This window comes from Schistocerca cancellata, chromosome 3 (genome assembly GCF_023864275.1).
Source record: "Schistocerca cancellata isolate TAMUIC-IGC-003103 chromosome 3, iqSchCanc2.1, whole genome shotgun sequence".
NCBI lineage: Eukaryota > Metazoa > Arthropoda > Insecta > Orthoptera > Acrididae > Schistocerca > Schistocerca cancellata.
The window spans coordinates 795,054,396-795,198,574 of NC_064628.1; the positions used below are offsets into that span (position 1 = coordinate 795,054,396).

At 39.3% G+C, this 144,179-nt stretch overlaps 2 protein-coding genes across 2 annotated transcripts; both read left to right on the forward strand.

Moving 5' to 3' along the window:
- The first annotated feature begins 27,833 nt into the window (after positions 1–27,833).
- LOC126176572 (uncharacterized) lies at positions 27,834–30,477 on the forward strand. The gene is made up of 4 exons (XM_049923733.1): positions 27,834–27,847; positions 27,945–29,000; positions 29,412–29,862; positions 30,127–30,477. Exons 1-4 carry the CDS (start codon positions 27,834–27,836, stop codon positions 30,475–30,477), a joined length of 1,872 nt encoding a protein of 623 aa, XP_049779690.1.
- A 5,037-nt stretch (positions 30,478–35,514) lies between these two features.
- LOC126175856 (vigilin) lies at positions 35,515–119,883 on the forward strand. The gene is made up of 21 exons (XM_049922863.1): positions 35,515–35,669; positions 36,028–36,230; positions 39,120–39,335; positions 42,815–43,021; positions 53,455–53,670; positions 56,321–56,504; positions 57,736–57,866; positions 58,000–58,293; positions 58,382–58,538; positions 63,594–63,769; positions 64,093–64,224; positions 72,092–72,238; positions 72,601–72,894; positions 72,987–73,205; positions 75,743–75,878; positions 89,873–90,021; positions 90,442–90,570; positions 100,511–100,621; positions 100,735–100,932; positions 109,944–110,162; positions 117,950–119,883. The coding sequence occupies exons 2-21, from the start codon at positions 36,069–36,071 to the stop codon at positions 118,178–118,180; spliced, it is 3,708 nt and encodes a 1,235-aa protein (XP_049778820.1). The 5' UTR covers positions 35,515–35,669; positions 36,028–36,068; the 3' UTR covers positions 118,181–119,883.
- The last annotated feature ends 24,296 nt before the right edge of the window (positions 119,884–144,179 follow it).

Here is a 144,179-nt window from a genome sequence, read left to right on the forward strand (position 1 = left end):
AATAAAAGTATTTACTTTTTCTGTGCAGAAGTGTGTTTTACATTCTCACTTATGTTTTATTACCTTGGGTATAGAAGAATTTATACATGTGATGAGTATTTTGTGATCTGAAAGATATAAGTTTCCATTTTGTGCCTCAGTGACAACATTTTTCCTGTTTGTGAAGATATTATCTAATCTGGAAATCAAATCTCTATTAATCTACTGGGGTTCATAAAGAGTGGTTTCATGTGGAAGCTGTTTAGGATATTCTGAAACTGTCTTTTTTCTTCACTTTCAGTCAATCTGTTAATGTTAAACTTCGTACAGGTGACCAATGTTGTCTTGCAATCTTCTATTTTAATGTTCAGTTTCTTCAAAAAATTCTTTAAAAAAGGAAGGGAAATGTAAATTAACACTAGCCTGTGTTTGTGAATTTCATGGGAAAGAAAATGAGTTGTTGTAATAACAATAAGATAATTTATGGAATACACAGAGATGGTGGAGAACAAATGCAGCATTATGAAATCTAATAGAGTGAATTACGCTTCCTGGGTCATAGAAAAGTGATTTCTTTATCGTATTTTTTGCATGGAGCCACCAAATGATAACTTATGCATATGTAATAGCAACTGTTTACAAGTTTTATACAAAAAGAGAGCAGATACACTTATACATGCATCAGTGATTACATGTACATGATGAAGGCATCACTGCACTTAACGTGGCCACATTGGGTAAAATGTCGTAATTACTGCATACATTCAGATTTTACATGGCAAAATATACATACACACACACACACACACACACACACACACACACACACACATGCATATATATATATATATATATATATATATATATATATATATATATATATATATATATATATATATATACAGGAGGTACGGCCAAACCTTCAGGAAACATTCCTCACACACAAAGAAAGAAAATATGTTATGTGGAGATGTGTCCGGAAACGTTTACTTTCCATGTTAGAGCTCATTTTATTACTTCTCTTCAAATTACATTAATCATGGAATGGAAACACACAGCAACAGAACGTACCAGCGTGACTTCAAACACTTTGTTACAGGAAATGTTCAAAATGCCCTCCGTTAGCGAGGGTACATGCATCCACCCTCCGTCGCATGGAATCCCTGATGCACTGATGCAGCCCAGGAGAATGACGTATTGTATCACAGCCGTCCACAATACGAGCACGAAGAGTCTCTACATTTGGTACCTGGGTTGCGTAGACAAGAGCTTTTAAATGCCCCCATAAATGAAAGTCAAGAGGGTTGATGTCAGGAGAGCGCGGAGGCCATGGAATTGGTCCGCCTCTACCAACCCATCGGTCACCGAATCTGTTGTTGAGGAGCGTTCGAACACTTCGAATGAAATGTGCAGGAGCTCCATCGTGCATGAACCACATGTTGTGTCGTACTTGTAAAGGCACGTGTTCTAGCAGCAAAGGTAGAGTATCTCGTATGAAATCATGATAACGTGCTCCATTGAGCGTAGGTGGAAGAACATGGGGCCCAATCAAGACATCACCAACAATGCCTGCCCAAATGTTCACAGAAAATCTGTGTTGATGACGTGATTGCACAATTGCGTGCGGATTCTCGTCAGCCCACACACGGTGATTGTGAAAATTTACAATTTGATCACGTTTGAATGAAGCCTCATCCGTAAACAGAACATTTGCACTGAAATGAGGATTGGCACATTGTTGGATGACCCATTCGCAGAAGTGTATCCGTGGAGGCCAATCAGCTGCTGATAGTGCCTGCACAACTGGTTCTCCCGTAGCACTCACCATACAGTGACGTGGTCAACATTACCTTGTACAGCAGCACGTTCTCTGACGCTGACATTAGGGTTATCGTCAACTGCACGAAGAATTGCCTCGTCCATTGCAGGTGTCCTCGTCGTTCTAGGTCTTCCCCAGTCGCGAGTCATAGGCTGGAATGTTCCGTGCTCCCTAAGATGCCGATCAATTGCTCCGAACGTCTTCCTGTTGGGACACCTTCGTTCTGGAAATCTGTCTCGATACAAACGTACCGCGCCACGGCTAGTGCCCCATGCTAATCCATACATCAAATGGGCATCTGCCAACTCCGCATTTGTAAACATTGCACTGACGGCAAAACCACGTTCGTGATGAACACTAACCTGTTGATGCTACGTACTGATGTGCTTGATGCAGTTACTGTAGAGCAATGAGTCGCACGTCAACACAAGCATCGAAGTCAACATTACCTTCCTTCAATTGGGCCAACCGGCGGTGAATCGAGGAAGTACAGTACATACTGACGAAACTAAAATGAGCTATAACATGTAAATTAAGCCTTTCCAGACACATGTCCACATAACATATTTCTTTATTTGCGTGTGAGGAATGTTTCCTGAATGTTTGGCCGTAGTTTTTTGTAACACCCTGTATATATAGCCTTTGTCCATCTAAATGTATATTATTACAATATGCAAAAATTCGAATTAAATCAGTCAACATTTTTTGTAATGTTTGCTAACGTTTCTTCTTTATATATTAAATACATATATACTTAGATACCCTATTTATCAAAAATATGTAACCTATATCAGTCTAAACATTTGTTGTATTATTGTGTAAAAATTTTAAATAAATTGGTCAAGACATTTTCGTATTTTTGCTAGCAACATTTCACATTTGTATAGCATTTACATATTTATATAGGATTTATATTATAAAATTTACGTCCTATGTGTGTCCAAGTGTTTATTAGAGGATTGTGTAAAAATTTGAAGTTAATTAGCCAAGAACTTTTCGAGATTTTTGATAACAATTTTGTCACTTTATATATTACTTATACATTTATGTACTGTACATATTAAAAACATATAAGACTTACATCTGCTGTAGTGTATATTGGAGTGTTGTGTAAATATTTGAAGTAAGTTGGTCAAGAATTTTTGCGACCTTTACTAACAACTTTCTTTTGTTGTATGGTAATGCTATATTTCTGAATTATATTTATTGCAAATGCATAGCCTATGTCTGTTCAAATATTTAATAGAGTACCATGCAAAAATTTGAAGTAAATCGATGAAGAACTTTTCGAGATATTTGCTAACAACATTTGCTCTTTATGCAGTATTTAAAAAAATGTTGCTTATATTGATCCATATGTTTATTAGAGTACTGTGTGAAAATCTGAAGTATAATGTTCAACAACTTTCAGATATTTTTTGAAACAACATTAAGCAATTACTTGTCATTATATAATATTATTATTACTGGTAACACCCACGGTAGAAATTCGATGAATTTTTTCTAGGGACCTGATCTGTGATAAAAACGCCTTGCAACTGAAGGTGATTTTGTGTTAATGGCAACAAATTAAGTTTTCCCTTATGGCAATACATTGTGAATGCTACAGTATCATGGAAAGTAACCTCAGATGCGAAATTATTTGCTTCACGAAATCTGTACTGTAAATTCATCAAATGGCAATTATAACTCTCAAAATTATTTGGAATAATGTACAATGCTAATTTCAATTTATCTTTCAATATAACAATAGAATTATCATTATCAACATCCACATTACTCCTATTACTTTGTGTAGACAAAAATTGTTTTTCTTTAGCTCCTTATCTTTCAGTCTGGCCCATTTGTGTTCTTCTTTGTGGTACAGCCTAAAATAAATATAGTTTCTGTGTAACAAGGGAAGTCATAGCTATTCAAAGGGAAGAAACTAAAAACAAGGAACAATTCATATTTTGCGGTAACTGCAGCAAAGGAACACAAAGTTAGTTCCGTTTACTCTTAGATGAAAGGAAGTGAAAAAAATGACGCTTATAGAGAGCATGTTTGCTGCCCATGACGATTTCGTTACTGCGTTTTATTTTCCAATGCTGACAGCATCAGCGACATAGTAGTTGTGACATTTTAGGTACCCAGTATGCCTGAGTTGCTACAAATGAACAATCTGGAACATTTAAAAATGAATGCCCCTACAATGTGATTTTACATGCTGTTACTTTTGTGTCTGATTTCTACTATAGAACCTGATCGGTGTTGGTACCAATGTTCACAGTGTGAGAGACAGAGGAAAACGTTTCTCATATGTATATATATTTACCTCCCTGTATTTCTACCTACACACAATATTTTTGCACACATCTATGGCAAAGTGTGTCTTCAACTATATAAGTTCCACTAGCCTCCGAGTATAATTAATTTTAAAAATCGGTACTTCAATTTTCGATTTTCAAGCATAAATATTATGATCGTTCAATAAAACAGTTGCATTATGATTATGAATGTCCACATTCCTATTACATTCTTTACTCAAAAATTGTCTGTCTAGTTCTGCATCTTTCACACTGACCTATTAGTGTTCTCCTTCTACGCATAGTGTAAAGCAAACATTTTTTTATTTAATAAGAGAAGTTGGAATTCACAGATATTCAAAATGAAGAAATCAGAAATTAGGAACTTACTTCAAATTTTCTGGTAACGACAGTAAATGACCACAAAGCTACTCTTACAGATGAGTAAGCGAAACAGCGACGTCAGTATACACTGTTGCTAACAGACTTCGCTGCTATGGTATTTTGATTTCCATTGCTGAAACTTCGTGACCTAACAGATTTGCACTGAAGCTGCCAAGTATACATGTTTTACTGCAAATGAGCCAAGTAAACATGAACGCCCTAACGTCGCAATAACACAAAACATTGCTACTTTTGTGTGTCATTTCTACCATAGCACCTATTCGGTTTGCAGGGCAGATATTGGTAGCACTTCAATTTCCGATGTTAACATATTGGAGATTTTAATGTGTGATAGGGAAGGTGTGATCATAATTATGAATATGAAGCCATCTACTTCCTTTTACCACTCTTAACAGAGATGTACACACATAATTTTTTTCTCTACACACATCTATGGCAAAGTATCTTTCGAGTTACATATGGTCATTGGCTTCCTTATATAACTAATATTAAAAATCGATATTTAAATTTTCGTATTCATGTCGTAATATTATGATTATTATTATATAAATATTTATATTAATATATATCAAAGAGATATTTTGCCTCTGTCTGTCCAAATGCTTATTAACTATTGTGTAAGAATTTGTAGTAAACTGAACAAGAACTTTTCGAGAATTTTAGTAAGTTTTCCCATTCTATCCACTGCTCAGCCAGAACATCCTGACCACCAACCTAATAGCTGGTATGTTCACCTTTGGCACGGATAACAGTGGCGACCCATCGTGGCATGGAAGCAATGAGGCCTTGGTATTTCGCTGAAGGGAACTGGCACCACATCTGCACACACAAGTTACCTAATTCCCGTAAATTCCGGGGAGGGTAGCGATGAGCTCTGATGCCAGGTTCAGAGCTGGTGAGTTGGGGGGCGTAGGGGGGGTGGATTCACATCAACTGGAACTCGCCACTGTGCTCCTCAAACCACTCCATTCCACTTATGGCCTTGTGATATGGAGCATTATCTTATTGAAAAATGCCATTACCGTTGAGGTTGGTTGGTTGGTTGGTTTGGGGAAGGAGACCAGACAGCGTGGTCATCGGTCTCATCGGAGTAGGGAAGGATTGGGAAGGAAGTCGGCCGTGCCCTTTCAGAGGAACCATCCCGGCATTTGCCTGGAGTGATTTAGGGAAATCACGGAAAACCTAAATCAGGATGGCCGGACGCGGGATTGAACCGTCGTCCTCCCGAATGCGAGTCCAGTGTCTAACCACTGCGCCACCCCGCTCGGTCGTTGAGAAAGGAATGTACATGGTCTACAACCTGTACATGGTGCTGCTTGGCCATGATGGTGCCTTGCACAAACTCCACTGGATCCATGGATGTCCTCAGAGCATAATGGAGCCACCACCAGCTTGTCTCTGTCCTGCAATACAGGTGTCAAGGGGCTGATCCCCTGGAAGACGACGGATTTGCGCCCTTCCATCAGCATGACGAAGAAGGTTCAGGATTCATCAGAGAAAGCACTGCTCTGCCACTGTGCAAACATTCAATGCCTATGGTCACATACCCATTTCAATCGTAGTTGCTATGTCATCATGTTAACATTGGCTCATGCATGGTTCATTGGCTGTGAAGGCCTATCGTTCAGAAACACTTGTACTCTGTCCAACATTAAACTCTGGTGTTAGTTCTGTCACAGTTCCTATTTTACATGTCTGCCCAGCCTACAACGTCAGACATCTGTATTGAGGGGTGCCCTCCCAAGCACAAATGTGGTTTGACATAGGTGTCGCCACATATTGAAAATACTCACCACACCACTCCTCAAACACCCCACAAGTTTTGCAGTTTCTTAAATGCTCATGCCAAGCCTCCAAGCCATCACAATATACCCTCAGTCAAATTCAGATAGTCTGAATGCTCTTCTCCTCCTACACATGGACAGCATGCTCGCTGATACTACATGCACCGTGCATGTGCCTGACTAGTTGTCATTCCTCGCCAGGTGACGCTGCTATCGCCTATGGTCAAGTACATTGATAGTGGAGCGATTGTCATAATGTTCTCGCTGATCAGTGTGTATTTGTCTCTCTCTCCCTCTCTCTCTCTCTCTCTCTCTCTCTCTCTCTCTCTCTATATATATATATATATATATATATATATATATATATACATATATACATACATACACACACACACACACACACACACACACACACACACACACACACACACACACACACACACATATATATATATATATATATATATATGTATATGTATATGTATGTATGTATATATTGTAGATACTGGAGTATCGTGTAAAAAGTTGAAGTAAATTGGTCAAAAACTTTACAACTTTTTGCTAACGAAGTTAATGTGTAGCCTTTGTACTACATAGAAGTTCAGATAAAACTGATATTTTTTACTCATCATAGATTTCACTTAAGTATATATGTAGCAACATGAATTTATCTACATCTATTGCCAAAATTCTGCCTATGTTATGGACAGAGGCTTGGTGTGAATTTGCAAGTTTATATTGTAACAACTGAGACTTATTGATATTAACCTTCCTTTATTCTGGAAAAAAATATTTATTTGACCTAGTCGCTCATTTGGAGACAATTTTAATTCATCATATTGTCTGCCAACAAACAGCAGTGAGTTATCACCTGTATAGCTTATCAGCTGGGAGCTGAAAGGTGGCTATACATCTTTGACATATACTAGGAAAAGGAAAGAGCCCAGAATTGTGGCCTGGGCTACACCTTGTTTGTGAACTGATCACTAATTTTGTAAGTCAGCTTTGTACACTGCTTATTTTAGTTAGGGATGTCAGTAATTGTACAGATACACACATTTTATGCCTCTGGTTTACTAATGAGTAACTGTCGTTTTACAAAATCGAAGGCTTTAGTGAGATCTATGAATATGCCTACCATTTGCATTTCCTGATAAAGGCCGCCATGTACTTTATGAATAAACTCCATAATTCATTTGATAGTGCTGTTATCGCTTTAGAAACTGTGTTGTATTTCTGTTAGTAACTTAATTTTTGAGAAGTAGTCACTAAATTGTGCCAGAAATACAACTTCAATTACGTTACTGATGCTGGGTGTTAATGATAGTGCCTAAAATTTGAAAGCTATACCTTCAATCCTTTTTGTACTCTGGGTTTACTGCACTGCACTTGGATTCATTTAGAAGAGTATGTTCTCTGATAATGCAGTCATTCAGTTGAGTAATTATTTTAACTAATTCTCTATTACATCTTTTAATCATGACAATTTCACACTATGTAACTGAAACAGAAATTATATTCGCTAAAACTAAAGAATTGTGAAGCTATGGAAAATTATTTAGCACTGCTGAACAAAGCTGTACCAGATCTGGCAAACACTGGTGACGAAATTGAAGATGGAGTCCTAGTAATGGCTACTCTATGTCGACATCCACGTGAATCAGATGATTTAGTTACAACTTATACAATTTTGCAGATACTGATTTTAAATATGCTACAGTTAAAAGACATTTGCCTCCCAAAGATGCTAGACATCATGAATATAACGAATTTCTGCATTGTCCTTGAAAGCTAATACCAGTAATAAAAGGTTCCAAAAAACGACTTCACAGAACAACATGACAAAGGACAGGAATAAACGAAGAAAGAATCAACACCAAAAAGATAATTTTGTTTGTTAGAACTGTCACAAAGTCGGTCTCATGTTGAGAAATTGCAAGGAAAAGAGGAAATTCAAAACAGAGCAAAAGAAATGAGGTGCAGTTTATATGCTACAGTTATACTGGATGGTGATAACTGGTTAGTCATCACATGACTTTAGCTGATGGCAGAAAAACGGAAGACGCGGGGAAAGGTGCAATAAAGCTGAAGATAATTAACAACAAATGTTTGACTGAAGAAATAGAAGCTAAAAATACACTCTTACCTGGAAGATAGGTCACAGAAAACGACAGAAAGGTTATTGTCAATAAAGAAGGTTGACAGGTCTATGATGACTCTAAAAGATCACTCATTGAAATTCAAGAGAAAGGTCATTTATATTACATAAATACGAAGCCATATGCTGATAACAGGAGATTAATAAACATATTAAGAAAATTACTAATAGATTTAACACAGAAACACTAGACTTGTGGAATTGGAATTATTGAATAATACATGTCAGTAAGAGTACAACCTATTATGTGATGTAGTACTGCAGTACTGGAATTAGACAGTCAAAAAGGCAAAACAAATCCTTGAGACTACTGTTTAGCTGGGAAATCGACACAAAGATAGTTTTAGAAGGTGCTATCACAAAATTTGAAGGAATCAATGACCACTTTGGAATTTGTTTACGGTGATCTCATGAGGCCTATTATTGTTTCAAGTTTGGGATGCAATAGTTATTTAATGGGTATCATGGATGATGCAAACAGATATATGTTTGTGCATAACTTAAAAAATAAGGATGAAGTACGTGAAGAATTCAAGAAATGGAATATTCAAATGGAAAAACAAACAGGATTCTTGAAGAAAATACAAGCTGCCAATGGCCTAGAATTCTTTTCGTAGAAATGGACTCAGTTCTGTGAATCTGAATGAATAAGATATGAGCACTCAAGAAAAATTTTATTGTCTCTCATATAACAAGGAAAATTTGAAAAATATGCCTTTATTAATTTAATCTAATCACAAACTTGTGGAAGATGTTGAAACTTGAAACTTCATGAAATGATGCAGGTCAAGAAAGGGTATAATGAAAGAAAAATTGGGTTAAAGCATATCTCATCTAACGACACTATGTTCCAAACAGAAAGCTTCTACTGGAGAAGCAGAAACAAACATTGTACAGTGAAAGAGCAATGATGAACCATTATTGTATCATGAAGCAGTTAATTGCTATGAGACAGCTGAATGGACGGTTGTAACAAATGAAAAAATTAACTCTTTGAAGAATGACGACGCTTGGGAATTATCAAGCTACCCTTTGGTGTAATTAAAGTAAAGAACAGATGGGTATTTAGAAGGAAGACAACTGGTGAGAAATAAATCTTTAAACTTCGTTTAGTTGCAAAGATTGTTAGTCAATTAGAAGGCATAGCCCAAGATGGGATTTATGCTTCTGTTTCAAATTTTGAAACAATTCATCTGTTGATAGCGGCCAGTTTTAAGAAAAATCGGCATATTGATCAGTATGATGTGAAGAGAGTGTATATGCACACCAAAGTAAAGGAAAATGTGTACATGCTCCAGCCAGAAGGTTTCATCAAGAAGGGCCAAGTAAGTTTAGTTTGCAAGTTATCAAGTCAGTATATAGACAGGAACAATGTGGCAGGTGTTGAAATGATCATTTAATAGCCTTACTAGAAAAACTGAGATTTATTCGAAATTATATAAATCCATGTGTACACAAGTTCCATGCGAATGAAAGAAAAGCTATTCTGTCAGTATACATGGATAACACACTTACATTTGCAAAGAATGAAGAGATGATCCAAAGGTGAAAACCCTAGTACTAAGTTGTTTTGAAATAAAGCATGTGGGCATGGTATCACACATGTTTGGATTGAAATTTAAAAACAGCAAAGATGGAATAGTAAGTCTTCCTCAGAGGGAGAATATTAATCAAGTACTTGACAGATTTGGACTTCAGAATGCTAAGGGTGCTGATATTCCAATGAAATGGAACCAAATTTCCTTGATGAGAAATGTGATGATGAAGATAAAAGCCTTCCACGTTGTGAGTTTACTGATGTCTTTCACAACAGATTCAAATGGGTGCAGCTTTCTTGGTGGAAAAGTTGTTACAATATTGTTCAGAATTTAATCTGGGATGCAGCAAAAAGGGTACTAACACATATAAAGGATGCAGCACATCACGAACTTAAATATTATCCCACTGGTCTAATACTTGAAGCATTTCCTGGGGCTTATTGGACTACTTGTACAAATGATCGCAAAAATATTTTCAAATGTGATATAATACTGGCAGGATCTCTAGCTTACTGGAAGAAAATGAAAAAAAACGGCAATTCCATTGACCCCAATTTGTGTCAGTGGCAGACTGTGCAAGATATAGGTTGTATGAAGTGAGTTATTGAAGAGTCTTGACTTGAAAGAAATAATCATAGGGAAATTATATGCTCAAAGAGTCGTATGCTGGTAGTTAAATCAAGAACAAAACGTATTGCCATAAAACACCATTTAACCAGGGAGTAAGTAGTAAGTAATGGATGGAATGACTGACATAAGATTCATTTAGATACATACAAATCAAGCAGACTTGTTAACAAAGACACAGATTCAGAATAGTCGTAAATATCATTTAAGAAAATGTTTGCATTCGAAATGATACACATGATTTGAGTTTACTTTTAGCTTACAGTTCGATAGGTGGAGGGAAGGAAGTGTTAAAAGTAAGACAAGAGGACAAGAGCACCTTAGTTTGTTCTTTTTTTGTGACTAGATTATCTGACATTGCCGTTATTTAATAAGACAGTGAAAAATCAATAAGTCTTTGTTCTGCTAAAAGGAAGTATCGTTTGCCTTCTTTAACAGTGCACACAGTTGTTCTTTCAGTAAATAATAATGTGTACAATATGACTGTTTATCCCACTCCAACACAAGTGACCACCTTCATGCACGTTAGTGCCTTAAGCCACGTTTTCGAAGGCATAAATTACTTACACTTGCATTCTTCCCCCACCATTTGCGTAAAGGCCAGTTCACACTAGCCATGACGTCATGTCTCATCACGCCATGGAATCACCATGTCACGGTGTATGCACACTGTTATCACGTCCCATCATGTCACATCCCGTCATGCCATGGACATTTGTCGCAGTGGGGTGTATTCGTACTGTCTGTAACATCCCGTCACATCAGTTCGCTTACCCCAGTACCAATGGTGAAAGTAACCTTACGAGAGCATACACTGATGTGCCAAAACATTATAACCACCTGCTTAATAGTTTGTTTGTCCGTCTTTGGAACGAATTCTGCATATCAGTGAGCCGACAATTTGTTGATAGGTTTGTGGAGGTACGTGGCATTAAATGTCTATGCACAGGTCATGTGATTCTCATAAATAATGGACAGCTGATTTGTGTATGGAGTCATGGCGGCTGATAATGACCCAGATGTGTTCCATAGGATTTACATCACACGAATTTGATCAACAGCACATAAAGGTCAGTTCACTACAATGGTCCCCAAACCACTGTAGCATAGTTCTGGCTCTGAGACATGGGCTGCTATACTGCTGAAAGATAACGTCACCATCAGAAAGACATTAAGAATGAAGGGATGCAGCTGATTTGCAGCTGTCAGCATGTATTCAATTAATACCACAAGTCCCATGCAAGAACATGACCATGTCACCCATAGCAAAATAATGCTCCGACCAGTCTGCATCCATGGCGTACTGCACTTTTTGAGCCACTATTCACCTCTGCGATGGTGTTTATGGAGACGATCAGTGACCTGGTGTAGCAAAAATGTGATTCACCCAAAGAGCTGACACGTTTCCATTGATCGATAGTCGAATTCCAATGGCCCCGTGTGCACTGCACTCATGATTGACAATCTCATTGGATCAATTTGTGAACACATTGGGATGGTCTCCTCCGAAGCATCACGTTCAACAATGTACGACAGACAGTGTTCTCCAGATCACTTACGCATGCAGCAGCATTTTTCTCTTTTGGCACAAATGCCACAGATTACCATCTATCCTACTTTACAGGGCAAACAAGTCTCTGAACACCACGTTCTGTGAAGAGTCGTGGATGTCCAACCATTTAGTGCCTAGTGGTAATTTCATTGTCCTTCTACCTCTTTCTGTAGATGCTCATGACAGTAGCACGTGAACGTTTGACAAGCTTCCTCATATTCGAGGCACTGATTCACAGGCTCTGTGCAATAATGATCTGTCTTTTGTCAAAGTCCCTTATCTTAACGGTTTTCCGCATTTGCAGCCCGTATACTCTATTTGCTAGAGTGATCCTCTGCTTGAGTGTGATCTGCTTAGACACTTTTGTTACCACATCAATTGCCCACAACGCCGTAGGCTGCATCCAACTTCACGATGGACAGTGGTCATAATGTTATGGCTTATCAGTGGACATTAATCCAACTTCACGATGGACAGTGGTCATAATGTTATGGCTTATCAGTTGACATTAATGGCGTTGTGGGAACATGACTCGGTAACAGAAGTATGTCATCGGATCGGTAACGAATGGGGGATCACTCTAGCGAACATATGGGCTGCAAATGTAGAAATCCATTGACAAAATCGACTTTGACAAAGGGCAGATTATTATTATGTAGATCCTGTAAACGAGTATCTCGAAAACGGCAAAGTTGGTCGAATGTTCACATGCTATTATCTTGAGCATCTACGGAAACAGGCAGAAGGACAGAGAAACTGCCACTAGTCGCTAAATGGCAGTAAGTCCACGACTCTTTACGGAAAGTGGGGTTCGAAGGCTTGTCTGCTCTGTAAAGTAGGATGATGGTAATCTGTGGCATCTCTTCCAAAAGAGCACAATGCTGGTGCCTACACAAGTGGTTCAGAGCACACCATTCATTCTACATTGCCGAACATGGGGCTCTGCAGCAGATTACCCCTACGTGTTCTTATGTTGACACAACGACATCGTCAATTACGACTGTAGTGGGCATGGGACCATCGCAATACGACTGTCAATCAATGGAAACGTATGGAGTCTTCGGTGAATCACATTTTTGCTGCACTAGGTCGCTGGTTGTCTCCACCTAAGCCATCATTAAGGTGAATGGTGACTCGAAAAGTGCAGTGCACCATGGATGCAGGCTGTGGGGATCACTATTATGCTGTGGGAGATATCATCCTGGCCTTGCATGGAACCTGTGATGGTCATGACAGGCATGCTGAAAGCTGTGAACCACTTGTATCCTTTCATGCTTCTGTCTTCCCCAGTGCCGATGTCACCGAGCGAGGTGGCGCAGTGGTTAGCACACTGGACTCGCATTCGGGAGGACGACGGTTCAATCCCGTCTCCGGCCATCCTGATTTAGGTTTTCCGTGATTTCCCTAAATCGCTTCAGGCAAATGCCGGGATGGTTCCTTTGAAAGGGCACGGCCGATTTGCTTCCCGATCCTTCCCTCACCAGAGCTTGCGCTCCGTCTCTAATGACCTCGTTGTCAACGGGACGTTAAACACTAATCTCCTCCTCCTCCTCCCAGTGCCGATGTCATGTTTCAGCGATATAATTGTCTTTGTATTAGAGCCAGAACCGTGCTATAGTGGTTTGAGGAGCATTATAGTGAACTCACGTTGATATCTCGCCGACAAAGTTCGCCTGATGTAAACGCTATGGAATCCACCTAGGTTATTATCGGATGCCATCACCACATATGGAGATCAGTGGTTCGTTATTTACGTGAGTTACATGACCTGTGCGTAGACCACATACCTCCACAAACCTACCAACAAACATTCGGGTCTCTGATACGCAGAATGAGTTATTATTTTATTCAAAAGACGAACAGACAAGCGATTAAGCAGGTGGTCGTAATATTCGCTCATCAGTGTATATCAATTAGGCACATAAACTATTACACCATACTCGTGCTATCATCGTTAAATGTCAGTCAACGATGCATCACAAATATAAGCCTTCAAGAGATACTATGGTAACCAAGACAGAACACGAAAGTTCCATGATTTCACCGTAGCACAATGGATAAATTCAAGAATTACAGAGTCAAACGATGTAGGTTCGTGTCTGCTACATTCTGATTTTTTCATCTTTTCATTAACAGATTCCCAGGCTTTCTTATGAATGTAACAAAATATGTGCTGCAATATTCGATGTTATTTACGCTTCCTTCTGATTAGGAAATGAAAGATAAATAAACATTTGGCTGTTTATTTCCAAGTATGTCGTTATTTCCGAGTGTGTGATTAGGCTGGAACCTTAAAGAACAGTTTAAATTGCTACAAATGGACTAAGGAGTAATAAAACTCATATTCGTCTTTGAAACAAATATTTCGCTGTTTCTTCCCGAATATGTGGCGATTTCCGAGCGTGTGGTTTGGGAGAAAACTAAACGGATAGCTTCAGTTGCTGCAAGTGGTCCGAGGAGCAATAAAATCCATATTTTTTCATTGTTAAAAATATCTGGCTGTTTGTTGCAGAATATGTGACGATTTCCATGTGTATCGTTAGGTGGGGAGGTGAGAGGACAGCTTAAATAGCTGTGGCTGAAACGAGGAGCAATAACAGTGATATTCTTCCTCGTCACAAACATATGGCTTTTTATTTCATAGTGTACTATGACACAAAGAACATGAAGAGGCAGATACTTCTAATGTTACAACCAGCAGCACTTCTGGGTTGTATTTTTCTGCCTCTAATGATATGTAGTTACGAGTTATCATCTGTGATACCCATAAGTCATAGTATAGTATCAGAACTGAAGAACTAACAAGGATAAAGTTTATTGATGGCCAAAGCAAATTTCATTACATATGTTCTTGATCAATTTTTTGTGGTGAAATGTTGAGAAGTGAAACAACATTACAAAACATCGACATTTGTCGGTAGCAGAAATACTTGGTGGTTATAATTAACTGACAGTGTTCTGTGTGCTGCAGTGAGTGCTGTATACATCGCAGGACAATGAAACATAGTAGGTATGATGATTAATCGGTGCGCCCACAGAGTATGTTGAAAAAATAATAGTTCATTTTTTGCCACCAGGTGAAAAATGGCGTAAGTTGTCTGTGCAGGAAACAGAGAGGAACGATCAACATTAACGTGGCTTCTGGCACATTTATTACGATGTACTCACAAGTCAGAATTTGTCTTCGGACTGGTCTCCAGCTCAGCAAGACGCTCTACTGTAATACTGCCTGGCAGGCAGTTGCCCACAGCGTATCCAGTGTAACCAGAGTGATATGTTGTTGTATGTTATCCTTCAGATCAGGAAGAGTCTGGATACATCCCTGACAGCCATGATCTTTTGGACATCCCCATAACCAGAAGTTACCTGGATTTAGGACAGGGGATCTGGAAGGCAATACATCTTGAAACTAGCCAGATGGCTGGCTCTGAGCACTATGGGACTTAACAGCTGTGGTCATCAGTCCCCTAGAACTTAGAACTACTTAAACCTAACTAACCTAAGGACATCACACACATCCATGCCCGAGGCAGGATTCGAACCTGCGACCGTAGCAGTCGCACGGTTCCGGACTGCGCGCCTAGAACCGCGAGACCACCGCGGCCGGCCAACTAGCCAGAGATGATGGAGTCATTACCAAAAGATTCTCGACGCAAGCAACGTGTCGTGCCGCTCCATCTTGCATGAGAATAGGGATATAGACACAGTTGCGTTCTTTCAAAGCTGCAGTCAAATGTCACTGTACACTTAACAACCCAGTGAGGTGTCATCTCCTCAAAGAAGGGTGGATCAAGAATGAAGCAGCTTGTGAAATAACATCACACTGTCGTGTAAGGTGAGTGCAATGGTTGTTGATGCACAACAAGTGGCGGAGTAGAATCCCATATGCGACAATTCTGTGCATTCATAGCACCATGCAGAGTAAAATGTGCCTTGTCCATCTAAAGAATATTCCCTGGCCACGTGCCATACATTTCCATGTGTGCCAAAAAAGGAAGGGCAAAGTCATAGCGCTGTAGCCTATTTTGGGGCTTCATTTGGTGCTCATTCTGACTCATATAGCGATACCATTGTAAAATGCGTTGCAAAATATTTTGAACTGATGATCAGGAGAGAGACAATTGCCCTGACACAGCTGAAGCACTGACTGCAGAATCCGAGTCACATACTGCAAGATCGGTTATAGCTAAAATAGCTTAATCTACAACTGCGTTGGGATTGGGCTGCCTCCCTCTCCCTGCTGCACCGCCTAATTCACCTGATTCTTCAAATTTTTTGGCCGTATTCTTCAACCCATTTATTGACGTGGGGAATCTTCTCAGCTTTTTCCGTCAGCGATATTCCCGCAATGCAGCGCTGCTATTGCTGCCATTCTCATAAAACAACTTTACCAGGAGTGCACAGTCTTTCTTCTTTCAACAGTTCACAGTAACAGTCACTTCACATAAGAAATCAACACATGTCACCAAGCAACAAACAACATACTACATTAAAATAGGAAACATTTCACATTACGACTGCTTACTGTACCATTTTTCAACTGGTGCAGAAAGTGGAACTATTATTTTTTTCAGCATACTCTATGGGAGCACTAATTAATGAAGATACCTTCAGTTTTTCAGCTTCCTATGATATATACAGCTTGCACTGCCGCACCAGGAACACCATAATTTTAAATATAATCATAGGATACAAACACATCAAGTAATATTTATAAGGGAATAAGTGGAGCCTGTTAACCATATCGATTTTTTTTCTTATGGAACTAATAACATTATAAGCAACTGTATTTTTGTTTTTCATTAGCGCTGACTTTTCACTGAAAAAGTTGTTTAACGAAAATTGCTTCCTCAACTAATGTTGCTATTTATATACAGTGTGGTCGTCAGTTCTGTTATGTTATTGTGAAACCTAAATAAATTTCCACTTTCAGATATCTCATCTCGCTTGTGGAAGAGCATTCTTCCAAAAAATATACGAGTCGCCATGGAACATTTGCAGTTTGCCACGAAAACAAAAAACAATAACAAAATAAAGATTAAGAAGACTCAAAACCACAAAATCCATTACTATAACACACACACACACACACACACACACACACACACACACACACACACACACACACACATATATATATATATATATATATATACTCCACAAGCCACCATACGCCACGTGGCGGAGTGAACCCTGTACCACCACTAGTCATTTCCTCTCCTGTTACGCTCACAAGCAGAGCGAGCGAAAAACGTCTATCTATATACCCCCACATGAACCCTAATTTCTAGTATCTTATCTTCGCAGTCCTTAACACCCAGTGTATGATGGTGGCAGTAGAATCGTTCGGCAGTCAGCTTCAAATGTCAGTTCTCTAGGGATCTGCCTGAATCCCTTCAGCCACAGTTCGCAGCATATCATGTGAAAAAAGGCAAACTGAATTTTGCACGCATGATGCTTTCTGAAACCATGCTGATTCGTGGACAACAGCTTCTCAGTCTCAAGAAAATTTATTATATTCGAACTGAGAATATGCTCAAGAATTTTGCAGCAATCCGAAGTTAGGGATACTGGTCTGTAACTTTGTGGGCCCCTTCTTTTACCCTTCTCATATACAGGAGTCCCTGCACTTTCTTTCCAGTGGCTTGGGACTTTGCTCTGGGCGAAAGATTTGCGATAAATGCAAGCTAGGTAAGGGGCCATTCCTATAGAGTACTCTTTGTAAAACCAAACTGAGATTCAGCGTGGACCAGGTGACGTATTGCCTTTCAACTGTTACTCTATACCAGGATTGCGTAACTTGTGGCCTGAAGATGGACTGGTTTTAGTACTCTGTCATACATACGAGAGTCTGTCCGAAGGCCAAATAGGGTATGTTTGCACGATTCTTCTGCGTGAACGATTTCTCGAACGCGAAATTTAATGCTTCGGCTTTCGTTTTGCTATCTTCAAGTGCCACGCCAGATTGGTCTACAGGGAACTGGGCGGAAGCCTTAGACCCTCTTAGTAGTTTTACAAAGGTTTCTTGGGCCCTCTGCCAGATCTTTTTCTAAGATGTGACTGTGGTAGTAGTTGATACTTCGGGCAAAGACCTTTTCACAGACGAACGAATCCGTGCTAACCTTAGCTTGTCGTAATTTGTGTGTTCCCTTTTGAACCAAGAGGGTAACAACTTCTGCTTCCTTTTCGGTATTAATCCAAGGTGGATCTTTTCCAAGCTTAATCCACTTACTAGGCACATAACTCTCCAGACCACGATTTTCAGTCTGCCTCAAATTGGCCCATAATTCCTCTATGTCCATCTCACTGGAACTAAATGACGTCAATTGACTGTCTAAGTAAGATGGTAACAACTGCTTGTCTGTTCTATTTAGCAGAAACACTCTACTAACCTTCTTGACTGGTTTATTAACTTTCGTAAACATAGTTGCGATAATGACATCATGATCGCTAATCCCCGTTTCTACACTGCCGTTGTCGATAAGGTCCAGCCTATTTGTAGCTACAAAGTCTAAAATAACTCCACTACGTGTTAAGCTTCTGAACTAGGTACTCAAGACAGTTATCAGAAAACGCGTTCAAAAGTATTTTGCATAACTGTCTGTCTGTACCCCCTGCAATGAAAACATAGACATCCCAATTTTTACTCGTTAGATTAAAGTCGCCTCCAACTAGCCCTGCATGATCTGGTTATTTACACGCTACAGGCTGCAGATTTTCTTTGAATGACCTAGAACGGCCACAGCGGACTTGAATGACCAGATTGAGCGTGGTGAAATTAGGTTAACTTCTAATGTTAGAAAAACTTCTTCCCGAGAAATTTTGAAGTGACATGACGGTCCATTGATGGCCCGTGTGTAATTCGCCGTTTTATATGCATTGTGATATGTTTTGACGTGATGTGACAGCCAGTGCCAATTGGCCTTAAGCCAGTTTACTTGTGGAAGCACCCTGCTTGCACACTGTCATGTCAGATTACGTGTAAATGAGAAAAGTTAAAAGCTGTTTAGCTGTTTTACACGATGTAGCATCCCTCACCATAACCTAAGAACTTCAGAAACTGCTGTTAGGTGGATCTACTCTCACTCTGCTCTCTTTAATTGGACTGTACACGTCTTGAATCGTTTGTTAATGTATGTGGCGAAATCAGCAACTGTGCAAACTGACAGAACCAGGGGATGGAGAAAGAATCTTTGGTTCAGCAAAGAGCATTTATCAGTAATTTAGAATTTATACGTTTATTTCTTGGGTGTTGGGTTAGTTACGATTTAAGTTACAATAAAGACTTGTAGAATACTTTTGGAAGCGATTTGGTGGTAGTTATTTCATTTGCCTCATAATGACCCATACTGGTGAACCCGAAGTGATATGCTGAAGAAGAGATTTGGGACTGAAAATCTTTTTTTCGTACACGATAACGACAGATGCAGCACCGCCTTCGACAGAAACGGAAGTTGTCACCAACTGTGCAGCAACGAGCAGTAGTCAACAGCAGTCAGCAAGAGATTTATGGCACGATTCGACTGGGTTACATCAAACTTCCACTATTCTTGCATAATCGTCCACAGTCCGCCCCCAGTAGCTGAGTGGTCAGCGCGACAGAATGTCAGTCCTAAGGGCCTGGGTTCGATTCCCGGTTGGGTCGGGAATTTTCTCCGCTCAGGGACTGGGTGTTGTGTTGTCCTTTTGTCCTCATCATCATCATTTCATTCCCATCGACGCGCAAGCCGCCGAAGTGGCGTCAAATCGAAAGACTTGCACCCGGCGAACGGTCTACCCGACGGCAGGCCCTAGTCACACAACATTATTATTTTATCGTCCACAGACGTGGTTCAAGCATATAGGGTGCAACTTCCATCAACATGGAGAGCGCGAGGACAAAGACAAATATATAACTGTAGCGCATTTAGAAGAAGTGGTCATAGAGGAAATCGAAGATATTCTAGATTAATGCTGCTAGTCCTCAGTAAAGGAAATGCTTGTGTGGCGTCATATTCAGTTGCCAGAGATTTGGCTGCAAAAAGCCTTTGACGAGGAGCAGACAGGCAATGGATCGCCATCTCAAATGTTGCGAGCTGTAAGTGTTCCTGCCTTGATTGTTAAAAGACATACTAACGAATGTTGATGGCACCAGAGGATGTGCAGAAAACCGCGGTAATAACACCTTTCAGCCTTTTTCAATACAGTTTAATACCTTTGAGGTTGCAAAATGCTGCATAAATGTGGTAACGTTTTTTTGCGTGATGTGCTGTGAGGTTTGACATTCCTATTTCGTAACGTGGACGATATCCTCATTACTATCTTCTGTGGTAGAAGAACATGTAATGTACCTAAGACAACTTTTTCAGCTCCAGCAAGAGTGCAGTATATGGTTCAAATGGCTCTGAGCGCTATGAGACTTAACAAAAAAATGTTCAAATGTGTGTGAAATCTTATGGGACTTAACTGCTAAGGTCATCAGTCCATAAGCTTACACACTACTTAACCTAAATTATCCTAAGGACAAACACACACACCCATGCCCGAGGGAGGACTCGAACCTCCTCCGGAACCAACTGCACAGTCCATGACTGCAGCGCCGCAGACCGCTCGGCTAATCCCGAGTGGCTGGGACTTAACAGCTGAGGTCATCAGTCCCCTAGAACTTAGAACTATTTAAACCTAACTAACCTAAGGACATCACACACATCCATGCACGAGGAAGCATTCGAACCTGCGACTGTAGCAGTCTTGCGGTTACGGACTGAAGTACATAGAACCAATCGGCCACACCAGCCGGCAGCGCAGTATAGTTATTAATGAAATAAATTGTGGTTTGGTAAGCCAGAGGTTCAATTTTTACGATACTTAGTCATGGCAGCAAGCTTCTCACCACTTCCGGGAGTCACAGCTGTGCAAGATGTACCTTTACTGGCAGCCTACAAATGGCTCCACAATTTTTTAGCGGTGATCAATTACTACTGGGGACACATTCCTGGACTGGCTCAAAATAGAAACCGCTGCTTTCAAGTAAATATACATCTGGTAGCTGGAAGGTAGCTTGGCCCCTGCCGAGTGAAGAGGCACTTCATAAGGTCAAACAATGTTTAGCACAAGTGGCATAGTTGGATCAGCCACACATTAACACACCACTGGCTCTGATGCTTGGACATGAGCCAAAACGCTATGGGAGCAGCACTGCTGTAGAAGATGGATGGCCATTGGAAACTGCTCACATTTTGTTCTTGGAATCTTGTGACACTAAAGGAATTGGAGTGCTATCGACTGTGAGTTGCTGGCGATTTACGAGGAAGTCAAGTATTTTCAGTCAACAGTGGATGGCAGACATTTTACACCTGTACCAATGACAAACCGCTCTCTAGTTTTTCCAACGTGCAGTAGACAATGGATCACTGCAGCAGTGTAGGTGGGCGGAATATATTGCACAATTTACAGCTGAAGTGCATCACATTTTGGGCGCTTGTAATGTTGTTGCAGACTGCTTATCACAAAACTGTGCTAGTCTGCATACAGTCCCGTGGAATGAAGTAGAGCGAAACAACAAGAGGACACAATGCAATGCAACTTTCTTCACTGTGAGTACACAACTTTGCAACGGAGATGGCTTCCAATTTCATATTGTACCATGGGCATTTGGTGCAATGCAGTGCAGGACAAACAAAACCTATACATCCCCATGAACATTGATATGTAGTGTTCTAAGAATTACATAATCTAGCTCATCCTGGTGTCAGAGCAATGGTTAAAGTAGTTGCAAGCAGGATGGTATTGCCAGGAATACTATGGAAATTAGGCGCACTCCTGCCTGGAATGTCAGCACAACGAAGTCAGCCATGACACCTTCCCAACAATGGCGCAGTTCCCAACACCGATGCCAAAGTTTTCACATATACATGTTGACAATGTTCAGACAGTGTTGCTATTTACTCATGGCAGTCAATCGTTCACGAGGTGGCCTGAAGCTATTCCTATACCACACATCTCCACAGAGATGGTGACAAAGATGCTGTTAAAAGATTTTCGAAATTTGGTGTTTCTCAGACCATTACAAATGACCATGGACGTCAGTTCGAGTGGAAGTTATTTCAGGAGACCCTTCGACTATGTGACTGTAACCAGTTTCGCACCACCAGCCACCATCCCGCCGTTAATAGGACGGTGGAGACACTTATATCACACACTAAAGGCGCTGCTAATATGCTACTCATCAATGTGGATGGTCGCTGTGCCACTGATATTGCTGAACCTACAAACAGCTGTAAACAAGGATCTTCAATGTGCATCTGCTCTATGGCAAGCAGTTATGGGTACAATGAGAACTTACTGTACTGGCAACACTTCAACTGACCCCAACAGAAGTAATGAATGAGTTCAAACGACTGGAAGTTATTGTTCACAAAGAGCTGTTTGCAACATTGCATGTCTGGCTCAATGACGACAATGCGTGACCACTGTTACATTCACCACATACTGGACCATACAGAACTGTCAAAAGGAAAGAACACCTTCATGATTGATCAAAATAGAAGGTATGAAACGGTCTCAGCAGAGTGAGTAAAACCTGTCTACCTCAAGAGGTTCCATACAAAACGCTGGAAAAAGGAAAGAAGACTTTCATAATAGATCAAAAGGAATAGCATGAAGCAGTCTCAGTAGAGCGATTAAAACTTGCCTACCTCCACAGGGAGGAATGTCAGCATACAGTTCCGGCAGTTTTCTGCCAGCCTGCAGCAAATCTTCAATACCGAATGACACTGCACTAACCAAGAGACACAGGAGGCCAATACCAATCCACCAGCAGCTGTCATGACACAAACAGCCCCGCCAATCGTCACGAGGGCAGGCTGACAAGTTAAGTACCAGTACCACAATATTCCAGAAGCATTCAGTTCAAAGAAAAAGGGAGGGGGGTGGGGAGGGGTGACTTCTGTCAGTGTGCACAAAGACATAACAAGAAACAAAGAAAGAAGCTTTGTTTCAGCAAAGAGTATTTATTTGCAGTTTAGAATTTACGTTGTTATTTCTTGAATGTTAAATTAGTTACGATTTAAGTTACAATAGATACTTGCAGAATACTTGTGCATGTGAGTTATGTGGTAGTTATTTAATTTTCTATATAGCTACCCATATGTACATGAACAATTAGCATCATGACAAAATAATGGGCTTAATCTTCAGTTAAATAAATACTTTGTAAAGTGATGTAATTTTGTTCAAACATGTGGTAGGAGTCTCATTATAGCATTCAGCAATCCATACTAATACAGTAAATGCGGAAATGTGTTTGTCTTATGTTTTCATGACCAAACCATTGAACCGATTTTGATGAAATTTTGTGTGGAGACAGCTTGAGTAAGAACAGAGGCTACTTTAGAGTGTGTATGGTACAAGATATTTAGTGAAGTGAGTTACATTGTGTGAATTAGTGAAAAATATTTGCTTTTTGGAAAGGCTGTTTACTCTTTGACTTTTTGAGCTTTACCATATTTGTAAAAATGCTTTCATTGTTTGGCATGTTCTGCATAATGCGATTCAGTGCGATAGTACAATGCTTACGTAATTCGTTTTCAAGAATAAACTGCCAAACCTATGTCCATGAAATTTGATATGGAGATAGCTTGAATCCTGTGGGAGAGCATAGGCTCCTTTAGAAAGAAAAAAAAAGTCGACCTCTAAGAGGTCTAGGGTAGCTTTAAATCTCTAAAGGTACAAATCAATTTTGTATTTGCACTTCAGCATAATATTTACTCCCAACGACTAAAGCAAAAAATTATCATTCTTATATCATACTGATACAAAAACATCTTTACAGTATTGACTGTTCCATAGTAATATCTACTTCAAGCGAGTCCACTCTCTTGGTTACAATATTTTTCGAATCAACATGTTACTTCAAATGATGCTCTGTTAATTTATTACAAATAAGTGATTATAAGGAACAAGCTGAAGAACAAACACACACACACACACACACACACACACACACACACACATACACATATATATATATATATATATATATATATATAACTGACAACCATTCACTATACTTTCAATAGGAATGCACACTATGTCCAAATTCTTGTGGGAATCAGGTGAAGGTGCTATGATAGACAGTGGATGTTACCTATGTAATGTGCCACTAGCTCAGGAGAATTTGGGCTGGATAGGAAGCGCGTTCAGATAGCCAAAGTGGCTAAGGTGACCCCTCATGTGAAGCAGAAAATCTGGGTTCAGGTCTCAGTTTCGCACAAATTTTCACTTATTGCCATTGTGTTTATTTCAATGCCAGTTGTGGTTGATGTTGTGTTTCACTTATATTGCGTGTACATATGGCCACGAACCATAAATAGTGTCTGTTCTTTCAAACACGTCTGAAAGCACAGACACCACAAATATATAATTTTATCTGTTTTTTTTTGTTAGCTACTATAGATATTTGTTTGTATATACGATAGCTACGTTTGTGTTGAATTTATGTAAGAGGATTACAAGTGAGCATAAGGAGAAATTTCATTTAGGTTAGTGGAACTTTCAGGTAAAATTTCTGTTTGCAGTGTTGTGATGACGGTATAAACTTGATGTGTTTAATTTGGTCTATTAGGAAAAACTGCTGCTATGTAGTATAATATGTTAATTGTTTACTGAATTGTGTGCCTGTCGTAGTACTAGTGGTTTGTATAGAAGTAATTTTCTGTCCAGTATGTACTTGTAATAGGAAGTACATTACCATGTGGGATTGTTGGTCTTGGGTATTTAGCTTCAAGTTTTCTTATACTTTCCTGAAGGGTGTTGTTAACGAGTCAGTTTGCTCATTTGGGGTACCTGAAGAAGAATGTATATCTGACACTACACAGAATACTTCTGGTAGCACCAGACAGGAAGTCCCACGCACTGCTCTCCTCTTTGGAGTTTCTGCAGTGCCAGGCTCAGCGAGTTGGCATCTGCCCCATAAAACTACTGCTTACGGTAGCAAGGTCACGAGTCCTCAACCTGTTCCAAACCAAGAAACCTGCATTTCAGTTCGCTAGGGAGGTAATACAAAAAGTAGGATCACATTGACTCTTTTCAGTAACAGATACCATTATTCATCTGTACCTGCTATCACCAATATCACTATATTAGCACACAGTTATTACAGCTGCAGAGGCAAGGACTGTTGATCAGTGGCACCAGTTGTGATATTTCTGGTTCAGCCTTCCAGTTATCCACCGTCATCTCCAGAACCAACAACCCTGAACATCACCTGCTCCCTACTTTACTTACTGGCTTTCCCTTCGAAATTTCACCCAAACAAAATCTAATGTATCTACATGACACCCTAGACCTAAGCCTTATCGCCTCCCTGGACCAGACACTGGCCATTCAGAATAACTGTGAATCGGTGGAACATCTGCTTGGACAAGTGAAAAAATACCATACCGAACGTCAGCATTGAATCACCAAAGTAGGAAGTACCCTATCGGTTGCATTCACAGTCTCGCTGACAGTAGGCATTGTTTATTGCTATCTCCAGCTTAGAGTTGCCAGATTTTACTGTTACCATCCTTTAAGCTGTGGTTCCATACTAGTAGTTTTGGCACAAGTAAAGACATGAATGACAGTTAAAGTGAGATGAACCACACCATTTCACATCCATGGGGCTCAGTCACTAATTAAGACTTAGTGACTAATCCCCATGGATGTGAAATGATGTGAATTGTGCAAATATAAAGTAGAGAACTAAGAGTACAGTCATAAAGCAGCTAACCTACAGTTTGTACTCCAGACTTGAGTTTTCATTGCAAATATCGAAAAGATAACATTATAAATGTATCAACAACTCTGTTTCAGTCAGCCTTGATCAACTCAGCAATTGGTGGGCCAAATTATTCCAAGAGTGGAAGAGTGCATCGACATAAACTTAAGCCAGCGCCAGATGCTGAAATCCAGACACTTGCCAACACACACTGGTTCAGCTGTTAGCACTATGCCAAACCAGTGGTTCTGCAGCCACAATGAGAGTGCTGTGGCAATCATCACCGCTCGAAACGTTTTGAGGGGGCTTGGCAGGCTATGAAAATGACCACAGTTGCAACAAGACCTGCCTTGTCATGTATAAAATATAGCCATCTGGCTAGGATGGACATGTTATAACTGGGCTTTGAATCAGTATTTGTTGTGTTTTAGATCCTGCTGTGAAGCCCCAATGCTCTTCTGCCATCCCATAAGGGGCTCCATCTGTAGGATCGATGGACTGGGATTTAAAAAGCGGTCCTTTCAGTCCCAAGCACTTGGGTACGACACTGCCGAACACCACGTTCCTGGGGCTCAAACCTCAGCAACACTGACAAATACTGCTGGACTGAGTACTGGCTTGCTCTGCCACAGCTAGAACAGCAGAGGTGCCACCACCTGACACTGCGGTGTGGGGCAGCTGGAATGTGCTGATAGCAGGGTCACTGCCAAACCACTTGAGTAAGAAGCACTGGCACCGGGACATCAACACCAGCCCATCTTGGCCTGAGGTTCGTCAGCTACCACTGCCACCCACTTCCTGCAGATGTGCAGTTAGTATCGGGTGTGGAGTCAGGAATACATGGAATCTACTTTGCTGATGCCCCAGTGGTGATAGCTATAGCTATCACTATAAACATTGTCACCATACAAGCAAACTGTGCTGCTTGTATAAAATTGTAAAAGTTACCACACCTTTGTGGGGCTTGAGGCTGTAATATCCTCTTCACCTCTAATGTTGATATAAATGGACCAATCTACTAGCAGTCAAAGACAATAATCAATATGCAGCAAGTAGAGAGACAATAACTCTGTCTTTTATTGATTTCCAGTTTCAACTTTTTCAATACTCATCTAATTTTTTCCTCTCAGTAGCCCACAGTATACACACATAATCTCTCTCTCCTGTTTTATCCATGATACAGACATGTCTACATGATCGCCCTTGGTTATATGATTTAAATAAATTTTTCATTAGATTGCATAGTAAAATCGGCCTTTGTAAGCAGCTTCTATACAAAGGCTGATATGTTGACTATGGGAGAGCAAATTTTCTTTTAAAAAATGAAAATGTAAAATTCAACACCTACGTCTTTTTATTTTAATCATTATCAAATATCCTTTACTAAACACTTTTGTATTGCTTATGTTATATTCTCCTACAATTAAGAAAAGTTACGATTTGAGCCTGCATTTGTGACATGAGGTCTGTGTCGATTCCAGTCTTTCAGCAAAATATTTAATTTCATGAAAGCGTCATAAGAGAGTTAGAGGAACAATTCTCCAAAAACGAGATTTTTGGCTTTTTTAACATATATTCTCACAGCAATCAGCTCTATTTTGTTTGAAAACAAGCTATTCGTATCTCTTCTTCTGGCGAGAATAAGGCACTGTGTATCTACAAGTTGCAAGTTCATTTTAGAGACAAGCTGATGTATTGGTCACTATGTCTTTGTCTTAGGATCCATCCATCTGTATTTCCTTGAGCTCTTGTAACAAGACTTTTTCCAGGTATCGGTTGTTAGGCTATAACCCAACCCCCTATTCTATGGAGGACCATTTCTCTCTCTGTCATCTGCCCTGACCCTGTTTGCCACTTGGATTGGGTACCGAATCTTCCACATGGCTGCTCATGTTCCCAGGGTTCACCAACTTGGACCTGAGACACAGAATTGAGTAGGAGAGGAGACATGGGTCATGGAATGTGAGTGCTTAGAAGCCTGATCGAAATAGTGAAAACATACAAAGTGAATATCATGGCCTTGCAAGAGATAAGATGTATTGGACATTGTACCTCCCAGAAACAGCAGTGTACTATGTACTATAGTGGCCACGGAAAAAGATCTTGGTGACGTACTGGTCACACGTGCAATGAGAGGCGCTCAGGAATGGACAGACCATCGACTCATGAGGTCCAAATTAAAGATAACTTTGAAAGCACCACGCCGAGCTTCACACAAAATACCAACAAAATTGTCCTGCAAAATCTTGGCCAATGATCAGACTATGAGAGCAAAACTGGATGAAAAATTTGGTGTCGATGGCCTTTTGATATCTGAATCTGCCCCTGTGGATGAACAGTGGAGTGCATATGCTAGCAGACTGCGTGGCTGTGCTTCAGAAGTCTTGGAAAAGCCTCAGAAGAAGCACCAGGACTGGTTTGACGACTCAGATCCAGAGATCAGAAAGCTAATTAATGATTTCAGAACCTCTCTTCGCACCCCTGATGATAACAAGCGTAGAGCAGCGCATTACAATCTGAAAGTGAAGGTACGTGCTCTCAAAGACAGTTGGTGGGCAAATAAAGCAAATGAAATACAGTTATATGCCGACACACACCAAATGGGCAGATTCTTTGAGTCCCTGAAAACTATCTTTGGTCCAAGAGTTGGGAAGATAGCACCAGTCTACAACAAAGATAAAAGTTGTCGGCTGACGCAACAGAGTGACATCCTGTCTCGGTGGGCGGAACATTTTAATAACGTTCTTAATCCCGACCATCAGACAACCGATATTCGATACATAGAAGCTCTTGATGACCTGCCAGTTGAGGAACAACTTGCGGATGCCACTTCCTACGATGAATTCATTTCAGCACTGGCTAAGCTGAAAAATGACAAAACAGCAGGATTAGATAACTTGCCATCAGAGCTATATAAATATGGGCGGCCAAACATCAAGAAACCGTTGTTTACTCTGATCTTTAGGATTTGGGAGTATGAAATGAAAGACTGGAAAGATGCTTGTATTTCCAAGATCTATAAAGGCAAGGGTGACATATCAGACTGCAGCTCCCACAGGGGCATTTCTCTTCTCTCAGCAGCGGGAAAAGTCCTTGCTCACATAATTAACACCCGGTTAACACACTTTGCAGAAAAACTGCTACCAGAGACCCAGTGTGGCTTTCGCCCAAACAGAGGCACAGTGGATGCCATATTTGTTGTCAAACAAATGCAAGAGAAAAGCTTAGAGCAACATCGGCCTTTGTTCATGTGCTTTGTAGACCTGGAAAAAGCTTTTGATCGTGTCCCACGGGAAGCTCTCTGGATCATACTAAAGAAAACTGGGTGCCCTGACAAAATTGTCAGTTTGATTCGGCAGTTTCATGAAAACATGATGGCAAAAATCCGCCATGAGGACAAGCTCTCAGAACAGTTTCCCGTGACATGTGGTGTAAAACAAGACTGTGTTCTGGCTCCCACACTCTTCTCACTTTACTTCGCAGTTGTTATGAGAGACGCGACCAAAGCCTGTAGTAATAAAATTAGTCTCGACACAAGGACAGACAAAAGTGTCTTCAACATCTCTCGCCTCAGAACAAAAAGTCGCGTAACCAAACTATCCATCTTAGAGATTCTCTACACGGATGATGTATGCATGATGGCTAATTCTTGCGAAACGCTTCAGACTTACATAAATCTGCTAAATGCCTCCTGCAGAAGATTTGGCTTAGCCATTAGCATCACTAAGACGCAAGTTCTCAAACAGCCACTTAGAAGTCTTAATGCAGATGACTCCAGTATTGAGATAAATAACAAACCCCTGCAAAATGTGTCAAACTTCAAATACCTGGGAAGCCAAATTAGAAGTGACAACAGCCTAACAACGGAAATCGCAGCGCGTATAGCCAGCGCAGCCTCAGCCTTCGGTAGGCTTAATGACCGAGTATGGAAATCACATGATCTCAAACTACAAACAAAAATTGCAGTCTACAAAGCAGTAGTATTATCCACCTTACTCTATGCCTCGGAAACCTGGTGCTGTTACAAAGCTGACATTAAGAAGCTAGATAAATTTCATCTTCGATGTCTGAGATCAATTCTGCGCATCAAATGGGAAGACCGTGTCCCAAACACGGAGATTTTGCGCCGCGTGAAACTGGCTGGTATTGAAGCTTTAATAATGAAACATCAACTGAGATGGAGTGGTCACATAGTACGCATGGATGACAGTAGGCTACCTAAAGCGGTGTTCTACTCGCAGCTCTCGTGCGGGAAGAGGAGGAAAGGTGGTCAACACCTGCGATATAAAGACACCATTAAACGCCACCTTGCAGCCTGTGGCATTCCAAGCAACCGTTGGGAGGAGCTAGCATTGCGCCGATCGGAGTGGCGATCAACTGTACATAAGAGCATCGAACAATTCGAGCAAAAGCGTCTAATGAACCTGGATGCTAAAAGAGAGCTCCGAAAATCTCAGCTCAAGCCTGTCTACACGTATACTTACAACTCTGCTGGTCAACTTCACTGTGCTTCATGCAACAGGATATTCAAAGCGAAATTCGGATTCGCGAGCCACATCCGAGCCTACCACAACAAGGACAGAGAAGACTGACGGAGTCGCTGTCGCCGGACACGGCGAGGAGGACAGCATAGTGGCCACAATATTAAGCACATATTTGGTGTGGGAGTTATAGTCAACCAAAGCACTGAGCAGCTGGCGACAGGATTTAAAGGAATAAGTCCAAGGATGTGTTACATGCTAATAAATGGGAAATTCTTTAACTACAGCCAGCTGTATACACATGCTGCTGCCAAGGAGAAGACAGCAGAACAAAACGGAATCTTCTATGAGAAACTGGAGAAAGCTTATCGACAATGTCCAAAACATTAAATAAAAATGGTGATATTAGATGTGAATGGTACGGTAGGGCAGGAATGGATCTTCTCCCCTACTATTGGTAAATACAGCCTGCATAAAGAGAGTATACATTGTGCAGGATATGGTGGTCGATGTGCAGTGGCCAGTTCTCGTCCAAAGCTCTGGGCTTGTTCATTCATAGGGCAACTAATGAAGATGGAGCATAGTGCAGACGATATAATTTTGAACTTTACAGATTATAAAAAGATATTGAAATCATAAAGCCCATTACAGTACACCATCTGAAATACTTCAGTCATGTTTTTTTGCATGTAACATGAGTACCATACAAAAATGGTACTTCTTCAAAACCCAGTGAGACAACGAAGCAGGGGAAGACCAAGACTTCGATATTTGGATGACATACAAGAAGATTTAAAAATTATTCATGTCAGAGGATGGAGACGCAAGATGCTGGACAGGAATGAATAGAACGATGTCCTAGAGCAGGTCAAGGTCCATCAATGGCTGTAGAACCAGGAAGAAGCTGTATTGGCACTTAAGTTCTTCCATCTTGAAGTACTGTATCTTAATTTTGGGATCAGCAAAACGTATCTGAACTTATGTTTTATGAGTCCTTACTTTATGAAGTAAATTTGGAAATACTTTTTAACCCCACAGAGGTCATTATCAGTTTGTCTTGCATAATATCGTTTTCCTGCACTTATGCACTATTGTCCTGTGTACTGAAAGAGAACTGCATTTAGGTAGAATTATGGCCACATTTGTCTTTGGGAAAAATAGTAGATTTGGTCACAATTATTGCATATTATGAGTTTCATAATCCAGTGGAACTCTGTGAAAGTCAATAACATCAATAATACTGTATAATTGTCTTCTTTCCAGACAATGTCACAGAGGAGATAAATCGCATAAGCCCCCATTCACCAGCAAATCAGCTATTCGGTCTGATTCTTCAGTTTATCTGTGCAGAAGTTTTGAGGTGTTAATGAACATGCACCAGGAAGAAGTAAATTCACTGACTGTTGATTCTAATAATAAAAAATCTCAGCAATCTCACAGAGAAAATGGAGTTGGGACGAAAAATAAGTGAGAACAAAGACAAGTGGAGAAGTAATATAAAAAACATGAATAGGTAGTTGGGAAATGCATACACATCACCTGCTAAGAGAGAAATGGTAGCCAGCACATTTGAGCAAAAAAGGATTGCTCCAAATGTCCAAAAAAGTACTGCAAACGTGTAGAAAGTGAGACTGAAGCGAGAGGGATGTTCAGTGGCTTCTTGGTGATGAAAGATATAAAAAAGCACCGACAGGGTTTACCTGAACTTATTAAGGAAGTGCTTAAAGCAATGTCACATTCTTCATGTACACAGTCTTGAGGAGGAGCGACAAAGAATTATGTTCCCCTGAAAGTGTGACTAGGGTTTTCCCTTAGCCATTTTAACATATAAGAAACATTTGTTCAATACACAGAAGAAAAGAGACAGCAGCAACACGATTTTGACTGCTGACAAAAGAGGTCGCCATGGACCAGTATAAGGCGACCAGAGGAGGCAAATCAGAGAATAATGAACCATATAAAATGGTTTGTTACTGTTCCATCACATTACTGCCGACAGTGCACTGTGCGACAGTTCTTACCAGGAGATACGCGCATACAAATAAATAATGCATGAACTATATATGATACTTTGCGAAGAGGAACAGGTTACTGCTGAAGAATATTGGCTTTACAGAGAAATATTCAGTACAGAGTTTAACCTAAGCTGTCATGTACCTAGAAAAAATGTATATGACCACTGCTATCACTTTCAAAATCTTCCAAAGAAAATCAATAGACAGAGACAGACCGCAACTCAGAACACCTAAAGAGAAGAAGAAAAAAGAAGATCTAAGAAAATGATATAAAAGAGTGGGTCTAAGCAGGGCTAAAAATTACTTGTGGCATGAATGTGTGACTAAACATGGGTTAATTGAAGTTGCATAATGTATATTTCAAGAACCACAAAAGATTTCTGATGGTGATCCAGTTGTTTTGTCCTCTGAGACCTGGTGTGGGCAAAACCAAAATGTCAATATGAGCACCATGTTTATTCATGTTGTACAAACTCTTGAGCATTCCTGTGATACAGCAGTGTTTCTTTGAGCCTTGCCACTCTTTAATGGAGTGTGATTCAGTCGATGCCAATATACAGAGGGCTGTAAAAAGTGTTAATATCTATGACTCTTCAGGGTGGTATAAAGTTGTTCATACTGCTTCGAAACAAAGGCTGTATGAAGTGGCTGGAAGAGGCCAGGAGGACTTCCTAGAATTCGATCTAAGCAGAAGGAATGGTTAGAAAATACGAAAATTGACAGTGAAAAAAATCAGTACAATCGCTTAAGGTAATACAGCTTTAATAAGGCTGAAGTGATATTAATCACACCTGTTTCAAATATTTCCATGATAAACATTTAAAAAGTTTGCCAGTTTCTAAAAAATCCCAACATTCCTATGTAGTTTTCCAATTGGAACTGAAATACCATGGAGCATTAAAGCTTCAGGAAGAGAAAACGAAAGAGTTCAAGGATCATTGCTGCGCCAGCATTATCAAGGATCCATATAACACATTTTACAAAACTCTTCAAGAAGAGAAACCTGGAGATTCAGATCGCAGTGGCTATGGTTGTGACAAGGTTAGTGAGAAAGTGAGCAGTCAGTGGTAATATCTGTACTAATATCTAATAATATTCTTTTATTTTAATGGGATTGATACGTTTTTAATGTGGAAATTAATTTTTGTACTATATTTTCTCAGACAAATCTGTTTGTCAAAAATGTAATATTTATATTTAGGTTGATTAACTTAGGATCATAATGAATTATCTTCTTAGCGCTATTAAACAATATATGACTGTGAACCAGTAAGGACTATATTTAATCATCATCTGAGAGCTTTTTAAGCGCATTATTTAGTGCTATGGAGATTTCTGAATAAAGTTTGTATTACAGGTACATCACTGAAACTCGAAATTTACAGTTAACATACTTTTTTAATTTCTCTTGTAAAGTCACTTAAATGAAGTTTTGTTCCTCTGATCCTTACACAGTGAAAGTATCTATAAAAATGTGGTAAAGATCCTACAAGGATGCTAATAAGTTAAGATACTACAAGGTGCATATATCAGTCACCAAGAAAACAGAGTAAGTGAGAGTGCACATAATCACAACAGTGCCTTAGTTTAAATCGAAATGTGATTAAAGATTTTTTTTTTTTTTTTGCACATGTAAATCTTTAAATTTATTCTTCAATGTGGCTAACATTTGCTACATTGGAAATGTAGTTTTACATGTTTCAGAGTTAAGCTTAACTCCATTTCAGTGTTCCCTGACGAACATCAAATTGGCGTGTATGAAGAACCTCGTTGGATACCTGTGACCACCTTCACACTTGAGTGCTTTCAAACGCGATTCTGCACTTCGTTTCTCAGCTACCATATACTACAGGTTTTTCTTAAGATCAGAGTCCTTCTAGTAACTGTCGTACTATGACATCTTATCGGAAATCAGTACAGTAATACTATACACGCAATCCAAGCTCACATTCGGCGCGGTGGGTGATGAGAACGACTGTAAAGGGTAATTGACTTTATGGTCGCTCCCATCAGCCACCGCGCCAAATATAAGCGTGGATTGCGTGAATAGTACTACTGCATTCACTGGCGTTGAGATGTCATAATACAGTAGTTACCATACGGCTCTGCTCTCAAGAAAAGCCTACAGTGATCGGTAGTGACTGTAAACAGTGAATGACATTATGATCGCTCCCATCAGCCACCGCCCCGAGTGTCAGCTTGGATTGCGCAGTTACGCATCTTCCATACTTCGCAATCTCATCAGAATTACATACTATGATTCTGAATAAATAACTTATTTTGTGTGCACTTTTATTATGAAATTTAAATTAATAATGTATTTATCCAAATATAAAGCTAAGTACCGCAGTTATTATTTGCAGTAGTCATATCTCTATAATAACTAACATTTTTTTGAAGATTCTGTCGGACTTTTTTTCCACGCTTTATAGAGATGATTATTGCTATTGTTTGTACGAGTTTTACCCGCTGTTATGAGATGCGTATAAAATTCAACGTAGCTACATCGGCGCCGCAACTGAAAACAGTTTTTCAAGTAGAGTCTCGAACTGTTGTAGATATGCACGCCATTTTGTCACGAGACTTAGCACATCGATCTCACGTTTACCTTTTAATAAAAATCGGACTGAAAGTGTGAAAGTCTACTGCTCGTGAATTTTTCATTTTCTCTCTTGAGTCTTACTAACTCTTCCTGTCTTTCTCTATCAGGGACACCATATTCTGGAAAATCACATTTATGTAATTAACTTTCATTTCGGTGCAGTAATAACGACAGAGCGAGAAATATAGGAAAGGAAATACGAAAACGAGTAGGGGCGCACTGTCCGATAAAACGTAAATTAGTCTTTCTGGCTTTTGTTGTACCGAGCAGCATCCTTTGCGATGTTCTGAAACTGAACACCATTTACTTACAATAACACGGTATTTTCGATCTTCGAAATTTATTATTCTTCGAAGTCATATTTTAATTATTAAATACTAACGTGCAGTTTGTAATTACATGCTGTTTCCTATGTCATATTTAATGTGTCATTACTTCTCGTTCTATTATCACTGTCTTACGCAACTGCGCTCTATAACGCATGCGCTTCGTCGTGGCTCATTTTGTTCTTGGACGTCGGTGGGTGCGCGTGTGGTGTGTTGCTTACCGAAATACACACAGCGCGTTGAACACATGATTGTTAATTTTGTTTATATTTTCTATTGTTTCAGGTAGACCCCAAGGCAAACTGGAGAAGGGAATGTATTTTAGGCTCATTTAGGACGGATTTTCTGGATTACAGTACAGTAAGTAGTTACCATGTCAGTGAATCGTAGAACATAGTGACACGTCGACTGCTGACAAACATGCGCCGTTGCACCGCTTGGCAGAAGCAACAACACATGTTGTGCCTATTATTTAGTAATACTCCAAATTATTACGATGCATGTTTTACATTATGTTGTTTGTTTAATTCTTTTTCGTTGTAGCATGTGCTGAATGTTTCCATAAGGTACTTTAAATATCGTAGACCGAGGTACCTCGGACACCGTTGTTTTTAACAGAAAGACTACATTTTCTCATGTTATCAGGCATTTGTGTAAATAATGTTACTATGGCATATCAGAACATTCGCGCATCTTACGTGATTCCATCCATTTGTAGTGTTACTGTAACGACTTGGCGCGAATCAGGACAACCCACAAATGCAGCAAGCAGTGATGGAGGAGGAAGCCGCGTACGAGCCAGCCTTCACTTACGATGAAGTTTTCCCTGCCTTGCCCGAGTCAGCAACTTCGTCCCCGGCCACCAATCAGCTCGGGCAATGGAACAATAAAATGAGGATTGGATCATCTGTTGTAACTCAGGTGAGATCAAAACACACGCGAAGTGTGTGTTTATTTATTCATTCATTCATTGCCTTGTGTGTTTGTTAGTTCATTCATTCCCCATGGACTAGAGCGGATAGTTTTCAGCTGAGAGGGAAGGATGTCATACAGTTTTCTATGTATACAACCAATGTACAGTAAAGAAAACAAGATTACGTTTTTTAGACTCATTTGAGGTTATTACATATTTTCTGTGATAATATAACCGCTAATATTTAATCTGATAGGTAATACCAAACTGGATAAACATTTCTCTGTAAGATAAACTTTTAAGCGATTTTAAATACATTCAATTTCCTCACTTCCTTAATTAACTTTAGAATTTTGTTGAGAAACCTCGGAGGCTTCACTTGTCAGTTTGTCATCTTCTGTATGATTTTCGTTTCCTCTTTTTGCATGGTCATGTACGCATTTATGTAGGAGGTGTTAATCATTCACCCTCACTGCCATAATGCTCTGAGATAGTGAGTATACTGTTATTATATTATAATATACAAAAGTTTGTCTTAGTTTGCCTTTATGGTATTTTGGCTGTACATGTCACTGCTCTTTCCTGAATTTTAAATATTCTTTCTAAGTAGTTATCGTGTGCCCTACCTCATATATGAATTTAGTGTGGGAACACTAGTCCATAGTACACTGTTCTGAATTTTGCATATACAACTTTTATCATTTTGCGCACGAGGAAAATCTGTGTTTGTATCTTTTTACTCAATACATCTATATCTGCTCCCCACCCTCCTGCAGATGCTTTTTAAAAATAGATATTTGCAGTTTCAGTTTTAGGAGTGATTCATTGTAAAGCTTCTCATTTGTCACAATGCACGTATAATTGTAGTGTAAATTTTTCTTTTATATATATGATGGGAAATCATTTACACTAAGAATAAACATTACTGGTCTGAGCACAGAATCTTGCTATTGCCATGTATTGAGAAGTTTTCATATTTATACTCCTCATTTTCTGGTGACTTTTGTGAAAAACTGCACAAATTATGACCAACTGTGCGTTATATGCCATCTCGTACCAGGACTGACTAGGTTTCCGAGATATTGGAAGATGCAGCTGCAGAATCTCCTACAGTGTGGGTGTACATTTTTACTGGCTATTTGAATAAATTTTCTGTATGCAAGGTTTGGTTGTGGGTTGAGCCTTAGTGCAACGTAAACAGAATGTTGTTCACATGAAACAGTATCAAAAACATTCACAAAATTTAAAATACTGCTGTTGTATGTAGGCTGCTAAATATAACGTGCTATAAATGAACGTGTCATTGCAGTATGCAGTGGATAATTGAGTCCACATTGTAAGCTTTGTTTTTGTCTTGGGTATACACAAGTAAAGATTATAGTAACAAAGTGACCTAAGCATAGCCTACTGTTTATGTCCATACCATATTTAATGCTGTTTTCATTGTAAAAACTAAAATTGCAAAGTAACTTCAGAGAACTATTTCAAATGTGGACAAATATGTGTCAAATATCTGGAGGCATGTTATGCACATATATTGTATACAAACTATGAAAAATATGAGGGGGTCACATTGCGTAACTTTTATTGGCATTAAGAAAGCATCTGATTCCACCCGTCTGCTTTGAATCATGATGTCATCAGTGTGGTGGAAATGCCTACTTCCAGCGTATACAAAATGGCACCAATGCCGTCATAGACACTGATGCAACAAATGTGAACAAAACTGAAAATATGCAAAAGTCTCACTCCAACAATAAAATAAAACTAGTGAGTCAACTACAGGAAAGAGGGTTTAGGGCGGAACTAGCGAAATATATTAAAATACAAAATCCACACCATCCCAAATTTAAAAACGGAAAAAATTTCAACTTATGACACAATGCTACAGCCGCAAAACAAACATGAGTCATACTCTTTACTCAACCTGTATAGCACAAACAAAACCTACGATACAAAATAAACTAACATCTGCAGTTCTGGAAAGTGGAACTGGACATTTCCTTTGATGAGTAGAACTCCAACGGAGCCCTTGATACCAAAAACTCAATACCCCAACTATGAAAAGTGGAATCGGACATTTCCCTTGACCTATACAGCTCAAATACTGCTCTCAATACCTACTGGCAAACCACTAATAAAAAAACCACATCTGCAAAGTTCACACACCTATATAACTCACAAACATCACCGAAATCAAAACTCCAATAACTCGAAAACCCAAAAACCCCCATATTCACCAGATCAATTAAAACACAACTGAAATACTATAAACACACACACACACACACACACACACACACACACACACACACACACACACACACACACACACACACACTAGGGAAAAAAACCATAACAACCCAATGAAAACCAGGCCAACACTACCAAATCCACGTTACAGTTGTGACAAACCACATTACCTCAGTGGTAAGACTCACAGTAACCCAGTACTACACACACTCAACATGTCAATATCCACCGCCAGAGGACACCATTAGGTACAACAACATGACATCTACAAACACAAAAACACTGTGCCATAGTGACTTCACACACTGCCGCCACCCTTAGATCACAGGTCAAAGTAGATAGCTGGAATTGGATGCTTCTGATGACTGCTGTTAGCTGACTGTAAGCCAAAACTTGGGTAATATATGCTGTGAAGTTATTGGAGGAAGGAGGGTGACATCAGAATTCATAAATTTTTGTCACAACTGGGCATTCCATTTACTTTCAGTGACCTAAGATTTTAATTAACCGTTGTGTACTGTAGAAGTAGTGTTATGATACTTGTGATCCATTAGTTTAAGGCGAGGAAATACTTAAAACAAGCACCTGAATTATATGTGCACTCTCCCCCTTGTACACTAACGACATTGATTGTTTGTTTACAGGTATTCAGAGTACCATATGAAGAACGAAAATTTGATCACAGTGACAAGTTCGGAGAAGGAGAGTCATTGAGAACATGTCTGCAAATCATGCGAGACACAGGAGCTCATATCGAAATATCTTCATCCAAAGATCAATCCTTGACCTTCTTAGTTACAGGAAAACAAAATTCTGTGTTGGATGCTCGAAGAAGGATTTTAACAAATTTCCAAACACAGGTAAATTAAAAATTACATACTATGTTCTGAAATTTTGGTGAATTGGAGTCCCAACTATTGAAATTCATTTGTATCACTTGTGCAGTTTATAATTAAATGATGATATACACTTGTGTTCATGTTGTTAATGGGTCTTGAGGCATAGATGATAATTTGCTGTCTGTATTAAACCATTGATTTTCATGAACCCTTTGCAGTAAATGAAACACACTCTTAATATGTTGTTGAATTATGCTTATGATATACCTGAAATTGAAGGTGCTGACAGTGAAACTGGCCAGTAGTTTCCTATACTGGTCTGTAGGCTGTCTAAGCTCACCTTTAGAATAGAGACTTAAACTTTATCTATATTTGTTTGACTTTCTCCACAACTTAGTGTCTGTATTGCTTTCCATACACAGTTCAACCCAGGTTTGATTTGCTTCCCTGTGTTACATTCTGAGAATGGTCTTCTGTATGCCTGCAGTTATGTGTTTCAACAAGCCTGTCATCAGTTTTATCATTGACAGTAATCATTAGAGAGGCCAATATCTTACAAAAGTGCGTTTTCCAAGACTCATGCTAAAATCCTTCATATCCTCGTAGCATTGTTTACAATTTGTGCCATGCAAAAGTGTGTTAAATGTTATTAATTTCACCCTCAGTAGCTGTGTTAATATTTATGCCCCACATATTATAATGTTGGTTTTGGAGGCTGAGACTCTCTCTCTCTTTCTTTCTTTCTTTTTTTTTTAAGTTAATTGGTTAAGAAAGTGTCTGCATTACCATTAGGCGAGAGCTTCACGCACAACATAATTAACTTCTTGTGGCTGTCTAACTTCTTAGTTCAGTGGGTGCCGATTCAAAATGTTTATCAATGCAAATTGGAACCAGATCTTTAAAATATGTACTATCTCTGATATAAATACACCATCCCCCACCATTTAATATTGTTCTACAGTAACATCTTAAACTTTTGTGTGGTGGTAGTACTATATGCTCTATTTTTGTGTCTCTGCACAAGTGCTCTGTAATGCATTCCATTGTGCTATTCAAAGACTGTACTTCAGCTTCAAGATGTGTACTTCATGTTTAATATGTACATATTTTGCTGAAGAATAGATAATTTGGAGCAAATTTCTGTTCTCTCTCTCTCTCTCTCTCTCTCTCTCTCTCTCTCTCTCTCTCTCTCTGGGTACATTTTACCTTATGGGCATGTGTGAAAAAATCTCTAAACTGGTTGTGACATATTTAAGAGAGGGGAGCCTGATGTCATGACTGACTTGAAAAAAAGGCATTGTCCTCCTACCCATGACAATAAGTATTGCACCATGTGTGGCATCCTTTGACTTTTACTAATTAATTCCACCAACTTCCTTTCCCCAGTTCTGTTAAGGTGCAGGCCTTGCCTGGTGTAACACTCTCTCTCAATAGTTCCCTCAGGCACCAGCACAATGTGTGCCTAGTCAGCAGTTCCAGCTCCACATTGACTTCCTTTACAGCTCAGCCAAGATGAGGCTGATCCTGCCTCTGGAACAGCTCAGTCATGCTAACGTTTTTGGAAGTTACTTTGCTTAGGTCACTGTCTATGTCGTATGCCCTGTCCCTATTCAAACTGTTCCTTGGCCCACTCAATACCACTATCTGATCATCTTATGTGAAATTGTTACCGTAAAGCTCTAATACCTCAGCCACCTGAACCAGCCAGACAATTATCTTGAAAATGGCATTGAGCTGATATTCTTTCCCTAAAGTCTTCTGTAATTGAGAGCCCATACATCTACCATGACTGCTACATAGCAGCAGTAATCCTTGTTCTTAAGTGATATTCCTAGCATAGTCTGCCAAACATTTCCAGCTACTACATCATCTTGAGAATCCTCTTCGGCAGCTGGAACGTGATTCTGGTACACACAGCAATACTATCAAAATGTTTTCTACCAACAGCCAGTTCTCGACTGCCCCCTCACCCACTCCACTCACACCCCTCCCTCCCGCTCTCCCTCGTTCTCTTGGCTTTTTCCAAATGTGCCCGAAGAGCACAGAGCTTGCTTTCTTGCTTCTATATAAATTTGTTCATGCAACATATTTTGCAGTTCAAAGAGAATAATGACACCCCCCCCCCCCAATTGCTCTCCCTTCTCCATCCCCTCCCAGTGAAACCATTTGCTTCAACTGAAACTAAGAGGTCTGTTCAAAAAGTGCCAGAACATTCATAATTTCACGCAGCATGCAGTTGGAATCTCCGCACATACCTGTGTTTAATGTGTAACTGCTGGAAGTTTCAAAGTAGTGTGTCTGTTAGTTATTGTGTATTGAGTAGAAAGCTGTTGCACAATTTGCAAATTTGTACATGGCAGAGCTAGAGGAGCAACGCATCATTCATTAAATTTTGCATGAAACTCAAGAAAACCTATACAGACACACACGAAGAGATGAGTGCGTAAGCCATACTCAGTGTTACGAATAGCTCACACTGTTTAAAAATGACAAGATAGAAATTAAAAGTGACCCTTATTCAGGACGCCATTCGATGTCTACAAACAATGCTCATGTCAGGAATGCCAACGAAATAGTGTGTGCCAGTAGAAGACTGGCTGTCTGAGAGATTGCAGGAGATTGTAACTGAAATTGTAACATGCTAACACACTTGAACATTCATCCCTGTTGGTGCGTGACTATTGCACAAAAAACGAAATCACTGTGCTGCCTTGCCCTCCGTACTCTCCAGACCTGGCACCTGTGGTCTTCTTTTTATTTCCAAATTTGATAACCCTGTTGAAAGGACAAAGATTTGCAATGATAGACTAGATAAAAGAAAATTCAGACGGCGCTTCATGCGATCCTGTAAGAGGCATACCAAGACTGCCTCCAGAAGTGGAATCAGTGTTGGCTCAGTGTATCAATAGTGGAAGAGAGTATTTCGAAAGAGACAATGCACAATAAGTGAAAGGTAAGTGTAGATAAATTTTGTGGACAAAGTTCCGGGATTTTTTAAACAGGCCTAATTTGTTTGTTCCACAGTTCATATTCAAGCAACTGCCATCGTTTCTACTAACGATCAAATAAGGTACTTATAACAAAGAAAAAATGTGTGAAACTAAAAGAATATTCTGACATAAATTAAGTTTCTTCCACTATAAAAGTGTGTGACCCCAATATGTTGAATTCATTATGAGTGCAAATTCAGTAACATCTGATGAATGTACGTAAACAAAATATTATAGCAAATTTGCTCCTAAAAGTAATTCAAAACAAGAGATTCCATAAATGATGGATATAGGGCTTTGCGTTTCTTTTTAAATTGCTTCAGGGAAATGCTCTGGTGATTGCTTCAGCAAGACCACTTGTATCTTGATCAAACACACGTAAATATATTTCTAACTGAAAACCACATATCAGGTGAAAATGTTATACAGTTTTTCATCTCATTTTCCTATGAAATATGTTGTCTTGTGAATAATTCACTGCATCCTTAACATTGATTGGAATATTTTCAGGCAACTGTGAACATTGCCATACCGAAAGAACACCATCGTTTCATTCTGGGAAAGAACTATTTAAAGTTGAGAGATTTGGAGAAGAATACAGCAACTAAGATATCTGTTCCAAATATGAATGATCCTTCTGACAGAATTACTATAACAGGAACAAAGGAAGGAATTGAGAAAGCTGTGCATGAAATAAAGGTCACATCTGATGAGCAGGTAATTGCCAGTAAAGTGTTTTGTGAAATGCAGTAATCTGAAAGTACTTTAAGTAAATATATTCTTTCATTTATCATCCTGTTGTATTCAGTTTTCTTCGCTTTTTTGAGATGCAGCTTTTCTTTCTATGTCTGTTTGTCAGGTTTTTAAATTGTATTCCTGTTATGGTGCTGACTTAGCATTGGTCTGTTAGAACAGAGGTTCTTTATGAAATTCTCCAGATTAAGCTACATATATTCAGATAAATATGGGATATTGTTAAAAAGGAGACAGGGAAAGAAAACGTAGGTGACACCGTGTCTGTCAAAGAGAATGGAAACATTATAAAATATAGTCCCTGTTTAACAAATATTCATTATAATTACTGCTTGAAATTAGATATGAAGAAGCAATACATAAAACTTAATCAAATGAAAAATTATCTCTTATTCCCATCTGAAGAAAGGGAAATCATTACCAATGTAAAACTAAAGTTCTTATGGAGTTCTTGATATCTCCAGAGCCACAACTTTTAGTGTTACGACACTAAAAATTGTGGCTCTGTAATAGTTATTGTTCTCAGTCACGTACACAGTACATTGTTAAATACATAAAATAAAGGAAAGGCAACAACTCAATTATAGTGAACCAAAATGGGGAGTAGAGAACAGGAAACAGCATTCACTCTAGCTTTCCAGCTCTTGCTCTTTTTCTAGAAAAAAGTACACACACAGATGAACACTTCTGTGGTCACATAGAGACTGATTATTGATAATTGTTCATTGAAAACAGTTGCCCGAGCTGATGGAGGGATAGGGAAGGAAGCAAAGTGGGGGTAGTAGGAAAGAGTCAGGTCTTTGGACAGATGGCTTCACAACAAGATGAAAGGAGTATAGAGGGTAGAGCAAAAGGATATAGTGAGGGGTATAGGAAAGAGCAGAAAAGGAGAGAGAAGTGAAACAGAAGTGGAGGGGGGGGGGGGGAGACATTTGTGGGGTGGGGGGGAGAGAAAGCTGAGGGGCGAGGGGGAGATAGTCCACAATCTGGACAGTTTAGGAGTTGTGTGGACAGGAGAGAAAGGAAAAAAAGACAAGGCAGTGGCGATTATGAGAAAGCAGGATATGCTGGAGAGACAATTCCCATTCACAATTCAGAGAAATAAGTGTTCCAGCATAACGACAAGTGCCGGCATGAAGATAAGGAATGTAACTGCAGAGAAGGCTGAGAGATGACGTCAGCCAATAGTATGCTGACTAGAACCGCATCACGACAGGAGTGGCTTCTATATGAAGAGAATATAAGCACAGCTTCTGCCAGCCATGGCTGGACAGTAGAAGACACATACTATCAGACCCGGATTAGGAACCACACACTAGAACAGCTGTGATTAGTGATCCATATGACCTTGGGTGATAATTGGCATGAACATTGTATACATCGAAGGACATTGATTATTTGCATGTCGCCCATCGTGTGCAACAACTCGTTGTAAATCCAAAGTTAAGTATTGTCAATCTACTTTATTGAAATAAAAACTATTAATGTGATTTGCTTGAATTGCTGTATAGCTATCTGAGAAAGCAGCACCCTGTAAGAGAATGGGGGCAGGACACCACAGTAGGTGCTGAAGGGAGTAGCCAAATGGCGCGTGTAGTGAAGCAGCTGTTGACTTGTATTGCACTGTGCAGTATGTTCAGTGACTGGATAGTTAAGTTTATTTTGTCACAGTTGGGTGGTGGCCATTCATGTGAAGAGACAGTTACTTGTCGTGCCCATGTAGAATGCTGTACTGTAATTGCAGTATTTACCTGACACACAAAATAGCTACTTTCATACATGGTCGTGCCTTTTATTGGGCAGATACTGCAGCTGGTCCAACTGTAGGGGAATAACCCATGCAGTGCGGGATTGGGGGTAGAAATGAAGTATGAATGGACAAGGATTGATTGTGTGGGTGGTGGAATAGTACTTTGGGTGTGTTAATAGGAATTTGGGTAGGATATGCATCATCTCAGGGCGCGATGATAGTTAATTGAGTTAATTGAAGCCTTGTGGTTGATCTTCACAAGGACAAGCTGATACTTGATCAGAGGAGTGCTGGTCAGTAGCTGGTTAACAGGTTTACTGGTCTCAGAGGAAGTGATGCCACAGGAGATCTGTTTTGGATGAGCTGGATATGATATAGTCAGTTTCTAAAGGCTCTGGTCAGGTTATCAGTGTGTTTTGACAACTCCTGCTTTCCACTGCAGGTGCGGTGAGTATGGATGGCGAGATTGTAAGAAAGACTCATTTTTGGTATGGAATTGGTGACAGCTGTCAAAATAGAGGTACTTTAGTGGTTGGTACACTTGATGTGGACAGACGTATTTATGGGTCCATCTGAGACATTTACATCTAGGAAGGTGACTCGATGAGTTGAGAAGATCCAGGTGAAGCTGATTTGGAAGTTGGTTTTGGGTTTATGAAGGAAAGAGCAGAAGTTGTCATTATCATCAGCCCAGTCCATGAAATTCTTCTTAGTGAAGCCTAGCCAGACAAAGGGTTTCAGTCTTGACTGGATTCCTATGGATGGCACATAAATAATTGCTTGCATGTCTGAAAGAACAGATCTTGCTGACAATTCACAGCTATATATAAAATAATTCAAATTTTATTTGCTGGCTGCAAAGACTAGTTCTAACTGTACTAGGTATGGATGTCATACCTGTTAGTGACATGAAAATTTGTGCCGTATTGGGACTCGGATCTGGATTTCCCACTTATTGCAACTGGTCGCCTTAACCGCTTCATCCATCTGTGCACGCTCTCTGTAGTGACTCAGATTATTTTGTACAACTGTGGATTGTCAAAAATAGAAGTAAGTATTACGAACCTAGATGGGCATATGATGCCCCACTGCGTGTCCGGGGGTAAGAATAGGCCCTCCGTATTCCTGCCTGTCGTAAGAGGTGACTAAAAGAAGTCTCATATGTTTTGGCCTTTATGTGATGGTTCCCTATAGTGTTTGACCACCATTTTTTAAAATTTTTCCAAAGAGCGAGCCATTTGGGGATGGGAGCCTTACATGGTGCATCGTGTCCATAGTGCTTTGAGATCTTTAGCCCCCTTTCTCATCGTTGCATTGCAGTCCCGCTCGTTCTCCATCTCTTGGGCAAGGATACATTCCTGGGTGTGGTTCCCGCCATGCACTATGCAGTGTTGTCTTCTGTAGAGACAATGACCATAGACTTCTTTGCACGTGATATCTGGCACAGTAGCCAGTCTGTTGTGGTGGGGCTGCCATGTACCCTCCTGGTTGTAGCCCCCTGACAACACAGGGATTGCTCTGCTAATGCCTGCGCTCTCATCTCCCCACATATGCCAAGGAGTAGATGCCTATCTCCCTGGGGCATCAGGACTCCTGGTAATGGCCATCCTGCCAGGTGGCCCTTGCTGAGCCTGGGTGGGACCTGTGGGGAGGGCTGTTGGTTGGAGTGGGTGGCATCAGGGCAGATGACCAGCAATAAATTGTGGTACATCATCTCTTGCTGGTGGCCAGCTGCCAGCGGTCTCAAAGCGTTAGAGGGCTCACTTAAATGCGGAGAAGTATGACCCCGCATAGTTCCCCTCCCTGGCTACATCTTGGGAGGGGCAAAAGGCTAAGGATGGCAGTGATACTTATTCGCCCTGGTACCTTGTCTGTATGTGAGTCGATTGGGAATCATTCATGTCAACGAAGCCTCAGTTTGGGGAGGTGGAGGGCTTGTCCAAAATGCAGTCAGGTTCGGTCTTCATTAAAACAGCATCCTCTGCACAGTCACGGGCACTACTCATATCCGACAAGCTGGGGAATGTTTCTGTTTCTATTACGTCCCATAAGAGATTAAATATGATCCAGGGTATCATATTTCACAGGGATCTTCTTTTGCAATGTGGCAACAAGCTGCGTGCCAATTTAGAGTGGCGATGTGTCCATTTCAGCCGGCGCGTCCACCGGGGTCTGAGTGAATATCAGGTTGCTACTGGTGCCTTCATTTTGGCCTTCAAGGGTGACACATTACCTGAGAAGGTCAAGGTGATGTCTACTGCTGTGATGTAAAGCCGTATATCCCTCCCCTGATGCGATGCCTTAAGTGCTGGAAGTTCGGCCATATGTCTTCCCGCTGTATTTGTAGAGTCATCTGTCGGGGTTGTGGACGGCCTTCACATCCCAATACTCCCGGTGCCCCGCCTCCCATCTGTGTCAACTGCGGAGAGCATAATTCACTTGCTCACCGGACTGCAGGATTTTACAGAAAGAGAGGAAAATCATGGAATATAAGACCCTGGACTGACTGATCTACACTAAGAGAGAATATGAGCGCCTACATCCTGTGGCTATGACCACTTCATACGGTGCCGCTACAAGAACAGTTGTAGCCCCATCTGTCTAATTAGCCTGATATGGCTCCAGGGCCGGATCACATCTACTATCAGATGCTCAAACACCTCTCGGTGAACTGCGAGTGACACCTCCTAGACCATTTCAATTGTATCTGGGTTAAGGGTAAATTCCCATTGCACTGCTGGGAAAGTATCATCATCCATGTGTTGAAACCTGGCAAGGACTCGCTGGAGGTGGACAGTTGCCGGCCCATTAGTCTCACCAGCATTCTGTGCAAGTTTCTCGAACGCATGGTGAGCCGGAGGTTGAGTTGGTTACTTGAGTCTCGGGGCCTTCTGGCTCCGTCTCCGGGTGGGTTCCGTAAAGGCGGCTCTACCACCGATAATCTGGTCTGCCTGGAGTGTGCCATCCGTAAGGCATTTGCAGTCTTTTTTGACATGCGGAAGGCATACGGTACCACATGGTGACATCACATCCTCACCACACCTCATGGGTGGTGTATTAGGGACCCGCTCCCGATATTTCTTCAAAACTTCCTGTTGCTTCGTTCCTTCTGCATGCAAGTTGGTCCCTCCCATAGTTCCTCCTGAGTCCAGGCGAATGGGGTCCTGCAATGCTCTGTCTAGAGTGTCTGCCTCTTTTTAGTTGCTATCAGTGGGCCAGCTGTAGCTGTGGGAACGTCTGTATTGGCTTCTTTGTATGCTGATGACTTTTGCCTGCACTTTAGCTCCACTGGCATTGCTGTTGCTGAACGGCAGCTATAGGGCGCTATCCACAGGGCGCAGTCCTGGGCCATCATGCACAGCTTACAATTCTCGCCACCAAGACCTGCGTCGTGCATTTCCGCTGGCGTCGCACTGTTCACCCTGAGCCACAGCTTTATCTTGATGGCGAATCTCTTGCTGTGGTGGAGACGCATCAGTTTTTGGGCTTGCTTTATGATGCCCGGTTGACTTGGCTCCCTCATATTCGGCAGCTTAAACAAATGTGCTGGCGCCATCATAACGCTCTTCGTTACCAGAGTCACACCAGCTGGGGTGCCAATCGGTGTACTCTTCTACGGCTGTATTGGGCATTAATTCAGTGCCACCTTGATTATGGGAGCCTGGCTTACGGTTCGGTACCGCCTTCCGCGTTGCGGTTGCTTGACCCCATACTTCACTGCGGGATCCGACTCGCAACTGGAGCTTTCCACATAAACCCTGTAAATGGCATACTTGGGGATTGCGGATCCGGTGCCTACATCTATTGGCCGCTTATCCAGCACATGTTTGTAGCTTGCCCAGGCATCCCAATTACCATCTCCTGTTCGCCAACTGGGTCACCCATCTTCCAGAATGACGGCCCTGGTCAGGGTGTACGATCACTATTCGCGTCCGGGCTCTTGTCTCTGGGCTTGAGTTTTTCCCTCTCGCACCTCTTTTCCAGGCCCATATCCGTATACCCCTGTGGTGTGTGCCCCGCCCATGCCATCAGCTGGATTTGGCCCAAGGTTTGAAAGACTCAGTCCCTCCTGAGGCCCTCTGCCGCCGCTTTCTTTCCATCCTTGCCACATTTCATGGCTCTGCTGTGGCCTATAGCGACGATTCAATGGTTGCCGGTAAAGTTGGTTATGCTATTACTCTTGGGGATCATTCTGAACAACACTCAGTCAGCTGGCTGCAATGATTTCACTGCAGAGCTTGTCGCCTTCTCTCGCGCCCTAGAGTATTTCCGCTCCTGCTCAAGTAAGTCCTTCGTTATCTGTAGTGATTCCCTGAGCGGTTTACGAGCTCTCAACCGGAGTTTTCCTAACTCTCGTCTGGTGGGTACCTGGGGTGATAAATGGCACACCCTGCACAAACTTCAGGTCGTTAAGGAGACTACTGGTGTATGGTGCTCCTCCTTGTGCCTCTCGCAAAGACTCTGTTGTACTCTGCCGGCTGGACATTGGCCTCTTCTGTATGGCGCACAGTTATTTATTGCGCCGTGAGGACCCACCTCTCTGTCACTGTGGTTCAGTAATGACAGTGGTCCACATTTTGTTGAATTGTCCGCTTTTAACTGCGCTGAGGCAGGTGTTTGCTCTGCCTGATACGCTCCCTGCACTTTAACAGATGATGCTGCCATGGCAGGCTTAGTTTTGCATTTTATTCGAGCAGGGGGCTTTTATCACTCAATCTGAGGGTTTTTTCTTTTGTGTGTTACATCTGGCCTTTGGCCTACGGTTTTAGATTGGGGTTTTTAGTGTGCGTCTTTGTGGTTGGCTTTTCCTTTTTTGTTTCCATGGTCGGCCAACGACTGTAACACTCTGTGTGTTTTTTAATTTCCTCTTTTTTGGTCTTTGTCTCTGTCTTGTTCTGTGTCGTCCCTTGTCATCTCTGTTGCTTGTTTTTGTTCCTTGTGGGTTTTTCATGATCATGGAAAAAGGGACTGATGGCCTTTGTTGTCTGGTCCCTTCAACCCCCACAAACCAACCAACCGGGCTTAAGATGATAACATCGGTCTTGATCTCTTGTAGCTTTGTTATCCTTGGTGTGGGAATATAATTAATACTGTTTGCAAGCATGGACTGTGGCTCAAGGATGTAAATTATGTGACGTGGAAGTTTGGGTCAGGTCGGGGAGTGTGCACAGGTAGCCAAAGTGGTTAAACAGGAAGTCCAGGTTAGAATTCCAATCTAGCACAAATTTCCACATGACACTTATACAGGTGACTTCAAATAATTTGCAGTCGGTGAATAAATTTTGGCCCATAAATAAGTTTGCATAGCAGTGCCATGGATTTGTTTATAGATTTGGCCTTTTAAAGTTGAAATACTTGAGTTAGGATGTGATTGCCTAAGAGGTTTAGGAAGCAGGTGGTAAGTTTGGTATCAAGACAATGTTGGGAAAGTAGTGTCCCATGGCCACACTGTGGGCCTAAGGGATGTTGATGTCAAAGGATGTCACAGCCAAAGTGACCAACAAGGAGTCTGGTGGTAATGGAGCAGTAACTGTGGAGAGGAGGTAAAAGAAGCGAGCAGTGTCGTGAATGTAGGATGAAGATCACAAACAATATTTAGGAGATGTTGCTCAACAAAGGCAGAGGTTTGCTCTGTGGCAGCATTGTACCCAACCAAAATGGGATGACCAGTAGGGAGACTTGGGGGTTGGGCTCTAGAGTTTGGGGAGTAGATAAAAGGTAGGAGCATGGGGGTGGCTGGCGTAAGGAGGGAGATGGTTTCAGGTATCGGGTTCTGTCTACCTAAATCCTTCAGAAACTGTTTGAGGTGATGTTGGACACCTTATATGGGATCATGATGGTAAGTTATGCATGTAGAGTTGTTGGAAAGTTGTCAGAGACCTTCAGCCACATAATCACTGCAGTTAAAGACAGCTGTGGTGGAGGATTTGTTTGTGGGAAGGATGATAAGGTCTGGACTATTTTTCAGGTTATGAATAGCAGTGATATTGGACTCACCGGGGAAGGATGAAGTCAGGTTAAAAGTGAGTCATTGCCTACCACCTGCCTGCTTCCTTCAGCTTAGGCAGCGGCTTTCAACAACCAGTCTTGTAGTGGCCACAGAAGTGTTAGTTTTGATGTCTGTCTGGTTGTGTGCCTGAATGTTCATATTTGTGCTAGAAAAAGAGCAACAGTTCAAAGTTAGTGTGAATGTTGTTTCCTGTTACATGTTTCTGTACACCACACATTCATCTACAATAGTTGACCGTTTGCCTTTCCGGTGTTTTATGTATTGCTCAATCCAAGAATTTTTGTTATTGTATTTGTTAACTTAGGGTACAACTTTACACATTAAATATAGCATTGTTAGGCCTCTGAATTAGAGAACTGACTATGGTGTCTGTAACTACTAGCTTGTCTCATCCCTTACATCATTTTCAAAGATTTTTGAGCAGATCATGCATGAGAGTTGTCACCCATCTGTGTTGTAACGGGGTATTGATCCCATTATGGCTTGGATTATAGGAGAACTTTTCTACTGAGGCAGCTGTTTATACTCTGGCTGAGCACATAAATTTCTTAAATGGTAAAATATTGCCAGTTGGGGTCATCTGCAACTTAACAAAGGCATTTGATGGTGCCAATTATAATATTCTAATACAGAAATTAAATCTTTGTAGGTTACGTGGTTCGTATGTCTAGTTTAGTCCTGTTGAAGAAACAAGATCCAGAAAGTGACACTAAAGTGTTAGAGAAACACTATAATGGGGAGAAATAGCAATTGGAGATCGTGCAGTGCTTGATCGTCGCCCCCCTTTACTGTTCTTGCTGTTTTTTAACTAACTACCTTTTTACTTGCATCAGGAGACAGAATTAATCTGTTTTGTAAATAATATCAGCATTGTTGTCAAGCTGGAAACAGAATGGATAAGGAAAATAATGAGTATTTTTATTGAAGTTACCTGGTTTTATCTGCTCTGGCTAGCATTTGGCTAGCATTAGACTTAAGAAAAAATTCACTGCCAAAAATATTCTGCTTTATATTAACATAGTGCACCAACAAATATTACATAGGGCAGAAAGGTTCGTGGATGTACAAGTTGATGACTGACTGTAGCACAGAGTGGACCTTCTAACATGTTAAGGGTCAGCTACTTTTTGCCACTAGAATAAATTCCAAATTTGGGGAAGTTAAAGTATTTTACATATTTTCATTCATTTTTGTCGAATGGGATAGTACTCTTAAGATAACTCCTCATAGCCAAAAATATTTTTGTGCAAAAGAAAATAATTAGAATTGTGTACGGGTATCACACACATACATTTGCTGGTTTCTCTCTTAAGTAATTGGAAATATTTACCACAGCCTCACAGTAAATTTATTCACTAATTAAATTTTACTGTCAACAATCATCTGCAATACTAAAAGGAAAAATCTTCTGCATGTCCTTGTAGTGAGTCTAACTTTGGCACAGAAAGGAGTGAAATATGCAGTTATAAAACTGTGTAACAGTGTGCTCATTGAAATATCCATGACAGCTGAAGTATCTTTTTTGTCAAATATACCAGGTGTTCCTCTATAGAAGTAGTTTAGATGAAACCACAGGGTTATTATAATTGAAGTTCCAATTTCAAAACATTGAAAAAGAAAAAAGTCCCACTAAATTGTTCATTGTCCATTCAGTGTCATTTTGTAAATGGATTCGGCTACAAATGACAGATGAATCACAGTATGATGGTTGTGCTGAGAGTTGCACATTAAACCAACCATACTAGTCAGTGTATGTGACAACACAAGTTTGGCATTAAACAATTGTGGCTCTGTTAGTTAGGTAAGCCCATCCACCACATCAAGGTTGTACCACATCAGATGGGAAAAATCTGTTTTAATTGTCCTGAGACCAAAAAGCAAGAATGAAATTTATTTTTAATTGTTGTGAGACTGGCACAAGACATGTTAAATATGCTGTACACAGCTTCTGCCACAAGTTGAAACTGAGAAACCGTATGTTCCACAACAGGTTGGAGTGTCTCAGGTCAAGTTCAGAATGCATTGCATAATATGTACTTTTGGTTCAGGTACTTCTGTGATTGGAGCACTGAACACATCATCTTTCAGGTGACCCAACATCCAGACATCGCACAGATTACAATCAGGTTATCTGGATGGCTAGGCTGTAGGGAAATGATGACTGATAATTCTAGCATTTCCAAAATGCCTTTGCAGCAGATACTTCACTGGCATTGTAATTTGCAGAGTAGCGCCATTTTGCATAAAAATGATTTTACCCACACATCCATGTTGTTGAAGGGTCGGAATGACGTTGGTGCATGAAAGACTGTTAGTGCTTACCAGTGTCCTTTCGGGAATTTTCACTTTTCATCTGATTTTGTGTAAAGGAAGATCATACTTAATGATATATTCATATAGAGGAAAAGGTTATTTCTTTTTTAATATATAATTAAATTATCTTTCTCTCATATGCGTGTGTTATATCATCTTGTGTGTGTGTGAAACTGTGTGTTTACAACTTCAGGGTTTTTTAGCTTAACAATAATGGAAATAACTTGCATAAAAAGTAGTGTAATAAGCAAGCATATCTGTAGTGTAATTTTTTATTCTGAGCATTTCATTATTGTCACAAATTGTTTCTCTCTTTTATTTCAGTCAAAACAAGCATATGAACGCCTCAATATTCCAAAGATATATCACCCATTTATATGTGGTGCAAATAACGAGCATGTGATTGCACTGATGAATGAAACAGGAGTGAGAATAAACATACCTCCTGTGTCAGTACAAAAGGATGAAATCACAATAGCTGGTGAAAAGGAAGGTGTTACAGTTGCAAAAGACAAAATCATGAATATCTACCGTGAAATGGTAAGTTTGTCCATAAAACACATTTGTTGAAGGTGTGAAACATTTAAACTGCAGTGTACAGTGGAACTTCATTTAAGGACGGACACACACACACCATGGCTATTGCAAATTGCTCAGCACTTTTCTTTGTGAAGTCTAATAAATTCTATCGATGGTTGGAACTATTAAGAACAATCTTATATTGAGTTTGTCAATCATATCTACTGAATTGTTTTGTTTATCTACCATTCTCAGCAGTATTGCTTGTTCATCTGAAGTAAAATACTTCAACATTTTCATATCAGGAAGTAGTTATTGTTAACAAAATAATGAATTGGTACATGTGAAATACCCAATTTTCATATTTTTGAAATAAAAATTGCACGTTACAGTTGAGAAAGGACAAATAAAGTGCTAATTAATCAACAAATTTTAGGATCTATAGAAGAGATAACATAAAATTCATAAATTGAATAAAGTAGGCACAATATGCTTACTAGATGATGTGAAACTGCTAAAGCGAATTAATTTCATTGCAGTTTTATGGAAACTCACCTTTAATAAAAAGAATTGTACACATGTCAGAACTTGTGCATACTTGTTGTTGTGCACCAGTGTCAGAAGCTTGTGAAACAAAAAATGATTAGCTGTAATGGATGTTCGTAAATATTTGCTACAATGGATTTTTTTTGTGTATAATGACTCGTTTTGACATTTAGACCTATTTATTTTGCTAGAGTAATGTGTGTGTGTTGTTGTTTTTTTATAGCCATAGAAATAATAGCAGTAATTATTTACCCAAGATCCTTGTACAACAGGTATAGGATCTGTTAGAGTAATTCAAAGTAAAAAGTCTTAAATACAGGTATTCAAATATAAACAAGTGTCTCATGAGGAGAGGACAGGTGATTGGTAGTGGCCTTGTTGAAGGAACTATCCCAGCACTTGTCTAAAGTGATCTAGGAAACCACAGAAAACCTAAGTCTGGATGGCCAGGTAGAGAATAAGCCTCAATCTTCTCTACCCTGAGGGATAATAAATACTCTGCATTGTGATGATGTACCTAATGTACAAAGCTCTTATTTTTCTATATAAAAACAGGTTAGCTTAGTAATATAAAAAAATAATTGTACACTTTACATTTAGTTCTCTGCACTGCACACCACACACACACACACACACACACACACACACACACACACACACTTGCAAATGACTTTAGGGTCACAAACATGGTGCCTGCTTAAGTTGCAGCTTGATGTCTTCCATTCTCTCTGTCTGAATAACTGAAGCAGCTTCCCATCATGACGTGTGGCTCCTTGATGAGACATTGCTATTAAGTACTAGTGATAATAATGCCCACCCACCCATGTCTACTTTGACTTCTATAACTAATCTTTGTGTAATGTGCAATATCTAAGAGATATGCTTTGAGTATTTGTTTCAAATAAATGTATCTTAGGAATTTCTTTAAAGTATTTGGGCAAGTTGTTATATTTAGGCAAGTTGTTATATTTGGCTTCAAGTTATTATTTTGAGCAGAGGAAAGAGGTGAGAAGGAAAACTGTGTTTAAAACAGGTCATATATTATACACGGACATGACAGGTCATGGTATAGTGATAGGCACATATGCGGATGGCGATAGTATCGTGTACAGAATATATAAAAGGGAAGTACATTGGCAGAGCTGTCATTTGTACTCGTGATTCATTTGAAAACATTTCTGACATGGAATGCAGAATGGTAGTTGAACATGTGGGATATTCCATTTTGGAAATTGGTAGAGAATTCAGTATTCCACGATCCACAGTGCCAAGAATGTTCAAAGAATACTGAATTTCAGGCATTCTCTCTCACCACTGACAATGCAGTGGCAGATGGCCTTCGCTTAATGACAGAAAGCAGTGGCGTTTGTGTAAAATTGTCAGTGGTGACAGACAAGAAACACTGTTAAATAACCGCAGAGGTCAATGTGGAACATATGATGAACATATCAGTTAGGACAGTGCAGACTTTGGCATTTATGGGCTATGACAGCAGAAGACTGACCAGAGTGCCTTTGGTAGCAGCATGACATCGCCTGCAGTGTCTCTCCTCGGCTTCGGAACATTGATTAGGCCCTACGTGACTGGAAAATGGTGATCTAGTCAGACAAGTCCTTATTTCAGTTATGAGCTGATGGTAGGGTTCGAGTGAGGCACAGATGCCATGAAGCTGTGGACCCCAGTTGTCAATAAGGCATTTTGCAAGCTAGTGGCTCCATAATGGTGTGGTCTGTATTCACAAGTAATGGACTGAGTCCTCTGGTCCAACTGAACTGGTTATTAACTGGAAATTTTTATGTTCAGCTACTTGGAGATCATTTGCATTCTACAGCAATGGAATTTTTATGAATGACAATGCACCAAATTATTGATTGATTTGAGGAACTCCTTGGACACTTTGACCAAGTGATTTGACCACCCATTTCGCCCAACATGAATCCCATGAACATTTATGGGACATAGTCAAGAGGTCAGTTCATGGCCGAAATCCTGCACTGGCAACACTTTTGCAGTTATGGACAGCTATTGTGTGAATTTTGGTAGGATTTATAATAAAACTTATTGTTTTCTGCATTGTAACTGCTGAACATTTGAACTGACTGAGTTATTGATTTTCCTTTTTCAGGAGAAAAAATGTACTGTGGTGTCGGTAGAGGTTCAAAAGGCCAAGCATAAATACATCATAGGCACCCGTCGAACAGGTATACAAGAAATCCTCAGAGAAACTGGTGTTAGTGTGGAAATGCCTCCTCAAGATTCAAGTACAGGAACAATTACATTGAGAGGCCCACATGATCGGTTAGGTAAAGGTAAGTGTTTGTGTATTGTTACTGATCAAATTATTGTATATAATGTGTAATTTCTTGTAAGTGTTTTAGTTTTTTGTTTTCTGCAATGGTTGTCAGCTATCATGTGCTAATGTGCTGCAGCACTATGTAAATATCACGTTAAAATTCTGCAATTTCTCTTTGAATGTGAGCTGAAATTGCACTAAAATTACTTTATTTCTCTTAGAATCCATGCTGATATGCAAATAAAAAAGACAAAAATGTGTTTTGTAGCCCTCTTCCTGTGATAAGTAGAAAACAGTGTTGAGTGCTGAACAGATGGTCAGTCGCGATATGATTGAATCAAGAGAAGGGGCGCAGTTGTCTGTTTTTTAACTACACGTACTCTGATGTAGTGTCATTCCTTCCAGCACTAAGAGTACTATGTTGCTCGCAGCACTTGGTCAATATTTTTCTTTGAAATTATATGTAACATATTGTGCAAGCATAGTGTGAGGGTTTTCATAGGAGTAACTGAAGCAACTGCTCCGTGGGTGAATTTCTTGCAGAACTGACTGATAATTCGTTGGCCCAGATTAGATTCCCACTGTTACTAATATTTTTTTGTAATTTTGTTTTGTTCCTTAATGTGTTAAACAATTATAAAATTTAAATACTTTTAACAGTTCAGTTTATATGTGCAAAATTAATATATTCGATACAGTTATGAATACTAACCTTGTAAGTCAAAAAGGCTATAGACCACCACATTGCAGCACATTGGCGAAATTTTGCACTTGTGCTACTGGTTGGTACCATGACTCATAATTCTTAGAAGTTTGACTCCACCTACAGGTGTTCATTATTCGTATTAAATTATGGTTATTATTTCTAAAATATTTCTCTGTTATTGTCATTTCATTTTGTCTCCTGTTAACCTGTGCATTATGTATGTATGTATTGCAATGTCATTACTGAACTGTTACAAATAAAGTACAGAAGTTTTTGACAACTAAGCACATTAAGATTTATTATCTTGGGAAAATTTTCTATATCCTGAGTAGTTATTCATTGAGGGTGCTTCCACATTCTGTTTTTCATCATCATTATTATTACTATTATTATTATTATTATTATTATTATTATTATTATTATTGTGGCTTATTTTTCAAAGTGTGTCAGAGAATTGCTACTGGAATATATACTTTGATTGTTCTTCAGTGTTGTCAGCTTGTATGCCTTAAAAGATTTGTTTGGTCTCTTCTTTTTATAGCCTTGACTATGGTGTATGATAAAGCAAATAGCATGGAAACTGATGTGGTTGAAGCTCCAAATTGGATTCATAAGTATATTATTGGCCGCAAAGGGGCAAATATTAGAACAATTACTCAGGATTTGCCAAAGGTAGATAATCTTAAGGAATTTTAATTACTCAAAATTTGTGTTTGATAATGTTATGTAGACTGCAATGGATTACACAAGACTTGCTATTATTTTACTTTCTTTAGATGTGATGGTGTGGGTTGTCTTATTTTAGGTTCATGTTGAATTCACTGATAAAGAGGACAAGATAAAAATTGAAGGACCCCCTGAAGAAGTGGAGAAAGCAAAACAGGAATTGCAGAAGATGGCAAACGATTTGATCAATAAACTAACATATACTCAAATGACAGCCGACCCAAAATTTGCGAAACACATAATTGGGAAAAATGGTGTTAATGTTAACAGAATGAAAACGGACCTGAATGTTCTTATTAACATTGGTGAGAGTGATGGCATTACCACTATACACATTGAAGGTAATAAAGAAGGTGTACAAAAAGCTCAAGAGGTAAGGTTATTTGTGATCATGAATTTAATTTTGATTTCTCATGAAGTACTTTCAGAAATCAGTTTAATAATGTGTGTATGTTTTAAAGGAACTTAAAGAGATGTTGCATAAACTTGAAAATGAGAAAGAAAAAGATATCATCATCGAGCATGGTTTCTTTCCAACAATAATTGGTGCTAAAGGTGAAAACATACGTGAAATAAGAGAAAAGTTTAACCAGGTGCAAATAACGTTCCCAGGACCAGGTGTGTACATTATTTCTTTATAAAAAAGGAAATTAAATAGAACTGAACATGTTGATTGCCGTAATTTGGTAGTGGCATGTATGTATTGGATGTTTCAGGAAATCTACTAGCATTATGATAGCCGTAAATGATATTTTCTGCCTATTCCCCAATTGTACTCATACGTGTTTGTTTGAAGTTTTACTGTTTTTGAGAGTAGTTATTGAATTTCAACTGAATTCTGGGTACAATGTAAATGTGTTCCTTTTTATTCGTATAAATGTTGCTTCTTCTTCTTCTTCTTCTTCTTCTGTTTATGTACATTTAGTGATCGCTGATGTACTCATTCAATCTTTAACCTCACAATTCCCAGCAAGTTTGCTTAATTCTTAACTTTCTTCCTTTAAGTTGTGTTTTCTAGAGGTGAAAGCTGTACATGTACTGCTCGTTGCCATTATATATTCAAACTATTGAGGTATATCACCTAAACACTGAAACAGCATGGTCATGGTGGTGTCTTTTAGATATTTTGTTTTGTTCTGACTTCAGACCGGAGGTCATTCTTAATCTCAATTCATTACTGTGCATATTATTTCTGCTGTTTGGATGTTACTTTGTTTCTTTCGAGGTGGTCTAATACTTTAGAATTGCTAAAAGTGTACTTCCCTTATAATTAATTTTTTTTCTATTTGCTGCTTCTGTCTTTTTTTAAAAAAAGAAACAAACAAAAAACTTGAATGCTGAGTGGGTCCTATGGAGTTTAACCAGCTTTTAATTTGCTTCCAAGAGATACTGTATGAAGTTTGGAAACACTAGTATTCCAGAAATGCATTGGAATTCTCCCATCCTTGTAAAGTCATTTCAACCCTTGTTGAAAGGGTTGTTCTGTAATATTTCACCGGGGGGGGGGGGGGGGGGGGCAAGGGCAAGATGCATTACTTTTTTGCCACCGTGTACCATGAGGGGAATGAGGATTTCTTGACTCACATTGTGAATCGGAAAGGAGATGTGGATGTTCCAGGAGATCAAGAAACGAAACATTAGTTCTTATAATTCAGGCACATGCCCTTGCCATGAAGCCAAAGTAAGATTAGTTCAGACTACATGGAAGTTTATGTGCAGAATTTTTTGGGAAGAGAAGATGAATTGCTAAGTGTTGCACCACACTCCAATCAGTGCTAAACTTTGTCACAACAGCCTACACAAATTACTTTGATCAGCATAAAGTGATGTAGCATACTAAGACACAGTGCTGTTTCCATCCATGACAATGCTTGCCCTCATGAAGAGGATAAAATGCAGTGAGTTACTTCAAATGCTGGAAAAAAATCTCCTAGTTTGTTATACACCCCGTACTTTGCTTTGTCTTCTTTTAATTTCTTGTTTAACCTGAAATCTTTCTTTGCTGGCTTGGAATCCCAGGATAACAATGGTGTAAGGCAAGCTATTTGTATCATCACAGGCGGAATAAATTTTCAAAATGTGGATGTGGAATATACTGTCTTGTGATGTCACCACATTCGCAGATTGCATTTTGATTGCTGTTAGCTGGGTAGTGGTAATTATGGTCTTCGTACTCCTAATAATCCCCCCCCATGAACCATGGACCTTGCCGTTGGTGGGGAGGCTTGCGTGCCTCAGCGATACAGATAGCCGTACCGTAGGTACAACCACAATGGAGGGGTATCTGTTGAGAGGCCAGACAAACGTGTGGTTCCTGAAGAGGGGCAGCAGCCTTTTCAGTAGTTGCAGGGGCAACAGTCTGGATGATTGACTGATCTGGCCTTGTAACAATAACCAAAACGGCCTTGCTGTGCTGGTACTGCGAATGGCTGAAAGCAAGGGGAAACTACGGCCGTAATTTTTCCCAGGGCATGCAGCTTTACTGTATGATTAAATGATGATGGCGTCTTCTTGGGTAAAATATTCCGGAGGTAAAATAGTCCCCCATTCGGATCTCCGGGCGGGGACTACTCAAGAGGATGTCGTTATCAGGAGAAAGAAAACTGGCGTTCTACGGATCGGAGCGTGGAATGTCAGATCCCTTAATCGGGCAGGTAGGTTAGAAAATTTAAAAAGGGAAATGGATAGGTTAAAGTTAGATATAGTGGGAATTAGTGAAGTTTGGTGGCAGGAGGAACAAGCCTTCTGGTCAGGTGACTACAGGGTTATAAACACAAAGTCAAATAGGGGTAATGCAGGAGTAGGTTTAATAATGAATAGGAAAATAGGAATGCAGGTAAACTACTACAAACAGCATAGTGAACGCATTATTGTGGCCACGATAGATACGAAGCCCACACCTACTACAGTAGTACAAGTTTATATGCCAACTAGCTCTGCAGATGACGAAGAAATTGAAGAAATGTATGATGAAATAAAAGAAATTATTCAGATAGTGAATGGAGACGAAAATTTAATAGTCATGGGTGACTGGAATTCGAGTGTAGGAAAAGGGAGAGAAGGAAACGTAGTAGGTGAATATGGCTGGGGCTAAGAAATGAGAGGAAGCCGCCTGGTAGAATTTTGCACAGAGCACAACTTAATCATAGCTAACACTTGGTTTAAGAATCATGATAGAAGGTTGTATACATGGAAGAACCCTGGAGATACTAAAAGGTATCAGATAGATTATATAATGGTAAGACAGAGATTTAGGAACCAGGTTTTAAATTGTAAGACATTTCCAGGGGCAGATGTGGACTCTGATAACAATCTATTGGTTATGACCTGTAGATTAAAACTGAAGAAACTGCAAAAAGGTGGGAATTTAAGGAGATGGGACCTGGGAGAGCATAAAGGAACAATTGACAGGAATGGGGGAAAGAAATACAGTAGAAGAAGAATGGGTAGCTTTGAGGGATGAAGTAGTGAAGGCAGCAGAGGATCAAGTAGGTAAAAAGACGAGGGCAGGTAGCAATCCTTGGGTAACAGAAGAAATATTGAATTTAATTGATGAAAGGAGAAAATATAAAAATGCAGTAAATGAAGTAGGCAAAAAGGAATACAAACGTCTCAAAAATGAGATCGACAGGAAGTGCAGAATGGCTAAGCAGGGATGGCTAGAGGACAAATGTAAGGATGTAGAGGCTTATCTCACTAGGGGTAAGATAGATACTGCCTACAGGAAAATTAAAGAGACCTTTGGAGATAACAGAGCCACTTGTATGAACATCAAGAGCTCAGATGGAAACCCAGTTCTAAGCAAAGAAGGGAAAGCAGAAAGGTGGAAGCAGTATATAGAGGGTCTATACAAGGGCGATGTACTTGAGGACAATATTACGGAAATGGAAGAGGATGTAGATGAAGATGAAATGGGAGATACGATACTGCGTGAAGAGTTTGACAGAGCACTGAAAGACCTGAGTCGAAACAAGGTCCCCGGAGTAGACAACATTCCAGTAGAACTACTGACGGCCTTGGGAGAGCCAGTCCTGACAAAACTCTACCATCTGGTGAGCAAGATGTATGAAACGGGCGAAATACCCTCAGACTTCAAGAAGAATATAATCATTCCAATCCCAAAGAAAGCAGGTGTTGACAGATGTGACAATTACCGAACAATCAGTTTAATAAGCCACAGCTGCAAAATAGTAACACGAATTCTTTACAGACGAATGGAAAAACTGGTAGAAGCAGACCTTGGGGAAGATCAGTTTGGATTCCGTAGAAATACTGGAACACGTGAGGCAATACTGACCTTACGACTTATCTTAGAAGAAAGATTAAGGAAAGGCAAACCTACGTTTCTAGCATTTGTAGACTTAGAGAAAGCTTTTGACAATGTTGACTGGAATACTCTCTTTCAAATTCTAAAGGTGGCAGGGGTAAAATACAGGGAGCGAAAGGCTATTTACAATTTGTACAGAAACCAGATGGCAGTTATAAGAGTCGAGGGGCATGAGAGGGAAGCAGCGGTTGGGAAGGGAGTGAGACAGGGTTGCAACTTCTCCCCAATGTTATTCAATCTGTATATTGAGCAAGCAGTAAAGGAAACAAAAGAAAAATTTGGAGTAGGTATTAAAATCCATGGAGAAGAAATAAAAACTTTGAGGTTCGCCGATGACATTGTAATTCTGTCAGAGACAGCAAAGGACTTGGAAGAGCAGCTGAACGGAATGGATGGTGTCTTGAAGGGAGGATATAAGATGAACATCAACAAAAGCAAAACGAGGATAATGGAATGTAGTCAAATTAAGTTGGGTGATGCTGAGGGTATTAGATTAGGAAATGAGACACTTAAAGTAGTAAAGGAGTTTTGCTATTTGGGGAGCAAAATAACTGATGATGGTCGAAGTAGAGAGGACATAAAATGTAGACTGGCAATGGCAAGGAAAGCGTTTCTGAAGAAGAGAAATTTGTTAACATGGAGTATAGATTTAAGTGTCAGGAAGTCATTTCTGAAAGTATTTGTATGGAGTGTAGTCATGTATGGAAGTGAAACATGGACGGTAAATAGTTTGGACAAGAAGAGAATAGAAGCTTTTGAAATGTGGTGCTACAGAAGAATGCTGAAGATTAGATGGGTAGATCACATAACTAATGAGGAAGTATTGAATAGGATTGGGGAGAAGAGAAGTTTGTGGCACAACTTGACCAGAAGAAGGGATCGGTTGGTAGGACATGTTCTGAGGCATCAAGGGATCACCAATTTAGTATTGGAAGGCAGTGTGGAGGGTGAAAATCGTAGGGGGAGACCAAGAGATGAATACACTAAGCAGATTCAGAAGGATGTAGGTTGCAGTAGTTACTGGGAGATGAAGAAGCTTGCACAGGATAGAGTAGCATGGAGAGCTGCATCAAACCAGTCTCAGGACTGAAGACGACGACGACGACAACAACAACAACAACAACAACAACAACAACAACTCCTAATAGTTCCCTTTTAATGTTTCTTTCTCATAGTACCCATTTTTTTGCTAAGCAAAGCTTTTTAATGTTTTATTTTGTTGTGTTCAGTATTTTGTATAGATTTTATCATCTCCTGTTTCTGAAACATTGTCCAGTTCTATGGCAATAACAAGAGATGTATATCTGGAGAAGAAGTTTTTGCAGTAAATTTGTTTTGTGTTACAGGTGAAAAACGTGATGTCGTTAAAATAAGAGGTCCTCGGGAAGATGTGGACAAATGCCACAAACATTTAATGAAAGTTGTGAAAGAGCTGACTGAAGGTAGCTGCATGCTTGAAGTGCCAATTTTTAAACAGTTTCACAGATTTGTTATTGGCAAAGGAGGTGCAAACATAAAAAAGGTAGTTAGTTTTCAGTAAATAAATTTTCAGAAACTTTTTTCTACTTGTATGGTAACGACAGAAAATGCTGTAATAGATCTTTGAAATTGAATTGAACATGTGGTGACTGTGACTGCGTGCGTGTGTGTGGGCTCGTGGGGGGGGGGGGGGGGGGGGGGAGTGGAGCTGCAGCTCAGTTTTCTCTCTTCAAATGGGACAAATCATTTGGTGTCATTATTTGTCTTTTTTTACACTGTGGATCAAAGAGCAAATAGTATGTCATGTACAATTCGTTATACTCTTCTTGAGAATAAATCATCTTACGTTCTTCCACATTATTTCAGATTCGAGATGAAACACAGACAAGAATTGACCTTCCTTCTGAAGGAGAGAAAAGTGATGTCATAAGAATAACTGGAAAGAAAGAGAATGTTGAGGAAGCAAAAAGACGTATTCAAGAAATACAGAATGAACAGGTCAGTGGTCTGATCCTTAGATGTCATTATCTCATCCTGGTTAAGTTGCGCAGAAATTGTTTTAGGTGGTAATACTTTTTTACAAGTGATTATAAAGATTATTCTGGTAATATTTCGCTTAGAGCTTTAAACTACATTGTTTGAATGCAATGAAGGTGGTGAGAATATGTAACCACATAGTCTGAATAAATAATACTAATAATAATACTAGTTTGTGATTTCCAGTTTAATTTCATTTCAAGTAAATGACTTGTTATGTAGAAACAAAATGAAAGTTATTAGTGACAGGAAGATGATGATGTCACAGAGAAAGAGGAGGTTCAGGGACTACTTGCTGTTAGAATGAGTCATAAAATATGCACCTGTTGTAAAACTGCAAGGTGACACTTAACATGAAATGAAGTGTAAATATTCAGAATTTAGAAAGATTGAACAAAGTCCAGCACCAGAATTAAGTAATTAGAGATAAACTTTGAGAATCAGCTCCGGTTTGTGATTTGTTTACTGAAACACTCATTATTTCAAATTAAACAAACCATTGCATTGTATTTGAAATAATCAGTACACACATAACTACTCCTAAATTAAATGTGTTTAAGATGTTTGTGTAGTGAAGAAATTTTATGAAGCTGAGCTACTTATAATCTGTTTACAAAGATATCAAAGAAGTCTCTATAGATCAGGATCACCAGATGTCTGTTGATTTGAGCCCACTCACTGTTAGTGTCCGGTCGCTGCTAATCTCGGTGATGCAACACAGAACCTTGCGTATGTAGCGATTGTGAAGTGATTGTTGTGCCATGTTGCGTTATGTTGCAAGTTAATACATCTCTTGAGTGATGGAGTTCCACGCTCATCATAGGGTGCGGCAAATGCTCTTTCCAGCCCTTTGGAAGTGCAAGGAGAAGTACTTTTTGGAATCATAAAATAATAATGTTGTTGAATGTTCTGAGCAAGTGAGCAAAAATAGAGTTGCTTCACCACCTCTCTCAGCTTATTAAATGACCAGTGATGTTTGCAGGAGCAAGCGTTAGCTCTGTGAGAAGAATTTGAAATTTTTGCAAACATACCGTATTTGCCGGTATGTAAGACACACTTTTTTTCCTTTGAAAATGTAATGTAGAGGCTCCATTTATTCAAATTTCTGTTTTCCAACTTCAAGCAATTTATTGTTAGTTTCCTTGCTAATTTGGAGCATTTCAGTTGTAGAGAGTTCAGGGGATGTACATGCATCGTCAATAATGATTTGTATATTGTTCTTCCAAGCTTCAGTTGGTATTGTTTACAGTGGAGATACACTTGTCATACTTGTAATCTGGTTTTATTTGCAAACTATGACTGAAAAATGGCATTGCTATACTATTTATTTAACCTGAAAGTGATTACATGTGCTAAAGAATATGGAAACAGGACAGCACAAAGGCATTATAGGTTCCTTCAACAGAAAAAAAGATAAGAATTTGATGGAATCGGGAAGATGTTTTAAAGAAAGTACCTCGCAGTAAATATAATCTAAAAAGAGGAACTGTTAATGGCCAAAACTTGAAGCAGAACTCAGTACTTACATTTTAGAAAGACAACTGGTAATTTCAGTTTGTATGAAAGTGATTATTCATCAAGCAAAAGCAATATTAACTAACAAAGGGATCACTGACTGCAACATCATAATGAAGATTTATCAGGAGAGATTGGCTTTGTATGCAGACCAAGACAAAAATGTTACAGAAGATGCCAGCCAAATAAAAAGAACAAATTGTTGAATTTCATTGATTTGACATAATCTCAAGAAAAAAAGAAAAGAAACTTCCACAAATTGGAAATGTGGATGAGACTCTGCTAACCTTTGATGTGCCTTCTAACAGATGTGTGGATTCCAAGGGCACAAAAAGCGTTATGTTTAAAACTTAAGGGCATGATAAAATTCATTGCACACTTGCTTTATCCTGCTGTACTGATGGAACAAAATTGCCACCACATTCGATTTTTAAAAGAAAGATGCTTCCTAATAACAATTGCTGAAAGGAGCATTTGTCTGTGTACACAAAGGCTGGCTGGATGGTTGGAGGAGGAATGATGTGGATAGATAAAACTTGGTCTAGGTGACCTGGAGGCCTGCTGAAGAAGCCTGTCCTATCAGTAAGGGTTCAGACATTAACAATGGACTGAATGAATTGAAGACTCAGTTTCAATATGTGTCAAAGGACCATTCAAGAAACCTATGGAAGAGGAATGGAACAGACAGATGCAATGTACACATTTCGAAACTGCACCTTCAGGAAGGAAGTGACGACCTAGCATTTCTCAAGTTTGAGTGTAGGTCAAAGCTTCATAGGGCTCTATAAAAACTGAAGCACAGATCAAACTATTTAAGAAGTGTTTAATCAGTAATGCGCTGGATGATATGGAAGACAATTTATTGTGTGAGGCTTCAGGTTCTGACAACCAGCTTGAAGTGTTTATTCCTTCAGCTCTGAGGATGAATTTTGCAGATTTGAGGTTGAAAATTAAAAGGTGAGCACTTTCTTCTACTTCTATTGCCTAGATATTTGATGTATGTGAACATAAGTATTACAATTGTTTTGCAATAGCTATATTAAGTGAGAAATTTTTCCCCTAATAAAAACCTTTAAAAGTGTGGGGCGTCTTTTATGCCAGTGCAACTTATACCTGGCAAATGCAGTAATCCTGGGAAATCACCAGAAACCCCTGATAAATTTCAGTTCAAATTCTTCAGTTCAAATTCTTCAGTTCAACAGTGCTTTGGAACTGTCTTGCTCTTTGTCTGAACTACTTTCTGGTTACGTTTCTCTTGCAAACAGAGGTCCCCAGGAGTGGTATTGACATTTTAAAACCAAATGTGTGGCTATGTAGGGTAGTGTCCCAGGTGTTCTCTCTCTCACTGCAATCATGCACCATTGTGGGCCCTCAGTTGTGAGAAAATAACATGAAAGAATTTCCTGTGACCCACTGCATGATTAAAGCTGCAGTAAAAATGTTGATTTTTGAAACCTCATGTCAGCATTAAGTTATATGATGGGTATTCCGAAGAAAGTGGACAGCAGTCCTATCACGTGTTAATTATTTTTTACATTGTTCATTATTTACATTCAGTTAATTGTGGTTGCATGATGTGATACCTGGGAACATAACCAACACAGTTATGTAAGTTGTTTCAGAAAGTTGATCTCACCTCTCCTTGCTAGCAACTCTACATTATGCGTAGAACATAGTTTTACTTTGACTTCTTTTACTCTTTTTCTCTTAGGCCAAGATGCACTGAGAAAAATCCAGTTGGATAACATCGTTGGGGTTGTCATGTGACAAACAATCAAAGACCTCTACCTAATGCAGAAGATTGCTCCTAGTCTGTGGATATTTTGAAGTGTACTTGAGGAAAAGGTTATTTGGGCTTGGGGTTTTCTGTCTGTGAGGAATATTTTGCTGTTGATGGCATTCACATTGGAAAAAGTGCAGAATAAAATATTGTTATTGCTAGAGCATGAAGACATTGACTGGCAGTCATATTTGATTGTAGAAATGAAATGTATTAGGGAAACCACAGAAATATTCTGTGTGGATGAAACTTGCAGAGATAGTAATATGATAGGAAATGTAGATAGAAGGATGACGTTGTGTTATGAGGTGGGGAACCACCTGTAAGAGACGTATTATTGGAATTGTTTGATCAAGCAAGGGGTCATCAGGGAGGCCCATTTAAAATTTTGGGCTACCGTATTTACTCGAATCTAAGCCGCACTCGAATCTAAGCCGCACCTGAAAAATGAGACTCGAAATAAAGGAAAAAAAAATTCCCAAATCTAAGCCGCACCTGAAATTTGAGACTCGAAATTCAAGGGGAGAGAAAAGTTTTAGGCCGCACCTCCAAATCGAAACAAAGTTGGTCCATTGTAATATGAGACACAATTTAGGTTGATTGAATGACGATACAGCTACAGTAGTTTGGTTCGAGTCGTAAGCTTAGCAGTCAAGCTTTACCACGTAGCCATTGCTATGCGTCAGGCGCTCCGTCCGTATGTATACGGATACCCTTCCTTTTTCACGTGCTTCGTCTGGTTTGAATCGATTGCTTATTTTGCTTTGATCTGATAAGTGCCGTTTTCTTTGTTATAGGTGTTTGCGTCACTCTTAAGCTGAAAATGCATTACTGCACTGTGTCATGCATTGTTTGTCGCATTCTGATAGCGCGTGTTTACGGCCTGTCGCGGCCCGCGGTATGGCTTGCTTTTGTGCGCGCTACCGCCGCGTACAATAAAAAAAAAAAAGAGAGGAATCGTCTCATTAGCGAAACAATGGCAAGAGACTGCTATTTGTTGTTACTTACACTGCTGCTTTCTTTGATAATGATCAATAAGAATCAAATAATAGACTGCGTATGATAGAACATGTTCTGAACGAGAGTTAGGCGAAAATTTTTCTCCGTTTGAAAATCTTTGCGGCCGCTTCTTTATTACATCAAATTCTGCACAGAAATTAGAGTCATCTTAGATTTAAAAATCTAGTCATTTGCCGTGCTTCATTTCTGACTGCATCACTATTAGGCATAAGAATAATACGAATATAAACATGACACGATACGTATATTCTTCCGCGTTTGCTGTTGTCTCACTCTAGTTTCGTAGTTTATTAGGCAGGCAGGATTTAAATGAGATAGCAGCAAACACGAAAGAATACATGGCAAAATGTTTATATTCGTATTATTCTTATGGTGAAGAGAATACTGTATGTGATTCAAATTTCATCAGGTTCCTATTAGCAACCATCTCTTCTCACAGATAGGAAAAAATTCAGAACGTAGAGTTGGCCATATTGACAAACATCCCAAACTGTCTTGCCAGTCAGATTTTCGTAGTACACTGAAATTGTGCTACATTCGAAGATGAACAATAAGGAATTTGTATTTACTTCGTTGGATAAAGTATGAAAATGCAGTGGTCGAAACTCGCGGCGGAGAAAAAAAGCTCGTCTTCCACTTTTTTTAAAAAAATTTATTTACTGACGCAGAGGTTTTGGCGCCAGTATTTATCTTTGTGAAGCATGCCTGCGTAGCGCTACATATATTCGACGGCAGAAGTTAGTTGTGGCGGCACATACCAACATTTTTCATAACTTCCGCTTGCTTTGCACTCGATTCTAAGCCGCAGGCGGTTTTTTTGATTACGAAAACCGGAAAAAAAGTGCGGCTTAGATTCGAGTAAATACGGTAAATCCACAAAAAGTAACAACTGAGGTCAGATGAATTTTGAAAATCTTCCTTCAAAGGCAGTCATTGTAGTGGAAAATTCTCCACACCATAAGGCAGCTGGACAAAATAACACATGAGGGAGGCTCTTGCAGTGGCTGCAAAAGAGGTGTTTTGCTGCAGTGAGAGCTCGAGAAGGCAGGCTTTTCTTCTCCTTAATTCATGAACATACGTCTGGTAAAAAGTTGTACGTGGTTGATGGAAGTGGCTAAAGAGAAAGGCCACATGTCTGTCTGCTGCCCTATAATTGTGATTTAAGTGCAGTGGAAATGGTATGGGCAAAACTGAAAGTTGTTCAGGGAGTGTAGCATATCAGCAGATGTGTCTAATAACAATCTGTTAATAACTGCCAGTGGCTGGGAAGAGTACTGCAGGAAGGTCCAGCAACTAGAAGAAATAGAAATATATCCTTAGATTTCAATAATTGTCCTTCAAGGCGAAGTAGTGCAAGTGGTTAAAAAATATACTTCATTGAGTGTTTTGGCTTTGGGCAGTTAAATCATTACAAGAAAAATGAAACTCTGCTTACCAGTTAGGAAGTGGAGTGTATGTTGAGTGCCAAAGGACAAGAGTACACAAATGTGACAGATAACTAAACTATCGCAACTGAAATTTCCAGTGAAGAACCATTGATTGACAGGAATTGATGAAAGAAAGTTCACGCAATTTTTTTTCCATAACAAAGATGTGGAAGTTACCGTATTTACTCGAATCTAAGCCGCACTTTTTTTCCGGTTTTCGTAATCCAAAAAACCGCCTGCAGCTTAGAATAGAGTGCAAAGCTAGCGGAAGTTATGAAAAATGTTCGTACGTGCCGCCACAACTAACTTCTGCCGGCGAATACATGTAGCGCTACGCAAGCATACTCTGTAGGCACAAAGATAAATACTAGTGCCAAAACCTCTGCGTCAGTAAATAATTTTTTTTAAAAAAAGTGGAAGACGAGATTTTTTCTCCGCCGCGAGTTTCGACCACTGCATTTTCATACATTATCCAACGAAGTAAATACAAATTCCGTATTGTTCATCTTCGAATGTAGCACAAATTTCAGTGTACTACGAAAATCTGACTGGCAAGACTGTTTGGGATGTTTGTCAATATGGCCAACTCTACGTTCTTAATTTTTTCCTACCTGTGAGAAGAGATGGTTGCTAATAGGAACCTGATGAAATTTGAATCACATACAGTATTCTCTTCACCATAAGAATAATACGAATATAAACATTTTGCCATGTATTCTTTCGTGTTTGCTGCTATCTCATTTAAATCCTGTCTGCCTAATAAACTACGAAACTATAGAGTGAGACAACAGCAAACGTGGAAGAATATACATATCATGTCATGTTTATATTCGTATTATTCTTATGTCTAATAGTGATACAGTCAGAAATGAAGCACGGCAAGTGACTAGATTTTTAAATCTAAGATGACTGTAATTTCTGTGCAGAATTTGATGTAATAAAGAACCGGCCGCAAAGATTTTCAAACGGAGAAAAATTTTCACAAACTCTCGTTCAGAACATGTTCTATCATACGCAGTCTATTATTTGATTCTTGTTGATCATTACCAAAGAAAGCAGCAGTGTAAGTAACAACAAATAGCAGTCTCTTGCCATTGTTTCGCTAATGAGACGATTCCTTTCTCTCTCTCTCTCTCTCTCTCTCTCTCTCTCTCTCTCTCTATTTTTTTTTTTTATTGTACGCGGCGGTAGCGCGCACAAAAGCAAGCCATGCCGCGAGCCGCGACTGGCCGTAAACACGCACTATCAGAATGCGATAATGCATGACACAGTGCAGTAATGCATTTTCAGCTTAAGAGTGACACAAACACCTATAACAAAGAAAACTGCATTTATCAGATCAAAGCAAAATAAGCAATCGATTCAAACCAGACGAAGCACGTGAAAAAGGAAGGGTATCCGTATAAATACGGACGGAGCGCCTGACGCATAGCAATGGCTACGTGGTAAAGCTTAACTGCTAAGCTTACAACTCGAACCAAACTACTGTAGCTGTATCGTCATTCATTCGACCTAAATTGTCTATCATATTACAATGGACCAACTTTGTTTCGATTTGGAGATGCGGCCTAAAACTTTTCTCTCCCCTTGAATTTCGAGTCTCAAATTTCAGGTGCGGCTTAGATTCGGGAAATTTTTTTTTTCCTTTATTTCGAGTCTCATTTTTCAGGTGCGGCTTAGATTCGAGTAAATACGGTACTCAATGAGTTTTGAATTCTCAGTGTCAAGGAAATGTATTTTACAATGCAAGATTATTAGGTTTGCATATAAGTAGAGGCTGTTGCTACAGTAAACTTGGAGTTAGCATTGATTTGACATTTCTGTTTTATGTTTTACATGGTTTTGTGTAACTGTTTAGTCATTTTTTTTTCTTCTCTTGGCTGGACTAGGTGACTCGGGAAGATGCGGTATGTGTTCTTGATATTAGTTATGTATAGAAATGTGGTACTTACTGAACACTGTGTGTGTGTGTGTGTGTGTGTGTGTGTGTGTGTGTGTGTGTGTGTGTGTGTGAGGGGAAAGAGAGAGAGAGAGAGAGAGAGAGAGAGAGAGAGAGAGCGAGACTCACTATGATATTTATTTTTAGGCAAACATAGTGACAGAAGAAATTACTATCCCTCCAAAATTCTACAACTCCTTAATTGGGGCAGGTGGAAAACTGATACATACAATCATGGATGAGTGTGGTGGAGTCAATATAAAGTTCCCACCAGCTGAAAGTAACAGTGATAAGGTAATAAAATTTAACTACTGCATGCTGTAACATATATCAGTGGAAACATTGTGGTTAGTGTAATATCAGTTAACTCTTCATATCTTACATGTTACAAAATATCTACTTTAAGTAGTGTGTAAAGCCAATTTCTGTACAAAGACGGCTTAAAATTTTTGTTTTATGTTTACTGTGGTAATGTGTTTTAATATCATTAAAGTGTTGAAATTCTATGTGCTCTGTATCACAGGCTCTATGAAATCAGTGAACAAATCTAGGTGGTGTTCTTACATTTGAATAAGTAGAATATTGCCAATTAAAAGAGCAACGTACTATTTCACAGATGGCTTACCAAGGCCTAATGCTGATTCACTGTTGTACAGGTTACAGTACGGGGTCCAAAGGATGATGTTGAGAAAGCATGTCAGCAACTCCGGGAACTGTTAAATGAGCGGCAGCTCTCCAGCTACACAGCTGAAGTTCGTGCCAAACCACAACATCATAAATTCCTCATTGGCAAAAATGGTGCAAAAATTAAAAAGATCAGGGATACGACTGGTGCCCGTATTGCATTCCCTACTGAGGATGATCAAGACAAAGAAGCAATAATGATTATTGGACGAAAAGAGGCTGTGGAAAAAGCAAAGGCACTGCTTGAAGAAGATATTAAAGAAATAGTCAGTTTCTGTAACGTTTGGGAACTATTATTTCTCATTCTATACCTGTAATAAAGGTGTGTTAATGGTAAAATCTACATTTTTGCTTTCAGGATAATACTGTGGAAAGTGAAATGACTGTTGATCCGAAACATCACCGTCACTTTGTTATGAGGCGAGGCGAAGTGCTCAATAGGATATCGGAGGAATTTGGGGATGTAAAGATATCCTTCCCACGTCCTGGTGTATCGAGTGACAGAGTCGTTCTAAAAGGAGCCAAGGAATTCATTGAATTGGCAAAACAGCGCATTCAGGAAATTGTCACTGATCTGGTTAGTATAATTTTGTGCCATCTGTGAGCAACTACTTGCAGATAAGTACCCAATTGGCTTCAGAGATATGGTACTTATTTATTTTGGGATTCTCAGATATGTTACTAATTTGGGTCTCCATGTTCAGAGATATTTGATGCTAATATAACTGTAAATAAAGTTTGAGGCACACATCCTTTGTTTCACTTTTGTAATGAGATTTTAAGAGAGACCTCAATGTTAACAGGAAGTTTTCAGTAAGTGGCCATAGTGAAGTCTCATATAATATACGAAGTATAACTGTATTGTATGTTGAATCGTGACCATAGTAAATGACCTATTTTTATTCAATGTGGAGATTTTCTTTCTGTATACATTACTAAATTGAGAAACAGGGTAATGCGCTGCTGAGGACTTAATGATGTTTGTTTCACTGCGCAAAGTACTCAAGGGCTATACATGTATCTGTATCAGAATAACAGTGTGTTTGACGACAAAGCACAATTGAGTGTGGAAGGGGGTGATGTCAGTTTGCCGAAGCATGCGTGTGCATTAGGACTGTAGAAGCAACAGCTGTGTGGTTCCCTACTGGACTACCTTCTTGCGCCACCTATTAATGTGCAGTGTTGAGGTTAATTTACAGGATCGTTATATCCATGTAACTTAACAAACGTACTCCCATTTATAAAATTATACTTTGCTCCTGTTATTTGTATTTCTCAACAAAAGCAACAGGAAGTGCACTGATTTTACAATAATTGGAATGAATCACATTCAGTTGTCTTACTCAGTATATAAGGGTGTTAAAATGGATCTGAATCATTTATGTAAATTCAATAACAAACAACATTAAAATAATATAACTGCTTGAGCACTTACCAATCACTGTAGTGTGCATGTAGAGTTTTATATTTTTGCAGAGGAGTATTCCTTAGTAATAAGAAGAGTTTTACTGTGCAACTGCAGTACACAAGATTCTTCCATGCTTCTTTAACAACCATTACTGTGTGGCGTACAATACTTTTCCACTTCTCTGGTGTTATTTGTGCCACTGTTTCCTCTAACAGTCTTTGAACTTCTGCCACAGTAAAGCTTTTGCTATTTGTTACCACATAATTATTAATGTGTGCCCAAATCATTTTGTTGGTATTAAATTGTCAGTGGTATGGTGGAAGCCTTAGAACCTTGTGGCCATGTTCTTTAGTACCTTGTCCATAACACACTTTTGAAGCTGTAGCTTATTTTTCTTTCCTATTTTCATGAGTTCTGTCTTACAAAAATCATCCTGAATTTTCACGTTGTGGCATTTTAACCATTCAACAGTGTTGGCTTTTTTCGCTGCTGTCATTGGAGCTTTATCTTTAATAACTGAACAGTATGGGGCATTATCCATTATAGTGACAGATGACCAATTTATCAGTAATTGCCCCTTGAACCACTTCAGAAAACTATCGTGGTTAATATCCTTGATTTGTAAACAAGGGAACAATTAGGTACGAAACAGTTGCAGTTCCAGCATGCAAGACAATAATTCTTGTGCCCTTTCCCACTAGAACAGCAGAATTTCCACGTATGCTATCATCTGTCCAGTTCTTTGTGACGGAATGAATGGCATTTGTCCATGTTTCGTCGAGCCACTCAATGGCTTCAAACGGCACTTTAACGATAGTTCTTAAAAATTAAGTGCCAGCCTACGATGTCACCTCCATTATAATTTTCCATCCATTAATTTTTTTATTCCAGAAACAGAGAGCTCTGACAATCTTTAACAAAGATGTTTTGCTGCCACTGAATGACTCTGCCTCGCAAAGAGTAAACAGTTTTTTTTCTTGTTCGATGTTCCTTTCTCATGAAACATCTATATATGTGATGGTGAACAGCATCTTGTTGAATAGTCAGAGTTTGTTACACACAGTTTGTCTTCTTCTTTCCAGGTGTCCATAGTTTGGATGAACCAGGCTCTTCCCCTCTGCACAATATTTCTCCTTCCAAATTTAAATGACAGTATTTTTGTGTATCTTCAAAGCGTGTGCAGTTCTTTCAACTACCTTCATTAAAGGCAATGGAGTTGCTCTCTCTCTGCTTCTCAAAATATTTTCGCAATGAGCCTACGAACTCATTTGTCTGACCATGCAGAACATTAATAGATTGCTGAACTTTCTGTTTACCAGCCACACTTTTTTTTGAATGCTTCTACTATAAGCTTCATATATTCTGTAGTGCAAAATAAACACGCCTCACAGAGAAACTGACGACAACTGTTTGTGTTACCGGCCGTGAGCATTGCCTGCAACTGGCTACAGTAGCCGCTACTTGCTGTAGCAGATAGACTTGGCAATGATGAACGGAACAGGAGGTGTGGCCATGCACATTGTTTGGCTGTTGTTGTAGCAGCTCTGTGAAAGCTAGATGTCAATGGTTTTGTTATTGTGATCTGGGTATTTTTTAAATTGCTTATATAAACCAATTTGGACTCAGTTTTCCTCTCTGATTTTTAAATGTAATTCATTTGCAAAGTGATTGTAATTGACTTCATTTGCTTATCTCTTTAAAAACAGGAATCTAGAGTGACAATTGAATGTGTCATACCTCAGAAACACCATCGTACAGTAATGGGTGCTAAAGGACGCAAGGTCCAGTATATTACATCAGAGCATGATGTCCAGATTAAGTTCCCAGACCGTGATAACCAAGGTGAGTCGCATGATGATACTGTCTTTCCCTAGGTCAGAACAAAGGTAACTTGACACTTGGGTGCAAAAAGGAGTGACAGTGTTATTTTTCCATTTTTTGTGTATGCATTATGGCTGTGATGAGTGTAACTGGCAGCTATGTACACAGTAATTTCACATGCTCCTTATTATTGTGGAATATTTAGATCTCTCTGTTGTAGTAACACCCTTATAACTTTTCTATATGCTTTCGCTGCCAGGCTCTTCTGTGCACTGAACATCTTTTCTGAGTAAAAGAGCTCACAATGAAAATGGATTGCAAGTATTTTACTGGTAAGAAGCATAATCTGCACCTCACTCTTGTAGCAGCACCTGAAATAGCAGAGTTATGTGGCAGTGGTAAACAAAAAATATGTAACGTAGTAACATTGTGGTGATTGTTGCTATGGTAGGTAACATGGTGTCAATCATGTTAGGATCTAGGTATTAATTACAAGACAAAACTACAGCATGAATTCCACTTTTGATCTCTTGTCCAACTACTGGCCGTTTGCTTCTCCTCCATTGTCTGAGTGAAATGATTACATTGATTTTCAGTGTCTTTTTAACATTTTATTGTTTTTCATGCCATAGTTACTGGAGAAGAATAAGATGTTTGTAGTATGGGTTGAGCAAAGGACATTAGAACCAAAGGAAGAGTGTTAAAATGAGAAAGAGAAGCATCAAGAAGCGATTGTAAAGAAAAAGAAAAATGGATGAAAAAATGGACCATGATGATGGAACAGGATAATAAACGAAGGAAGAAAATACTATATAGGATGATAAGAAACAGAAATGACAAAGAATGCAATAATAGCTGATAAAAATGAGGAGTAGGAGTAGGACCTTAGAGCTGTGGAGTACATACTTTGATGATCTGCTGAACCCGGATGAAACAGTGGACGATTATCAAAACATAGAGTGGATGAAAATGAACTGAAACTGGGAAAAGATGTAATGTGATTGAAGAGGCACTAAAGAACATAAGAAAAGGAAAGGCATTGAGGTTGAATGAACAAAGTGTGAAAATGATCAGAGCATCAGAAAAGCTGGCAGCACAGTGGCTTTATGGTGTTATGAAAGCTGTTTGGAAGGAACTGATGACTTCATGATTCTTGTTGGACAATTCCGGAGAACAGTGGATAAACTGCGAAGGGAAAAACTGTATGGCTTCAGGCTAGGAATATTTGCAGTAAAACTGCTGAGTATGGGACAGATCTGCTGATAGCCTTTCTGGATTTAGAGGAAGCATATATCACCACATCCAGAAGTAAAGTTTGGGAGATGCTAAAAAGATAGGTAGAGGCAAACTGTGCTGAAGATAAAAGGAGAGGAAGAGAGAATAGAGAACATCATGGCAGTGCACTTCCTTGTTTCAGACAATCTCCTTTACTATTCATATTGATGATGGACGATGCAATGACAAGACAGACAGGCTGACTGAAGTGTTATTTGCTGATGATTTGATTGTGTGAGTGACAATGATGAGGAAGTACAGAAGCAATTATATACCGTTGGCCATTCAAAATGCAACTCAAAATAGATTTGGGAGACAATATGTTGTACAAAGATCACATGATTTGAAATACAGCCCCGCGTGAAGTGAGGAAGGTGATGAAATTAGTATCGAGTGTTGCTGCCATTGCCGGCTATAACACCTGTTACAAGCCTCTGCATTGCGTCAGAGACTGGCGATGTGTTATTGTGGTATATCAGACAATGCTGCTTCCACATATGCCAGAGTTGATCTGGTGTAGCAGCAGGTGGCGTATCCCGGGCCAGTCATTCCATAGTCATCAAACAGACGTTCTCGATAGACGAAAGATTTGGAGAACAGTGAGGCCAAGGCAGCAGTGCAATCTGATAGGTGATGAAGTCTTGAACATTGCGTGTCCAGTGTGCCCATGCGTCATCCTGTTTGGCTGTTGGGAAGCTATGATGTTATGGGAGGACAACAGGCTCCAAGACTTCAGCGATGCAACACTGGCTGGTTAGTGTACCAGCAATGCATACTAACAAGGGAACCTCCCCATCGCACCCCCCTCAGATTTAGTTATAAGTTGGCACAGTGGATAGGCCTTGAGAAACTGAACACAGATCAATCGAGAAAGCACGAAGAAGTTGTGTGGAACTATAAAAAAAGAAGCAAAATATACAAACTGAGTAGTCCATGCACAAAATAGGCAACATCAAGGAGAGTGTGCGTTCAGGAGCGCCGTGGTCCTGTGGTTAGTGTGAGCAGCTGCGGAGTGACAGGTCCTTGGTTCAAGTCTTCCCTCGAGTGAAAAGTTTACTGTCTTTATTTTCGCAAAGTTTTGATCTGTCCGTTCATTCATTGACGTCTCCGTTCACTGTAATAAGTTTAGTGTCTTGTGTTTTGAGACCGAACTGCAAAACCGTGCGATTAGTAGATGAAAGGATGTGCCTCTCCAATGGGAACCGAAAGCATTTAATCGCAAGTTCATAGGTCAACCAATTCCTCCACAGGAAAACACGTCTGATACATTCTATACGACACTGGTGACGGCAAGTGTGTTACATGACAGGAATATATTGTTGACCCACCTAACTTGTACACTTGGCGAATGGATAAAAAGATTCTTCTACCTTGCCCGATTTAGGTTCTCTTGTGGATGTGATAACCACCCCCAAAAAAGTGATAAAAACATGACAGTTTGCCTCACAAACTGCAACAAATGAATGCAACAGTTTCACAGTCGCACAGTTTTTCGTGGGTTCTGTCAAAACATATGTTTTTAACGTTTTCAAATTTTTCCGTGTGTAGACCGTCAAATCCTGCATATGTCCAAGCAAATCTGAACATGTCCTGGAATTTTGGAGAGCAAAGTTGATTATGTGCGAGTGCCTGAACTTTGATAATTGTCTGAAAATAAAAAATTAAACTTTTCACTCGAGGGAAGACTTGAACCAAGGACCTCTCGTTCCGCAGCTGCTCTCGCTAACCACGGGACCACGGTGCTCGTGTTCTTACATTATCCTAAATGTTGCCTATGTTGCGCATGGACTACTCAGTTTGTATATTTTGCTTATGTTTTCATAGTTCCACACAAATTCTTCCTGTTTTCTCAATTGATCTGTGTTCAGTTTTTCAAGGCCTATCCACTGTGCCAACTTATAACAAAATATGAGGGAGGTGCGATGGGCAGGTTCCCTTGTAAGGGGATGCAAGAGTGGAGTCCAATACAGAAAATGTAGCATGTATTCTTAGCGAATTTCACATGTAAATTTTTGTTTATAAATGACTAGACCTACAAATTTAAAAGATTGTCAAACTAACGTGCTCGAAGATAAAGCCTCAGTACTTTGAAATTGACAGTTAAATAGAAGTATTGATGGAGGAGCTTTTTCATTGGAATGTTGGTGCAAAAGCATACTTCAACACTTATTTTTGTTCCCAAACTGGTTGTTTCTTGTTTTCTTCTCTTTGCTGTATTTAAGCTTTTAACAAATGTTGTTCCTGTTGAGAAGCAGCATTTTCTGTCCCCATGAACGTAGTACTTCTCTGATTCAAGGTGTTTCTCGACATTATTTTTCTTTTCTCATCCAAATTGATTATTACAGAATCTATAGAATATTGACTTCAACCTTTAGTGGGCATTCATAACCATGCGACACATACTTAACAACACTACAGAGAGAACTGACAACGTACTTGGCATAGTAAATAACTTTATTTGCACTTGAGGGGAAGACTTTTGGCTTGATAGTATTATGTTCACAAGTTTTGTTTTCTAGTCGCTGTTGTGAAGAGTGCACACACTATAAACTGGTAGTTGGCAGTAACAATAACAAAAAAAAACTAGAATTATGACCGGGAGAGGAATGGTGTGGGGAAACAAGCCTCGCATCTTTGTCACAGGGCTTCCAGTATGCACCCATGTTTTGTTTTTCTCCAAAAGCAGAAATAAACATGGTCAAAGGGACTCCGTTGCCTTCTGGTGGTGTGAGGGTCGTAACTGAACTCCGTAATGGAATGGAATTAGTCTCCTCACTCATTTCAAAATAAGAAAAGGAAAGAATGAGCAGTGCACACTACAATGCATTTGGTGAAGTCTACCGCCCAATTGGTTGCTGAGATTGGCAGTATTGTAAACGAGGAAGATCAGGCCCTACCTCTACCAGTAATCAACACGGCCACATTTCAAAATGCTCACCACCTAAAATTGTCACATTAAAGTTTCTGCATTATACTGACTTTTGAAGTTCAGCAACCAGGCATGTGTGTTTTTGTTTTAGGATGCAAGGCTCCACAGCAGAATCCTAGATTGCATTACGTGGTGTCTATCTTATACAGATGAGTCATCTGCCCCCAACTGGTATGGTGCCAGAGCATAAAGTGCACTTATACATCATTGCATTTATATTTTGCAGACATTTTCGTAAGCATGTTCTCTCCCCAAATTAGCCTTTGCCATATGGTGTGCGGTACAAGTAACTGGAAACGGGTTACATACTGCTGGAAATATTTTAGTACATCTGAAAATACAACCTCAGTTTTGATTTGATGATTGGACGTGCCACCTAGCGGATAGTAGATGTACTGATAATGGTTTCAATGTTGTCCACCTACAGATAGCAATCTGGTATGACTACCAGAATGCCATCTGTGTCTACCCTTTAATAGGGAATGCTCACAGCCAGAAAGCTCAGTGTCATGCAAAAATATGAAGCAAGCAGGCAACAACACCACGGAGACACATACGTGCTTTCTACTTCCAACTGAATGAGTGTAAAAGGGGTTAAATGGTGGCCTAACTGGTATGTAAGGGTCCTTTCGGACAATTGCCATGCAAGTCGTATGCGCTTGTCACTTGTGTATCGATTGTGGTATCAGTGGTCATATGAACATTGTCACACCTGTAGATGAGATTCAGGATGTCCACGCAGCACAGATGACCACCGGGATTGTCTTATTGTGAGGGCAGCAGTGGCAGATTGTGCTGCTACCACGCACAGATAAGAGGGTTTCAGAGTCAATGTGTCAACACAAGCTGTTGCAAACTGGTTATTAGCAGTGGTACTACGGGCACATACACCTCTAGCCAGTCTTCCACTCATGCCAAAACTTTGACATGTACGGTTCAAGTGGTGCCATCGGAGGGTCACTTGGAAGATGGAATGGCACGCCTTGGTCCTCAGCGGTGAAAGCAGATTTTCTTGCACACAAGTGATAATAGTTTGCATGTACGATGTGGATCTACTTAATGCTGTCTCATAGTGTGCTTTCATCCAGGACACACTGGCCACACCTCAGGCCTTATGGGCTGGGGTGCCAAATCTCATTAACATTTGATATTCCAAGAGGGAATGCTAACCAGCACTTGATATGTCCAGAATGTTGTTAGACTCATTCCTTTGCCATTCTTGCAAAGGTAATGTGTTGTTCCAACAGAATAATGCTCACCCACTGCCCGTGAAACTCAACGTGCTCCGCAAGATGTACAGCAACTTCCCTGGCCAGTATAATCTCCGGACTTGTTTCCATTTGAGCATAGGTGGGATATGATGGCATGATAAGTGACTCGTGCTAATCATCAACCAGCAATTCTTACAGAACTACATGAACAGGTCGAGCAGATATGAAATAATGTATCCCAGGACACTAGTCACTGTCTATAAGATTGACTGGATACCAGAATTGGCACCTGCATTGCTGCCCGTGGAGGCTACACCACCAAATATGGGCATTTCAGCATGGGTCGATACATAGTACCCCGCATGTATTATTGATCTGTAAATGTAATCATTTCATGTACTCCATATGCACCATTGCAACAATAAATATCAAGTTAATTGGGAGACTCTAAAAGGGTGCACTAATTTTTTTCTCCTGCAGTGTGTTTGATATTTGTATGCAGAAAATCAAGCTATTTCAGACAATCTCTGATAACATGGTCCATTTGGATAAAGTTTGGTATGAAGTAGCATTTGTTAGGTAATTTCATGTTTCCACGTTTTGAGACAAAATTTGCATCTGTGAGGGCTATCAAGAAAGTGATTATGTTTTTGCCTGCAACAACAATGTCCAGGGTTGGTGTGGTCATATTGTTGTCTTGAGTGTATGTCAGTTCAGTTGACATCAGCCTTGCTAGTGTGAAATTCATGTCATTTTCCATTATTTCACTGTAAAAGTTTTAAATGTGTGCTTGAATTGAAACTCCTGTGAGTTGTGAACTGCAGTCATTAACCAGGTTTTTGTTGGCAAGAAACCATAAACTGACTCAAATTTATTAGCAACTGTGTAAAGTATACAGAAAGAACATAATCACTGAAGGTGAAATTTGCAAATGGTGCAATAGGTGTAAAAGTGGCTGAACTGAAGGTAACGATGAAGAGCGATGTGGATGACCAAGCATTGTGGGTCACGATTTGTTCAAAGACCTGGCACACAACACAGTGTTTTGACAATCACATTGGAACTGTGGGAGGGTGTGACCAACTGGTAGAAGCCTCAGGCGGCAAAATTTTATAACAGTGGAAATTCAAAGCTTGTTCACTGCTATTGTAAGTGCCTAAATTTGTGTGGTCACTATGTTGAAAAGTAGTATTTAAGTGTCACTTTCAAATGAATAAAACATTTTTATCTATACTTTCAAATCTACTTTCTGGATAGCCCTCATAATATTTCCATTTATTGCAAATGCAAATTTTTCAAGTAGTTAGAGCGCAGTTACCAACATCTTCAATCATGGAACTGGAATTCCTTTTTCTTAGAGTGAACAATGTATTTAGAATAAAGCATGTATTGTCACAGCATTGTCTGCATATTTATTTGGCTGTCCAGGATGTATGTGGAATGTGAGGGAAGCAACTAAATCCTGATGAAAATACCCATGGTTTGTTTGCCAAGATCAATTTCCTTTCCCAGTGTATGAAGCAGTAATCTTATATTCCTCATCTCTTGCATACTGCAGGTCTCAAACGTTGGTTGAATGGGGGAGCATAGTGGTTAGCACACTGGACTCTCATTCGGGACGACAACTATTCAAACCCCTGTCCAGTGATCCTGATTTAGCTTTCCCATGATTTCCCTAAATTGCTTAAGGCAGATGCTGGGTTGGTTCATTATAAAGGGCACAGCCACTTTCCTTCTCCATCCTTCCCTAATCCGAGCTTGTGCTCTGTCTCTAATGACCTTGTTGCCGACAGGACATTAAGCATTAATTTCCTCGTCCTCCTCCTCAGATGTTGTTGTCCTGTTGGATGTCCCAGAAATGAGTGCTGCTGTCTTTTTCTCTCCCTTTTGAGGGAAACAAAATTTTTTGTGCAGTAGACATCCAACCAGTGACTAGAATTGTGATGATCATTATTTTTTTTTTTTAAGTACTGTACGGAGCATGTGCAGTTTCGTGGATTGGTTCCTGATGTTGTGTTTCCTCCCTACTGTTGATTAGTCATATTATGGAACACAATGTACTAGTTTTTGAGAAAAAATGTTTTTCTGTTTTATTTAAATGCAATGTTGGAATGTGGTATGAGCTTCACACTAATTTCATGTATATAACAGGAGGAAGCAAAGTATTAGCAATATTTTTTATGGGAATTACAGATTAAATGTACAGACTTGTAAAAATACCAATGTTGGTTGTCTTGGTTGTCTAATTAAAGTATCTAGTTTTGTGTCGCACTCCTGGCCACTGTCCTTTCCCCCACACCTTTCCTTGGAAATTTCTTATATTACAAGGTAGAAAGGTTGCAGTTGATCTTAACTCTTCACTGTGCTGCATTGCAGATGTTCAAAGCAAGGGTTTGATTCTAATTTCATCATTGTTCTTGAAATTTAGCACTGGAAAGTGCCGTGCAGATGGACAATGTTGGTTTATGAACGTAGTTGAAAAGAATCTACCATTAGAGTGAGCTGCTGAGCATATGATGCTACACTGGGTAGCACTGTCAGTCTGGCACACACTGATCTTTTCTTTGTTGGTGTTGTTGATAGTTGTAAGCAGGAATATGTGAATGTAAAAAATATAAAGTGCTTCTATAATCTCTGGAGAATATACTGCTCAGTTCAGCTTGTGTTTCTGCTAATAAATGCACAAGTACTAAACAAATAAATTTTGTTTGTATATGTGTAATAGCGCATAGTACTGCTCCTATCCACACTCAAATGGTGACAGATTAGTGTTTCTTTCATTCTGATTTGTTGTAGTTTCTTATGCTAGTTAAGAGTTTTGTAATGAAGTTACTCGTGTTTTGAAAAAGGACGATGCAAAGTTATGTCTTATGAAGAATTTAAAGCCCTACAATGTCTGTCTGACAGTGAAGATGGCTTAGATTTTGATGATTTTGATGATTTGCATGAATATCCTACTAAAACTAAATGATCTGGAATCTGCAGATAATGATAGTGAGCCTGAGACTACTAGAGGGGCTACTCATACTCAGTCTGTCCCACAGAAATAAAAGATGTTGGTTGTTTGAAGTGTACATGCCTTTCTTTATTCAAAGTAGTCCCCTTGTGAGTCGGTACACAATTGGGAGCACGAGAACAATTATTCAAAACAATTCTGATAGTCAACAATTGGAATTGCCTTCAGGACCGTTGTTGTGAGCTTCTGGATATCGGAAATTGTGTTGAAACACTGTCATCTCATCACCATTTTCAGTTTGTGATATAGCCAGAGGTCACATGGAGCCAAATCTGGGAATAAGGAGGGTCGTCAAGTGCAGTGATACTTTTTTGAGCTAAGAAATGGCGTACAATCTTGCTTTTGTGCACCAGAGCATTGTCGTACAACAAACACCATGCTCCTTGGTTACGGTATTTGAATCTCACCTGAACAGTCCTCGTCCATAAACGAGTTAGAACCCTCGAATAATAATGTACATTCACCATCTGACCTTCTGGGGTGAATTCCTTTGGAATCAAAGAAAACTGTGAGGAGTTTCTTAACATGACTTTCCTGCATTTGTGCTTTTTACAGTTCTGGAGATTCTGGACCTTTCCATATTGAGCTTTGGTGGTTTGTAAGTGGCTTGTAATGAAAACATCACATTTCATCACCTTTTACGATGCATGACAAGAGGTCTGGGTCCCCATTGGGCGACTGTTTCATTTCTCTGCAGTGTTCCACGCTGCAATGTTTTTGATTGTCCGTGAGTGAGTGGGGCACGAAGCGACAACAGAGCTTCTTTTTCCCCAAATTTTCAACTACAGTGCAATACACACAGTTGCTTTAGGAATTCTAGTGAGCTCCTCCAGTGAGCTCCTGGTAGATGCACAACGACCATTTCGAAGCATTTCAACTTGAACTATCATTGACGCTCTTGGAAGTATATCGTCTTGAATGCAAGTCTCTGTGGCACACTCACCCACTTTGAAACAAACTTTAATGTTTGCGCATTGCTCAATTGCTCTTTTCATGACTGAGGGTCAAAACATAGTTTTGTTTACTACAAATGGAATACCAAACAGTAAATTTCAAAACGAAGAGAAGTTGAAGAAAGTAATATGTGGACATTTTGAGAAATACATTACTACTGTTGACAAAGTGGACATTTTGTCCATTTTGCATAAAGACAATACTATTTTCTGTTCTCTCTCTACTTTTGTCAGTGAGTTACCAAAATATGGAGTGAAAAGGTTTGATAGAAACAGGAGAAAACAGATTAGTACCATGTCCTCCTATTGTTTCTGTTTACAACTCTCATATGGGAAATGTAAATTTATTAGATAGCAACATTGACATGTCATATAAAGATTAGGTACAACAATGGTATTTACATTTGTTTTTCTGTCTGATTAATGTAAGTAGTTTGTGGATTTTCTGCAGGAGGATACTCACTGAAAGAACTACTTCAGACATGCCAATGAACCAGAAGTAGTTTAGAACTGAATTGGCTCAAGCTCTTTGCCAGATTGGTGTGGGAACAAAAGGCTTAAATGAAAGGGAACGTTGTAACCTCCAAAGGATATAGTATTGTTGTTGTTGTCTTCAGTCTTGAGACTAGTTTGATGCTGCTCTCCATGCTACTCTATCCTGTGCAAGCTTCATCTCCCAGTACCTACTGCAACCTACATCCTTCTGAATCTGCTTAGTGTATTCATCTCTTGGTCTCCCTCTATGATTTTTACCCTCCACGCTGCCCTCCAATGCTAAATTTGTGATCCCTTGATGCCTCAGAGCATGTCCTACCAACCGGTCCCTTCTTCTAGTCCAGTTGTGTCACAAACTCCTCTTCTCCCCAATTCTATTCAATACCACCTCATTAGTTACGTGATCTACCCATCTAATCTTCAGCATTCTTCTATAGCACAACATTTCAAAAGCTTCTATTCTCTTCTTGTCCAAACTATTTATTGTCCATGTTTCACTTCCATACATGGCTACACTCCATACAAATACTTTCAGAAATGACTTCCTGACACTTAAATCTATACTCGTTAACAAATTTCTCTTCTTCAGAAACCCTTTCCTTGCCATTGTCAGCCTACATTTTATATCCTCTCTACTTCGACCATCATCAGTTATTTTGCTCCCCAAATAGCAAAACTCCTTTACTACTTTAAGTGTCTCATTTCCTAATTTAATTCCCTCAGCATCACCTGACTTAATTTGACTACATTCCATTATCCTCGTTTTGCTTTTGTTGATGTTCATCTTATATCCTCCTTTCAAGACACTGTCCATTCCATTCAACTGCTCTTCCAAGTCCTTTGCTGTCTCTGACAGAATTACAATGTCATCGGCAAACCTCCAAGTTTTTATTTCTTCTCCATGGATTTTAATACCTACTCCAAATTTTTGTTTTGTTTCCTTTACTGCTTGCTCAATATACAGATTGAATAACATCGGGGAGAGGCTACAACCCTGCCTTACCCCCTTCCCAACCACTGCTTCCCTTTCATGTCCCTCGACTCTTATAACTGCCATCTGGTTTCTGTACAGATTGTAAATAGCCTTTCGCTCCCTGTATTTGACCGCTGCCTCCTTTAGAATTTGAAAGAGAGTATTCCAGTCAACATTGTCAAAAGCATTTTTCTAAGTCTACAAATGCTAGAAACGTAGGTTTGCCTTTCCTTAATCTTTCTTCGAAGATAAGTCGTATGGTCAGTATTGCCTCAAGTGTTCAAACATTTCTACAGAAGAGGTTGGCTTCTACCATTTTTTCCATTCGTCTGTAAAGAATTCGTGTTAATATTTTGCAGCCGTGGCTTATTAAACTGATAGGTAATTTTCACATCTGTCAACACCTGCTTTCTTTGGGATTGGAATTATTATATTCTTCTTGAAGTCTGAGGGAATTTCGCCTGTCTCATACATCTTGCTCACCAGATGGTAGAGTTTTGTCAGGACTGGCTCTCCCAAGGCCATCAGTAGTTCTAATGGAATGTTGTCTACTCCTGGGGCCTTGTTTCGACTTAGGTCTTTCAGTGCTTTGTCAGACACTTCACGCAGTATCGTATGTCCCATTTCATCTTAATCTACATCCTCTTCCATTTCCATAATATTGTCCTCAAGAACATCGCCCTTGTATAGACTCTCTATATACTCCTTCCACCTTTCTGCTTTCCCTTCATTGCTTAGAACTGGGTTTCCATCTGAGCTCTTGATATTCATACAAGTGGTTCCCTTTTCTCCAATTGTCCTGTAGGCAGTATCCATCTTAGCCCTCGTGAGATAAGCCTCTACACCCTTAGATTTGTCCTCTAGCCATCCCTGCTTAGCCATTTTGCACTTCCTGTCGATCTCATTTTTGAGACGTTGGTATTCCTTTTTGCCTGCTTTATTTACTGCATTTTTATATTTTCTCCTCTCATCAGTTACATTCAATATTTCTTCTGTCACCCAAGGATTTCCATTAGCCCTCGTCTTTTTACCTGCTTGATCCTCTGCTGCCTTCACTACTTCATCCCTCAAAACTACCCATTCTTCTTCTACTGTATTTCTTTCCCCCATTCCTGTCAATTGTTCCCTTATGCTCTCCCTGAAACTCTGTACAACTTCTGGTTTAGTCAGTTTATCCAGGTCCCATCATCTTAAATTCCCACCTTTTTGCAGTTTCTTCAGTTTTAATCTACAGTTCATAACCCATCCATATTCACCTACTATGTTTCCTTCTCTCCCTTTTCCTACTGACGCATTCCAGTCACCCATGACTATTAAATTTTCGTCTCCCTTCAGTAACTGAATAATTTCTTTTATCTCATCATACATTTCATCAATTTCTTCATCTGCAGAGCTAGTTGGCATAGAAACTTGTACTACTGTAGTAGGCATGGGCTTCGTGTCTATCTTGGTTACAATAATGCGTTTACTATGCTGTTTGTAGTAGCTTACCCACACTCCTGTTTTTTTTATTCATTGTTAAACCTACTCCTGCATTACCCCTATTTGATTTTGTATTTATAACCCTGTATTCACCTGACCAGACATCTTCTTCCTCCTGCCACCGAACTTCACTAATTCCCACTATATCTAACTTTAACCTATACATTTCCATTTTTAAATTTTCTAACCTACCTGCCCGATTAAGGGATCTGACATTCCACACTCCGATCCGTAGAGCGCCAGTTTTCTTTCTCGTGATAACGATGTCCTCTTGAGTAGTCCCCGCCCGGAGATTCGAATGGGGGACTATTTTACATCCGGAATATTTTACCCAAGAGGATGTCATCAACATTTAACCATACAGTACAGCTGCATGCCCTCGGGAAAAATTACGGCTGTAGTTTCCCCTTGCTTCTAGCCGTTCGCAGTACCAGCACAGCAAGGGTGTTTTGGTTAGTGTTACAAGGCCAGATCAGTCAATCATCCAGACTATTGCCCCTGCAACTACTGAAAAGGCTGCTGCCCCTCTTCAGGAACCACACGTTTGTCTGGCCTCTCAACAGATACCCCTCCGTTGTGGTTGCACCTACGGTACAGCCACCTTTATCACTGAGGCACGCAAGCCTCCCCACCAATGGCAAGGTCCATGGTTCAGGGGGGGGGGGGGGATATAGTATTAGATCCCTTTAATCCCTGGTCAGTGTAGAATTAGAAGAGAACAACATGCAAATGCCCTAACTGCAAAGGCTATACCTTTGTCATGTGTGAGAAAACAAAAACTGGCTTCTCACATTCCATAGTATCTTGAAACATGCCATCCATCCATTTCTGATAATACCATTAATTCTATCATAACTGCTGTTCATTTGGTGATTAAAACTATGTTTTTATTCATAACAAATGTTAATTCATGATGTAAATTTCACACAGTTTTGCACAAGTGCACAAGTTTCACATAGTTTTGCATAAATGCAAAGTTTAAGAAAATTATTTCTTCCCAGACTTAAGAATGCATTATTTTTTTCAAAATATTCCTTAAGTCCTCTAACAATTTTTGTATATAAAATTTAAAGGATGGTTACAAGGTACTCATAAACACAGCGTGTGAGTTAAAAACTCTTCTTGTTCACTGGATATGGTCAAGCTTAACAAAATACCAACTTTTCAAAACTAAAGTCACCAGACATTCAACAGGAGTTAAAAGATGCAATTATTGATTATTTTTCTTGGATAACATCAGTGGTACGAAATGGAAGATTATTGGACTGTTAAATTTAAAAATTGTCTTATTTCAGGCTGTAAAAACATTGCAAGATTAATTGCCATTGTAGGCTGTCAATTGTGCAAAAATAATCAGTGTTTATGGTGTAAATCGTCTGTTACATCGTAATTAATGTAATATGAAAGCATCGTAGAAATCTCCTATTTTGCTTGTGTTCCTTATCTCCATTATCCAATTTTTTCTTCCATTCCATTTAGTTCTATCAGTGTATAGATGTTGCTTTTGTATGTTTCCGTTGTTGTTGTTAATTTGGAGAATTTTAGTTTTTGCACTAGCAAGGAGTTTTAGTATATTTAACTTGGACGGAAGGACAGTGAAGTTAAAATATGATAATGTCTTGCTTGGATTGTGTTTTGCAAACTTTTAATTGCTGACGTATTTGTCTGCTGAATATTTCAGAGGAATACATCGGCTACAATGGTCAGCAGAATGGAGAAGTGGAGGAAACTCCAGTTCGTAAATGTGATGTCATACTCATAACAGGAAAAAAGGAAAACTGTGAAGCAGCAAAACAGGCTTTACTTGACTTGGTTCCTGTTACTATTGAGGTAGGTGTAGCTGTGTAGTGCTGTCTTCTAATTTTTATCTATTGTTGACCAACCAAAGATTGGTCAATAATGTTCTCCCTCAAAATTAATTTCACATACTGCCTTCTACTCATATTTTATTTGATACATGTGTTGAAACAGTTGATACAAATTTTGTTTTGAGTGGACATGTAAACAGCATAAGTAGAAAGAAGCTTGAAACACAGATTTTACTGACATTCATTGGAATTCATTTTCAAAGGGCCATTGTGGAATGTAGGAAAATTAGAACTCTACTTGAGGATCTTCCCCATATGCAACATAATGCCTTTTTACATGTTTTTTACTGTGGCACTTTAAAAAAAGGAAAATATTGACTTTAAAGAGCAGTTAAACATTCCTTTCTTCTCTTACTGCATAATTGTAACTTTGTGTGTGCAGGTGGACATGCCCTTTGACTTCCATCGATCGATCATTGGAACCAAAGGCCGTGATGTTCGTGAACTTATGGACAGATATGATGTACACATCGTTCTTTCCCCAGCTGATCAACATTTAGACGTTATAAAGGTTAGTGTAATCTGACACCATGCCATATTACTGTTGCATTTCGTTTTGTTTGTGTTGATCATTGTATCTTGCACATAAGATGTTAAACAACAGGAGAATGAATGCACATTTGTAGCTAGAAATTAAAATAATTTGTCATGTAGTGGTGGTGTTGGTGGTGAGGGGCATATCCTTGATAGAGATAAAGCCCTTCAAATAATTGAATTAAATAAATTAAATGATATGTATTAACTTATGCATAAGTTAAGAAAATAATAAATGGATTTATTAATGATGTATTTAAAATTGGTTATTCGTTTGTAAATGTACTTCGCATTTATCGGGTAAAAGAATATACAACAGAAATAGTGCAGTGTAAATCACACATTTATATATCAAAAAAATTATGCACAATGATGCTTTGGACTCTTAAGCAGTTATCTCTGGTTTCTTTAGCATAAACATGCATCTTTCCTTGTGCATGCATGTGTTTTTTCTTGTGCCACTGTGGCAGTGTAACTTAATTCTGAATACAATAATTCCATAATTGATGAAACATGAAAATTTTCAAATTGCAGCACTTAAGTTTTCCACAGCTACAATAAAACCCCTATTTAATGAATTTCTGGGTACCAGAGACTTTTTTTCTTAAACTGCATACCCTGCAAAATGCTCAGTTTCATTATCTCAAGGAATGAATTAGACCTCTACATAAGTTACTTTGTGTAGTACAATAATATGAATGAATGAATGAATGAATAATGCCCAAGTTCAGAGGATGCAGGTGGTTTGTGCTATTAGCAGGCAGAAAATTAACAATGTTTAGAGGAAATAGTCTTGTGTTTGGATGCATAAGGTCCCCTGCTGCACCCATATTTGCATCTGAGCTTTTTTAGAAACTGCCCTCATCCGTGCATTAATGTTTCCTCAGCTGAAGTAGTTAGTGTTGTGATGGCTAGCAGTCTAGAGTGCTCTCACCACCGATACAGCAGTGGGAGCCTAGCATTGGAGCCTACCACTGTTACTGCTTATGCTGCGCAAAATATTGAAAATATTGCACCTATCAGTTCTGAAGTAGGAAACCTTTTAGATGCAAACATATTGCCTGTTCCAAAGAAAAACATAACCCTTGCTGTTATTAAAAGTAACAGATTTTTGATGTATTCAGACAGACTGCAGGCAGGCTTCTGGCCTCGGTCATTTACACTGTGAGTGTACACGTGGTTCTCCCTCAGCAGGGTCTGAGCAGATACACACAGAAACGGTTTTGCTGATTACCAAAAGCTCAAGTGTTTGTAGTATTATAGAGCCCCTTACGGAAATGTTCCCAGAACCACAAAGAAATCCATTGTGCGCTTGGTATGCCTGCTGAGGGGCCTAATTTGAGGTGTGGAGGTGGCCCTCTCTGTGGCTATCGAACGTGCAGGACACAGTTGTCTGCGAAGATGTAGGTCCACCAACTCGTATAGGTAGCTGACAAAGGTGGTGGAGACTGCTGGCCTCACTTGCAGTATGCAAGAAGACCATGCAACTTGTGACATTGTTCTCAGAATTGGTCGGGTCCTTTGTTTTGAAGTCGAGTGGAGTGTCTCAACCAAAGGATCCATCATTTCTGTGCTGATCTTGGTTACAGATTTCTGGACCTGTGTTCTGGATTCAGGAATTGTAGGGCTTCCCTTGATAGGTAAGGGGTGAACTACACAAAGGAAGCATCTACTAGAGTAGTGGTTTTTAAGCCAAGGTGATCATTTGAGGTATTCTCGTGAATGCTCCCCAGTCGATAATCAGAGGGTGAAGTCGGACCACTCTATAAAGACACACAGACCTTCAAAATTTTAACAGTAAATTGCTGAAATACTTGTAACAAAGTTCCTGATTTCACACGCTTCCAGGAAAGTTGTCATGCTCAAATTATTCTGGGAACCTAGAGCTAACTGACTGAAATCCAAAGACCTGACGTATAAAGATCTGAAATATTTAGCGAGGCATGTAGTGTATATCTGAAAGACAGATTAGGTGCCACAGGAGGGGAGGGAGGGAGGGGGGGGGGGAAGGTAATTGGATTTCACAAAAATTATTGTTTGTCGAGGTCAAAATTGAGTCTGACTGAAGTTATCTGATTACTTGTAACAGGTGTAGGTGAACACAATTTAATTGTCACATATTTTTTATCAGCCACCCAATTCTGCTGTGACAGTTTTAGATTCATTCAAAGAAAATCAGTGCTCAGTCCCGTGGAAATACCCAGAATGTACAATGTTAGTTGGATGGGACTTTAACCTATCGAGTAGAGGTGTGTGTGTGTGTGTGTGTGTGTGTGTGTGTGTGTGTGTGTGTGTGTGTGTTCGTTCATTGCAGGTGCTATTGATAGGCAGTCTTGTGAAGTACTTTCGAATGCAGTTTTTGGAAAATTGTCTTGTGTGGCTAGTTCAACAAACCATAGTTGTCAGCATCCCATTTAGACAGTGAACGGATATCATTTAGTTCCAGTATGATGGATGTAGAAGAATTTAGGGCGAAGTTTAGTTGGATTGTAAATTGCATTCTGCAGATGTATGTGCCAAGTAAGTGGATTAATGATGGAAAAGACACACTATGGTTTAATCACAAAATTTGGAAAATGCTGAGGAAGCAGAGACAGTTGCATTTTCTGTTCAAAAAAGAACGCTCAGTTGACAACTGGGGAAAGTTATTAGACATTTGCGCACCTGTTGAAATATTGATGCATGAAGCATACAACTACGACCACCATCATACCTTAGCAAAAGATCTTGCCGAGAAACCAAGAAAACACCGGTCCTATGTAAAGTTGCTAATTGTGTCAAAGGCATCTACCCAGTCAGTCGTTCATCTGTCTGTTATGGCAATAGAAGACAGCAAAACAAAAGCCAAAGTTTTAAATTTTCTGTTCAACAAATCATTTGTGCAGAAGAGTCATACAAACATACTAGTGTTTGTCTGTCACACAGACTCCTGTTTGGAGGTAATAGGTATCCCTGGTGCTGCGAAGCAACTGAAATAGTTGAAAACAAACAAGTCGCCAGGTCTAGATGGAATCCCAATTCGGTTTTACAGAGCAGCATTGACACCTTATTTACCTAGCATTTATCGTGAATTTCTTGCCAAATAGATGACTCCTGTATATAAGAAGGGTAAAAAAAAAAACTGACCTGCAAAATTACAGACCAACATCCTTAACATTGGTTGGCTGCAGAATTCTTGAATGTATTCTCATTTCAAATATAATAAATTTCCTTGGGGCTGAAAAGCTGCTGTCCACAAATCGGCACAGATTGAGAAAGCATTGCTGGTGTGAAACTTGGCTTGCACTTTTCTCACATGATATTCTGTGAACCATGAATGAAGGGCAACAGGCAGCTTCGGTATTCCTAGATTTATGGAAATCATTTGACACAGTGCCCCACTGTAGTCTGTTAATGAAGGTATGAACATACAGAACAGATACCCAGATATTTGAATGGGTTGAAGACTTCTTGATTAATAGAACCCAGTACATTGTCCTCAATGGCGGGTGTTGTTCAAGGCAAGGTTATTCAGGAGTGCCCCAAGGATGTACGTTAGGACAGCTTTTGTTCTCTACATACACAAATGGTCTGATGGGCAGGGCAAGCAGCAACCTTGGGCTGTTTGTTGATGGTGCTGTGGTGTACAGAAAGGTGTTGTTAAATGACTATAGGACAATGCAAGATGACTTAGACAATTTCTTGCAAGTTGACGCAGATGAGTAGGAAAAACAATCTTATAATGTTCGAATACTGTTTCAGTAGTTTTGGTACTTGACGTAGTCACATCGATCAGATATCTGGGTGTAGTGTTGTCGCTGTGGAGGAGACTGCGTATAGAAAACTAGTGCTACCAGTTCTTGAGTGCTGCTAGAGTGTTTAGGATCCCCATCAGGTCAGATTAAAGGAAGACTTTGAGGTGGACTGTTGATATGTTACCAGTAGATATGATCAACATGTGAGTATTCTTGAGTTGAAATGGCAATCACTGTAGGAAAGTCAACGTTATTTTCTTGAAACTCAGTTGACAAAGAAACTGGCATTTGAAGCTGACTTCAGAATGATTCTACTACTGCCAACATAAATTTCACACCACAAAGATAAAAGGCAAGAGAAATTAGAGCTCGTGCAGAGGCATATATGGAGTTGTTTTTCCCTCACTTTATTTGCAAGTGAAACAGGAAAGGAAATGACTAGGAGTGGCACAAAATACTCTCTGCCGTGCACCGTATGGCAGCTTGTGGAGTATGTATGTAGATGTACACATAGATGCAAATACAGACTATAGAGATCTGTACCATATGTGAATTTCAGAACTTTTTGGAAGGAGATAAGGGACTTCAAACTTCTTGTTAAGAGGTAAATATTGATGGAGGGGAATGCTGTTTCTTGACACTTTTAGAGAGCGAACACAATGTGATGCAGAACTATAGAAACAGGCATTGCTGAATGTGGTATTTTGTAAATCAGTGAAAAAAAGTATTCATGGATTTTAAAAGGCTTTTCATTATAATAAATGATAAATTTGGAACTTTTGGAAATTTTGTTAAAGTTAATATAACTCTGACTGATTAAAATTAAGAACATATTTTTGACATGGCAGCTTTAGAAAGCTGTAGCATAAATGAATTTCATTTTTTAATTATGTTTTTTGTAGTAGATAGACTTTAAAGTGACTTTCTATTGCCACAGAGTGGAGCACTATGGCTACTGTTGTATTTTTCTTCTAGAACAATGTAGTCTTCAACAGCAACTGATGTACCACAACTAGCCTTCTTGAAGCAACTTCCTAAGTCTGTCGTGCTACACTCTTCCAGGCAGCAACAAACATGGCTAGCTAATTTAATGGGAAATCTCATAACTTCCTTTCTCTCAGGGCATGAAATTGATTTCTGCACTGCTGCTACTATGTATTTGGCTTTGTCAGTGTGTATTAGGTCCAGAAGCTGCAGATGCTTCTGCAGTTCGGAGGAAGGAACACAAAATTACAGTCCTCAGTTATATCCTTATTAAGTAAGGGCCTCTTGACTTATAAGGACTAGGTAACATTTGATGTTTTTGGGACAACTGGGCATTTTAAATTTTCCTGTTACTATTGGACACAGCATTTTTTTTACCTCAGTGATTTTTTCTACTTCAACAGAATGTTTTTGCAAGAAGTAAATTATAAAAAATGCTTACTTCATCCTGTTGAAAATATTTCTAGGCTCTTAACCCTGTCTGTCATGGCAATGTAATGCTATTCCAATAGTTCACACTTTCCTAATCCAAAGACTCACTTTCTCTATTCTCTCTGTGCTTCTCTTGTTTCTGCATACAGAAATGCTATCACTTCTCATTCCTTAAGCCATTCTAAAAGAATATTTTTCACATCACTGAATGTTGACATGCAAATATTCTTCCTTATGCACCCAGAGGAACTGATAGCTTCAGCTTTTAAAAATGTTTCCTTGTTTTTGAGTTTCCTGCACAATGAAAAGGGCACCAAGTTGCAGTGCTTCGCCATGTCAGAATGTTTTATGTTATGACTGGCTCAGACATTGTGGTTGATCACCAGCTGTCGCTGAATTGTAAGCTTTCTGTATTTGGAGGTCATAATGTCACAAAAGTAAAACTGATAAATATGATTACAAACAACTATACTTTCCAGCTTGTTTTTCATAGGCTCAGTGACTGTGATATCAGATAATGTGATAAAGGTCACTTTGTAGACAGGGCAGAAATTGCTTTCCAATTCTTTAAATGCATTCTTTGCTATTGCTACAAAGAAATTTGACTGAAAAACAACTATTGTCTAGGTCCATGTCAACTGAAAGAATTGATTACTATTTACTGCTGCCACATTACATGAAGTATGAGCTGCATGAAACTGAAAGAAATTGGAAACATACTTGGATGTGTTAGGAATTGTGTAAAAATTAGATTTTAATTTGCAGTATGTTTCATCTTTATTCTTCACAAACATTTTTTTTCTTAATGCTGATTGCATTAAGAGGGTAGGAATAAGTGTTCATATGGGAATGTTGCAGGAACTGACAAATGTTTGTTAAACGTTGGATTTTCTTAAATGTGGGTTTGTTAATTTGGTGTCTTACTGTATGTTTCTTACAGAGTAAATTTTATGGCAACACAGTTTCATCAGCGTTGAAACTTTTCCTAGGCTCATAATGCTGAATAAGCCATAGCAAAGTATCTAATTTTCCCAATAGTCAACAGCTTCTCCCCCCCCCCCCCCCCCCCCTCTCTCTCTCTCTCTCTCTCTCTCTCTCTCTCTCTCTCTCTCTCTCTCTCTCTCTCTCTCTCTCTCTCCCCCCCCCCCTCTCTCCATTTACATTTCAGCGAAAGAGGTTATGATAAAAAAGAAAAAAAAGCCAGTCATTTGATGCACTGAAACTTTTGACACTGAACTTCAGAGTAATTTCTGGGCCTTCTCACACAGCACGAGGGTGGTTTGAAAAGTTGTTGGAATCACCACGAGAGGTCAGCAGGCAGTAGCGCAAAGAGTTATTCATGTGATATTCATTAGACTGTTGCCTGTAAACATGTGCCACGCCAGTGCTTTAGGAAGAGAGTTGAGGTGGTGACATGGCTCTGTTGTTGTTCCTGTGCAGTGCTTTGTGAAGATCGGGGCATTCTATCCTTAAATCTGCATGTATTTTGAAAGCTTCTGCTGCACAAGACACAGGTTTCGCTATTCACATACAATATTTTGTGTACAATGGATTTATAACAGCAGTCTGCTAGATTTCATTTGAATGTTTATCATTATGCCATACTACAGAGTTTTAAGAAAGGTCTGAACCACCAGCCATTGTCTCTGATGTCGACCATCATCACATGGTTGGCTCATACAACATGATAGTCGCTCTGCATCCACTATTGTGAAGTGTGGCAGTCAGGAGGAGACAACATGGCTGAGAGACCCTGCACGGCAGCTGCATAGATGTCTCCTAGCACCACCTGTGACATGCCCTCTAAATATCCATCACCACCGAGCAACTGTGTTGTCTGCTCTCACACACTGTGCTATTTATTATGGCAGCTAGAACTGTACTGTGCCGTTCTTGCCAGGTAGCTGTGCCATACATTGTATCTGTTGTGAACTATTATCCTGTGAGTTTGTTAAATATACTTCTTCTGGAGGTGTTGTCTTGTGTGTTTGTATGTTGTAAGTTACAACACTTGTACTGGACAAATGTTGATGAGAAACAACTGTCAAGTGACTTGAAAGGAATTTGGAATGATTTGGACAGAGTTGCTATTTTGGCATTTGGTAGCTTTTTTAAAATGTGGATAAGTATTATCAATGGGGTTGGGCTGGAGAACATTTCTGCAGTGTTCAAATAAAGTTTGTAGTATGCTGATTGACTAATTCATGCTGATTAAGTATATAGGCATAACATAGGGAAATAACATGAAATGGCGAACACTAAGGTGTCATTTGTATGGGAGGTGACTCTCCAGTTTATCAGGAGAGTTCTGGCAAAGAACACCACACCGATAAAAGAAACTGCTAACAGAACAGCTTGCAACTGATCCTTGAGTACTTCTCAAGTGCTTGGAATGCTCACTTGATCAGACTGAAGGAAGATGTCAAAGCAATTCAGAGGCATGTTGTTAGATTAGTTAAAAGTTGATTCAGCCAGTATGAGAATGTCAAGTAAATTTTCTGTGAGCTTAGATGGGAAATCTTGGGACGAGGAAGACTAATTTTTCAAGACACCCTGTTGTGAAAAGTCAGAGAACTAACATTTATGGCAGACTGCAGAATGATTCTGCTGCCACCAACATTCATCTTGTGAAATGACCACAAGTATAAAATAAGGAAAATTAAGGTTTATGCCAAGGCATACAAGCCAACATTTCCTCGTGCTCTATTTGTGTGTTTTAAAAGAATGTCAATGACTGGCAATGGTGCAGTGTACCGTCTACTGTGAAAAATGACTGTTGGTGTAGGTATTTTCAGAGTGGCCAAAACATACAGTTTTCTTGGTGCACTGAACAGATTAATGAAATTTTCAGTGCTTGTCTGCCAAAATGATTTCGGGGCAGCACTGAAAAGATCCATTTATCTCTAGAGGATATTTAGGCACAGGGGGCAGTCTTTTTCTGTGGCAGGTGACAACACTGTCATTACTAGAGGGAAGACTTCAATGTAGTGTTTATTTTCTTGCACATCAGCTCCATCATTAACCTTTGTTGTGCCTCTTTTGCCAAATGGATAATGTGGGACCTTTTTGCACACTAACAAGTCTTTGTCAAAATAGATGGAATTGTTTTAATAAGTCAATGTTTGCAATTTGATATAAATCAAAAGTTCCATTGTTACCTTTTCTTAGTTTTTAATGCATTCTGTAAGTTGTGAAAGCCTGCCTGCAGCTCTCCATTCTTGCACAGGAAATAGTTTGTTACAGCTTACCCAGTACACTGCATCTAGGAAAGTAATGAATAAATGCTCCACAGTACCAGTCTGTTAAACGAAGAAAAGATTTTGCGCAACTGTCTGGAGGTAGTAATGACACATTGCTGTAGTGGGTGACTGAAGTATTAAAAGGGAACTATGAAATCGATGAGACACAAAGCAAAATGTGGTGACACAATTTATCATGAAATATGTTTACCCATACTTTTGTATTTATACTTGCTATTTCTTGTTTACTTTGGAACATCTGGTAAAATACTGACTTTCTGAATGATCTTTGGTTGAAAGTTTTGTTACATTAATAAGCCTTTTGATTTTTTTTGCAGTGATAAGCTTGCCAGTTTCTCTTTACCCTATTGCTGTGCCATAATAGTCAGTTTTTATTTAAATAGGTTTTCTTAAATTCCCTTAATTTTCTCACAGTAAACAAAATCAATAAAATTTAAAATTTTGTTTTGTTTTGATTAAATTGCTTCCCCTCCAATTCTTCCACAGTTTTACTAATGGAGGTTGTTCACTATCACTGCATTTTACTGATAAAGTTGTGGTGATGAAAGCTAGCCTCTGAACACTGTTTGTCACTGAAACTGAATTCAGATTACTTGAATTTTAGGCTGAGGTTACCATCTGAATCTTTTCCACCACCTTTCTCATCTTGGCATGTGACATGACAACAGTTTTGTTATGTCAAACTATGAAACAACATAATGAAAAGTAGAGTTGCTACTCACCATATAGGTGAGATACTGAGTTGCACCCTATACAGGAGATACCGAGTCACAGAAAGGCACAACAAAAAGACTGTGGAAATTCAGCTTCCAACACAGCCTTCCTCAAAAACACACAGCTGGAGCCAGAGACTGTGTGTGTGTGTGTGTGTGTGTGTGTGTGTGTGTGTGTGTGTGTGTCCATTTTTGACAAAGACCTTGTTGGCAAAAAGCTAACTTTCTGACGTTATTTTTCTTGTGCCTTTCTATGACTCAGCATCTCCGCTACAGGGTGAGTAGCAACTATTAGTAACTATTATAGTGTTACATTCCACCATGGCTTTTTCATTCTTTAAACTATGAAGGAATTCACACATGTTGAGGCACTTCACTCAGTGCACACCGTATGTGCAAATTTACTTTCCAGGATGTTACCTTTAAAAGTAATAGGTCTAGATTGCAATTCAGTTCGCCAAGATTAATTTAAAAATCATTTTTCAGAGGTACTGAAATTTGCTTTGTGCTTCCACATTAGACAGATCACTGGTATCTGACCTATTGAAAGTGATTCTTTCTGATGACTATTCTGCTATGTACCGGATTTACTTTATAGTTTGTGTGTAATTGAATGTAACAAAGTAGTGAAAAACATTTAATGAAATAAACATAGCAAATATATACTTGTTAAGTCTCCATCGTTTTTTCAACTCACTTTTGAGATGTTACAAATTGCAGATGATTTGGACACCTTTGTGTCACATTAGAATTAAATAATAAACATTGAAATTATAATTAAATCTTGTTTTCAGATTACTGGAACACCAGCAAATGTTGAACAGGCAAAGATAGCACTTGAAGAACGCCGTGAGGAGCTGGAAAAAGAAAAACAAGATAAAATGCTGAAGTCATACGAATTGAAGGTAACCATTGCTTTCCAACAAATAGCGTCCAGACATGCAGAGATCTTTAATTAAGAATTTTAGATGTCTTTCTGTGGCTCTAAATCACAATTGTTATAAAATTTCTCTTGCAGATAGAAGTTGATCCTGACTACCATCCAAAGATTATAGGCCGAAAAGGTGCTGTTATAAGTAAAATTCGATCTGATCATGATGTACAGATAAATTTTCCAAAGAAAGGTGATCCTGAGGAACATATAATAACTATCACTGGCTATGAAAAGAATGCCCAAGCAGCCAAAGATGATATAATGAAGATCGTTAATGAATTGGTAAGTTATATATTTTATTTTAATGATCATTGTTCAGAGGGATTACAAAGAATCAGGACAGTCTGGTAGTAAAGGAAGGCCAGGCCTAGAATGAGGAATGGGCAGTTACCAGAGCAGAGTGTACATAATTATTTTGGTGGCAATTGTTCATAGTTGCAGTGAAGCAGATGGGAATGATAGTTAATGTGAGAATATCTGTAATAAGTTATTGCAAAGTAATGCAGTCTAAAGGTGCCGTTAATAAGTAAATCATACAAATACCATGGTCACATTCATAAACACAGCAGTGCGTCCAAAATTATTCATTTCCAAAGCACGAAGTGAGTGTGAGAATGTGATGCACATATACAACCGAAGTTAGGTATGTTTTGGATGAGCTATAGAACTTTGTTTGCAATAGCATTGATTTCTTTACTGCTGTACCTTTGTAAACACAAAGGAGAATCAGAAAAAAAGAAAAAGTTGCTGTGGTTATGAGTGTTGAAATTCATCAAAGGTTTATACCACAAGGACAATCTTAGTGTAACAGAAATTTGAGTGAATGGATAAATTTCAAAAGTGGCTAACCAGTCATGTTGTATGAAGAACTACTCTTACCTACCAAAAAGAAGATAAAGCATGCTTGACAGAAGGTATTAACAAATGGTAAGCTACTTTGTTCTCTTTAGTTATTGTTGGTTTTTCTTATCTATTAATCTGTCACATGTAAATATCATAAAGCCTGTAAGGCAAGTGTGCCAAAATGGCTTGCAGTGGTGCAGAATGCAACCATGTTTGCATCTGTCGGTGATTGAATGTTCCAGGACAAGAACTTATCCACATAATAGTCACTGGAAATGAAATGTAGGCTCATCATTGGAATTAATTGCTAGATTCCGAACACTGAAATTGACATGAAAGATAGTTGCCAGACTCGAGTCTCTTACAGGGAAAGGTGGTGGTGCTCTTGGACCTGTACTGAAATTTGCTCAAAAAAAGACTTGCTGTATAGTCCACAGTACACAAAATGTAGGTCCAGTCTGAAACTAGTAAATAGCTTCTACCATCACCTTATTTATCAGGATAGAAATTTGTGTAACATCATATACAATTAAAATGCATTTCACTATTTGTAAGCAATGATAGACTTTTTCATTTCCCAGGTTGTACTCTGTATTTGATCCACTGAAGTGTTCAACTGATGGGTTGCTTAGGAATTGTGGACAGTTAATTGAAAGCTTTTTGAATTTGATGTTGCTCCAAAATGTGTAAATTACTTTCCACACAAGACTTGTGTGCTCACATGAAATAGCAAAATAGACTTCCCATGCATCATGTTAAATTGCTTCATACAGACTATAAAACAGTTTAGGGTGCAGAAAACGTAAGAGTTCTCATCAGGTTATGTGGTTGGCAAGTTTCTTATAATAGCAATATGAATATGTTAATAAAAGTTATGTAATTCAAAATCTTGTTACTTCTATCTTTGGGGCCTTCCAAATTGTCAGTGTTTGTCAGTGAACACAATAAATTCCAGAACGTAAGTCCAGAATTTATTATTGTTTCTGAAACAAGTTTTCTACTTGTGCATAAATCATGAATGGATTTTTGGAGTGAAAGAAAGTGTGCCAGTGGTTCTGGAGAACATGGGTTGTTACTGTTAGATGCCATAATTGAAGATCTTAACATTATGCATATAAATGAAAATGTAAATGTTCATTTGTACAAAATCTTAAATCTCCTAAATTTCTCCACAGATTGCTTTGGAATTTTGATGCAACATTGCATTCGAATATGCGCTTGTTTTTTATATACGTACTAGTGTCATAATGTATTTATACAGCATAGTCCCGATTATTCAGGGCAATGTGGGGGTAAGGTGCACTAATAACCGTAAAGGTAGAGAAAGAAAGAGATATTTTCAAACATGTATTCTTTGTTTTTTTAAGCTTATCTAAGTTCTCGTGTAGGTATGGTAGGCCTGTATATTTTTTAAATAGCCTGTGATTTTGGTCTGCTTCTGAAAGGAGTTAATACTTTCTTCGCACTGCCTTTGCAAGTTTTCTTGCAGCATTAATATTTTATTGAAACCCTCTCTGGCCCATATAATCAAGAAAATTATCAACATTGCAATGCAGTACAGTGACTGATAAGAACACTGTCTCCATCCCCATGTTCACATTCAGTTTCCTGTTTTCAGTTTGTTGTGAAGTAGCAGTCACAATTTCTGTGTCACTCATGTACTGGAAGTGCGTTCACATGCGTCAATCTTCAGCCACTCATTCAAGTTTTCATCATCAATTACTTCAAAATCATTTAAACCTGTGCCAGATACATTTGTGCAGTTTTTTTTTTCTTCATCACTGAAACCTTGAAAATCACATTCTCCTGTATCTGGAAGAATTTTCCTGTGTGGTGAAACTGTTGAGTCTGACTTGACTTCACACCAGACATCCGAAATCCCATGTATGGCATCTGGAATTGTCAACTTCTTCCAGAATGCCACCAAATGGTCCTGAACTAGCAATCTCAGTACAGCAGCCCGATAGCACCATTTTACTGTGCAGTTGCACCTTGGTCCACTGGCTTTATAATGGCAGTCATGTTAGGAGATGAAAACGTTGTTACGATAAGATCATTATCAGATAAAAAGAATCCTCTCATTGGGGTGTAATGGGGTGTTATCAGGCAATAGAACAGAATTTTGTGGCAAACCTTTCTCTTAATGAAATTGTTGAACTTGTGGTACAAAATGTGTGTGGAACCAGTATTTGAAAATTTTGCTATCCATCTGTGCTATTTTTTGGTTGTAATAATGCCTAGGGAGAGCCTTAGCTGCGATATCCTTGAATGTTTGGGTTTTTTATTTTTCAGTTACTAATATTGTAGTTTCACATTGTGGTTCGCAGAAGAATTAGCTGTGCACAGAATTGCAATGCATCCTTAGATGACCTATATCCACGCGCACAAACTTTGCTCTTAAAAGCGATAGTTCTGGTTGCTATACATTTCCAATACTGGCCATGTTCATCTGAATTATAAATTTGCTCTGATGTGAAATTCTCCTCTTCCACAAATTTTTGGAACTCTTCCCAGAAGGAATTGGCTGGTAACATTTGAACTAAGCCGCTCTCCTTGCGCAGTAAGTTCACAAATCCTGTGACATTGTTTGAATGTGGTTAGCCATCCAGATAAGGCATTAAATTCTCGCCATTGATGCGATTGACATTCTGAAACCTACTATATAGTGATGTAGGTTAGGATCCCAGGTATCACATCTTAAAAATATTCACGCTGGTGGGCCCTTCTTTACAAGTAATCGACCAAAGAAATTCAGAATTTCATGTGATACTCTATAGTTCTAAAAAAGTGATGATATATGGACTGGTTGCGTAGCATAACGGCTAGGACACTGTCCTCATATGGTTTTAAACCTGATCAGGTGCTTTGAAAATCATATTTTTCAATTTTAGCAAAATGGCTTTGATCAATGTTTTGAATCAGTTAACTGGTATAAATCTAATTTTTGTTTGTTTGTATTCCATTATCATATGCCATTTTAATTATCAAATTAATTTTTCTGTTTGGTGGATAAAATCTTCTCGGTTTTCAAGCTGCATTAATTCCCATAAAATTCTTGAGCTTTTGATGGATAGCTCTGCCATGGTCGTCAGGAGTAAAACTACTGACTGCCAGGATTGGTACTATTTCCCACTTATATACCTACAATTATGGCCACTGGCTCCAATCAGAGATGTCAAAAGGCTGCAATGGCAGATGCTTAACGCTTGTAGGAAGGCGGGAGCTGCAGTTTCAAACATGGCGCTGGCCCCTCACACTCCCTGACATCGCTTGGTCCCGTGGCGGGCTGGAGCTGCTGTTAGCTACCCAACTTGCCTTCTGCACACTCGTCATTTTGGCCCTCTTTGATTGGTGCCAATGGCCTTAATCGTAGGTATAAAAGTGGGAAATGGTGCTGGTCCTGGCAGTCAGTAGTTTTACTCCTGATGACAGTGGTGGAGCTAGACATCGAAAGCTGGATAATTTTATTGGAATTGACACTGCTTGAATACTGTGAAGATTTTATCCAGTCATGCCGCCATGAAAGACTCAAAGGATACTTTTCCATTTGCTCGTATATTTATTCCTATTCTCTTTCCACTTAGGATTTTTTGTGATGTTAATTATTTCTACATAATAGCTTTGATATAATTTCTTTCCTATTAGCAGCCTTTATTTTCATTAATATTTGTTGTTCATTATTTCTATTCCTCGTTTTGTTTGTATTTCACTTTACTTATAATCCCTTCTTCCACTTAAATCTTCATCTGCTTTGTTTTGTCCATAGTGAAATAGGTATTTATCTTTCAAATGTTTGTATGATAATTACTACCCAGAGAAATGTATATCTTCTAATGAAAAATACTTTTTTGATACCATTGCACTGTCAATATCAATAGATTATTTTGTCTTTTCATCCAATAGATCAGCATTTTCATATGTTCAAATATTATGATAGATGAATAAAAATAATTAAATTCACATGCACAAAAATTCAAAGTAGAAAAAGAATGATGGGAAAAAAATAAGAGCAAATGAGTTCATGTGGTTATTAAAATATGGCAAAGAAATAAAAACAAAAAAATAGATTTAAATCAATTAATGGAAAAAATAAGGATGTTAGTGGTTTCAATAAAGATTTAAAAATAAAAAATTTGAAAGCACTTGATGAGATTCGAACCCACAACTCCTGGAACATGAAGACTGTACCCTATCCATTACAATACACAACCAATCCATGTAACATTCCATTTTTAAAGCTATAGAGCATGATGCAAAATTCCAAAAAATTATTCACAAAGGAGGGATCTTAATGTACAACACCCTATAGTTAGTTTTAAAAAGTCGATCCCACGTGTGGGGGACATCTTGTCAGTAAGATAATTGATGAAGTAATTTTCTTGTGATATGCATTTCTTTAAAGTACAGCCATTCTTACCTTACGTAATTGTGGAGGTTTCTGCAGCCAGTCAGTTAATGTGACAGTTTTCTGGGTATGGTATTGTCATATTGTAAAAAACACTGTTACAGATGAAACCATTGTTTTGGCCACAGTTATGATCAGTATTCTTAACTTTGTTATGGGAATTGGTTTCACTTACTAGTACCTATATTTCATGTTATCCTTGTAGTTCGTAAACATTTTTTATCAACTTCAGGCAAATATAATAGAGTACTTTGCACTGCAAGATAATGATTCATTCTAATCACTGGTATTGCACGATGAAGCAGATAATATTTACTTGAATTCTTAACATTTTATCCTAAAAAATGAGTATGTGGATGTGGTTATAATCTTTCAGCATAACTTATTGAGATATTATTCTCTCTTTCCTGGCCAGCTGATCCAGCCTTCCCACATCAGCATCCCAGGTGTTGTTGAAATTACAATGTAGATTCTAGTGTGTTTACAAGCCACGTAATACCCCCAGCCACATAATATGGTGGACGAACAATGCTCATAAAATGATGCTAATTGGCACATCAGGAGCCAGAGACTAGTGTCATGCCCTGTCAATAGCAGTCAGTTTCAAACCAGACAGGAATTGCTTCCTTCAATGAATGCAGCTCCATCTCAACCAGTTTCTGAGTGAATATTGCAAATGAAATTGCATACAATGGACATTAGAGCCTAGTACCTATTGGAAGGCAAACTTGCTCCCAGTGGCACACTAAGCTGGTCATCTTCAGTGGGTCAAAACACAAAAACTGGACAGTAATTGACAGAGGATGTGTAGTGTGGTCCAATGAATCACTATTTTGTGTCTTTTCGAATGAATGCAAGGTGTAGATTGCCTCAATGACACAATGAGTTATTTTAACTGCTCTGTGTCCAGAGTGTAATTTAGGTGGGAGGAGGTTGTATAATGTTTTGGGAGTGCTTTCTATGCCATTATTTGGGCTCGCTCATTTACTGTTTGTTCAACATTCTTGGCAACCAATCTTCATGGTGACTGTACTGTAGTCACTCCTGTCTTCCGAGATAGGATGATGCTCACTGGGATGCACAGATATATTCTGTGTGATGAAGACACGAGCCCCCATCGCACCTCGTCTAGTCTACTAAATTGCCTGACCTTGAGCCCAAAGAACATGTCTAGAACTAAATTTGGAATGATTGGAGAAACATAGCAGTCCATATTCCCACAATTTAGTAGGTTGATGCGATCTAATCAGCAGTGAATGGCTTCATCTAGATATTGGCATACCTGAAAAAAACTTGTGGCCTCTTTTCCTTGCTAAGACTATTATTAAAGCTAGAGGCACTTATGCACAGTGTCAGTATTATATCTCCTGGGGGTGACATATCTTTTTGTCCATAGTGCTTACTATCAGTTGTAGTGGTAGTAGTAACAGTAGCACCTCATTTTGCACAAATAACCTCATATCATTCCTAAAATTACAATATTTAGATACTGTTTCTTTAGTTGCAATGAAACTGAGTGAGAAAGAAGAGTTCTAAACTTCAGGAGGTGTAATTCCAGTCATTGCTGATGGAAAAACGTTTAAGTTAAAAAAAAAGGAAGAAAGACTGCATATATATTCCTTCCACAGGGAATAAGTTGGGATTAAGAGAGAGAGAGATAGTTACATTTGATTAAAGGTAGATTGAACTGCCAGAGAGGATCAAAGACACAGAGTGAGAAATAAAGATGATTGAAAGGGTAGGAAAATAAAAAGTGGTATGAATAATTCCATTCAGAAACAGGTTGAACAATAGAAGAGGAAAACTTGAGTGAATAGAGGAGGAAATAAAAAAGTAATTTAGTAAATAATGAAATATTTCCATTGAGAAAAAGGGAGGGAGGGTCTGTTAACAGGTTAATTCCAGCAGGATGACAGAGTGTGAGAACATGTTGGAGAGCAAATTCCCTTCTCTGAACTACAGGGAAAGTACTAGTCAGGGAGGTTGTCAAGTCTCTTTTAGCCACACTGTATAGTGTGTTCAATAATAGGGTGCTTGGTGTCTGCAAGGAGAACATTTCAGCTGTGTCGTAGAATTTACCGGTGGTGGGACTGAGGAAATTGGTGGTATGTAGATGCAAGGGGCAGGTTTTGCAGTGGGTAGGAATCTTGAGATAGGAGTAGGTCTCTAATGGTCTGACAAGGATTTTATGAAGGTTAGGAGGGTGACAAGTGACAGTGGATGGTGTGGGGTGGATATCGGGGAGACATTGTCATTTCAGGGCTAGACTTGAGATAGTCCTGTTGAAACGATTTAATGAGGCATTTAGGGTGACTAGCAAGATTTTTCTCTTTCCTGGGAGTTGTGTTTGAAGGAAAGGACAAGATTGTCCAGGAAATTTTGTTAAGGGACAAGATTTATGGGGTGGTTGCAGAATAGGTGGGAAAAATTGTTGATGTCTCCAGAGGAATAGTCAGTATTCAGGGATATGACTCGAATGATAATTCGAAGCAAAACATGTCCAGTGAACATGGGCTCTAAAGTGCACACCTTAAGAGCTATGTTCATATTAGTTACTGTGAAACACGTCTTTTCTGCTGAACCAGGCTCATAGCTTTTAACATATGCATTTTAGAGCTCATGTTTCTAGACAATTTTGCTTTGAATGATTTTTCCTGTCATATGCCTGAATATTGACCATTCCTCCTAGGACAGCCTGTAGGTGTTAATGGATATGAAGTTGGAACAGATAAATTTGCCACAGATACCTGGGCTGTAGTGAAAGAAATAGTTGATGTATTATAGAGTTCGAGGTTTGGACCAGTGCTTAATTTTACATGCTGGAATGCATCTCTTCAACTGTACAATATCCCCCACCCCACCTCTCCCCCAAAACATAAAAATCACAAGTTTCAATTTTTGAAGACTTTAATTAAAACTTATTACGGAATGCTGTTCCACCAAGTGAGGGGTGCAGTGATTAGCGCACTGTACTCAATTTTGGGGGGACGGTTCAAACCTGTGTTTGGCCATCCTGATTTAGATTTTCTGTGATTTGCTAAATGACTTCAGGCAAATGCAGGGATGGTTCGTTTGAAAGGGCACAGCAGACATTCTTCCCCATCCTTCCCTAATCCGATGGGACTGATGAACTCACTGTTTGGTCCCCTTCCCCAAACAAACCAACCAAAATACTGTTCTGAAATTCAGACGTCTTAAGATAGTGTCTTATAATACAAACAATAGACGCGCGCACACACACACACACACACACACACACACACACACACACACACAAATTATATTACCCCTTCCCCTGCCCCTCTCTGTCATGTCACATTGGTCACCCATTGTCATGGCGCAGTGGTATATTATAGTTATGTTTCCATTTAATACACATGTGCTATTTTAAAATTTTTAACACTTCAGTATTTCACTGTGCTTCTATAGTACTTCTGTAAGGTTAAGTGCAGTGAAGGAGGAGGCTGTGATGTGCAGATGATTCAATGCTTATGAAAGTAGTTTGTTTCTAGGTATTCTTGCTGAAGCTAACTAATAAAATTTGTTTAAATAAATTTTGTTAAAAACAATAAAAATTGTAATATGAGAATAATAATTATTTATATGTAGAACATAAAAATCACTTAAATTTATGTTAGGTGTTGACATATTTCTCCCTCCCATGAAAATTTTTCTTTCTATTGTCAATCTGCATCTTATATGTTCTCTACTACTTTTTATTTTGCTGTCCAAACAGAAAAACCTTTCATTATTGTTAGTATCTCATTTCCTACCGTATTTCTGTTTGCATCACTTTATTTAATTTGGTTGCTATTAGTCTTTTAACCTCTTTTCAAGAGGCTCTCCATTCCATTCAGTTGATATTACAAGTCCTTTGCTGGTTCTGATAGAATGTCATCAGCAAAAACATAACTTAGGTTCTATTGCTTCTGCATGGATTTGAATTCCCAAGACCTCCCTATCATGCTTTGACTCTGGTTGAGTCTGCTTGAGTACAGTTGTCTGTTACAATTATATTACAAAAAATTACTCCTTTCTTTTTCAGAATGATTTGGTGAAGGAAGAAGTGTGTATAGACTCTAGGGTACATTCAAGACTTATTGGTGCACGTGGACGCAACATTCGTAAAATAATGGAGCAGTTCAAAGTTGACATAAAGTTTCCTCGAAGTACGGATGCTGAACCAAATATTGTCACTGTTATTGGCCAGGAAGACAATGTTATCGATGCTCGGGACCACCTGTTGAACCTTGAAGAAGAATATGTAAGTGAAATACATGTTGTAGAGCATGTCCCATAAAATTACCTGAATGTTAATTTGTGTTTTCAATGGTGTAGAGACTATCCAGTCTGTGGAGTAAAAGGAAAGATATTTGTATGCAGTTGGCACAAGTATATTGTGACCATGACTGTGAAAGGAATACATTGTTCTCACTTACATACTTAACAGTTTGGTTTACTGGTCTCTTTGTGTGATAAACCAATTTAAATTTCTATGTTTTATTGTGTCTTTGTGTCATACTTAACTTGCTGATGATTCACATTTCCGGAAACAGTCACGAATTGTAGCAAAAGTGCACAATCCTGGAATGAAGGAGTTGCAGTTAAATCTGAATGAAATAATTTATTTAGCTAGGGACTGGAAATAATGGTTTTTATATCATTTTTTTATTTTTTTTATTTTATTTTATTTATTTATTTATTTTTTTTTTTTTTTGCCGATTCTGGTGTTAATTTTTTGTCAGTTTTATAGTTACCCTCTCCCAGTTTTCATATTAGTTTCTTATGCCTAATTTTTGAAGTATTGTATGTCCTTTATTTTTGGTTTATTCCAGCTTCTCAATGTGTTACATTGAAAATGAAGATATACCTATCAGTTCCATTCTATTTATCAATGTCAATATCATATGTATTACATTATTTAAGGGAAGAAAGTTTGTGTTATACTTATTTAATCTAGTCAGTTGCTGAAAAAATAACTTGTAACCAAGGACTTTAAAGATTTCCATAAAATAGAATTGTTATAACTTCAAAGTTGCCTACTAAGACATTACAGTGCTTATGTCAGCAATTCACTGTAGTGTGAAAAAAGCCACCTGGAGTCTACAGGATGTCTCATCTATCTTAACCACCCCTATAACTTTGTTACAAAGCAAATAATTTTTTCATACCAGGGGTTCATAAACCAGCACAATTGCCTTTCTTATGACTTCGTTTGTTCTGAAGCTATGAATTGCAGTAAGTTTTCTTTTGTTCAGTAGTACACTCCTGTCCTGAAGACCTATTCAAAATCATAACGCAGCATACCATTCACACAAACATGATGTTAAAAAATCTTCATGTGAAGGTTTGTGTGAAGAGAAAGTAAAATTGCTGCTCACTTGGAGTGGTAAAGATAAACAGGACTGAATGTCCAATGTACGTTTACCTAGTTTTTCCATGTGTGTACTGTCAACTCCAGCAAATGGAAGAGTTACATTACTCAAAGTACCTGCATAGTGTGTAAGAGAGTGAAAGTCAGTTTTATTTTAAATTTTTAATGATGTCATGTTTATGTGAATGACACTCTGTGATAAGTTTTTCAACAGACCCTGAGGGGAGGAAGTGAATTCAAAATAAGGTGCTGTTTAAAGAAATAACAAAGAAAATCGGGAGATAATGATTCAGGCTGGTTAATGTCCTCCTGAAACACAAGAAACATTTGTATGATACATTTTTTATTTTGCTTCTGGACAAAGTTATTTGGGATGATTAAGATAAATAGGACAACCTATATATTTGAACACAGGAAACAAATTGCCTTTAGTGCAACATCAAACATTTTACAATGTCCACATTTCCTGCTGGCATGGACAGTTGCTCTTACACTAAGTTATCAAGCAATTTGGATTACTTCAGAATCCCTATTGGCTGTAGCCAGACATTCCCATTATACAGGATGATCCATCTGAAGTTTCGGATAAGAATGTCTCAAACTATACATCGGGTAAAAATAGTGGGTAAAACAAGTTCGTAAGCTCAAATGGGGACATCAAATTATATTACACGTGACCTCCAGCCCCCCGCCCCCTTGGGTGGGTATTTTGACATTGGCCTCTCAATATGTATATTCCTTACTGTCGTTTCTTGTTACCAATATTGGTTTATTTCCAACAATAAGAAGCTTTCACTCGGTTAATACTCGGCAGAAATCAAACCTCCATTTGGATCGGACTTACTTAACTCTTGTGCAAAAAGGTGTGCAGTATACTGCTGCATCCATTTTCAATAAGCTGCCACTCGAATTCAAAAATCTTAGCGGTAATCCACGCACTTTCAAATCGAAACTGAAGAGTTTCCTCATGGGTCACTCCTATTCTGTCGAGGAGTTCCTTGAAAAATTAAGCTGATTCTCATTGTATTGCTGATAGTGTTTGCTTAAACTTATGGACTGATTTTCTTTCAGGTTCATGAACATTTATTTTTATCTGTTATTACTTTTATGTTGTAAGTTCATGTACTGACACGTTCCATGACCTTGGAGATTTGCTCCTCAATTTGGTCCTACGGAACTTGACATGTAAATAAATAAATAAATAAATAAATAAATAAATAAAATATATCTAAAAATAAAGATGATGAGACTTACCAAACAAAAGCGCTGGCAGGTCAATAGACACACAAACAAACACAAACATACACACACAATTCTAGCTTTCGCAACCAACGGTTGCCTCGTCAGGAAAGAGGGAACCCAAATCCTTTTGTCTTTCCCTCTCCTTCCCTCTTTCCTGACGAGGCAACCGTTGATTGCGAAAGCTAGAATTTTGTGTGTATGTTTGTGTTTGTTTGTGTGTCTATTGACCTGCCAGCGCTTTTGTTTGGTAAGTCTCATCATCTTTCTTTTTAGATATATTTTTCTCACGTGGAATGTTTCCCTCTATTATATTCATATAAATAAATAAAATAAATAAATAAATAAATAAATAGATTCTGTATTTCTGGATTTCCGGAAGGCTTTTGACGCTGTACCACACAAGTGGCTCGTAGTGAAATTGCGTGTTAATGAATATCGTCTCAGTTACGTGACTGGATCTGTGACGGAAAGTTATCGAATAAAACAGAAGAGATTTCTGGCATTCCACAAGGTAGTGTTATAGGCCCTTTGCTGTTCCTTATCTATATAAACAATTTTGGAGACAATCTGAGTAGCCGTCTTCAGTTGTTTGCAGATGACGCTGTCGTTTATAGACTAATGAAGTCATCAGAAGATCAAAACAAACTGCAAAACGTTTTAGAAGAAATGTTGGAATGGTGCGAAAAGTGGCAGTTGACCCTAAATAACGAAAAGTGCGAGGTCATCCACATGAGTGCTAAAAGGAACTCATTAAACTTCGGTTACACGATAAATCAGTCTAATCTAAAAGCCGTAAATTCAACTAAATACCTAGGTATTACAATTATGAACAACTTAAATTGGAAGGAACACATAGAAAATGTTGTGGGGAAGGCTAACCAAAGACTGCGTTTTATTGGCAGGACACTTAGAAAATGCAACAGACCTACTAAGGAGACTGCCTACACTATGCTTGTCCGTCCTCTTTTAGAATACTGCTGTGCGGTGTGGGATCCTTAAGAGTTAGGACTGACGGAGTACATCGAAAAAGTTCAAAGAAATGCAGCACATTTTGTATTATCGCGAAATATGGGAGAAAGTGTCAAAGAAATGATACAGGATTTGGGCTGGACATCATTAAAAGAAAGGCATTTTTCATTGCAGCGGAATCTTCTCACGAAATTCCAATTAGAAACTTTCTCCTCCGAATGCAAAAATATTTTGTTGACACAGACTTACATAGGGAGGAACGATCACCAAGATAAAGTAAGGGAAATCAGAGCTCGTATGGAAAGATACAGGTGTTCATTCTTTCCGTGCGCTATACGAGATTGGAATAATAGAGAATGGTGAAGGTGGTTCGATGAGCTCTTGCCATGTACTTAAATGTGATTTGCAGAGTATTGATGTAGATGTAGATGCTCAGTTTATTTCTATCAGCCAGTCACAGCACACAACATGTGACTACACACAATTTTTTTTTTCTGGTGGTAAAACAAAACTTTGTGTATGAAAAGTGTGTCTGCAACATGATCCGTGTGCAGCCTGAGGTCCACTTTAGGTTGCGAGTTGGTTATAATCCATTGAGTATGATTCTGTAAGACACTATCATACTATTTGTGCAGCATGATTTAAATTCTGCGGAGTATCATTATGTGAAGACAGTGATGTTAGCATACTGTAGTATATTCTGTGCTATGATTGGCTGCTAGAAGCAAATGGAGCCGATGTGTTGATTTACATGTTTGCAAAACTAATGTGTTACAGCTGATGGTTTTCATATTTATACTGGTGTACTGTGAAAATATGCAATTTAATTGATGCACCACATTGAATATATTAAAAATGCTGCATTTTTGGTACTTCTGGTTGTGTAACATTGGCAACTAAAAATGCTACTTGACCGGAGTTCATTGGAAGCGGAATATTTTTGTTTGACATTACATCTAGAGCCATAGTTCTTTGCACGGAAGATGATCCCTCATTTTGGTTATATGTGAGCCACAACCTTCAGAAAAATTCAGAATCTGAATTTCAGCTTTCAATAATTATCTGTTACCAGTACTAGTAAACCGCTGCCCTTATAGTTATGACATTTTTATGTAGGAGCAAAGAAAATGACAAATTTATTACATTTAATAAAAGACTCCTGTTTCGTATTAATGACAAAAAACTCCATTTATCACTTTATTATTTGCAACACACACTTTTCATGTCCCTCCTCTTAGTATATTGGAATAGGATTAATGTTACATGAGAAATAACTAAGAGAAAGCTCTGTCAGAGATGTGAGGCACTTATAGGACTTTAATGAAAAGTAAGTTTCAAATTCAATCAGTTTCTCAGCAGGGTTACTAATTTTAAAAAGGATTGCATTTTTTGTGTGCTGAGTTGTTACTGTGAATGAAATTAGGGTACACCAAATACCAACAGAAATTAAAATGGCATTCAAGGAGTTGAGTGGAAGTTGGAGGTCCTGCAATGGAATAAATGAAATTGATTTGTTACACTCTAAGGATTATTGAGAGTTTTCTGGAATGGAAAAGAAATTCTTCATATTGCTTATCTAGCTATATGTGAACTTCTGCATGAACTAGATTTTTTAAAAAAAGAGAGAATGTTGAATTGTTAGAGAATGGAATCCTCCTACCAGAACAAGGCAACTGCCTGCAGATGTACTAGACTGTAGGTACATGGAAGGATTTTTAGTAGAAATTTTTGCAAGGTGCACAATATTCACTAGATTTGGCTCACCGAGTTTAAACTGTTTCCACATTTAAAGAAATGTGTAACCAGAAAAAGATTTAGCATACTATGTTAAGAATGTGGCAGCCTCAGACATTTGGAGATCTCAGTTAGTGCCTCAGGAATGGAATTTACTCACTTACAAAATATTTGACCAACAAAGGGTCTGCATGTGGTTCACCAATTTTGTTCAAGTTTTGCAAGGACCTTCTATACTGAAAATACACACACATGTGCTTTAGCTTTTTCCTAGACACTCCCTATTTTTTGAAAAAAGTTAGGTTAAAGTTGACTGAAAATCAAATTTTCAGTGTTACACAGCCAAAAATAATCTAAAAACAAACATTTTTTTATTATAATATGGGATCCAAGGTTAATTATTAGTAATTAGCATTTTTGTGTTTCCATGCTGTATCTCGGGTACCCATCATTCGGTGTGTTCAGCAGAGTGAAGTCAGCAGCTGAGCGATCAAGGCAATAGAACACCAAACTTTGGTTTGTGTTCATTTCTTGGTCATGGCCTTTGTTTTCATTCTATATTTTTTGGTTTATCTGATGATATACTGGCAATTGGAATACTTTCTTTGCCTTTTTGGAAGTAAAAAATTGGAATGTGAGATTAATTATCAAATAAATATATATTTTAATGTATTGACAGTTATTTTCTTAGAGATACATGATGATGTAGTGGATAGGTCTTTTGTAGATGATGATGATGATGATGATGATGATGATCCGACCTGCATGGTGCAAGTGATACCACCGAAATGTTACCTCTCTTTGCAGTCATGTGACATTTACTTTTTCTGACTGGTAAAGAACGTCATTGCACGACTTCAGAATCCTGCGACATCTTAGCAGAGCAGAGAATTAAGAGATAGTGTGAATGCTATCAAAATTTATGCATTGATACATATCCAGTTGTCCTCACCTGTCTTTTAAGAAATGCTTTTATACACCGAGATGTGTTTACCATGAACAGTGTTCCGGAAAACATGCCAATGCATGTGTGTTGTGTGTGCTGCAGGAAATATTTTTCTGTTTCCCTCCACTAACTGCAAGGATGCTCATGAATAGATAGGTAAAAACACACAATAATACACTTAAGTTATCTTTTTGTGCTGTGTGCCATGATGAAAATGATTGTTGGACCATCATGATAATATCATGAAAATAATATATATTGTCATAATATTGTTATTCTGTCTTGGATTTTCTATTGTTTGATTTTGTCAATACATTATAATATAGACTTATTTCATTATTAATCACACTTCCCGATATTTTACTCCAAAAAAATACAAATAAAAGTATTCTGATTATCAAAATATTATCAGATACACCAAAAAACAGAATGAAAATAATGCCTTGACCACTCGGCCACTAACATCATTCTACTGGACACACAGAATGACAGGTACACAAGATCCAGAATGGAAACAAACAAAAATATTTGTTTTTAGATGATCTTTTGATGCATATCATTGAAAATGATTTCCGTCTTTAACTTTGACCTCGACTTTTGAGAAACTAGGGAGTGTCTAGCAGAAATTCAAAACAAGCATGTCTCTATTTTCACTATAGAGCATTCTTATAAAACTTGATCAGAATTGGTGGCCCACATATATACCCTCCCTTTGTAAGTGGATGGATCAAAAACGGATAATTTTGATGAATAAATGAGTTTTTAATCTTCACCGTTCTGTTGAAAACTTGTCACCCTGCTCTTGGACTGTGTAATACTCCAGTGATGACTAGAGTTTCTTTCAACAGAACACTCAACAGACAACTCTGATCAACTGAGATGTCTTCCTCATGCACTGTGGTGGAGTATGCACTGTGATGAATATTTGTGATGAGAGCTTTGCATGTCAGATTGGTATGGTATGCTGTAAAATGTATGATGACCTGGTGTTTTGAGTTAGTCAGTGAAGGATGTGTGGGGTGTGCAGTTGACAGTGAAATTATCTTGAAACATATGGAGCTGTCACACAATTTTAACTTGCCAAATTGATTCTGATGAACATAAGAAAATTTGTCTGCAGATTTTCTTCACACTGGCACTTAATAACAAATGCCATTGAGAGTATCAGAGCTCTAGCACAAATATATATTAGTGGTAATGGGAGGACATGAAGCTGCGCTCTCAGTGTACATTTTATTGCTATAGTATCAGGACCAGATCAGCTATTAAACAAAGTATCACTAAACCATTGCGGTAAATAGAGGAGTCTTGTAGCTCCACTCCTGCAGCGGGAAATGGTCTATCTCGTATGGTTTGTTCTCAAGGATATATTTAAGAGAAAGGTCAGTGAGATGTTGTAGTTGATCAGAACATGATACACAGCAGGTAGAATTGAGACTGTAGTTCATTCTAAATGAAGATACAGTATAAAAAAAATGGCAGTCGGAGAGAACTAGTTATGATTGCTTTTCCTTGGGAAGTCTGCAGTCTGACATAAGATTGTTAACAATTTTTCTTAAAGGTTGGTGCTGAAATGTATCTACTGAGAAAAACTGTTGCATAGTTTTTCTGAACACAATTGCCAACATATTCCTTTTCAGTTAATAACTTCTGTCATAAGTTTAATTATATGAGAAAGAGTATATACTGTATTTTGTGAAAAGAGGAGGAGTTACTACATTTCCTGTTTATATTAGGGCCATGGCGTTTCTTCTTCTTGTTTTAATGTTGACTTGTTTGTGATCAGTTGCAGGATGTAGCTGAAAATGAGCGTCCTGACAACCGTTCAATTTTTGGACACGATGCTGAAGGGAGCTCATCTCAGGGAGGTAGCAATCCGGGTTTTGTGGTCAAAGGAGCACCGTGGGAACAGAGAGCCCCAGATACTGCTAGTACTTCAGAGTTCCCATCTTTCGGTGGAGGTTGTGACATCCCGCAAAGTGTAGCTCCTGCAGGAGCGTGGGGAGCGAGACGCTAGTACCCACTGCTTTCGTGGTACCTCCAAATATACTCACATATATATTCCTTTTTGGGGTGACTATGAGGGTTGTTTAATTATTTACACATTAACCTAAAAGAATCAAGTAATTGTGATAAAAGCACTTGAAAACCACCACTTCCAAGTTAAATTAAAATTTTAATACATATTGCTGGTAAGTATACTGCATTTTAATATAACACACATAGACAGCTGTATTATGAAAATGATCAATTTATATATTCATCGACTTGGAAGATGGCACAGTTTTAAAACTAATTGGGAGATGTCCCTTGTGATTTTGTGTAACCAAGTGTGGGAAATGTCGGTTCTGTATGTTGGCTCCCTTGTCCTTCACTGACTGCTGCATTAACGACCTAGGCCTGCGTCTCTGGACTCCGACAATTGGTATTGCAGATTGGATGTTGTTTCAAAGGTCTTCCCCCATCCTCCCTATTAAATAACACCAATAAAAGTTGATACGAAAGTTCAGATATATTGCTCTGCAGAGGCATGCTTGGCGTACTTTGGCCACAGGACTCTTATTGGGGTCCCTGTTGGTTTGGATTTCGGTTTTAGTGTTTGAAATAAAAGGATCGGTTTTAGTGGGAGATGGGACAGGAAAGCTGGATTTTTATTACACAACTGTGATTATTAGTGCTGATTATATCACTTTTGGATACCTCAGCATGCCCAGGGCAGACCTCAGACTGCCAAAGCATTTTTTTTAAATGATAGAAATATATATTTTCTTGTGGAAGCAGGCATGAAACATACAACAAGGTGCCTTGATTGCAGCCTCTTCTCAACTTTGTGTGAGTGCTTTTCTTAATAGACATTTTGTTTGAAATGTGGGAATTTATATACTTTTATTTTATGTCCCTCCTCATTCTTTTTGCTGTTTACAAACGAAACTGCCTTAGCATTGTAATATGGGTGAAGGAGGTTTATATATATATACAATATACATATGTATATACACATGTATATATTGTGGAAAAGTGGAACATGGTTTGTCATACATCTCATGTGTCTTCATATACAGAGATATCATGTATCAGATGAATAAGTGAAATAAGAATGTATGACATCTGTTAGAGTCTAAACTAAATTCTTATTTACCATCCTTGACCTACTTTTCTTTATTGCAAATGTACGTATGTTTGTTTGTGTGTGTGTATATTCCAAACTATCTGGTATGCAAGGAATGAGGTTTGAGCACCTCTGTCATGTTCCTTTGGCATGTAAGTCTGTTGCATAGTTATTGTTGTTGTTCTTTTTATTATTGTTATTATTAGTAGTAATACAATAGTTATTTACACTTGTGGAATGAATTCTTAAAAGTGTGACTGGGAACCATACCATCCACAATACTGATGTGTTAAATTGTGGTGCAAAACGGTACCACTAAACGGATTGTAGTCATTTTTCCACAAACCACTTCCTTTTTCCACACTATATGTTATGAAAGAGATTTAGACATTTATAAATGTTGAGTTTATATTTACAAAGACAGTCTCTTGAACACCATTAAGTGATATGAATCGTGAGATACATTTGTACAAACAAACAAAAAATTTGTATTGCATAGAAGTATTGTACAACACAGTTCAAACCATTATTATAGACTCCAACTCTGGTGCTATGAACACAGCTGAACATAAATGACAAAATTTGAAATAAAATTCTTATGTTAAACTGAACATTTTATTTTGAGGTATTTTTTCCCCCCATCCTTTCTTCTTTCAGCAGTTCAGAAAAATGTGTGCAGATTTACAGCTATAAGTTTTTAGTACTATCAAGAGAATGAGGAAAGGCAGTTGTAAAACTGACTTTAGGTTAGCAAATTGAAATTGTCATTTTCACATATCTGAACATAAAATGGGGTTTCTTTGAAGTTTGACGAAAATCACTGACTTGTGTTTAGCAAGCAAGATACCCATATTATACACACAGTGAAACCCCATTTTATGTTTTCATGTGGTCCAGATTTAAAAAAAAGAAAATTGAGGAAAATGTGAAAATCCCATAAAATATGAGCAAAACACATGTAATTGCCATATATGATTTATAATTGCAATCCTCTCCAATACTTTGTATAAAATCCAAGTGAAGGAAACTAAATGTACAATACAATGTTATACACTAATCTGTGGCAATGCATTTCATCAGTTCTTAAAAACTCCAGATGTGTAACAGAAAATAAAAACTCGTTAAAATTGAAATTGGTATTTGGGTACAAGGTAATTGAGCTGTTTTCCAAAATGCTCCAATTACAAATTATACGTTCAAAACATGCATTTTTGAGAGATTATTCTTTGTGCTCACCTAGAAAAAGCAAAAATTGATGAACTTGTTTAACTAAACCAAAAACATCACAGCAGCTAAATGGTTAAACCATAAGCATAAATGCAGACATCTGCTTAATTACATACTTTATCACCATTGCTGTATTTGTTTAATGCTTTTCTTATGAGGTGCACTTCATATGCTCACCACAGTTGAAGTGTTATTTTAAGCTAGATGAGAGGTTTTCACCAATTGACGTTATGTGTGTGCTGGAAGTTGGCTCTGTGAATTTCTATACACTGTGTAAAATGTTAATTTGAAAGAAAGCTCAGGTGCTGCAGTGTTGCTCCATGCTGTCTATCACTGCTGCCAATCTTTATGATCTAGTGTGTGATGCAAAGTATATACATAGTAGTGTATATAGTTGTTGCAACGGTATCATGTCAGACTTGATCACAAAAAAAATGTGCTATCTATTTCCGTGTGACATCTCTGTCGTAATATATCATCTGCATGAAAAGTATATTTTCAGCACTTCACAAAATGCTTTCACCTTTGTATGTGCGTTAGTGTGGTGTGATGGCTGTGCTGGTTATTGGGTGACGTAACAAGTTGCCAGCCAATAAGAGTTCACTAGCCGGAAATGGACGATGTTTCCTCAATTATGACTGAGTGTGTTCTTAGAGACTCAGTGTTTGAAATTAAAAGGTTGGGGATTGATATTGTTGCTTAATACAATTCATTGAAAATACATGCAAAAAATGAGACTTGAGTTACAAGTGGAACAAAAAAAGATGGTGGCTGGGCCCCTTAGTCATGTATCGGCTCGGTCCAGAACACTTTGTGCCAACTGTCTTATTTTTCCATTACCTCTGCAATCCAGCAGTAGTGGTATCACAACTGCACGGTGAAGCTAAATGTTGCGAGTTGTGCTGGCAACACCGAGTGTGGATTAAGTCAGCGTTTCCTCCCTCACATATCCTCTCTTCACAATGGTTCAAAATATTCCCTTAATTCCGCCACCACCGATGGTGTGAACCATCTGTGTTTTGAGCCACTTACAACTTTTTCAGTCGCATCACATGTCAATAGGAAGAAAACAGGATGAAGTCGAGCAAGACACTGGGTAAGAACTTAGAATTGAGGTAAACCTTACTAGGAAGAAATCTAAAATTGGGGAATTTTTACTATTGACCTTATGGCTTTTTCACAGGGGCTACAAAATTAACTTGCAGAATTGCGATAAACTTAAAATCAGAGAATGTAAAATTGATGTTCCACTGTAGATGAGAAATACATAATTCACAAGTTTTCTAAATATAATGATTTTAAGTGACAGAAGATCGTTTTCTCTCTCATCCTGCCCTACTCCCTATAAGAAATTATTTTCAAACCTCTTTTCATGGAATTACTAGCTACATTTCCTTGTAGAAGAATTGCACCTTTTCCTTCTGATATTGCTGTGAAGAAAGTACATGTGGTTCTGAGAGTTAGGTATTTTTCAGTTTTGTTTTAACTGGCTGTACTGAAACCTGCACTTCCAGAAACCAACTATTAACCTGGCACAGTTTAATTTGTGAATTCATCATATCTGTAGAGAACTGGAATGAATTTCTGTTCAAATTCCTTGTTAACTTTTACTTCCATGTAATGTGCTGTTGTAATAGTCAGTTGGATGAAACAGTCTTCAGCAGTGGAGTGGCTATGTAAATGTAGACAAGTGTGTAGTTGTATGAAAGAATTGTTTCTACTGACAGTATTAAGGGGGTGGACATCACCTGAAATCATGAATTTATCCCATTACAAAAATGAAAAACGGGCTTACTACAATGCTAAGAATATTTTGTTTCCTCCTGGGAGAAGTGTTATTGCTGATATCTCTCCGCCCCCCCCCCTCTCTCTCTCTCTCTCTCTCTCTCTCTCTCTCTCTCTCTCTCTCTCTCTCTCTCTCTCTCTCTCTCCCCCTCTCTCTGTACTTGTCATTAATAGAGATGGAAGTACACTTGGATAATAATGCCCGTTCTACATACACAACAGCCTGGGAAGGAATCTGGGGGACAATTAAATCAATCAAGAAACTATGAAATAGAACACTTTTAAATGAGACAAAAAGAGCTGACCAAACAATTCAAATGTCAATGGTTTGGGCCCACCACTTTGTCCCGCAAGAGCCAAACATCATGTGAGAGATGTAGATTGACCACACATGGATCTGCTTGCAGGGCCTAGGTCACCACTGGAGGTTCTAGCGGATGATGAAACACCTATAATCCATGTGGTACATTTCCAGTGAAGGAGTGGATATTATGACAAGATTTAAAAATGAGACTGTTACCTGTTGGCTTGGGGAGCGGTGGTGGATTCTCACCTATCTGTCACTGAACATAAGGGAGTAACTACATATACTAGGTGAATACTTTTAACACTTGACCAATGATCTTAATTTTATGTTTGACAGTCGAATTTAAGTAGACCAATTACTATTTCATGTTCCTTTTACAAAATGTTTAACATAGTTTTATTACTATGAAAGCAGAGAGGAGGGAAAAAGCTAGTACCTACATCTTGGGAGATATGAGAGGATAGATTATAACCACATAGTTGAGTCTCTAAAAATAATAATCATCATCATTTACACACACAGTTCAACCCTCCTCCATCCACTGCTGTCAAGCACACCTAGTGTGGAACAGGGAATGCCCTGTTTTGTAACAGAAAAAACAAGAAATTACATAACTCAGTGTATAACATATCAAGAGGCAAAGAAGATACACACGAAAACTAATCATTTGCCTCCAAAGGCTGATGAGTTCACACAAATGGATACCACAAACACCAGCACCAACATGTACTATTGCATCTAAATTTAACGAATGTAGCAGCATGCCTCTGAATAGCTTCATTGTCTTCCTTTTAATCTGACATAGTGGGGATCCAGACACCCCAGCAGTACTTGAGAATTGGTTGCGCGAGTGTTCTGTACATAGTTTGCTTTATAGATAAGATACTTTTATAGAATTCTTCCAATAGATCAGTTGATCATTTGGCTTACCTAAAATTGACCTGCATCTATTGATGTAATTGTAGAATTACCCCCATCAACAATACATCAGTCAAGGCAAAACTGGAAACAGTTACAATGAAAACAGCAAATGCTGTTCAGGCAAGTCCTTTCAATGAATGAGCACTGGACTCAAATGCAGCTAATCTTCTGAGTACCTCACGAAGCAAACACCTAGACAAAGGAAGTCTCAAATCCATAAGACACCTCATACAGCCATGGTTGAGGACCTAAATTACTCAACACATGGTGAAATAGATGTCAATGTCTTCCCCAGTGACTCTGATAGTTGACTCGTGATGAAGTAAGTTTGTGGTTAAAGGGGCTGCAGGTAACAGTGTGCACACTGATGTGTTCTCTGGGGGAAATGTAGACTGCCTCAACCAAATCCAAAACCACGTTGAAAGAGAGTGAGGAAAAACCGCATAAAACAAAAACTGACCTGGAAAACTAGACTACTCCTGCTACAACCTGACCTAAACTGAGAATGTGAACTGTGACAATGAACCACCCACCCACACAATGCAGGAACAGTATAACCTATCTATCTATATCCGAATCCTGCTCCAGCTACTGCCGGGTCTGGGTGTTGACGAGTCCTCTCCATTTGGCTCGGTCCTCCCACTACTTTTCTTCCTCCACTTGCTGCCAGGTCACACCTCTCCTTTCTACAGATATTCTCACTCCCATTTTCCACCGTGTTCTTGGGTGCCCTCTAGGTCTTTTCCCATCCATCTTTAGTTCTTCCATAATTTTGGGGTGTGTCTGCCCATGCATCCTCTTAACATGCCCATACCATCTTAATCTCTTTCTTTCAATTTCTTCTTCTCGTACTTTCTTGTTTAAGGTCCTTTCTAATCTCTACATTACTTACTCTGTCCATTCTTGTTTTTCCCTTAACTGCTCTGAGAAATTTCATTTCCCCTGCTTGCAGCCTGCTCCAGTCCCTTTCTGTCATTGTGTTTCTCCACCATAGGTGACAATGGGGATGTAATAATTCTTATACATAAGGAGTTTTGCTCTTTCTGAAACTTCATTATTCCAAATCACGTGTTTTATTGTTTGGTAGAAATTGCCTCCCTTCTGTAACCTCCTATTAATTTCGTTAGTTATTCTTCCATCCCTAGATATTTCACTCCCTAAATAAGTGAAACTTTCTACCACTTTGAGGGGTTCTCCATTCAAGGTAATATTTCCGTTGATCCCTTTCTCTCTTCCAAATACCATTACTTCACTCTTATATTTATTTAATTTTAATCCATACCTTTTCATTATTTCCTTCCACGCATCAAGCTGTAACTGTCCATCTACCTCTTTATCACCTCAAATTACCATATCATCTGCAAAAGTCATCTTTTTGTCTTTTTCTTTTACTATATCTTTAACTGCCCTATTCATTCCCTTCATCACAACATTAAAAAGTGCTGGAGATAGAATACTTCCTTGCTTAAGTCCTTGTCTTATTTCGAAGTACTCAGAGTTCCCCAATGGTGTTCTAATTCTACAATTGTGTCCTCTGTACATTGTCTTTATAACATTAATGTATCCATCTTCTATACCTATCTTCTTCATTTGTTCCCACAGTCTTTCCCTGTCAACTGAGTCATATGCCTTTTCTATGTCTATAAAAACCATTATCACCCTTTTGTTATATTGTCAACTTTTTTCAATCAGTTGGCAAACAGAAAATATGAGGTCGATCGTGCTTCTTCCTTTCCTAAACCCATGCTGTTCTTCACTCAGCTCCTTTTCTATCTTTTCACTTATTAGATTTAGTAAAATTCTTTAAAAAATCTTGGCTGTATGACTCATAAGGGTTATTCCTCTGTAGTTTTTACAAAGTCTTTTATTGCCTTTCTTGAAGATGGGAACAATGCCTCCTGTTCTACAGTCGTCAGGTATTGTAGTATTTCTCCACACTCTTGATAGTACTCTATACAGCCACTGCATTCCCACTGGACCTGCTGCTCTTATAATGTCCACTGATACTTCATCAGGTCCTGGGGCTCTCCCCCCATTCATCTTCTTCACAGCTTTTTCCATTTCTTCCCGTGTAATTTGTCCTAATTCTGCTTCCCAACTTCTCTCAATTTCTCCATTATTTGTTGTTTCCTCATGTACCTGCTCCTCGGCATTTAACAGCTTCTTAAAATGTTCTTTCCAGAGGTCTTTTATATTCCCTGGATCTTCAATAATGGTACCGTTCTCTGTTTCCATCTTTACTGGTACTTGAGAAGCCTTCCTTTTATTTTTCATCATTTTATAGAACATTTTCTTATTGCTCTTCACATCTTCTTCAAGTTTTTTTTCTTTTCTTTTCTTTGCTGTTTCCACTATTTCTTTGCACTTCTTCTTTTCCTCTATATATCTTTTATGGTCTTCGTCATTTTTAGTTTTCCATCACTTTCTACATGCTCCATTTTTTTCTTCTAACTGCTTGGATTGTGGTATCATCCCACCAACTTGTCTCTCTTATTTTTTCCTTTGCAGATGTTCTGCCACATACTTTTTGTGCTGCTTCGACTAAAGTGTCTTTGAATAAACTCCACTCTTTTTCTACATCGCAGAAAACTTCTTTTGGAAATTTTTGTGTGATTAATTCTCTGTACTTCTCTGCACATTCACTCTCCTTCAGTTTCCAATCCTGTATCCTCATCACTTTCTTCTGTTTTCTATTTTTCACACACTGATTCATTTTCCATTGTCCCACCAGTAATCTATGGTCTCCATCTGCACTCACACTTGTAATTACCTTCACATTTGTTACTTTCTCTCCCCATTCCCTATCTACTAGAATATAACCAATTACACTCTTGGTTCTTTCATCCCAACTGTATCTGGTGATAACAGGACTTTCTGTCTTCATAAACCAGCTGTTTGCTATTTTCATTCCATTCCTCTGGCACAAATCCAGGAGTCTTTCCCGCTCTTCATTTCTGCCTCCATATCCAAAGCATCCCAGTACTTGCTCAAATCCCTTTCTGTCTTTGCCTACCTGTGGATTAAAATCTCCCATCACTATATTAGCACTCTCTATATGGTTTTCTAACAGATTTTCAAAGTCCATCTTCTCTTCTTCGCTACATACCACTTGAGGTGCATAAATCTGGATTACTTTTAGTGTTTCTTTTTGGAATCTCAGGTTTAAAATTATGATACTGTCTGATATATATCTCACATTTTCAATACAGCTTAGTACATTCTTATTCACCATCACTGCCACACCATTTCTTCCAGACCTGTTATTCCCACTCCAGTACAGTTTTCCTCCTCTCAAATTCTTCTCACCTTCTCCCTTCCACTTTGTTTTGCTTAATCCAAATATATCTAACTTCCTCTCTCCTCTGTTAGTATAACCAATCCACAGTTTAAATTCAAATTATGACATTGATGCATTGGAACTGTAATAGCTATTTCTGCCAACTATCTGAAGTTGATCTGAGATTAGTCATGCGCTGTAGGAAACAAATTTCCCAGGAGGTTAACATTCTATCCTCAGAAACTACAGTGCATTACACAACAATTGCACAGATACAGACAGAGCTTCTGAAGGAATATTACACTACTGGCCATTAAAATTGCTACACCACGGGGATGACGTGCTACAGATGCGAAATTTAACCAAAAGGAGGAAGATGCTGTGATATGCAAATAATTAGCTTTTCAGAGCATTCACACAAGGTTGCTGCCAGTGGCGACACCTACAACATGCAGACATGAGGAAAGTTTCCAACCGATTTCTCAAACACAAACAGCAGTTGACCAGCATTGCCTGATGAAACGTTGTTGTGATGCCTCGTGTAAGGAGGAGAAATGCATACCATCACGTTTCCGACGTTGATAAAGGTCAGATCGTAGCCTCTTGCACTTGCGGTTTGTCGTATCGCGACATTGCTGATCGCACTTTTTGAGATCCAATGACTGTCAGCAGAATATGGAATAGGTGGGTTCAGGAGGGTAATACGGAATGCCGTGCTGGATCCCAACGGTCTCGCATCACAAGCAGTCGAGATGACAGGCATCTTATCCGCATGGCTGTAACGGATTGTGCAGCCACGTCTTGATCCCTAAGTCAACAGATGGGGACATTTGCAAGACAGTAACCATCTGCACGAACAGATCGACGACGTTTGCAGCAGCATGGACTATCAGCTCGGAGGCCATGGCTGCGGTTACCCTTGACGCTGCATCACAGACAGGAGCGCCTGCGATGGTGTACTCAATGACGAACCTGGGTGCACGAATGGCAAAACGTCATTTTTTTGGATGAATCCAGGTTCTGTATACAGCATCATGATGGTCGCATCCGTGTTTGGCAACATTGTGGTGAACGCACATTGGAAGCGTGTACCGGTACTCGTCATCACCATACTAGCGTATCACCCGGTGTGATGGTATGGGGTGCCACTGGTTACATGTCTCGGTCACCTCTTGTTCGCATTGACGACACTTTTAACAGTGCACGTTACAGTTCAGATGTGTTATGACCCGTGGCTCTACCCTTCATTAGATCCCTGCGAAACCCTACATTTCAGCAGGATAATGCACGACCGCAGCTTGCTTGTCCTGTACGGGCCTTTCTGGATACAGAAAGTATTCGACTGCTGCCCTGGCCAGCACATTCTCCAGATCTCTCACCAATTGAAAACGTCAGAAACATGATGGTACGCATTTCTCCTCCTTACATGAGGCATCACAACAACGTTTCACCAGGCAACGCTGGTCAACTGCTGTTTGTGTATGAGAAATCGTTTGGAAACTTTCCTCATGTCAGCACATTGCAGGTGTCGCCACCGGCGCTAACCTTGTGTGAATGCTCTGAAAAGCTTATCATTTGCATATCACAGCATCTTCTTCCTGTCAGTTAAATTTCGCATCTATAGCATGTAATATTCGTGGTGTAGCAATTTTAATGGCCAGTAGTGTAGAAATAGTGGTGGTCTGTGTACAATACCTATCAAGACAACAATCTGCAACATTTATCTCCAACCAAATAAGGTGCCCTCACTGCAAAATCTCATTCACCTACCATCAATAATCCCAATGTTAACAGACTTCAGTCCCCATCACCACTTTTGATTAAGCAGTTTACTACTTATTGTGCTCAACCTCAGTCTCCTTTACTCTGGAAAATCAGCAGACTGTCAGCACTGCACATGGTTCATAAATGGATACTGAGTTAATGATCTGAAGCCCAGCTCTCACTCTTCTCCTCTGCAATAACCATGAAATATGTGTCAGCAACAATTTTCCACTGACCCTTTCCCTTCCTTCCCAACTTCCAACCAGTGAAGTGCTCACCACAGTGGATACTCCAAAAGAGAAATTGGTCAACCTTTTGCTCCAAACAGTCCAAGGTGATGCAATGGTTAGCACACTGGGCTCACATTCGGGAGGACGACTCAGTCTTACTATACAGTTTTATGTTTTCTGTGATTGCTCCAGGCACATGCTGGGATGGTTCCAATTTCCTTCCCCATACTTGACACAATCCAAGCTTGTGCCCGTCTCTAATGACCTCGATGTTGACGGGACATTGAACCCAATCTTCCGTCCTTCATCCCTTAGCTCCAAATTATAATTTTTTGTCGATAGTCACACTGGAATTAAAATGCAATATAGAACTGCACTAACTTAAATCCATTCTACTCCACAGAAGAAAAGGTTCCTTCCCCTTTTGGTTATTACACTGGAAGCTTGTATCTAGTGGTCTGGAGACATTGCAGCTGCTACCAGGAGATTGTCCTGCTTTAAAAAAAAAACCTGCTGCCCTGCTGCTAAAAAGCAGATAGAAGAACAAATGTGGTTTTTTTATGACATTTGTGCTATTCCTTCAAAGTAATGTTTGACTTTTGTGAATGTTGGATATTTCTTAAGATATAAATTAAGTTTGGGAAGTCCCTTCTGTGAATTCCTCACCCCAGAAACTTTTCTCTTATCTGCTCCAAGTACTGAATCAGGTTTATTCCTTGCATGGATGTTATTTAAAACCTCTTTTTATCTCTTTAAAACATTTGCCTGACTGTGAGAGTATTGTATGGCATGTGAAAGTGAAATAAATATTTATTTGTGAGGAGAAACTATTCATGATGGTATAGTGTAACGACTCATAAGTCTAAGTCAAAAATAAGATGTCTGTAATTTATTTCCCTTTAATGTTGTCAAAATAATTCTGAAGTAGTCTCCTCGTTATTCAGCCTCAGTTCACTTTTAGTTGTGCATGGTGTACTTCTAGAACTACAGTTAGTGCAGAAAGATTTGAAACAGTTCGTTTTCTGGAAATTTAAATGTGGAAATGAGTGCACCCTTAAGTGGGAAAATAGTGAAGTACACTCAAAATAATAAAAGTGAGTGGGTAAGTGAAGCTAAATTGTTGTGTTGGCTACAATGTTTGCACAGGTGTTAATTTTGCGTACTGTAAGATGTGTGGAAGAGAAATATTTCTTCAGGGGGGAAAACTACTGTTGACAGTCATGTAGAAGCGCAGAAGCATGTGCAATTTGGTGCAAGCAGAAAACTTTAATTTCATTTTTATTCCAGGACTCCAATGTCGGTTGCGCATGATAAATCAGTCAAATCTGAAGGCCATAAATTCAACTGAATACCTAGGAATACAATTACGAATAGTTTAAATTGGAACACACAGAAAATATTGCGGGGAGGGGAACCAAAGACTGCGATTTATTGCCAGAACACCTAGAAAACGTAACAGATTTAATAAAGACACTGACTAACTACACTTGTCCGTCCTCTTCTGAAGTACTACTAGTGTGTCATTCTCAGCCATTGACCTCTCTTTCCGTTCTCCCGCCGTCACTGACGCTGTTCAGTGGGAGGTCATTGATGATCTTCATTTCAGTGACCACTTCCCAATCTGCCTTCACCTACTAAATGGTTCACCACCTGAAGTTAAGCTCCCAAACTGGATAGTCAGCAGAGCTAACTGGACACGTTGCAGCCAGCTGGTGGTGTTTGATCACTGTAACAGGATTGGTGGGCCACATCACATGAGTGATCCAATGTGCTGCTGACCTCTCCATCCCAAAGTCATCTTAGGAGGTGACCAGTACCTTGGTGGAGTGAGAGTGGCATTCCGCAAACCAGGAGAGGTGTGCAGCTCTTTGACATTTTAAATGCCGACCGCCAGCAGACTACCTTACGGCCTTTCAAGTTGCGAGGCCCAATGCTTGTTGCGTCATTAGGGACAGTAAGAAAAGGTCATGGCAAGCGTTCCTGGACTCCATAAATTGTTCCACTACTTCTGTAAAAGTATGGGAAGCCATCCGGAGGATTTCTGGTAAATGCAGACATTTACCGATAGCAGCAGTGCTGAAACAGGGGTGCCTCCAAACAACACCCAGAGACATTGCTCAGGCACTGGCCGAACATTTTGCATGAACTACTGCCAGTGCAAGCAAGGATCTGGCATTGTGTCGCTATTGTGCGACTGTAGAGAAGGAAAAGTTAGACTTAACGTCCAACAGTTCTGAGGCCTACAACTCCCCTTTCTCCATGTGAGAGTTCGAATCGGCACTAACTGATATTCGTGACACTGCACGCCTTAATGAGCTGTGTAGGAAAGACCCTGGAGCAAATGTTTAACCATCATCTGGCCTGGTTGTTAGAGACCAGGCAATTCCTTAGCCACCGGCAGGTGTGGCTGAGCGGTTCTAGGTGCTTCAGGCTGGAACCGTGCAACCGCTACGGTCGCAGGTTCGAATCCTGCCTCGGGCATGGATGTGTGTGATGTCCTTAGGTTAGTTAGGTTAAAATAGTTCTAAGTTCTAGGGGACTGATGACTCAGATGTTAAGTCCCATAGTGCTGAGAGCCATTTGAACCAATTCCTTAGCCGCTCTCAGTATGAATTCTGAAGATTTCGGTCCACTGTCGACAATCTGACCCTCCTAGAGGTGGCTGTTCAGCAGGCTTACCTCCGTAAGCATCACTGTATCAGCATATTCTTCAATGTAAGTAAGGCATATGATACTACTTGGAGACAGTGTGTTCTCGTACGACTGCATAAATGGGGCTTTCGTGGCCAGCTCCCCATCTTCATACAGTCTTTCCTGTCTCAGCGGTTTTTTTATGACCTGAGTTGGCAACGCGCTGTCTGATCGATTTGAGCAGGAGAATGGTGTTCCTCAGGGCAGTGTTTTAACTTTGTCATAGCCATCAACAGTATCACATCTATGGTAAGGAGTCCTGTACAGTGCTCCTTATTTTGAGACGATTTTGCTATTTTCTGTTCCTCCTGCAGTGTTGCAACAGCGAGCCATCAGTTGCAACTTACAGTGCGGAGGTTAGAGGAGTGGGCTGCAAAGATGGGATTCCAGTTTTCTGCAGATAAGTGTGTGTGTGTTCATTTTAATCGTTGCCATCGTCTTTTTAATTTGCCTGCCTTGAATATGGGGGACACCGTTCTACATTTTAGAGACATAGTGCAGTTTCTGGGCTCCCGATTGTCGTGATTACCACACCTGAGAGACCTGAAAGCTAGAAATCTGAAAGCACCGAACATCATCAAGTGCCTTAGCTGCAGAACTTGGGGAATGGACAGGGCTTGTCTCCTTCAGTTTTATCAGGCCTTTGTACATTCGCGCCTGGACTATAGTTGCACAGTGTATGGGTCAGCGAGACTCTCTTACTTGCAGATCATTGACACTGTCCATCATGGGTGGATTCTGCTGGGGACAGGTACTTATCAGACCAGTCCCATACTTAGCATCTGTGTGGAGGTGGTGAATTGCCACTTAACATCCAGCGGCGGCTCCACTTGGTAAGTTCCTTGCAGCTCCAACTTCACCCACACACCATACTGTTGCTCGTCCACCACTGGAATGGCTGCTTTCCAACCGTCCACGAGCCACGATGCCATTTGGGATCCACATGCAACATGTGCTGGAGTCACTTGGTTGGAGCCAGTATGACCCCAAATCCAGGGTTTTAACTGTCTGCCCCCCTGGTTACTGGAGAGACCCAGAGTGATTTTAGATTTGGTGCGGTACAGGAAAGATAGCACTCCTGCTTCCATTTTTAATGTAATGTTCTCTGGTATTTTATCTGAGTACCATAACCATGTAGCTGTTTTGCAGATGGGTCTAAGCAGGGAAACTCTGTTGGTTGCTCTGTCGTTTTCCCGGAATGTGTCGTCAAGGTCAGACTGCCTACAGAATTTATTGTCTTTGATGCAGAATTATCTGTGATCTTGCGAGCACTGAAGCAGATGAGGCGTTCTCCTGGTGTTAGGTTTCTCGTCTGCTTAGATTCTCTGGGCGCCCTTTACTCTCTCTAGCACTTGTACCCAGCAGATATAGTAACCCAGAATATCCAAGATGACCTCCTACAACAACAACAACACCTGGGGAAGGAGGTGCCTTTCAGCTGGGTACCTGGGCACGTTGGAATTGTGTGAAATGAAAGGGCGGATCGAGTAGCCAAGGAGGCATGTCGTGATCTTCTGGTATTTCTGTGTGCTATCCCCCTGCATGCTATCACCTCGCTGTTGAGATACAAAAAAGTTATGTGTAGGTGGGAAGACAAGTGGTTGGCAGTGACCGATAACAAGCTCCATGTCATCAAGCCCATAACTCGGCAGTGGAGTTCTTCCATCCAGCCACGTCGGCGAGACGAGGTCCTTCTTACTCGTCTTCGCATAGGCCACAGCCCCATGACACATGGATTCTTACTCCGGCGAGAGGACCCTCCAATGTGTGGTGCTTTTGGCGTGCAGATCACGGTGCGCCACATTTTATTGGACTGCACTTTATTTGCCGACCAACGGACTGCGGCGGATTTGCTGGCGGATCTGCCATCTATTTTATGTAATGATCAGGCGAGTGTGGTTAGGGTTTTAAAGTTTTGTGAATTGTGCAATGTTTTTCACAAGATTTTAGGGAGATATTCTTAATGTGTCAAAGGGTGGCTGGCTCACCCTAGTTCTTTGTAACTCGTCAGCCAGTCACATTTCCCTGTGCTTTTATTTCTTCTGTGTTTTGTTTCGTCTGTGTTTAATTCCTTGATTAGCTCTCTTCCCTCATAATTGATTTTAGTGCATGTGATAGAGTGACTGTGTGGTCATTTCGAGTGCATGCGTGTACAAACACTTTCAGTTCATCTCCGTATTCGTTTGTTTTCATAAGTGTAAGGGTGCTGATGACCTCACCGTTGGGCGCCCATCAGATCCAAACAAACACACACCCATACCATGGGTCCGCCGCTCGAGGTCTCGCGGTAGCGTTCTCGCTTCCCGAGCACGGGGTCCCGGGTTCGATTCCCGGCGGGGTCAGGGATTTTCACCTGCCTCGAGATGACTGGGTGTTTGTGTTGTCCTCATCATTTCATGATCATCCAGGAAAGTGGCGAAATTGGACTGAGCAAAGGTTGGGAAATTGTACGGGCGCTGATAACCGCGCTGTTGAGCGCCCCACAAACCAAACATCATCATCATCACCCATACCATGGATATATCTTTGCCCGTCATTGTTGCAATATTGAAGTCAACATTATCGAAAACGAACTGTGAGAACGAATCATTTGAAATATTTGGTTTCCAGAACTGAACGGCAGAAGCCCTCAAATAAAGCCAGAGTGCTATATGAAGAGCAGAAACCTGTATTCGGGACTATCTCATCAATGTTTTTGACCCCACTTTACGAAACAAGTACACTGCAAGACCAAGCTGCAGTGAGAGATAAATCAACGAGGCCTGGTAGCTGACACAATCGCATGGGATATTGCTGTACATTTTTTAAATGTTCACTACCTTTCTTTTTTGACAAAACCACACCCTTCACAAATTCGTGTAAAGTGTCAGGAACCATAACTTCAGCATTCTCTGTCAAGTCATTGATATGTAGATAATCGGCAATACTGTGAGGAGACATTCTTATATCTTCACGGATGATAGTTGCTGCTTTTCTCTTTCTCTCGTCTTTTTCATTAACAGCTCGTTCATCGTACCACTGATTCAAAAGTTTGTAGCCACAGCCACGAAAACATACGACTAGGGGATCTTCTTGTCATTGTTGCAAACAAGACCCCATCACTGAAGTGTTCAGTCAGTTTAACAGTCATTGTCTCTCTTTCTGGGAGACATTTAACTTTCTGCAACAAATCGAGCAGTGAAAATTGACATTCCTCTGAACTATCTATAAATTTGCATAACTCTTGAAAAGCGGCATCAGAGTTGATATTTTGAGGGCGGCCTCTTTTTCGAACAGAGGAGGCGTTCGACACTAATTTAGCATAGCAATCTTGATGATAACAGGTTTCTGCAGCTACTAAACACAAAACACTGTTGATGCATTCGGCAAGTTTTCTACCGAAATCATCATTGCGTTTCTCTGCTTTCTCAAGCAGCATATGTTTCACAGTTAAAGAGCGAACTTCAAACACTCCAACTGGAGTGGTTCTTTTGTTTCCACCTCTATGTCACATTTTTCAGCACATATGAAACAGACTTTTTTGAAATTGAATGGATAAGAGGAAGAGGATCTCGAACTATTATCCTCTGCTTGCGCAACATTCTGCTTAATTACAAGATGTACAACTTTGCTTCCGCCGACAAACTGGTCACACATGTATCATTCAAACTATTTTCCATCGCTGGCCACTACTTTCTCCCATCTTTCGGGCAGTGTACGAATCCCACCTCGAAGACATTGTTCATCTTTTGAAGCGATTCACGAATCGATCCAATTTGTGACTTCTTCATGAGACCGGAAGTGTTAGTCAGCCAGGCCATGCAGTATTGATCTAAACAGGTGATGGTCAGAGGGAGCAATGTCTGGAGAAGGCGGCGGGTGGGGTAGGACTTCCCATTTTAACGTTTCCAAGTGCGTTTTGACCTCTTTTGCAACGTGGGATCGAGCGTTGTCGTGTTGCGAAATCACTTTATCGTGCCTCTCGCCGTATTGCGGCCATTCGTCTTTTAATGCTCTGCTCAAACGCATTAATTGCGTTCGGTAAAGAGCACCTGTGATTGTTTCACTTGGTTGTAACACATCATAGTACACGATGCCGAGCTGGTCCCACCAAATGCAGAGCATGATCTTGGATCCGTGGATATTGTTTGGCCGTTGATGTGGAAGCATGGCCGGGGTATCCCCATTACTTTTTGCGTTTAAGGTTATCGTAATGAATCCATTTTTCGTCCCCAGTCACAATGCGATGCAGAAATCCCTTCCGTTTTTGCCTCTGAAGCAACTGTTCACAAACACACAAACGCCGTTCAACATCTCTTGGTTTCAGTTCACATAGGACCCAAGTTCCTTCTTTCTGAATCATGCCCATAGCCTTGAGACGTTTAGAAATGGCTTGCTGTGTCACTCCCATTAATAGTGCCAATTCTTCTTGAGTTTGACGCGAGTCTTCACTCAGCAATGTCTTCAATTCTGCATCTTCGAAAATACTCTCTCTTACACCACTACGCCTGTCTACGACGTTAAAATCACAGTTCTTGAAGCGTTGAAACTAATCACGACACGTTCTTTCACTAACAGCGTCCTTACCATACGTTCTTGAGAACATTCGACGAGACTCGGCGGCTGTTTTCTTCATATTGAAACAGAACAGTAACACCTCCAGAAAATGACGAGAATTAGGCTCGTAAACTGACATTTTCAATCAAGAACAACTTTATGATGCAGACACAAATCGACTAATGTTTGGATGAGGTTATGTTGACAGAGGTCCAAGGTAACTGCCTGACATCTGCGACCTGTTACTTTCGACCGCTACTTACCGTTGTCGCCACCTATCGGCAAACGGCGTAAACAAAGTTGTACATTTTGTAGCTTCCTTATATTACGTTCCTTAATATATCCACGTCGACGTATCTTATTCACTTCAATCAGTCCAGCGTTCTGTAGAAGATTATGTGCTCCATCCTTCCGTTCCTTGCTGGCGCGTATCAAAGTTTCCAAGCCCTTCGTCGCTGTTGATGTCTCTCTCCTTCCGAAACAGATTTACCACCAATAAAACAGGTAGTAGCGCCCAGCATTATTGTTTTCTCAGTTCAGACAAACAAAAGAAATGAGACTAAGAAGAAGCACTTCATAACACCACAAACTGATGAATACTGTCACAAAAACAACTCTCTGGCAGTACTTTGACAGTTCACAACATTAACTCAAGTGAACTGGACACTGGGCAGGAAGGAACGGCAGCGACAATAGTGGTAGGGGAGCGCAGAGTGAATGGGAAGGGAACTTAACGTTTCCATTGTTGGCAGGTACTCCTGATTTCAACCATACTGGTCGCAAACGAAATAACTTCAAGTAAAATATATAGGCTACGAAATATTTCCATACACGTAACGTTTCTCGTTTAAATACTTTGCTAAGCATCAAAAACTGCAAACTTCTACGTTAACAAAATTCTGTTCCAGTTCTTATACCTCAAATACCATTCTTAGGCGAAAATATGCACAAGATCTTTTTCGCGTACCGTTTTGCGAGGAATATATTTACTAATAAGAGCTCTGTTCGAAAAATGCGCCTTTTTGCGTATAAATTTAAAATATGGTACAAATTGACTTTTGTTATTACTATACCCCATGCGAGTATTTTCCCGAAGTTTCAAAATTTTATAGATTTTTTCCCTCCATTTGCTGATTTTCGTACTAATTTGCGTGGTGTAATACGAAAGTGTTGTGATAATGTAACAGATGGTTAAGAAGAAGAAGAAACGTTTGGTTTTTACGCACGATGGAACTCTAAACGGACGGAATTTGAAGCATTTTACGTAAATAAACTGCGCCATCAATTCTAAAGTATTGTTCTAATGTGTCTGAGGTCAGTAGCAAGAAGGTACTGATAAGAGAGAACATAAACACATGCATTGCTAAGGCTACACGGCTCTGCACTTAAACACACTATAACGCTAGAACGGTGCGGCTTCCGACCTATTAGTCCTGCTGAATACAACGCTGTTAATATTCTGGTGTAAGAAATATATCCCCTGTGAATGACATACATTCTCCATTCAAGTTTCTCTACGATAAACTACGGTGACAAACTGTAAAGAGATAAAACTACTACCTTCCACACCAAAGAAAACATTGATTTTTTCTAGCACAAACGCCACATATGTTTCCATAGGTATATGACGCCTGCTCTTTACGAAGTTCATGCCCGATTACGGTTCAGAATTAAGATGTATTCACAACGGCCCTACAAAATAACCGACAACAGCCGAAAGTGCATTCGAAGAAACAGTGACATCTTAGGAGGAAATAAACATTACGATCAGTTGCGAGAGGAGATGTAACAGTCTTACCATAATTTACTACCGCCTCTGGTAACCTCCCTCTTGCACACAGAAGTCATGGTCCTATGTTTGGCTTTATTACTCAAGTGCAGGATAATATCGCCATTTCGCATTGACGTCACGACTCTAGAACGCCTCCTTTCTCCACTATTAAGATGTCTATATGTAGGCTACTCTCATCCTCGAAAACGCATAATTCTATTAATTTTCTCAGTACTCTTTTCGTCGTATTTGTCTGTAATTTTATATATCCTCAGTCGATTTCCGTAATTTTACTAGGTTTTCGCGATTTTACATATTTCATGGTATTTTCCTGTATCTCACATACATTTTTTGTGATTATACCAGGTTTTTCTCGAATTTTACCGATTTTATGTCATCTTCCACATTTTTCCACAGTTTTTCATATGTATATGGCTACGTTTCTAGCATTTGTAGACTTAGAGAAAGCTTTTGACAATGTTGACTGGAATACTCTCTTTTAAATTCTAAGGGTGGCAGGGGTAAAATACAGGGAGCGAAAGGCTATTTACAATTTGTACAGAAACCAGATGGCAGTTATAAGAGTCGAGGGACATGAAAGGGAAGCAGTGGTTGGGAAGGGAGTGAGACAGGATTGTAGTCTCTCCCCAATGTTATTCAATCTGTATATTGAGCAAGCAGTAAAGGAAACAAAAGAAAAATTCGGAGTAGGTATTAAAATCCATGGAGAAGAAATAAAAACTTTGAGGTTCGCCGATGACATTGTAATTCTGTCAGAGACAGCAAAGGACTTGGAAGAGCAGTTGAACGGAATGGATGCTGTCTTGAAGGGAGGATATAAGATGAACATCAACAAAAGCAAAACAAGGATAATGGAATGTAGTCGAATTAAGTTGGGTGATGTTGGGGGTATTAGATTAGGAAATGAGACGCTTAAAGTAGTAAAGGAGTTTTGCTATTTGGGGAGCAAAATAACTGATGATGGTCGAAGTAGAGAGGATATAAAATGTAGACTGGCAATGGCAAGGAAAGCGTTTCTGAAGAAGAGAAATTTGTTAACATCGAGTATAGCTTTAAGTGTCATGAAGTCATTTCTGAAAGTATTTGTATGGAGTGTAGCCATGTATGGAAGTGAAACATGGACGGTAAATAGTTTGGACAAGAAGAGAATAGAAGCTTTCGAAATGTGGTGCTACAGAAGAATGCTGAACTAATGAGGAAGTATTGAATAGGATTGGGGAGAAGAGGAGTTTGTGGCACAACTTGACCAGAAGAAGGGATCGGTTGGTAGGACATGTTCTGAGGCATCAAGGGATCACCAATTTAGTATTGGAGGGCAGTGTGGAGGGTGAAAATCGTAGGGGGAGACCAAGAGATGAATACACTAAGCAGATTCAGAAGGATGTAGGTTGCAGTAGGTACTGGGAGATGAAGAAGCTTGCACAGGATAGAGTAGCATGGAGAGCTGCATCAAACCAGTCTCAGGACTGAAGACCACAACAACAACATGGTCATGTTACTGACATTTCCATGTGCTGGTTGATTTTCTACGAAAATATCTGCTTTTATTATACACCAACCTACTCCCCAATGATTCACTTGCATGCATTTAGATAGCGTGAACATGAAAAGTATAGTAACAGTCGTTTCATACCTGTAAATTTACATCCCAGACATGGCAGAGGAATGGCCTATTTCGCATACATCTTCGCTCATCTAGAGGAAAGTACTGAAACAGGCTTTCCAACGGTGGGCATGCTTCATCACACATGAGCTGGAAGTTTTCTTATGACTCCAGATAATTATCTAAGTCATACACAGAACATGTAATTATATATGAGTCGCTCGCAGGTTATACCACACAATTGATGCACTCCTAGAGAACGATGGAAAAAATGGCTAAATGCATGATAAATGACCTGCAGCAACATGCCCCTCTATCGCTCTCGACTGATCACTCAATCTACTTCCTATCGTACTTTAATACAGATCCATGTAAGTTGAGAGGCAGATGGCTCTCTTATCCAGGAAAGCATCTAAGACAGCAGTCACCTTGCATGTATCACTATTACCGCAATAGACATACAGTAGCATGCTGCCATACAGCAACTGTTTGTTATTGACACCACAAGGCTGTGATTGACAGAGTACAGAGAAGCACAGTCCTGCACAGGATGAAACACACGATCCATTCTGTAGTTACGTGCTGCAGTCACCGCAGCTGGTAATAAAATGTTCTTTAGCTAAGGACACTTAATAAAAATTTATAAGCCGGTTCCTGATAACTTTGGGGTCACATCTCGGCTTGTGATGCTACATATATTAATTTATTACTCTATATTTGGTGGTCATTCACGTTAAACATTATATTCCAACAATCTTATCGCTGTCAACCAAAAATCAAAAGAGAACAATATGTTTGCTACTGAATGTAAGCAACCCATCCTAACGAACTGTGCTGAAATAAAGGTTGCCCCACTACTCTCGTGTCCAGCCCATAATACTCAGCTTGGCCATGTTCTTGCACCATATCTGTTGTCTGGACTCCGGCACGTGAAGGCTGTGCACGACTAGTATTTGCCGACATGTCATTGGGCATAACTGGACTGTACAAACCCAATACCTCTCTCTCTCTCTCTCTGCCTCTCATTTTCTCCCTGCCTCTCTCTCTCTTTATTTCTTTTCTTACTATCTTTCCCCCTCTCTCCTTCTTAACGCAATGTAACGTTTGAAAGAACTGTTACATGACACAGCAACTTCATAAAGTGCGTGGAAAATAATTTGATAGTCTGTACAAGCAAAGAAAAAGGGGCTCATTATGAACAGAAGAATTATTCTGCTTTTCAGTAACAGGAAACTACAGATGCTTTAAATAAATACTATACCTAAAATCCAGTAGAAATCATACAAAGAGTATTATTCAGGCTAATTCAGCTGTCCCTACCTATGGGTTTTGGGCAACCTGCAATGCCTTCAGAAACGACACATGGGATTTTCATATTCCCTCACATGCTACGTGCAAACTATTGCTCTCAGTCCTAAGAAAGAATGAACGCGAACTTTTGGTAGCAAATTTAATGTAGTTATATCTTGTACTGTCATACATTTTCGCTGAGGCCACATTTTCCGAGTTATTCAGGTAAAACGCATTTGACGATCATGTTTGTATGTTTTTCTCGGATAGTTCTAAAACTATGTCCGCTAGCAGACACATATCCCAGTACAAAATGTAACTACATTAAATTTCCTGCAAAGAGGTTCAAATGGTTCAAATGGCTCTGAGCACTATGGGACTCAACATCTGTGGTCATCAGTCCCCTAGAACTTAGAACTACTTAAACCTAACTAACCTAAGGACATCACACACATTCATGCCCGAGGCAGGATTCGAACCTGCGACCGTAGCAGTCGCGCGGCCTGCAAAGAGGTTCTGTTAATTTTTTTTCTGTAGGACTAATAGTTTGCATGCAGCGAGTGAGAGAAAATGGATATCTCGCGTGTGGTGCTTGAAGGTGTTGCAGCTTGCATAAAACCCAAAGACAGAGGCAACTGAGTCATACTGTATATTCACGGCTGTACCATCTCACACTTTTTCACTTCAACATAGTTTATAGTTGCTGCTGATGAGCAGTATATCGCTGATGCAGTGTGGATGTAATTGGTTGTGCTGATTTGATAGTTACATGCCAGCTTCTTTAATATCTAAAGCACTGTCCAACATGTGCACTTGCTGCAGGGGTGCATAATATACATCATGTAACTGCAGCCATCACTGGTACATCCTTTTCATGTCTGCAAAACCAATTTAACGCGTCATAATCATCTCCAATGAGCATTAAAATACAGAGATCTATTTCATCTGCAGTGGAGATTAAGTTATTCTTCCAGTCCCTGAAACGATATGTTTGTGATAGAGAACTGCATAATGATGTACCGGAAAAACTGCATTTTACATCTGTAAAATATTATATGACTTGCAATAAAAACAAACACAAACACCATCTGAACAGGCCTTGAAGGCCCAACGGTACCGACCGGCCACCGTGTCATCTTCAGCTCTTAGGTGTCACCGGGATGCAGATGTGGAGGGGCATGTGGTCAGCACACCGCTCTCGCGGCCGTTGTCAGTTCTTGCGACCGGAGCCGCTACTTCTCAATCAAGGAGCTCCTCAGTTTGCCTCACAAGGGCTGAGGGCACCGCTTTCCAACGGCACTCGTCAGACCCAGACAGTGACCCATCCAAGTGCTAGCTAAATCCAACAGCCCTTAACTTCAGTGATCCGACGGCAAGTGGTGTTTCCATGGCGGCAAGGCTGCTGGCTACGAACTGTAATACCTCAATAAAATTTTATTAGTTTACAAGCTGCGTCACTTCAAATAAAATGGCTTGTAAACCAAGAATATTTTATTGACGCATGCCACCACGAAGGACACGAATTATATTACTTCCATTTGGCTATAAGACCTTATGCACTAATTGTACAAAAAGGATAACATTAATGACTGCATGTAGTACTTGCAAAACTAGCACACTTATCTCGCACACTGTTAAGAATTTCCTGCTTTTAATTTGTGTTTAGCATATTGACATCACGGAAAGACATTCAAAGAAACATAGCAGTTTTATGTTTGGAAGTAAATACAACTTTCTCAGGAAGAAAAGTCAGGGCTCGATTTTTAATCCCTTGTACACCCAGTTAAGAAGTACATGTCTGTCAGTATACATCAGTTAGGCTAGTTAATTACAAATTTATCCTTTCCGCGTGCCATACTGAAGCAGAACTTGTAACTACAGTAATTTAATCCACCTTAGTTATTTTCAACGACGCTGCAGATTTGTTGTCAGACGAAAGACGAATTAGCGGTTGTAGTTCTTTTTCGTCTTCTAATTCACTTGTGGTTTTCAGGAAATACACAATTCTTCCTGGTAGCTCTTTATCAAATCCCTGTAATCTGTAAGATACAATGAGCAGCTCAAAGAAGTCTTTCGCGATTTTTCGAAATTTTTATTATACTGGCACCCTGTTCAGAGACGACAAAGAAATGATGTAACATGTCCGATGAAATATTCCAGTCAGTCGTACTCTCTTCTATTTCATTTTTAATATTTGCTTCCATTTTTTTAAAATCCGGGAATTTCGTTGTAAATAAAACATTATTCATAAGAGACCAATCCATATTTGTGCAGTGTGCTGTAGCTGTCAACTAATGCAACTGACTATGTGAATCAGACTACATGTCAGCTTTTGTAGCGCATGTTTTTATTAAAAATGGCCGTAATAACAAAGGCGTCATCAGGTTACCTTCCATTCAGAAGGCTGTTATACTCAACGACTGTTATATTGACTTGTAAATAGTAGATTTCAGCTATCAGTCGTCCTTTTTAAATTGTAATGGCAGATCTGGATTTCAGCTAGAAACTAGCCATTCTCAATGCACTATCATTTTTTATCAATGCATGTAATGCCTGTTGGTCGGGCTTCATCCACAGTTCATTGAATACTACTCAATTGATAAAAAATGATAGTGGATTGAGAATGGCTAGTTTCTATCTGAAATCTAGATCTGCCAATAAAATTTAAAAAGGACGACTGATAGCTGAAATCTATTATTTACAGGAAGGCGTTATGCTGTTTCAGATTGCATCTACTTGTTTTTTGAAACATCTGCTTGCCACGCGGGGTAGCCGCGTGGTCTGAGGCGCCTTGCCACAGTTTGTGTGGCTCCCCCTGTCGGAGGTTAGAGTTCTTCCTCAGGCATGTGTGTGTGTGTGTGTGTGTGTGTGTGTGTGTGTGTGTGTGTGTGTGTTGCCCTTCACGTAAGTTGGTTTAAGTGTGTAATGTGTAAGCCTAGGGACCGATGGCCTCAGCAGTTTGGTCCCATAGGAACATACGACCATTATCACCACCACACATCTGCTTATAGTGGAGGGTTGCAGCATGAAAGCTGAAATGTTGACCTTCTTGGCCTAGTTCTTTGAAACGTTCATCAGATATAGCATTAAAAATCTTGTATCTTTTGCATGCATTGCAACACATTTTGCTGTTATGCAGTTTTTTTTATTACTGCTGGTATCCACAAAGGAATTGTTTCAGCGTGGAATTCCGTACAACTATGTTTCTTTAGATGAATCATTTCCTACTGGAAACACAATAATGTAGCGCAGCTTATGCATGATCTGTACTCAGTAGATTTGCTGTTTCTGTTTACAGCCAACAGAAATTTCTTCCATAGTTCACTTTTTAGACCATCCCATTTCTTCAATGTCTACACATTGGTTTCAATCCCACTGCGCTGGCTTACTCACATTGCAACATTACAGACAGACACACCACAAATGAGAAGCTTATGCTGGCAGTCAGTGGGGTACCCAAGGACAGGGAGGGGGGCGGGGTCTG

Excerpts from the sequence above, each read along its gene's own strand:
- LOC126176572 (XM_049923733.1), top strand. Across the intron at positions 29,001-29,411 it reads GCTCACATAATTAACACCCG|TCTCGACACAAGGACAGACA; the intron begins GTTAACACACTT and ends TAATAAAATTAG. Across the intron at positions 29,863-30,126 it reads AAATTGCAGTCTACAAAGCA|CTCTCGTGCGGGAAGAGGAG; the intron begins GTAGTATTATCC and ends TTCTACTCGCAG.
- LOC126175856 (XM_049922863.1), top strand. The coding sequence starts at position 36,069 with ATGCAGCAAGCAGTGATGGAGGAGGAAGCCGCGTACGAGCCAGCCTTC. Across the intron at positions 56,505-57,735 it reads ACATGATCGGTTAGGTAAAG|CCTTGACTATGGTGTATGAT; the intron begins GTAAGTGTTTGT and ends TTCTTTTTATAG. Across the intron at positions 72,895-72,986 it reads AAGAAGATATTAAAGAAATA|GATAATACTGTGGAAAGTGA; the intron begins GTCAGTTTCTGT and ends TTTTGCTTTCAG.